We start from the raw sequence: 105,282 nt of genomic DNA on the forward strand, positions 1-105,282 counted from the left end.
GCTTGGTGTTGGCACATAGGCCACAGAGTTTGCCAACTCTCTCTCTCTTTTGCCACTCTCTCAGTCCATGATGCCGATGGGACCAGCCAGAGCAGGGGGGAGGAGAGGGGAAGCCGCCAGCTGGGGGCTACAGGAGGCTGCCGGGACTTGGATACTTCCAACATGTTTTGAATTAAACCTACACAGCACCCTGCTATGCCTTCATCCTCTCAAAAAAGAGCAACTAATAGTAAACATATCATTGTAATTTTCGTATTTTTGGCTTGATAAATAGATAGATTGCATAAATTGTGAATACTAGTTGGTTGCGTGCAAGATTAGTGTTTCCGGCTTTCATGTAAGACACCACAAAAGTGGGTCCAAACCTATAATTTAACAAGAAGCACTCAGAGAGTGTAAACCTACAAAAGCACACAAAACACATCGGAAGTTGAAGAAAACTCAACGGAAACAGAGAAAGCTCACAAAAAAATAAATAAAAAAGCCTAACTCATATAACAGAATTGAAGTGTTTTTGCTGAGACATTAACATGATGGATGACGCTGTGAAATGACAAGCTAACAGTAAACAGCTAACAATAAACAGCGAACATGTATCTACAGTATTATGTGAATCACAAGATAAAAACACACATTTGCATCTTTTTCTCCCTCACAATTGTCACAATGAATACGTTTCTTTTAAGTGTGTCTCTGTGTGATCATTCACATTTTGAATTTGGTTTCTGTCACTTACGCAGCTGTTCCGACATCTTATTGTCTCCGCAAAAACAACTTTTGCAGCATTTTATCATTTCCTAGCATTTTCTTAAGCTGCAGTGTGTGTAACCTCTCAGCTATTTTGTAGTATTTAATTGGTACTTTAACTTGTTAACTACTGTTCTCACTGTCTTGGAGCAACTGTGACCACATTGTCACTGGGATCAATAAAGTATTTGGATTCTGATTAAAATGAATAAAAGTAAAATTAAAATGATAAAAATTGCTGTTTAGTAATGAATATGAAGTGAAAAAAGTCTTTGATCATAAGTTTATTTTGTTTGTAAAAAAACAAAAAAACAAAAAACGTTTTCAGGAACATTGAATGCGTATTTCACTAGCTGGGACCACATCCTCAGTTACAATGAGCGATGATGGATGAGGGACCGTTTACTGGTGCTACAGTTTGGGGAAGGCCTCGAATGGGACCGGCACTGGCTCCTGGGGGCATAAAATTGGTGGTATTGGTGAAGGGGACATATATAGCCTGAGGCCAGAAGGGGCGTGAATGAGGTGTGGTCCCGCTCCTGAAATTCAGATAATATCTCCACTTAAATTGCATATTTAAACCGTTATAACCTCTTAATCAAATCCACATAAAAAAGTCATAACCAGCGTATTTCTTAAAAATTCCCAATAAAAACAAAGGCATTAGAATTTTAAGCAGGGTTTTAAGATAAGAGACATTTTATGAAAGTTTGACTTAAAGAAAATTTGACCTTATTTAGTCATGAAAAAGAGGTCAGAGGTCTGAAGTAACATATATTAAAGCTCCCATATAGCTTTCCCTGTATGCCTGTATGTTGTCTATGCAAAAGAAGGCAGAAAGATAGGTTTGACCTTCAGATCTATTTATGACCTTGAAGTAGAGGTCAAAGGTGTAATGTAACATGATATTTTAAATCTTTATATGGCGCTTTCGATGTGTTGAAAATTATTGGGATGCGGTGACTTTTACAGAAAGGCAACCAGAGATTATTTTTATAGATTTGAGAAGGCAAGCACTGCTGCCTTGCTTGTCCTGACAGAAAGCCATTGTTAAAAACCCCGCTTGAAAGAGATAGAGTCAAGCTATAAGGCTTTTTGTCAAATTCAAGCCAATAGATCATTAAGTTACCATGAAAATCTAAGCCATATTTTTGTGGATTGTTAACATGACCCCACTCTACACGCCTACAAAGTTTTATCAGAATGAATTCAAAACTTTTTGCGCATGTTTGCAGACAGAATGACATGCACACCAAACACTATCTCCATGGCAAAGGTAATTGTTCCTTCCCATAACTACAATACTACAATTGTAACAATAATATTTAAGTTGCCCCACTTTAACCATAACTAAGTTTAAAGCTTCACATCATAACATAATTCTGAACCCGCCCCCTCAGCTCAACAAAGCTTTAAAGTGTATTTTAGCTTGTTGCTTCTGATTTCTCGCCTACAACTTCACTATCATGGCTCATTTTGTTGAGTCCCATCTGTGTTGTTTTTAGCCACATTAAGCAGTTCTTTTCAGTAAAAAGTTAAGCAGCAGACAAAGTTATCAACTAACTGGGAAACACAGTAAAGCATTATACAACCGTAGAGTCACGTATGCTACCTGAGGTTAAAGAACAGATGCCAATTCTTCTTTGCATCTTTTGAAATATCACAAATATACTGCAATAGCATGACCATTCAGCCTAGCTTCCCAAGTTGTAATAAAACTGATGTCAAGACATCAACTACAAGTCAAGTGAGATTAAACTGTTTGCATTATGAATTTGAATCAAGGTTCATCATCTGGAAAAACAAATTTTGTTGTTGTGAGAAATGCACATAAATATCAGAGTGATATCTATTTTTGCATTCTACATAATGATAACTTTGTTTGTCTGCTGTTTTTCCTTTTTAACTTATTCATATTCTTACTTAGTTTGTTTGAATTTAAAATCCAAAAAGCTGAAGACAGAATGTGTAGGTGATCTAACTCTGTGTGTGTGTAACTGAAAAGGCAAACTTCCCTTGAAGGTCTTTGAGGACTTTCTTTGCCACCCACGGCCACAGTAACCACAGAGCATTCACAGGGTCTCCATGCTGCACATGCTCTTAGCATATGCAATGGTGAGGAAATAAACACTCACACTGTTTTTCTTGTACATATGCCCTAAGCGCCTACCTAACAGAGTGTAAACATAGAAGCATTACCAAAATAACCCAAAACTGAAAAAACATTTAAAATACATCCAGCAGAGTTTTTTTTGTTGTTGTTGTTGTTGTTGTTTTGGGGTTTGTTTGTTTTTTTTTGGGGGGGGGGGGTAGTTGTTGTTTTTATTTAATATACCTGCAACAGAGAAGAAATAGTCAGTCATGTATATTCTCCTGTGCATAAACTCTCTAGTCCCTAAAAGCTCCACACTGGCTCGGTCTCATACAGATTAGCAGAGCGAGCTCGTACCATCAACATCATACATTACTTTTATGCATTTCTTACTAAATTAGCTATTTTCAGCTATGCAAAGCAGGTACTTTAAAACATATCAACACCACATTTGTTTTTTAGTGCCTTAACATTTATAACCAAAAACAATAAAAGTGCAGAGATCAAAGTAAACGCGTACCAGGAAGCATCCTAAATATAGCTTACAAAATAAGCCTTGTAGTGCTTCCAGCAACATCCTCTAGCATTTCCCTTTTTAGGTTAATGTATACAACTTTAACCACCATGCTGAAGCTATCAGGAGCAGTTAGACAGCTTATGAAGCATAGCAGCAAGGTTATTATAGTAAATCTAAATAAAACTGGATGTTGAAGAACTTAAATAAAATTGAATGTGCTCAAAAACTAACTAAAATAAAATAGATATAGCGGTAATGTCATCATAATGTCTACTGGACTATGAATTAATGTGACCTTGTCAAATCTTGTCTAATCTAATTAGAAAATACAAAACTCAACACAGCAATACTAATTTACATCAGTCAAAGACAAAATCTACACTTCAGTGACAAACACAGTTCGTGTTCATTGACTTATACACATCAGCACATCAAGATCAGAGCAACAGCATCCCAGTACCGAAAAATACAATTACAGCTTCAGTTTGAGTGACCGGGACAATACTGATGAGCTGATGCTGAGACGTCGTGCGCCTCAATGAATGTAGATGTGCTGAATTCACTTGTATTCTACTTTGTAGCGTCTCTACAACGTAAAGTATGTAAGAAATGTAGTTGATAAAACTTACCTGCTGACATTTTCTTCAAAATTCTGTCTGTTTTTGAAGACCGAAAACCGAGAGTTCACTTTTGCAGTTGAGTGAAGCATTGGGAAATGTGAAAATGTGACATGACTCAGACTTTGGCTCAGTCTGAATATGATCCAAATAGTCATGTGTCTATGGAGGTGAGGCAGGCTGTTACACCACACTTCAACTACATGGAACTCCAACTTTGTTTAAATTGTCGTATTTTAAAGTGAAGACTTGTTTTTATTGTTGGATACAGGTTACGGTTAGGGGTAAGGTTAGACAAGGCTAAAACCTAATGTAGCTAGGTACTTGCTAATGTGAGGAGATGTGTTGTTTTGTGATTTCCATTTGGCAGCAGAGCAGCTGTATTTTCAATGAATGACCTCCATCATGAGATTATATGCAGTTCTTCATGAAATACAGATGAGGACAGAGAGTAAGTATTTCCAAAGTGCTTTTAAAAAATGAAATGAACTATTAGCATAGCTTAGACATCCTAGTTTATTTTGGAATGCTTGCAATATTTTACTTTGCACACAGAAATAAAATTATTTCACAATAACTCAAAGGGACAAAATTATCATTCTGTGTCCTTTTTGCTTGATAACAACCTCCAGTCATTTGTTGTAGTTTTAAACAAATGTCACACTTGTCTCCTGCGCAATCCCAGCCCATTCTTCTTTGGCCAAACTCTCAGATTCCTCCAGATATGTTGGTCTTATGGCATGGACCTTGGTCTTCATTTCACCCCACAGATTTTTAATAGGATTTAAATCAGGGCTTTGTGGAGGCAGCATTCACGTTGGTCTTCTGGAGGTGGTTCTTCATCAGGACCAATGCATGTTTTGGGGCGGCGTTGTGTTGCAGGACAAAGTGATGACTGAGACTCAGTTTTTCTGCTGACTGATTAAGGTTTTCAATCAAAATCCTCACATATCCATCTTTGTTCAGAATTCCTTCCGTCAGTTCCAGAGACATGAACACACTCTCACCATTGTGCTTCACTGTGGGGATAATGGTCCCTTCTTTCTTCAAACATAAGCAGCTTCTCTGTGACCAAAGCTCTATTTATATCAACCTCAGAGTCCATTTCTGTGCCAGGTTCTAGTGATTGTCTTCTTTGAGAAGTCATTCCCTCGTGTCTTGACAGTTGTTCTGAGCTCTTTAGACTCATCTCTCTGTAGTTTTCTTTCCAGAGTCTTTGAAATCTTTTGCTTCCTACCTCTGCCAAGCTTGTATGACTCTCTTTGAATTTCTTGATGATGCTTCTCACTCCAACTTTTGACACTTGGAAATGCTGTGATAGCTTTGTATATCCATCTCCTGCTTTGTGAGCATCAGCAATTATTTTTCTTAAGTCTAAATTGATTTCTTTTGTTTTTGGCATGATGCTTTCTCAAGTGACAGCTCAGACCCTTGTTGCAATTTTTAAATGTGCGCAAATTGGATGATAACCCTAGCAAAAAAAAAAAGTTTTAACTTGATTTTGATAAGTTTTTAGAAGTTTTACAAAGTTGAAGCCCAACATTTTACAGCAGTGGATTGTGCTATGTCAAAAGGTCAGTTTTTCAGGGGGTTAATAATATTGATCCCAGCAATTTGTGTTTTCCTTCACAAATTGCTATTGTGTGCAAATGGAAATAATTTGTGTTCGCAAAGTTTTCGTAATCAGTCCGTGTTTTTCATGGCCCGACCAATAAACAATGGCTGCATGTTATTTTTTATAGCACCCAGCTGCAAGCTTAAAATACCTCACGTTGTCATGACAGCACTGCAAGAAATCAAAAATTCAGAGTTCACATGATTTTTTTATGTAAAAAATTAGAATTACGGCAGCATACGACCTCACTGAAGCATTACTGAGTAGTTGAAAAAAAATTGAAAGACAGGTTTTGTTTTTCGGTACGAGCATCAGAATGTGCTTTAATTTTGAAACGCTCCCGTTTTGTGGCGTTCATTTATATTCTAGAAACATTTGCAACTGACCCAACAATTATGTTAGAAGGCTGCTGAAAGTCTTTGATTTCCGTGCTATTAAAATCTAAAAGGATGCATAAAGGAAACATTAGGATACAAAGAGAGGAGTACTGCACCTTGACGCAGAGTTAGAGAGAGGCTGATTAAACAGAGTCTTGTAAAAAATTCCCTACCTCTCCACTACCATGTGCTCCCTCCATCTTTTTTTTTGCTTCTTCTTCTTCCTCCCTGGTCTCCTGGCCCCATCACTCCTTCTCTCTGCTCATTTACTTTCTCCTCCTCCCTTCCCTTTCCCGTCTGTGCGCTCTGTGCTTCTTGGAGTCTCACCAATCCCTCGTGTTGTTTCACACCAGACTGTGTAGAAAACACTAAAAATATATGTGTTTGGTCCTGGCACTCCCAAAAGGCAACTTTATAGAGAACAAAGGAGATAGTAGGGCAGCTCAAATAACTCATGAAGAGGGAGAGGATGCTGCTCTTGGGGCTCTGTTGCCCCACTGAAGAACATTATTACTGGATTATTGATTTACAGCACAAAATGGATGGAACATAAGTAGGGTTAAGCTCATTAATCCCTCTCCCGTCTCTTTTATGAAAATGGACTTGTTATCAGTATTTATTCTAATGGATTGTTATGATTGAACACTTACTGTACTGTTTGTCAGCTGCCTTAGCAAAGAGCACGGGGACGTTGTAAATGAGTTTTGGGGATGTGAATACCGGATGAAAGCAGCGAGGAAAAGAGGTGTCTGTTAGAGTGAATGCACCAAAATAAAAGCTCAAAGCACAGACGGTGGAACTGCTGACATTCTGGTGACATTTGGTGCATTCAGTGGCATTTCGCAAGACATATGAGCGCGCAGTTCAGTTCACACTCCTTCCATGAGACGGGACTGCACGGCAGTAATATAAGCTGCTGCGGAGTTTATATTTGAAATTATTTTTTAGTCTCGGGGCTTAACGTTTAATTGCAAAATGTTTGTTCTGATCTATTGTTTTGATGCAAATCTTTCTTTTATGAAGCCCAGTGAGTGGTTTAATTTACAGTAATGGAAACTGTACGACGCCTCAACCTCTATCTTTGTCTCCCCGCTTCTCTCTCTCCTCTCCTCTCCTGGATTCATGTACATCCATCAGGGAGTGCTCCAGTGGAGCGCAGCGGCTTTGACGATTGTCCTCATAAATTGTGTGTGTGTCAGGGTGCAGAGGGGCTAAGTGAGCAGTAAATAACAAAGGGTCCCGCCGCCATCCGTTCACCATCGCCATGTTTCCGGCCATGCAAGATTACCCAGCATGCCCCTGGAGGGGTGTCTTCTTCCTCTGTGTGATGAATGGACAAGAGGAAGGAGGAACAGGCCTTCACCATCCAGTGTCTGACAGATAAAAGGTGAGGTCCGGGAACCCTGCTGATTTAAATTGATGAGTGTCTTTATTTTGCTGTTGGAAAAAAAACAAAAGAAAGAAGCTGTTTGTCTCCCGCTTTCTGTAATAACAGATCACTCGGCAGATATCTTTAACTGCCTGCATTCTTCACTGTCAGTCCCTTTTCTCTCAATCCCACTCACTTTCTCTTGCTCTCTTGTGCCCTTCTTTTTTCTTGATTTTTCCTCTGGTGCTTTTTCTGTCTCTCTATTGACTGTGCATTTATAACCACCATCTGGTCATTTATTTCTTCTCTGTGTCCTTATACAATATTCCATCCCTCGTCCCTCCGGTGATGTTCGTCTCAACTCGCTATAATGGCCCAAGCAGCTATCAACAACGCCATTAAGCCTGAAAGTGCCACTTATGAATTTTTTTTATTCACAGCTTATGGTTCTATATAGGAAACTCTTCTTTTCTTCGCCTTAGATTGATGTAATTGTTTCTAACGTTCAGTTTTTCCATCTTTATCACTGTAACACCAGATCATTCTGGCACATTAATAGGCACAATTGCACTTTTTCTGGCTCTCGATTCTTCGCTATTCACCTCGCTTTGTAGTTTTTCAGTTGTACTGGTCACCTTGGTACTCACCATCACTACATCCATCGATCTTGATCAACATGTCCTCTTCTGCTCTCCCTTTATCTCCTATTTGCCAGATTTACACCTGGCAAGCTAAAATCTCAATCCTCAGCGACACATGCTTTTGTTTTCCCATTTCCCATCTGCTAATACAGACTGTGACAGGTTTATTGTACATTCTGTGATTTCAGTGCAGCTGCTCCATTTAGTTGAAAGACATTTGGCTGGCATGTGAAAAAGAACTTAATGTTAGGGTTTGTGATAGTTTGGTTTGATGAGAGAGATGCAAGAGAGTTTTCTCTCCGAACGCTGACAACCATAAGAAAGAAGATGAATGTTTCCCAACCTGAGGTTTAGTCTTTTTTTCTTTCTGAGATATTCTTAACATCGCTTATGTAAGAGCTGAGTTAGAGGCAGTCCTGTTAAATGTTGTCTCCCTTCTTTTCTGTGTCTGTATGGGAGAAAACTTAATGTCAAACATATTGTGGGAAACAAAGTGTCAGATTTTGGCGTTGAAGTTTTCGAGATGTTCAAAAAAAAAGAAGCAGCATTAGTTATCATTAGTTTCCCCGTGCTTTGCTACGTGACGGCAAGAAGTTAAAATACTAAGAATGTTTCTTACTTCACCGCTATAGGACGAGAATAACATAGAGTATCTATAGATTTCCATAAACGCACTGCATATTGCTCAGGGATCGATAAAGTATTTAATAGTTTGACGTGTAACCTTTTTAAGAATATTGATTCGTGCAGTGTTCTGCATGAGGGCTCAATTTGGATTGTATTGACTGTGGCGTTGTTGTGATATGGTGAGAGAGGGCCTCGGGCTCCGAGCAGACGCTCTCAACGCCACGGTTATTGAACCTCCTGACCGTCTCCCTACAAAGACAATATAGACATATCTATGTGGTCCACGTATATTGTATCAACACTGCAGAGATATAAACTGAACTAGCTGTTCTACTCTTATTAGAACCAAAAGTGCTTAAAATGCTTCTGTCCAGTAGCAGTCCCATTAGTGCTGTTATATTCCTGAATGCTCTGGGTTTTTCCTTATTATTCGACCAAGTACATCTATATCTACAATTGAATACTACATTTTATTTGGATGATGGTTCTGCAGCACAAATCCATAATCCAAAAGCAAAATAAATTGTTACTCAGTGAAATTCAAATATTCAAACCGGTGTCACTTTTAAAATAGTCCTTCAATTTCTACTGACATATTTCAAAGGACAATGACTTCAATTAAAGGCAAAGCTGCTGTAAATCTGAACCTGTAGAGCAGCCAAGAACAGTTTTTTTTTTTTTTTGCTTTCCAAGCCAAACTTTTAAAATATGTGTATACTTTCACGTCAAATTCAACTTTCCTAACACCTCTAAAGCAAACTGTATTAACATATTTTTTTGTCTACAGGTTAAGCAAATGTCTGAGTGAGTTCAAAACATGCTTGGAGGGAAATAATCATTAAAAAAATAAACAGTTGGCCACAGCTAGGTTAGTGCTTACGCACAGAGAAATAATAATATATGTGGAGAAATAGCTGTTTTTATTTAGATAGCACTTTCATAAATTCAAGTTATAAAGTGCTTCAGGAAAAGCAAAATAAAACAAGTGTGAAGAAAAAGTGTGAAGTTCAAGAAACTAAATAAAAAGATAACTCAGTGGAAATGATTTCTTTGGTCCAGTCTCTGGGTCTGGACTGTCTCCTTGAGGTTTCCGCTGAAACAGTAAGATGATATCTGCCTAAAAATTTACTGGCACTAAGGTCGGAGACCTCAGTAACTACTGGAGTTGAAAGGCCATGAAAGGATTTGAAAGTCCTCAATCAATTAATCAATTTTAATCTATTCTAAATACATACCAGAAGCCAGTGTAAAGAAGGTCACGAGTGCTGCGATCCTATGTTTTCTGTTCTGCTTAAATATTGATGTCCTGATGGCAGCTTCACAATTAATGGACAGATAGACATAATCTGGTTGTGAAAAAGATAAAAACAGCAAACTGTTCCTTTAAAGTGGCTTCATTCTAACTAATGCTGTTGTGGAAGATAAACGTTTGAGTAAAAGCATATATACTGTGGGGGAAATAATTATTTCATTCCCTGCTGAATTTGTATGTTTGCTCACTTACGAAGAAGTGCAGTGGTAGTTTTATGGTCATTTTTATGGTAGTTTTATTTCAGTAGAGAAAGACAGAACAATGATGAAGAATGATCCCAAAACAAAACTTGACATGGCGAGCACAGCAGTAACATTTTTTCTTGTAGCTGGCCATCAGGTCTGCACACGTCTCATGAGGGATTTGGGCCCTCTCCTCTTTAAAGAAACAGGTTTCTTGGCCGCTGCTTGGCAACTTGAAGATTCAGCTCCCTCCACAGATTTATATACGACTGAGGTCTGGAGACTGTCAAGGCCACTTCATGACCTTTATGTGTGTCTTCTTTAGACACTCTTTTGTTGCCTTGAAGGTGTGTTTTGGGTCATTTTTGTGCTGGAAGCCCCATACACAACTCATCTTCAGGGAAGGAGGTTTTTCAGTCAAGATTTTCTAGTAGATGGGCCCGTCCATGGAAATCAATTTATAACTTTTATGTCATGTTTTTTTTAAGACTTTTGATTGATATTCTCTCTCCCTCCATTAAAATGAAATGACTATAAAAATTAGAGACTTTTCATTTCAGTTAAAGTGTGCAAAATTACAAATAAAGCAGGAGATCAAACTGCACCTCGTAATTATACTGAAAAAAAAAGATTGGTTTAAATTATTATCCTCTTTTACTCTTTTGTAAGGCGCCCTTGGGTTTCTTGAAAGGTGCTATACAAATCTAAGTTGTTATTAATATTATTATTAGGCTTAGCTGGCATGCTCCTCAAAATTTCGGAACTGTGTCCAGCTTCGGTTTGCAGTTTAATTTTAAACTTTTCTTTGGAAACCTCCTTATCAATTTATTGATAACAGAGACAAATTTCACCTCGGGAAAAGAAAGTTCAGAAACTGCTGCTCTTTCTGAAGGAACACAAAGAAGAACTAAATGACAGTGCCAAGTTCTTTTACAGAGGGGCAACAGAAGATATCCTAAGTGTGCCCATCACAAATTGGTGTGGTGTATGAGTGGCCTAAGACCGGGAGGCTCTGCAGAGGGTGACTAAACCCCACAGCACATGACCTCCACTAGTCCAGCAGATGTGAGGTGGGATGAGGTGTACATGTAGAGCCCAAAGGATACTAAAACACGATACCCACACCGACTGCTGTCTGTTCACCCTTCTGCCATCTGGCAAGTGACACAGAAGTACCTGCTGCTGTTCTGCCACACTTCAGAGCAGTTTCTTTCTTCAGGCTGCAAGACAAATGAATTCATACCCCCCTCACTTCAGTACAAAGTATAGCTTTATATCATGATTGCATATATAATTTTTCTTAGTAGTACAAAGGGACTATAGTCCCTTATGTTCTACAACCCTGTGCTGCTGGTGGCAATTATAATTAATCTTTAATTCATAATGTCTCATATGTTTTGGTCAAGTGTCTCCCTGAAGCTATTGTGCACACTGAGTGAAATATTCAGACCAAAGGTAACTTTTTTTGAGTATGCTATTATATGAAGTGGAAAATCTTTAAAGTCTTGTATGCAGTCTGAAATTTCTGATGACTTTAGGGACCTTGGCTTCTTCCCTGCACATCAAAATTAAGCTCTGCTCCATCCTCCATCCAGAATAGAGTTGTAATAATGCTCCCACTAAGCGCTCGAGCAGTTGAAGGGGCAAATGTGTGCATTCCTTTCACCAGTATACACTCTTTAAGCTGTTACAGCTGCGAAACCTCATTTACTTTTAAGAGATGACCAGCTGTACTAGGTGGGATGTGTAAGCAATATCATATCTCTTCAACTCTCTTATCCCCTTTCCTCCAATTTCTCTCTCTGTCAGCCTTCCTGTCCTCCCTCTACCCTCCCACTGCTGACTTGGGCATCCGTGCAGAGGTAAGCAGCCTCCCTTGACTAGAGGTGACCCTCCGGACCTTATTAACATCACACACTCTGAGTGGCCAAAACACACTCCCTAAATGAACTCTCCTCTCCCCCTTGGCCACCATCATTGCCAGAGCCCACCGCTGGGTGAATTAGATTGCAGGCTTTTTAATATGGCTCTTAATGGTTTATAAATTGCGCGTAATGATTCCTCCTTTCCTCTCTCTCTTGCAGAGCTTTTTTTATGGCCCCTTGACTTTCCAAGGGAGTGGGTGGGATTTAATATATGGCGGAGGAGGAGAAACTAGACCTGCACAGGCTTTCTGCCTGGCCTTAACGCTTCCCCTGGCTATAGAGCGGGAGTCTTGGAAATAATGCTGGACGTTGATACTATCTGGCTGTGGCACGTAACTGCTCCGTCATGACGAAACCGTGTGATGAAATGCTCACCAGAGATGTACAAATAATCCGGCACTGTACCGTGTTTGCTGGAGGGGAGAAGGCACAAGGAAAGGCCACATCTTGGGGAAAACTAAAAGTATACACCTCTCAATCAGGGGCTGGACAAAAAAAATATATGTATCCCAAAATAACAGCTATGATTAAAAGAGCCAAATGCAGGACATAGAAGGTGGGTTAAAAGAACAAAGAGTGGACTATAGATAGGCAGCAGCTGACAAATAAACAAAATGGGTACACACCCGAATGTATTGCTTAATAAACACAGGGATGAAGCTTAGGTAAAGAACAAAGGTAAGGAACCCAGGAGACGAATACTCATGAATGCAGGGAATAAACAGACAGACTGATGGTTACCAAGGGAGGAAACTTGCATAGCTGGTCAGAGAAGTTCTGCCAGAAAAGTTTCTTTTTTATTTAGATTGTTTTAAGTTTTGTTTTTGTTTTAAGTGTTTTAACTTAACTTTCAACAGTGGTAAGCACCTCTAAGAGAGCCTGTCTGGCAGAGCCTTCAAGGTAGGTTTCTCTCATTTTAGCTAGACCATAAATATACAGAGAACTAATGAAATGACAATAACTAAACCCCAATCAATGCCAGCATCACCCCCAATGTAAATGTTATCATATTTTTAAACCTTATCAGTGCGGTTGGCATGGTATATTGAGCCTGAATAAAATCTAGTCAAGTACAAAGTGATCTTTCACTGTGTACTTTCTCCTAAGTGGTGTACTTGTAACCAGGAAACCTGAACTCCCTTTTGTTCTTACACATGAGGGAGGATGTGGTCCAGCTTTCCTCTTCTTTTCTTTCATTTTTTTAAACAGCCTTTAAAGGTCACTGTGCACTGTTAGCATTGCAGAGCAATGTTGGCATATGCACCTCATCTGCTTACAAGAGATAAGAAATTAAAAAAATTACTGACAACAGTCACAGTACACTGCATGATTGTGTTTTGATACACTTAAATACATGAAATAATTATCCTGTTTATTAAGGCTTTCTATCCCTGTTAAATTCACCCCGGCACGTCTTTCTTCCACTGGCCAAGAAGTGCTTCCAAGCTGTCTGGAGGCTGGTACGCAGAGGTTTTCAATTCCTATTGCAACATAATATGAAGAGCAGCCAGCACAAACCCAGTGCGTTACTTGATGGTTCGTTGGCACTAAGTGAAATTCCAATTAACTGGCCCAAATGTCTACAGGGAGTGTTTGTCTGAGAGTGTGCTGAGAATGCAATTATTTTCCATCTTGTGCTTGGATGTCATCCGTGTGGTGAGCAGCAGGAACAGAGATCCAGCAAAGGCAAGTTTTGTAAAGCTTTACCTTTCACTCCTCCACTCTGGCGTTGTGGTATAAAATGTGATTCATTATTTGTGTCCAGTGGCCCACTAGACAGCAGTACTGGGGGAGCACAAGAGAGAAATCATTTACATTGTGTGCAGTGAACCCCACGAGGCACCAAAGCTCAGCTAGACTCCCTTTTATGCGGCCATTGTCATAGTAAGGTGCAATGTTTGTAACAATGACTTCTACCTAACTAAAAGTCTCTTAGGAAGCAAGGCACCATGGGTACTGGTGAAAAAGATACCTGCTACATCCAACTGAGAACAGGTGGAGAAGCAAAGCTCTGTAACTGCCCCATGCTGTGCTTTAAAGAACAGTTCAAACAATTTAGTTTGTCAAAGAGGGACTCCTGCCCTACTTTCCCTAGCTTTAAATCTTCAGCTATTCCCCGTCCTGCCTCCAGACCTTTGCTGAAAAGAGAACAGCTCCAGGGAAAGAAATTTGTCTACATAAATAAATGGTTTGGTGCTTAAATACTCTGTTGGATGAATGATTATGTTAAAGAAAAAACACATAAATCGGACGTTAGCCTAATGCTTGAACTACTGATGCCATGACATGGCAGAAAGAAAAAGGGGAGAGGAATTGAAGAAGGATAAAGGAATGGCAGAAGGGGATGTGGTTTCCAAGGGGCAGACAGTGTAGGGGGGAAATTGAGGATATAGGAAATAATCAAACACTCAGGTGCACACACATAAACACACACACACGCACAGAAGCACGAACAGATGAGAAGCGGTGAAAGAAAGTGCTGATCCATGTTCCCTGTCTGGGAAGGCAAAAACAGAACATTGATTCTGCAAGATCCACAAATGAAAAATCCATGGGAGTAAGGAGCTCTTGGCCCTGCGGCAGAGACAGGGCACCAGCGGTCACGTTCTAGTATCGCAAATGACACCGAGCCTAGGCCTCTCACTGGGTGGTAGTGGGCAGTGCTGGATCTGCTGGACAAGGGCCAAAGCTAATCTAACCAACAGGAAGGCTGCCTGAGAAAACAGAAAAGAGGAGATTTAGTTTCCCGGTTAGAAAAGAAATAGGAAACTTTCTTTTGTTTTAGAGCAGTATCACGGTGACTGAATGGAAAACTATAAAATACCATAATATTTTAAAAGAAACAAACAGGCTATAATGAAAGCCTGAGTCTGGTAATTTCTGTTTCTGTTTTGGTTGCCTGGTTGCTTAATCCTTTCATCTCACTGTTGTGCCAAAATTTAAGAAAACATGGTCACTCCCTCTACCTGTAACAGGGAGATAAAGAGGTCCTGCAACTCTATCTGTAGCTCAATTTGAAATCCCTCTGTTAAACCGTGGGTAGGGGTTTGGATTGTGGGAGGGAGGTCTTTTTTTCCTCATTACCACCCTCTGTCACTACATGTACACACCAGTGAAGCACTAATCTGTGTGATATGCTAATCTCTCAAACCGCCATCCACCACCCCTGACTACTTTAAGATTGCAGCCACACCTAAACGCACTGTGAGGGCAACAGCAAAGGAAGTAATTAAAGCATGCCCTGCAGGAGCCTGCCTGGGCCTGGCCTGGATGAGCTGGGACAGCACCAGCACTTTAGGTGGATATCCACAGCGGGAAGAGAAAAAGGATCCCTAGGGAGAGGCAGATCTGTTTAGTCACTGGCTCTGCTCTGGTTCCCCCTGGGGTAGTCCCTACCCCCAGCAGACAGGAGAGCAATCAGACATGCAGGGTGTGGAGGGGGGAAAAAATATTGTAGTGTGCAGTGGTGGTGGGAGTATTTCTGTTTGTTTGCATGCTGTTTTAGAAGATTAAAGGTGACAGTCATAGCTTTGCTATGACCTGATCACCTGCCACCATCTGTCATTAAGCAAAGCTGCTCAGGGAAGCGTACTGCACCTGTCATCTGCGAGTGTGCGCCATGGCGTGCAAACCTCGTGTGCGCACCTCTCACTCTTTGTGTCATTTCACCCGACACGTTAGGAGATACGCCTTCTTTAAAAGGGATCGTGGTGCTGACAGTGTTCCAGTGAAGCACGGCCCTCCATCATATGCATCGACTGCGTGCATTCCCCATCATTTAAAATGATCATTTTAATAGACAGAGAGTTTTGTGAGACTTCAAAACCCCAAAGATTAACATGCTTTTTGAGAAACACATTCTGATGGGTATTATGCGTTTCTGTGCGTTTGCCTGTTTGCATTTATGCACACTCAGACATCACCTATGTGAGAGAAGAACTGATGTTATTGTGTGCAATCTTCCTTCTTCCAAACTTCAAATGCGGCAGATTAACATATTTCAAAATATATAAATATACCTGTGCTTCAGAGCGGGAGAAGAAAAGCGAGAGAAAGACACAGACTGCATTTCTCTGCCTGAAACACCTTAACTGATCACATACAGTATGTCTCCTATCAAAAGCTATGGGCTGTTTAACAGTTTGAATATAACCTCTTCATTTGTCACAGGCAATAATCACATTGTAACTCAGTTTTAATGGCTATGTGAAAAGCCATAATGTGAAATCATACTGATTACTGTGCGAGCATGTGTGCGTGCATGCTAGAGTGGGTGGGTTTCTATGAGACAAGGATCTCTGCACATGCCTTATTAAAGCCGAATATTATGACAACTCAGTTTTTGACACATATTAAAGACTGTATTTCATCTTTACAGGCCCTTCGTGTTTTTGGCATAGTTTTTTTCTTCTTTTTTGAACAAAGTTACAGTTTCTGACAGTATTAATCTAAGAGATGTTCAAAATTGCAGTCAGGGAGACAAAAGGAAAAAAAATATGCAGATAAAAGCTAGGCAATACAGTCTAATGAGCTAACAGGAGATGAGCATTGCATTTATATGCCCACTGCATTCACATCAGTACCTCTTAACTACATTTGTTGTAAATAAATATGAGCAATCAGCTAAGAACCGCAATAAAGGACCTATAAAGTGCAGCAAATAGTGAGAAGAGAGGAAATTGCATACCAACACAGACAGACAGATGGACAGGCAGAGAGACATAAAGAGCGTACAGCAGATAAAAATACAAAAGAGGAGAAGCCACAGTCATTTTCTTTGACTGCCATATCTGAAGACTGCATGGAAGGTGAGGAAAAAACTATATAAAATAAAAAAAGGTCATGGCATTTTGACCATTTCAGCACAAGCCCGGTAAAAAAGAGCTAACAACAGGAAGCGTGGTCTTGGAAACAGAGAAAAGAAGAGTCAGAGAGAGGTTAAAAAGAAGTGTTGTATCCTCTGCTACCTCAGCCCTGCGGCATGGGGTCACCTCGGAGACTGGAGACTGAATTACCCAGCAGCCCCGGCTGCTCGCAGGATCAGGCGGACAAGGGGAGAGGACGAGAGGAGTTAATGAAGGGAAGAGACAGTTCAGGTCCCCCGAGGGCCTCTAGGCACCTGCCTGGCAACTTCCCACTGCCCAGTCTGCGCTGGCTGGCTAATTATCAACATAGACTTAGCCCAAAGTCAAATCACTGATTGATTGGAGTGTTTTCAATCTGTCTTTGGTCTCTTGCTGTCCTTTCGCGCTCTTTTCTCTGCGGAAACTCTCGGTCATTGGAGTCCCACTGTGGCCTCATGCAGTACAATGGCAGCACAGGAGCAGCAGGTGACCGGTGCTTCTGTACAACACTGACACACGGCCCCAACTCTTGCGATTTAATTCCTCGGCGGAGGTATAATTAATTTGTTAAGAAATGATTTTACTGTATGCATAATTGCTAATTACAGCCCAATAAGTGACAGAACATTTTTCAAATGCGAGCGAGGGAGGAAAGGCCGTGGACTCACTCATATTGGGTCAACGTAATTCCAGTAATAGATGTTATTTGCCATTACCATGGAGGATGTGGAGGTGTGATTAAATAAGTGTTGCTATGTTTGCTTAAATTCATTCATCAGCCAGTAAGTAGGTCCTGGTCCAGTAGGAGTCTTTGTTAAATGTCTGGTTCATTAGACTTTACATTAAAAGCCAAAGGGAATAAATGCTGTGCAGCTTATCACTGCTGCCATTAGTCAAGACAATTAATATGACTTTTTGTTTCCCTGTAAAAAATCCTTGTTCTCGTTTTCTTTCCCACTGATCTAAGGGAACAGTGCTCATTCTAACGTGTCTTTTCCCCTTCATTTTAAAGTTATTACTTCCTAAGGCATTCTAGTTCATATCAAAGCAGTCTAAAAAAAACATAAAATAAAATTTTAAATTTGGTTTTGCTGGGTACTGGAGTAGTATCAAAATACATAACTATGTGAGTGCGCCTCAGAAGTGCTTCCCTTTTGTTTCCCTCTCTGCCAAACAGAATGCATGAGCCTGTTACGCCACTGACAGAACGAGAGATGAAGAAGTAGCTAAAACCGTCAGAGCACATGTTGCTTGTAAAAGAATGCAAGTATGCACGTCTCCCTATTTTTCAATGCATCAGATCAGTCAGAAGCCATTCTCTCTGCAGCTGGAGGAAACACAAGGCGTGCAGGAGCTCTCACTGTGGGATGGAAGCACTTTGCTTGTGCACAACTCCAGCTGAGAGCTTTACAGGAGGAGCTGGAATTCTGAATACCAACCTACATTAACAAAAAGAAAGAGAGCAGATTTAGCACCATGGCTACAGTCCGCACGACTGTTTGGGATGCCTCCCTCTATTTGCTGCAGTGCATCCTGGGACAGGACATCTATAGCAGTCCTGGGAAGCCCCATGGGAGGCTGGAGGATTAGCACTGGCCTATCTCTTTAGAGCTGGGAATTAATTAAGTAATTATGAAAGCCAAGCATGAAGGATGAATTATGCATGAGCCCTGATTGGGACATTTGTGATTGTGTAATCTAATTTCAACCAGCCGCCGTTCCTGTCAGCCAGGTACATCTCACATCATAAGGTCAAACACACACATGTGTGCGCATGCAACAATAATGCTTTCAGGGTACAAAAAACATAACCAAAGATCACATTCACCATGGGCAGAATAGATACTCTGAGCATCTCATTATGTTAATTAAAATTAGGTAATCAGCGTGGATTAATCACCGTAGTAATGAGGATTGAGCCTCAGATTATGTCTTCTTACCTAATCCATATAATTGTATTTGTAGAAGCATGAGATTAATATTGCTAGCACCCAATTAATAATAAAAAGACTGATTGAGCAGGAGTTTTGCTTTGGAAATTTATTTATTTATTTATTTTGGCATGTGAAAAAGTAGATTTTTTTTTTCCGTCTCTTTTTGTTTCTATCATTGTCTGTTCCTGTTATAGGTGCCTGTGGATTCCACTGGGGTTTCTGGTGCACTGATGTCTCTCTGCTGGTCTCGCTTTCTTTTTTTAATTTTTTATTTTTTATTGATGCACTTCAATGCCTGTTTACAGCGAGGAGCTCTCCCCTGTTCTCCTGAAAAAATACTTCCTGTAGAAGACTCAGTCGATTGCAAACGAGAGACCAGTAGCCACAAGAGCCGCCACAAAAAAGACAGTCACATTCTCGATATACATTTGCAGCACAAAAGTGCAATATAGGTCTTAAGTGTAACCACTAAAGTGTAAAATACACATGCACATAAGGCACAACAAGGCTCCCATATCCTCTGTCACCTGACTCTATCGATCCAGATGCGCCCCCCCTCCTACACCACCACCCTTTCCTTTCATTTTTCATTTCTATGTATTGATTCATACATTGGTTTATTTGGAAAGTTGAATCCCAAAGTGTTTCAAATATAGACTTCTAGATTTGACCATTTTTGCCTCAATAATGACTCACAGTCTCATCTTAAGCTTCCAGGGCAACAGTGGTGCCTTTAATATCATCTTTAATGCGCCTTGATTAAAAAGGAGGATTTTTCATATAAATTCACAACACCTTGAAAAAGGAAGAGAGTATATGTTTTACTATACGCTCCACTTCAGTGAGGCACTGCAGTTAGAACCTCCAGTATCTAAACTGGTCCCCAGTGTTTGAACTCTGCTCAGAAAGCAGAACATAAAGCATTGAGATGAGAGGAAAGCTACACAGAAAGGAGCAGACATGAAAGGCTGCGGCGTGCCCTCCAAAGGGAATGTGAGAGCCCGGGAGCACGCTCACTCGCCGTGTTAGTTAGTTGTGTGATTGTTCCTTTGTCTCTTTTAGCTGCAGAAGGGGCCACTTTAAAGCCTGAACATAGGAAATGTGACAGGAAAAGGACTGTAATTCTCAAGTAATTATCATGCTTCACGTTCACATCCATGCTGCTCCTCAAGTCATTGGATCACTTTCCATATTTCTCTCAGCATTATTAAAATGTCTAAGATTGCATCATGAGGGAGGTCAGAATTCACCGAGGTGGATTTTCTTCACCTTGTGATTTTCTTTTCAAATAAAAATCATGTAAATGATGAAAGGAGCAGGTGTGTCTCCAGCACTGAAGCGTCCACCTTTCCCACCCTCTTCTGTTCCCTGTTAGCTGGTGTGATACTTGCTCTTTAATTCCATCTCAGGTTCTGCCTTGCCTCAGTGTGGCAGTGCCCTGTTTCTCTGCCTGTTAACTAAATCATTGCTTCTTTTTTTTTTCACAAACGATGGAGAGAAAAAAAAGGCGCAAATATATTTTAAGGTTCAATTTCCCATCATTTCAGAGAGATAGTATATAATATCACACCTTTTCTTGCACTTTGTCTTCTATTTGTGATTCCGAGGTGGCATAGGAAGTGGCTCATATTTCATGCTTTTATGTAAAAGAATAAAATTCTACTATCTGTACTTTGCTGTCTATACTTTTGATCCAAAAGCCCACTTTGAAGCTCCTTTGTTTTTTACACCGGCTACTGTAAAATCAAAGATGAATGACCTTCATGCCTGACAGGAACTTGCATATATGCTTTTTCCTTAGTTTGTCTGCAACACACAACCTACCGTCGCAATGTGACCTCCTTGTTTGATGCAGTGTAATCACCACATCCTGATTTGTGGATTTAACCTCAGCTGAGTGCTTTGCATGGATTTGACTGGTAACTACCAACATAATTTGCATCTCATGAAATAAAAAAGGACCTTAACTGCTGGAACTCAAAGGTTAATGATAATACTTAGAAACAAGATAAACTCCTGGTTGTCCTTGCAGGTTCTGGCTCCTAACAACCTGCCAATATATTGATTATTCACATTAACAGATGTGGAACAACATTTGTCACCTTGCTCAGGGTGCACTCTTCCAATACTTCTATTAAAAGCTTGAAAATCTGTATTAAATTTCATTTAACAGCAAACCAGAAATATGTTATTAGTTGGTCATTGAAGACTGGATTTTCTGAGTATTTCCCATCCATTTCACTCCCTCTCTCTGTCTTTCACTGCCTTCTCCTCTCTGCCCCTGTTAGCTCACCACCTCCAGAAATGATGGGATACTGGTATAATGGGAGGCCATGTGCAGACAAACAAAGCCTACCCACACCTGAGCTTTTTATAGGCTAATAAGATGGCCACTGGATGGCTTTCTGTGGGGTCAACTCCTGTGTTATCTACCCTCCGTCTGCAGAAATCCAACCTATTATTATCAACATGATTGGCTGCCTAGTCAGACATCTAATAATAGAGTCCGTTTAGCTTGAAGGAGGAATGTGAAAATTGTCACTTCTGTCACTGTCTGCTTTTATGACCAGAAAGGTAGATTTTAATATTAGACTCCTTTTGACTGGCTGTTCGTGCTCTGCAAGCCACGATGCCACCCTGCTGGTGTTGTCCAGGCTAGCCACATATGTTAAATCGATTTCAATATGTACAATCCCTGATAGGAAAACCTTAACGGATCATTTCTGTGGTACGGCTCTGGTGTTTTTTTGTTTTTTGTTTTTTTCTTGGAACATCTTGTTGTTGTGTTTTCAAAAGTGTGATGCACAGCTTTGGTTTTGTTTTGGATAACAGCTGAAGACCACTCAAATGTGTCAGGCAAAACTGTTTCATACAAAATCACAAAGATACCTTCATGAATTTAAATGTTATGAAACCAGAATCTACTGTAAAGCTGACCTTACTTCATCATTGTATTTGCTTTACGCAATACTGTGCAAAACTGCTACCCTTCATCCATCTATGCATCCACCATGCTACCCTTCATTTCTTCATATTTTTCTTTATATTTTTCACTTATTTTCAGTCCAGTGCTTGTCTAATTTTAGAGGAATGGTTTTTGGTTTGATGAGAAACTTAACACTGACCTATGAAACATTCAAGTATAAAAAAGACACCAAACCCAAGAAATGAACCACTGATGTGTAGACATAACTTAGCAAAGAACCAATTTTGTGTCTTTACAAAAAGACACTTTAGGAAACTGTTACAAAAACGAATTTCTTTACTTGAATCTATTAAAAAATACACATTATAATAATGTAATAATAAACATTAATTTTGCATCAACAAGGTGATTCCCAAAGAGTCAAACTTGACATATCTCAGCATGGTGTGCAGTGTTTCCTTCAGATTTAAGGAAGCTGGACAAGTTATTGACAAAAAAGAGAAGTGGCATCAGATGACCAGTGTCCAAAAGTCATGTCCATAAGAAACAGGGGGAATCCAGCACAGACCTGACACAGGACCTGATATATGCTTCTGGCCCTTCAGTTGATCCATCTACTGCTCACTGAAGCGTCATCAGGAATTGTCTCAGCGGAAGGGTGGCTGTCAAGAAGCTGTTCTTAAAAAATACCATAATAATTATTGACTATTTTAGATTTGTGTTTGTCGAAATACACTAAAGATACAGGTACGTGGAGGTGACGAGAGACTATGCAATCATAACTGCACAACAGCATATAGATGTAGCTATTTTTAATAGTAACAATAATTACACTTATAAAAACTAACAGTATTTTCATACATACTGACATGATTTCTGTGTCTGGCCAGTCTCACACTTATTAATATAAACCAGCTGTTGCATTTCACAGTTACAATATTCTGCCCTGTCTCAACAATCAGCTTGTCCAACTACATCAACCACAAAAAACACACATATAAAGCAAACAACGTCGTGTTTTGCCTTAGCCACCCCCCACCCCACCCCCAATATCGGTGGCAGGGGGAAGCGCACTAGCTGCAGTTCTTGAGTATTATTTCCATCCAGAGCTGTCAGTGTTTCCCACCAGATCAAGGCTGTGATTAATAAAATGGGCCTCCAGTTCCCCTCCAGCTTATTCTCACCTTCTCCCTTCATGCTGCTTTTGCAGCACATGCTTGTCTCTTGGTGTCTCCACCTCTGTCAGCTCCTCTCCTTATTCTCATTCTCTCGTTCTGGATAGCACTGTTGCTCCTTTCAGCCTTCCTACCTGCGTGAGCAGAGAATTTCTTTCTTTCCCTTTTCTCCTCTGCTCTGTATCGCAGCCTCTCCAGAGCCCCTGGTAAATGATGCATGGTAGACTCATGGCCGCTGAGCAATCATTAGTGAGGTGGCGCGGGTGAACGGAACCGATGGATGATGAAGAGAGAGGGACGGAGGGAGAAGCAGAGGACAGCAAAAGTCACGCTTCCACCCTCAGGCGCATATCGTCACAAACCTAGAAGTTGTTTGTGTAAAACACTAGTCAGTGGCATTTCTTATGCCAGTGGTCATTAATCTACACACAAAAACACACACGCACACCCCAACAAGTACACAAGTACATACAGAAGTGGAGCCATAATGTTGCTCTCGCAGATGAAACCCTGACTTACAGTGTCCTAAAGCCCTGTGCTGCCATAAAAAAAAAAACAAGTCTGGACTCGACTGGCGTAGACAATGTGCTGAGCAGCCAATATTATGAAGTGTACATAATGCTTCCCTCATGAAATATCCTCACTCAACAATGCCCTCATGCCCCTCATCATAAACAAAATTTGGGTTTATAGTTCATATCAGGGCTAATAAACTGAGACATTACCTGACAATGGTCCACAGTGGGTAAGAAACTCCTACATGGAGGCAGGATTCAGCGTAGAGGAAGAGCATTTTCCCCTCTGATCAATCAAAAAAAATGTATTGTGTTTCGAACAACATAACAATAATACTGCGGTTTCTAATCGCAGATGATTTGATTGTGAGCTTGATAGCTGCCAGTGTCTCCGCTTCCAACAGATGTTATGTTTAATTAGTGTTCACACCTACTCTTCACCAGAGCGCCGAACCGCCTCACAGTAACACAGCATACGCACACATCTATTTTATTCCTCTGATTCTAATAGTGTAGCTGACACTGTATAAACTCATGCTTTCAATTGTTTCCCCCCCCTTTTTTTTCTGAAATCACTCTTTACACAGCACCTATTTTACACTTTCACAGCAGAGAAAGCACAAGTGTGAAGGACTGCCTCTAGGTGAGCTAATTTTGCAGTCTGGCATTCAAACTGGGATGCTTGATGGAACCAAGGCATTACAAGCAGAACCTATTTTGGTCGCTCGTTTCCTGTGACATGTTCATTGTGTGTGTGTGAGTAAGGCCGATGGATGATGTGAAATATGAACCCACCTGAAAAGGATCTGTAGCAGGTGAGATTGATGTTTTGACAATCCATACCTCTCAGTGTGCATCACTCACTTTCTAACACATGATCCCTCAGCTGCGCACATTATAGCTACATCCTTTATCTTAACATAGTGGCGATATGAATCAGTTGTAATCTCCTCAGAGACTTGTTTCTCTTTCTTCGCTCCTGCCCAAGCATTCGGCACAAACGATCGTGTTGCTCCTCGGTCTGCTGTTTACTAATGATTCCCGTGCACGGCTGAGAGGAGAGCTCAATCTGATGGTGGCCATTAGAGAATAAGATGAGCATTACGCTTTCTAGCTTTCCTGAATATCAACATAGAGTTTTGACAGCAAGGTTCAAGTCGTGAATTTAACAGTGCAATTATACCGAACGCGGGATATTTGTGGCTGATGAATTTTCTACTTACAAATATTTATTTTATGCAGTTCTGTGAGGAGATACATTTAAATCAGCTTTTCCAAGTTTGGATGAATTTACAAAAAAAAAAGTTTTGAATTCATTAGGCAGTTACAGAACTGACCTTTCAGGGTATAAAAACCTTTTTTCATTTGTTTGTCAAGTTACTATTTCTGTATAGCACGGCAGAGTTGGATATATATTAAGAGCAGCTTCCGGACAGATTCTCTCATTTTCCATATTGTTCTGTCACCTTTAATTTCATTAACTTTTTTTCCTCGCCCAGAAGCAAAGTGAGAGCTGAGTTTCTAGGGCAACAATCAGTGTAATTGTCCAAAGTCTGACACATGCAATCTGCTAAAAGCCCTCAAGCCCAAAAGGCCCAGGTGTACCCAGGGATTACAAAGGTGGAGGACAGGTGAAGTCGATGCACACTGACAGTGACACGTGCACATGCGCGCATTCATTCTGTCTTACTCTGAAGCACACATACTCGCGGACAGGAGCGGGCATACAGCATGCCAGCACACGCCAACACATCGGCAAAACTCCAGCATCACATGCCATTGTGTACAGCACATACTGGTTGGTTTTATTAGACTTCTTAAAAATCTTGAACAAAGACATGTGTGGGAAATGCCCTACATTTAGAGTCATATGTATGTAGATGTAAAGAAATATTATTTTTAGTGAGTACTTGAAATTAAAAATTTAATATAAAATTACTGCACAGAGGCTCCAGCTCCCCTGTAACCCTGAACTGCATAAGAAATTAAGGAATTGGATGGATGGATTACTGTACAGTGTACTGTATAATGTATTATTCATGATTTAAAAAGCATTCAATGTTCAGCTTGTGGAAATGCATAATCTATTCATATGTCCCATATATTGCATATTTTTATTTGCCCCATTTGTGCAAAATGTTTTGAATGAGATTATTAATATGCAAACTACATCCAACACCAGCTGTCAAATAAATGTAGGGGGGGGGGGGGGGTAAAAAAAAGTGTGCAATTTAACAATCAAGCGAATATGTGTCCAATACGCAATATAAATATTAATCAAAACTCAAATAATTAAACTGTTGATATAGTGGTGAAGAAATGCACAAATAAACTATCCACCACGGATCTAGAAGAACTAGGACATTGCTTCCTGAAACGACAGAGGACACCATCCTGGAAATACCGCAAGAAAAATGTGTGATCATTACCCAAGCCAAGCTCTAATGATGGGTATTATTCATTTTTCCACAGACACTGTGTATCCGGTCAGCAGAAAGTCTACAGAATGACTGCTTTATTTTACCTTATTCACTGCTACCCAAATCTATTAAACACGTTCTCCTCTGGCCTGCAAGAAATAATTAGTCTACTGGATAGGTCAACTTAATCATTCCTGAAAATAATATTCAATTATCTCCACAGCAACTTCTAGAGCATGCCTCCTATTTTTAGACCCCCCCTCTGTTTTACAGAGATAGGCAGTTTGATCCTTTTTATGTCAGTCCTACAACGCAAAGCAACAGAGAGTGAGTGGTGCTAAAAAGTCCTCGGAGGATAACCTATTATGCCTTAATAATAGCCTAGCTTCATATTGTCTCCTCTTCTCTGCCGTTTACAGCATATCAGTTCCATCCTACCTGATTATGGCTCTCCATTTCCCAAGCTTTCTTCTCCAGTTTTCTACTGGATGCCCTTGACTTATATCTTCAATTAGTCTTAGCAAAGGGCAAAACAAAATAATACGTTATGGCAAGTTCAACTTTATCATCACTGCAGTAATAATTGGAGGAAAAGGAAGAGAGGGCAAATTGTCTAATTAGAGTTTGCAAAGCGCTAACATCCGGCATAACCTCATCAAGGTGGATGTGCCATGAAAACTGTTAAATGAGCTCCTCACCGCAAAGTGCGAGTGTGAGTTGCCGCTAAAGCGATCTGAAAATTAAAGGTCACTGTGTCATTCAAATATACTGTATATATCCATAATGCAGCACATATAGCTGTTATGTGATAGGACCAGGCAAGTGAAGAAACACTAGAGAAACACAATCAGAAGCTAGAGCATGCACGGACATGTAAACAGAAGATGCATTTGCAGCTCCACGATCAAGATCTGCCTCAAACACGACCTGCAAAATCCATTTCACGCCCAACCTCTCCTGCTCTATCAGCAGCTCTCTCTCTCTCTCCATCTCTGTCTGTGTCACTCTCATCCTACCTCTCTCATTCTCACTCTCTCACCAGTCACAGTAAAGACACGGAGAATAAATAAATAATCCAGAGTGTACTCTGTGCTTATGAAACAGCATAATTGTCATCAGAGGAAGGAGGCATTGGGAGTCATCACTTGTCCAGATGGATTATGACCTTTGAAGTTGGATTTGAGCAAAGTACAGCAATGCTGTTCTGCTGCCAGCTACTGTCACATCTCAGAGAATGGCCTCGCGCTGGGCTCAGCGGCATATTGGCTCTCTGTCTGTCTCACCCCGTGCTTAAAACTCCGGGCTTTACTCTGAAACTCTTATGTATCTTATTTATTCTTCAGCATTTTACATTTAAGTATGTCTAATCTCAAGGTACGAGTCATGCCGGGATAAACCTTCCCCTCAGTGAACATCAACGTGAGTCAGTACAGAGGGAATGAACATTAGCCACGAGCCAGGCAGCGATACTGCTCACAGAGAGTGACGTTGAAGAAAGGCGCAAAGTAATAATCTGTGACATTTTTAGAAAAAAACATAATAATACATTTCTGCTTTTATTCACCAAACCATACAACAGGCAGGTGACACAAGAAGGAAACACATTCGGTTTGCAGAACAGCATCAACCACTCTCAAAAACAGCAGAATATCTGGTGCTCTTCCAAAAGATTGTCTCTTAAGATGCTTCTGTTGAGCCCTATTTCCCATTAGTGCTCAACTGTACTGAAATCTAGTGATTGTGAAGGCCACAGAACATAATCAAACTACTGAACGAGCCTTCATGCACTTATTTATTCTGGATTTCCATTTAATTTGTCCTCTGCATCATGTGACCTGTTAGTGAAAATAAACGTTCTAAAATCCAATGCTGTGGAGCTTTGTCACCAATAAAATCTCATGGGCAGGGGAAACAAACATGCAATCAAGACTGAAAACACAGAAGGAGGAGAAGGTAAAACTCCAGCCAGGTAAGGCCTTAAATTGGCAGGTGACCCCTAGAAAGGTAACTATACTAAAAATGAAATAATGCCTCAGATGATGGAAAGCTGAAGTTTTTAGTTGTACCTATTTGCTCAGTCACTGCTTTACAAGAATAATCAACAATAAAACACCCGGTTTTAATGTCCAAGAAATGCACTTATCGACGCCACTCGGTCGTACAGAAAGCGACTTTTACACAGTCGTGTACCGCAGAAGACCCGGTCAGCTCTCGTCCTGGCCGCAGATGGTCTCATTTATGAAAGGGTGCTCTCTTGTGGACGCTGAGAGTAAAATATGACCCATGGATGCGGAAAGAGAGGATTTACGAGAAATAATCTACACATGAGCCAAAGACTGCTGCTGCAGGAACATTTTCATGGACAGCAACAGGAAAGGAGACTGTGAGCTGTTCAATTTTCAGTGTAAACATAGATAGATAGATAGATAGATAGATAGATAGATAGATAGATAGATAGATAGATAGATAGATAGATAGATAGATGTGAGTAAACTAACAAGCTCAACCTCATTTTGTAGCAGAAGGACTCCTGCTGAATCCAGAGCTGATCCGTGTTTTCTATCTCTCCCCTCGCATCTATTTCCTCCTCGCTTGCCACTACTTTACCTTCACTTGTTCAGCCTTCATTCTGAGAGGAGGAGGAGGATAATATGTGATTGGCCGGGCTGGGACTGGTAGTCCGGAGGCTGGCATTGTGAAGCTGGCGCTGATCCCCGTGCTCATGTTTACACCTTGCGGACGGGGTCGAGACAAGACACCCAGGGGCCCAGCACAAACTCGGGAGTTCGGACTTTGGTGTTGGCGGTTACCTGACAGAATTACCTACCCCCGTGCTACTTTGTGTTTTGGGGGTTTTTTTTCTCCTCCAAGACTCTCGTTTAATTTGACATCTTCGTTTAGCGATGCGTCAAACTTTTCGGTGACTCTCGCAGCACCTCTGCGCTCACGGCTCCCAAAATAGTGGAGCTGGCAATGAAGTCTACCAGGAATAGTCACGATGAATCGTTTCTTTATTTGAGCAGAGCTTGACACCCGCGGACCTCTTCGAAACTTTAATTACGCATGGAAATTACGCCCTTTCAACCTCTCCCAGACGTTCTCGAGCTGCTCGGTGATGGATGTGATTTGAGCCGTTTGCCGTTTGCGTCAACAGTCAGGAGTCAAGTATTTACAAAAACAGCGGTTTCTAACTCAATTACTGGAGTCGCTGGTGTGTGACTCTTCCCCGCGCAACCATTCTGGGGGTAAAGACTTTTCCGGACAAAAAGCCACTCGGTGTATTAAAAGCTCCGCAGGTTACGCTGCGTGGACGATCCGGGACATTTCACGACGGCTGGACGGGAAAGATGCGCTCTGTGCTGATGCAGCGTGGCCAAGGTCTCGGTCCTCTGGTTCTTCTCCTCCTGCTTGGGGGATTTGCCGTGTCCGCTACTGGTAAGTGAAATTAAAGATCAGTATGTACTGTAATAACTGTGACAGTGCGCTCAGCTGTGTTCACACACACACACACACACACACACAACGTGTTTTTAAATTATTTTAAAACAACTTAAATGAAAAAACTGAAGATTGTTTAAACTTTATGCGTTTTACTAAAAGTGTCTAACTTCAAAGTTTGCTTCAGACCCCAGCTACTGGTCTATGGGATTTTTTTTAATTTCATTTTTGTTTAATGTGTGAGCTGTGCAGGGGTCTGGGAGCACCTGCTGACGAGGACTTTTTTATTCACAGCATAGCGTTCAGTCTTACAGTAGACCTGAGCTCAGAGCTCTCCATTCTTCTTGGAGCGGAAAAATCAAACTCCCCTGGTGCGCAGGGAGTAATTAAGGTTTTGCTCCATGCCTTCTTGGCCTCTCCAAAAAGAAAAAGCAAAGCCCCGTGAAAAGTAAGACAGAACACTTGTAGTGCTTCAGGGGGAAGAGATTCCTTCTATATTTCTTTATTCTCTTTGCAAGATATAGCGGCTAAATTTAGTGGCCCTTGTTTCAAGCCTGGGTGTGCCAGTTGTTTTTGAAATGCTAAACTTGTCCTCATAAACGATTTATACCTTTTTAATTATTATTTTATTAGACAACCTTTTGCAGAGTGAAGAGCACAGGCTTTGATTGTGGCAGAGCAGACTTTTATCAGTGGATTGCTCAGTGTTAATGCCATCAAAGACTGCAGCCAGCTTTCATGGAAATGAAATTTCTTGGCAGGCGGGACAGGTCAGTGCTGGTGAGCTGATGGGACAGGACCTGAACACCGAGGGGACACTTCACATCTCTAGTGTTAGATTAATGATTCCTTTCAGTGAAGCCGAGTGGTAGGAGATTCTGAAGGATTCCTCAGCACCCACTGTCAGATCAGATTGAAATACAAGGCAGAAATCTGAGGGTTTAGTGGATTGTGGATTAAGCTCATTTTACAGTAGGCTAAAAATAAAAAAAGAACAATGCGGACAACAATGCGTGCAGATTCTGTATGTTTTTTTTTTCTAAAAACCTCTTCAGTGAGTAAATAAGACCCTCCCGGGAAGAACTCAGATTTTTAACTTGATGGCAACAGTAATCTTTTGGAAGATACACTGACTGTCTGCCAAGAATGTGACCATTTATTTGAATGCCAATAAGACCCCCACCCACCCACTCATACCATACCTCCCAAGGTCCTCATGTGTGTGTGTGTTATTCCCTGAACAGGCAGAGCAGAAAAGCAGCTTACGTTTATTAAAATTGCGGACTGTTCTGAAATCCTTGCATGAGAAATGAGAAATGTCGATATAAACAGTTGAGGACTGCAATGAGGTCCTGTTAGGGGAGCAGAACCAAGAGGAGGGGGACACCAGGGGACAATAGCATAGTGTGCCCCAGTAAAGTTTCTGTCTGGGAGAAAGGAAAGCAGGGATATATTTAGGGAAAGCATGATGGAACAGACAGATTGCATTTATCTTCTCTCCCATTGTGTTTAAACCTTACCTCTGCCGCTTTTCCCCCCCAGATCCCTCACGTCTCTGTTTTATGCCTGTATTGTGGATGTGCTGAGCTCACATTTCTGCTGTGGTGCTCTTCTTTCTGTGTTGACATATACATTAATTACCAAGCCTGCCAGGAAAACATGTCTGGAGTAACTAGCCTGCTGTCCAGCGCCTCTCCTGATGTGTCTTATTATTAATGATTTTAGTACAATTACAAAAACCCCCCAACTGACATACGTGAGGTGTGTTTCGAGCACAGTTTGTGACCCAGAGATGACCAGATGTCCAGTAAGTCCACATGAAGCCACTGTGCAGACTGGGAGGTCAAGAAAGGAGAAGAGTGCGTAAGGCTAGGGAAGTAGCAAAGGGGCAGTCAAGTGTTCGAAGTTAGCAAGCGTGGCATGTCAGACACTCCCATAGAGGATGCGATGAATAGTGACACTCTCACAAAAAGTGCTGTCTCATTTGTGTTAAGTGTGGGAGTCTTCCTGTCTGGAATGACAGTGCAGTAGCTCCAAGAAGAGTCACATTCTTTTAAATTATATGTGAGTTTGTAAAGTACATTTTTTTGGTGGGGAGGGTTTGCCCTGTTTTACAAAGTGGCCAGAAAAATCCTGTAATTCTCTGACATTTCCATTATGAGATTTAGACACATGGAAAGAAAGGAATGTGACAACAAAGCTAACGTCAAACAAACACCAAAGTAGATTTGGCTTCAAAGACGCTCAACAGATTGAGATGTCAGATTAGATTAAAGAGTCTCTGAAACATGTAGTCATAACAAGAGTGCTGCCAGGCTGTTGCATCTGCAGAGATCTGGACAGGTGGTTGGGCACCGTGATAAATAAACAGACAGACAGCTCTGTTCGAGCCAGGCCACGGGCCAGTCGAGCTCCACGGGCGTGTGCTGCTCCCAGACCAGATCAGGCCCCATTCTGGCCCCAGGCAGTGCATTAGTTTTACGGCCGTGGGGCGGCAGGGGATCGGTTCGCCGGCCAGCCACTGGCCTCCCTGCTGTATTATTCATACGTGCAAAGTGGTCTTTGTTAATATTTAAAATGTGCTTATGATGCTCAAATTTTTTGACATCAGAGACGGCAGGGGAGAGGGAGAGAGAAGTGGGAGGAGAACGGCTGCTCGTCTCCTATTGGCGTAAGTGACCCGGATGGCTCCGGGAGGTAGTGAAGGATTTTAGGGCACCGGCAGTGCATTTATAGACTGGACGAGAGCGGTGCAGTTCGAGCAAGTGTGCCAATTGCAGCTGGGAGCTGTTGACGATGATGCGTGTGAACCAAACCAGAGAGAGGTTACGCGGGGTAATGTTGTCCATTTGAAAGCGAAGAGGGGAAAAACAGAAAGGAGAAATGGAAGAGAAGTGGATCTGAGAGAGGCACATTGAGACAGATTGATCTCAGGGCATGCCTTTTAAATATCCTTTATGAGAAAAGAGTGAAGACAAAAAATTCCATAGCAGTGGCATTCAAGCATCATTACACCTCTGGCACAGGCCAGACAATGAGGTGGTGGAGTGGGGGCTGACATCGGTGGAGAAGGCTGGCAGGGAAAGCAAGCAAGGAAACGCTTTGAGTTAGCAAAGCAACACAAGAAACAGCGGTTAAGAAAGAAGGATATTGTCAGGGAGGGTGGTGGAGGACTGAAAGTGGAAAGAGACACACAAATCCACTAGGGGGATGTTTTTATTAAGGCTCTTATCGATGGAGAGAGCACACAGTATTAAGAGTAGACATGTTTAATGCTTTGCCAATACTGCGCATGTTAGACCAGACCATAAATCTGCAGCAAGCAGCAAGAGTCCTGTAGGAGGGCAAAACAGCAAGGTAAATGGAGAAGGGAGCTGACTATGAAGAATGCAAAGAGAAATTAGTAGCAGGAGAAAGTTTGGAGCACAGACTGGCTGTCTTGAGACGAATATGGTTTCAAGCACAGGTCATTATTTCTGCAAATACAATGTGCTCTCAGTGTGGTAATAATGCTTTAATCAATATTGCTGAGCCTTCACCAACTTCTTCAATCTGTGCGCTATTTAGAAAAGCTCACCAATATAGTGTAATTATCACAAGCTGAAGGTATTTAAATGTATCATGTATTGTCTTTGTGGATCCTGGTTTTGAAACGTCCTGTTTATCTCACAGCAGATGGTGCCTCCTACCTGTTTGCCTCCATATAAAAGCGCGGTGAAATACGGGAATGTTTCATTTAATTCAAACATTTGAGGTTTCAAATCTGAAAAAAAAAAAGTTTTTGAACAAGCTGCTCATTGCAAAGGCTCAGAAAATGATGAGTAAAGTTGAATTTTATTTTGTCAAAAAGTATATAAAATACTTTGTCTCAGTATAGATGTTGGAGTGAAACAGGAGGATGGATGGATGGATGGAGAAACTGGGGGTGGATAGTTTTGGTGGCAGATGGGAGCTGAGTTGCTGTTCTGCCTGCAGGACAGGGTGCCCCCTGCTCTTCTATCCTGGCCTGTGGGGGGAGATGGGTGGAGCGGACAGGGAAACAGGAAGAAAACCTCTGTGGGGTTCCATTGTGCTTTAGATGAATAGGAGTCTCCAGAAAGCCTTTTCTGCCCCTTTGTGTGGGGTAAAAGGGGACCGCAAAAGAACACACACACACACTTTTATTCCCAACTTCAACAGAAGCTATAGATGCATGTAAGTGGCTTTAGAGGTGCGTTACACTTAATCGTGCGTTGTGCATGGAAAGTGTGACACACCTACTTGTTTTATTTTATTTTTTTATTATTATTTTCCCTTCAGTTGATGCACTGAGACGTGCTCACTGACTTCAAAAAAGAGAGCAACCCACCCACCCACGCACTCACACCCACACACACGCACCCGTTTAATGCAACACAGACGCACATCCTCTAAATGATAAAGAGGCGCCGTTTTTTGTTTTGGTATTTTTGGCGTGTCATACTGAAAGACATGCAAGGTCACTTGGGAGGAGTGAGTGAGTTAGTGGAGGAATTTTCATTTAAGATCTCAGCAGCACTCTGAGAGTCGTGACCAATAGGATCAGGATTCACGACGGGAGGTCAGTCCTGATCCAGAGAAACCCCCCTCACACACACACACACACGGTAAGAGCGGTTGCTCTGAGGTCCATAGATCAGAGGCAGAGTGAGCATTTGATTGGCTGTGCTTTTTTTTCCAAGACTCTGCATGTGCTCTTAAATAGAGTTTTTTTTTCCAGCCCATGTAGATTCTTCCTCATCTTAGCAGAGGCTGTTTTGTTTTCTAAATGCAGTTGAGCCAAGTCCACTCAGGGCTTAGACCACAGCCAATCTGTTAATGCTTGTGTTTGTGTCTGTTTGTATCAGTGTGTGTCATGTGGGCTTGGCTAACTGGAGGGAGAAAAAAAAAATCTGCTTAAAGTGTGTTACTAATACACTTTCCATCCTTAGAGGAAATGTGCTGCATTACAGAGGCGATGGAGTTTGTGTTAGTTTCTTAAATGAATTTGTCGTACGGATCTACATTCCTTCACACCGTCATTAATAACTGCTATCACTTGTCCCCATTTCCCCTTTCTCTTCCCTCAGTTTCTTGATAGTCTCATCAGGCGTATTTATAGGTTTATAGTCTCACATATACCAACCTCTGTCATCCATATCTCTCTCACTCCATCATTTTTTTTTCTTTCTTGTAGCCAGCTTTCTGCCAGAGTTTGGGAATTGCTCTTTAGAAGGCAGTGTGAAAAATCCCATTTCTTTGAGTGTAACGCTTATTAGGGTCCCATCTGCCCTCGAGGTACTTATGAATGTGGGGGGTGTTTGAGTTGTCGAGGGTGGGTGAAAGAGGGGAGCGAGGGGAGCTTTGTCATGCCTATGTGTAAGTGGATGTGGGTGCCACTGGGGGCTTGTGCGAAGTAGGAAGGGGCTCTTAACACTGCAGAGCACACACACCGAGCAGCTGGTGTGTCTAAAGTAAGGGGATGACACATAGACCTCCCCGGGGAGATGGGCGTATTTGAGCGTACGTGTGCATATCTCTGGCTGAGAAAGGGAACGGAAATGATCCTGCGTCCTTCTGTCTGCATGGCGCTCAGCTAGGCAACAGCAGGACTCAAACTTACTTTTTTTTTTCTTCCTCCCTGATTTAAATCAAGGCGAATGATGCTTAATGAGTGTGTTTGTGACTGTGTAGTGGGGGGGGGAGGAGGGAGGCTTGATGGATTTTGTGTGATTGGCTGCATGTCAGCAGTGTGCTGCTGTTATTTAACATAGCGGCTGTTGCGGAGTTAAAGCATCATGTTTGTCTCTTAAGCCCATTGCCTCTGTCAGTAATGAGGCTGTGATTGGCTTCCTAACCGCAGGTCAACACGGGTGCACCCAGACATTCATTGTGCTTTCCCTTTACCTCCTTTTTGTCTTTTCTTTGCCTGTCTCTTCATTTCTCTTCTTCACTTATCTCTTCTATCTCAGATTTTTCTTCTCCGTCCATTTCTTTGCTATCCTCTCATTCCTTGCGTTGGATCTTTCGAGTCCATGTTAAAGGAAAAGGTCTGCCATGCAAAATCTATCTTCAGCCTTCAAAGATATGCAGGCACACACAAACAGCCACAGTAGCTGCAGTAATCCCCGTTTCTGCTTTGACACTCTTGGATTGCAACCATAGCAAAGAGAAGAGTGAAAGAATGAGATCTGGCCTCATCCACCCTTTAATTCCTCCACATGTCTCCAGCTCCAGGACTTAATTCTTACTTCTCCTCTAGAGGCTTTGACTGAGAGCCTCCAATACACAGTAAAGATTCTGTTCTCGCCTTGGATGCAGGTCTTAATCAAGCACTGACAGGCACATCTTGGCTCGGTTTGTGTGTCTGGCGTGGGTGTGCGTATGTGCGAAAGGGTGCACAGACGATGGGAAAGTGACTGTATTACTTAGGTATTACTCCCTTTTCTGCATGGATCACAGTGGGGTCACACTCCTCGGTTTCAATCAGCGCACAGCTCGTGCACAGACTCATCTCTCTTGTTCTGGCAGCCGTTCTGATTGCACAGGAGGAAACCGGGTTTATTCTCCCGGTGCGTTCACTGCGCCAGGTGTTATGCGACGCATGCTACAAAACGCTACCAGGCATAAGCCGGCGAAGAGTTAGGAATCGTTTTAAACGGGTGCCATGTGCGAAGTGGAGGGACGAGCGCTGATCTAATGTGGCAGATGTACATGCATGTAATTAAGGTTAGATTTAAGTGTATGGGCTCACACTTGCATCAAGTGTGTCAGCGGGTGTGTGTTTCAAGCCTCTTACCTGCTGTTGACCAGATGGGCTCAACAGTCAACCTCGTGCTCACCTCTCCCCGCAACTCCACTTAGATTAGGTGGTGAGCTCGGCTATGCCGCATGGGCTTTATAATCTACATACGAGCCCCTTCCCTTTCCCCGCAACACACAATCCTACACACACACATATAGAGCACCAACCTCATAATTCACGTGGGATATTTAGGATGATGATGTGCTGTTTGCGTGTGGGTCTGTGTTGCTGGCTGGTTGTGCAGTGCCCATGGCTCTCTGTTTATGGGGATAATGAAAGCAGATGGACAGCCATGCTGACTGGTGAGGGTTCATTAACTCTGGGTGTCTCTGTTCTGACTCCGCTGCTCGGCTTCACTTGCCTCAAATCCTCTCAGCAACAAGACCTGGTGTGTGCGTGTGTGTGTGTGTGTTTCTGTTTCTGCGTGCCTATAAGTACAGCAGGTAGGGAAAGCTCCTCACACAAGCAAAGGAAAGCTATATAGATGTTTATCGATCGGGGATAGATGTGAGCTTTAAGTTTCTGCTTGATTGGTTCATGTGGAAGTGGTGCAGTGGCGGACACTTTTTTTCTGTTTTTTGTTGTTGTCTGACACTATTCTTTTAAACTGCTTTTGCTTCTTTAGGTAATTCTTTATTGAATCTTACCTTGTGCTGCCTCATGTTAAAGGAACATTTTTAAGCAGCTGGAGGGACATGATTCATATCGTGCAGAGTGAAGAGTTGTGATTTAGCATGATGCAGTATTGTCAGCAGAGGACCATTTCTATGGCGTTTCTCTGCTCTGCTGGGAGAGATGAATAGGTATAGTTATAGTGGATCATTAAACACTGAGCAGTGTCTCTCTGTGTCTATAGCTTCAACCTTCACGCTGCAGCCGGCTCCTGGTCTTCACTTGTGCAGCTTAATGAAAGAAGCGTGGATCATGTAGGGAAAGACAGACATACCTGTGGCGAATCAGACAGACAGACAGACGGACGGGCAGATCCATGGACAGATGGGTTGTTTGGTGCACCTCACAGTCCTCGGTGCCATTAGACAGACAGAATGATGGAGAGAAATAGAGATTGCGACCATGAGGGGAAAAAAAATAAACATAATTTTGAAAATCGTCACTCCAAAGTTTCAGACCCAAGGGGCTGTCTTTAAATCACTTGTGTTGTCATATTCAGGAAACAATGGCTTTAAAAAAGCAATAAATTCCCAGGAAGCTAGCTGTGTTATTCCTTGGATTTTTGTTTGATAAATGAATTACAGGAGAAAAAAAAAACAGTTGCCAGGATTTTAGGAAATGCACAAGCTGTGCATGCTGTGCTCCTGAAAACCAGATAGCATGATTCATGTCTGTGCAAAAGTGTAACGATAAAGACAGCAGCTGGTTAGCATAGCTTAGCACAAGAAACTAGCACAATTTCCTGTCATAACATCACAACATGACATTATGATGTTCAGATTGTTGGATTAGACATGTTAAATATGAGCTTTTGAGTTGCAGTTTACCATTTTTACTGTTGCGATATCATTTTTACTTATTTATTTTTGAATAAAAGTAACCATATACAGTATGGAAAAAGCCACATATGGCTACTTCTGCACGGACTAGGTTGTGCTCCACAGGCAGAGATACTTGCTAGCTAGAATTTCATTGACCAAAAGCACCAACCACAACCGCAAACACGACCATGAGATCTGTTTCAGTGATGGACAGGATTAGAAATGAGTACATCAGAGGGACAGCTCATGTTGAGCGGTTTGAAGAGACACAGTTAGAGAGGTGAGGCTGAGATGGTTTGGACATGTTCAGAGGAGGAGGATAGTGGATACACTGGACAAAGGATGTTGACTATAGAGCTGTGGGGCAAGTGAAAAAGAGGAAGAACACAGAGAAGATTCATGGATGTAGTGAAGGAAGACATGCAGAGGGTTGGTGTGACAGAGGAGGATGCTAGTGATCGTCCATCAGCAGCTGAGCAGCTAAAAGTAAAACAAGAAGATCTGGTTTAGTGACTTAAATTGGTTGAAGTGATGGCTTTCAGGCAGCTACACTCTACAGCTTGTCTCTCAAAATAACCATTGCCCTGAATCATGAGAAACTTTAAGCCTTAATAGAATTTAAAAGGGGAACATTAGCTTTAGAAAGCAAAATCCATTTTTTGTACCAATCTCTAAGCTTGCTGTGCCCAGAAATGTAAGTCTGATCTGCGAACCAGCTAAGAAGGTAGTTCATGGGGAAAGTGCTTTTAGATGAATAGTGCAAGGTGGAAAATAATCCCTTTATGTTAAGAAAGTAACTATATTCCAATTTCAGCCAAAGTTAAGCTAGTCACATTTTGTATAGAGATGGTAATTGTGACATTTATTCCCTCTCTAAGGCAGACAAAGAAGTTGAAGATGAAGTTTAATTACATGGCCATTTTGAAGGCTTTCAGCTCATCAGTCACAACTTGAATAAACACAAATTCCTGCAGCAGGATCAATAGGAGGACGGCAAAACTGATAACAGACAACACTGCCTTGAACGATGATGAATGTCTTCTTATTTGCTGATCGACTGATGGCGGCAAACAGCACAAATATCGACTCATTCCGATGGCCGGCTGATAAATCAGTAAATTCCCACTTTCGGTTTCCGTTTAAATGTTTATAACTTTAATATATTGCATGTATTCTGTTACTCTCCAACTCTGCCAGTGTGTTCCTTTTTGTAGAGAAAATAGTGACTCCAGTGGAAGAATATCAGAGTTTTACAGTGAAACAGTGACAGATTGAAACTTAAGTGCTGCTCTTAAGTCCTTTTGTGATGAGATGAGGGAGTCTTTTTCTTAGATTTGGGTTAGGAGACTTTGAACGGCAAAAGGAAGTAGAACATTTATGTGTGCATGTCAATGTCCACCCACGTCTGTGTGTGTGTGTGTCTGTGTGCACTAGGTCTTGTGAGTGTATGTGTGTGCGCTGACATGCTGTCGCTCATGGCGTCTGTCTTTATGCTCTTGTGAGTGTGAGTTTGTGAGTGACAGTTATACAGTGGTGTGGAGTGTGTAAATCTCCTTCCCTCCAAAGCTCTCAGCAGTGGGCCTTACATTAGCACAACAATTTACACATCTGTCCCGAGGCAAAGAACAGGCAACTCTAAAAATAATGAAAGCCTCAGTCAAAGGGAGACTGTATGGGTGTGTGTGCGAGAGAGAGCGAGAGAGAAGGGGGAACTCAGGAGAGGTAGGAGAGACTCTGTAAACAAGAGACAGAGGAGGTTTATTAAAACCCCACCACCACTCACCATCCTTTTGTCCTTCTATTCTCTGTATCCCTCACCTCCTCTCCCCCTCTTTCAGTTAGAGGAGCGATTACATGCCTCTGTCTCTCTTGTCTTTCATCTCTCTCTGTGAAGAGGAGAGGAATGAAGGTCTTCTGTGGCGTGTAATTACACAGAGACATCCTGGATGAGGGCGTCTGTCTCCACAAGCAAAAAAAAAAAGCACCCCCCCTTCTCCCTTTAAATACCTCTTGATAAGGGGAGATCTAAAAAGAAACATTTAACTGCCTTTGATCCACCGCAGGGCTCTTGTCTTTACCTGCCACTTATGGAGGCTTAATAAGTACTACCACAAGTCTATTTATTTCATTAGAAGCCCTGACACCAAACATGCATGGCTCCGCTCCAGTACCGTGGGAATGAAATACACAGCTCCTCCATTCATTTTAAGCACAGAGTCATAATCATGACACTTTTACAGTCCAGTGTTCCAGTCTTACCCATGAGTCATATTGTTGAATGATTATGAAAGGGTGGATTTTTATGGGCTTACATTGGTATTGGCTCAACCTCTAATTGGCCCAATGCACATTTGCATTCTGGGAAGGTAATAATGGGGCTCTTTGGAGGCACTTAAAATGAGAAAGTCACTGCACTTTGACTTAATTCTGCTCGCAGAAGTACTGATGCCTCCAGATGGCTTTTTTACTGAGTGTGATATGGCCATTTTGCCTGCATGATCATACACTTTGTCAGTATTTTGGGAAACCGTTAAGTTGCTTGTAATGTAACTAGTCTCTTGTTATCAATTTTTGCATTATGGAGTTTTTTTTAGTTTTTTATCGCTTTTTGTAATATACCTGCAACAGGAGTGAATACAAATAAAACCAGCTAATTTGACAGGAAATGATGGAAATAGAAAATAGCCCAAGTATTAAATCTAGTAGGTGTTTGTCATATTAAATTTGAGCTTTTTCCCCATTTGCTTTAGAGCCTAACCTGTGTTCTGTTCAGTATGTTGATTGTTGTGTTGAATAGCCACACAGAGGTGATACTGTGTGGTTCTAACGAGGTCACTGTTTGAGAGCTGAGGTTGGCCTGAATGTGTTTAACGTGTCTTTTTTTCAACTTGTGTGAATCCGCCTCTATTCACAGGGAGTTAATTCTTTCTGTGAACTCACTGGGAGATAAAGTGAGCGTCCTTCTGCAGCTCAAACAGATCTGATGTCAGACAATAGGCCGGGGACCTTCGACTGCACCTAGCTAGAGTTGCTCAATAGGCCTGAAGTGATGTGGCCATGCAGCTGCCGGACAATAGCCTGCTCAGCAGAAAGGCAGTCAGTGCCCTCGAGGCGTGGCCCAGCCCTGTCTGCTCTGATCTCTGAACTCTCTCCACACAGAGTCAGTGCAGGAAGAGCCACGACAGCAACCTGCTGCGAACTGAGCAACTCAGAAGCTATAAACGCAGTTATGCACAAGCATCAAAGGAAGTTTAGCAAAACCTGACCACAGTTAAGATACTCCTACTGAAACCTTTAAATTTTACCAGTTAGCAACAGTTATACTAAGTTTGTTCACTACAAATGAAATATTTTACAGGTGCTTAGATACAGGAACTGCAATTTCTTAGCCGGAAGCGGTAATTCATCATTGTTGTTAGGCACCCACCACATTTCTAGAAATGTCAAACTGTTCCTTAATTTTTAGTTGAGCTAAGCTTCCTGGAAGACCTGCATCCTCTTATAGCTGCATAATATCTGCTGTTTGAGCTTAAACATGGCCCCACTAATTTGGTTGCCCCGTGTTATTATTCCCTGTCAATCCCTGCTCCTTTTTCCCGTCTTTTCTTTTCTTTTTTTATTTTAATGACTGGCAATGGTCATATATTTTAATAAAGTCTTGAAATGCACTTCCTCACTTTTTGTCATCTCTCCCGAAAAAGGGTCAGCAATCCAAAACGCTGAAGGAATCAGCCTGTGTCTGAGCAGTCAATGGGAAGCAGTTCATCGTACTTTAATAAAAAGCAACTCCCTGAGCCTTAAACACACTCTGGTTTCCCAAAATAAACACCATCATCACTCTCACACCCAAAATCAAACACAACCAAACACAAATCCCACCATCAGGAATAAAACCATCCACACACAGCTCCCCCATTTGATCACAAGCAGCCTCCCCTCCTCCCCTCTTGTGTTTATTCTGGGGATTATTTTGACCTAATCTCTTTAGAGCATAATTCAGATTAGATTTTGTGTTATTATTATTGCTATGTCCATTCCCCACAGTCCTGCTGGGATTTCCTGACTGCCGTAGTGCTCCTGTGCTGGTAAAATTGATTAAAACTGCTGACCACTGCCCTAGATAGCGAAGGCTCTGGATAAAAATATAAGCAAACACAGACGATACAGAAGAGCATTTTCTTAAAACATGCACTCTTTAATATAACTGTTGGAGTCAGCGCAATGCACAGTGGTGGCCAGTGCTGAGGTCCTACATTCTGCATTCATCCTGGGCTAGAAAAGCAAGCTCTCGAGGTTATTCACACTGAAACACAGCCATAAAGAGAGCAAACAAAAAGACCCTGAATTCTCTGCTAATTACCTAAAGCAAGGCTGCGATCGTTCAGTCAAAGCTGCGGCTCCATCTGTATTTGTGCTGCCATACTGGCCTGAAAGTTGCTCAACAATTTGATATTCCGATGCCATGTTTAGTCTCCATTTTTAAGACAGTGTTTAAACACCATCTGCCTTTTACCTCATTCTTTGAGCTCAGTACTCTTAACCAGAGAACCCTTGAATAAATGACAGCGCATGCATAAAATCACAGTGAGTACAGATGATCAAAATACAGGCTTCATTATGTTTGCAGCACGGAGGAGCTCATTTTCATTGCTCTTAAAATATTGCATTCAGTTGCAACAATTATGTCAATTTATTTAGTCGTTGTGGCAAATGAACCAATTGACAGTGAATCATGACATAAAGCCTGCTTCTTTTGTGTATAACAATTCTGCATCCAGTGTGATTGTTTTGCATCCAAGCCCATTAGAGGGAAGGAAAAAAGGTTTAAATAAGCGTTGCAAAAGAAATAATAGACAAATAGTGTGGTCTAGCAATAGGAATCCCCTTGCCTTATCGTTCACACTGTGTCATCCAATTCCACAAATACACACCCTGCACACTTTACATCCGCCCACCACCCCACCAGTCCTTTTCCTGCTTGAATTTCTCAATTAAGATGAATTATAAAATTTCACATGGGAATCAGGACTTACAGCACTTATTGCGATGCTACCCAGAGGCGCTCTGTCAATGGCTTAGAGAAGCTTAGTGCTGTGGGTATTTGAGTCTGTGTCTCGCAGCCCCCAGACTCTTAATGGACCACACAACATGCAACTTTGGCTCTGCATAAGAAAGCGAAGTGAAGGGGTGGATTGGGAGGAGGGGCGGAGAGGAGAGCAAGGTGGAATTTATTGCTCATATGTGAAGGTGGAGAAGATGAAGGAAGTGAGGCAGTGGTGGCATGGGGGCTATGTTTGTGCTAGCTGTGGGGGACTTTGAAGATAGACTGGGCTGCAGTGTACATTTCATTACTCGTTCTCCTCTAGAGGCCCAGGTGTGTGTCACAGCTCCTTTTGTGGGCAGCAGAGCACCAGATGATTAGATGAGCTGCACCTCAGTAAATGGATGCTATTGATCTCCACACCTTGTTATATGGAGCACCTCAGAGCATGATAAGTCTAAGACAAGACGGCATGATGAATCTCACGCTGTCCAAAATTGCCTCTTCTGCTCAGCTTACTTTCTCTGTTTCATCTTCACACTCCTTAAGTACACATCCCATCCACTTTGCTGCTTCCCTGTGTCTTTCTGTCCCTCTTTCCTCCCTTTTTTATTTGCTCCACTGATTGCTTTCAGTGTCTCCACAGCCATTAAAATGATTGGAGACTGTGTAATGTATATTAATGTGCTTGTACTTTTAGAGTAGTTTAGCTGTGCGCGCTATAATATTTCATGGGGAGAAAACAGAGTAGCGAGGCTTTGTGCTGGGGTAATTAAATGGAGATTGTGATCTGCTGCTTTTCTATATGCGTATGCAGATAAAACGTGAGTGCCGAAACCTGAGATTTGCCTGTCACGTATGCATCGAAAAGGTGAGAGGTCAAGGGGCCATGAGGAGGTGTGTCGAGAGACTTTATATAGGTGTGCAGGTTTTTCTCGGTGTAGCGTGACATCGTAGTGAAGCACAACTGTAATAACAGTTGAATATTGATCAGTGCAGCCTGGCATAAAGAGTTAGCGGGAAGCTGTGACCTTTGACCTACAGATTAGCACCAATAATTTGCAGGGTTGGCGCATTACGAGGACAGGGCCAGAGCGAACAGGCATAACAGAAAAGACAAAACACCAGCATTATTATTGAATTTCATTAACTAGCCACCAAATGCTGCGGAGTTAATAAAGCTATGGTGTCGGGCTTAACTTCTGCTTCACGCACATTTGCAGAGCAGCTGCGCACACTGCGTCTCATTTCATTCCCATCACTCATTCGCTGTTTGTGTGTTTCTGGTTTGATGCTAGCTTGTTAACTATCAGCCCGGGTCTTATTGTGCCGCATATAATGCAATTCATAATACCAGACAGAATAAACTATAGCTCACAGTGCGTTTCTGTAGTCTGCTCAGGCGGGCTCATGCTCTCACCTGCACTTCAGCCCATGCTCTATATGAATAGCGCACACACACACACACACACACACACACACACACACACACACACACACACACACACTATAAGCTGTTTCTTTGTTGTTGTGAAAAATAGAACCTCTGAAGTCATTCATGCTGAAAAGATTGTAAATTGTGGAAAAATATAAACACCTTTATGTTTCCAGACTGCCATTGTGCTTCACAAATGACCCATCTGACCGCAACCATATGAGGGTTAAGCTGTTCTATTCTTGCGGTCATTCAAGAGCTACACGTTTTCCCCTTTTTTGCTCTGTGGGCAAGAAGTCTTACAAAGGCTCACAGAAATGAGAAAGTTTAGGGCTGATGATGTTTTAACCCCTGTATACTTCGAGAATATAATAACTCAAACGGTCCTTCCAGCCGCCAAAAATCAGTGCTTATTTAAAGAGAAAGGATCGCACAGCTGCTTATAAGACACATGGAATTACTCATAGTGATAAACTTAAAAATAATGATCTTATTCTTCTCAGTTCTGCAGAGCATTTAGCTCGAGTGCTTACTTACCTGTTCTGGTTGACACCTGTTTCCTGGTGCAACAGATTGCTGTTTTCCCACAAGAAAAAAGTGCTATAAAATCAGCTGTGAGAGTGAAAGCAGAGTGAGTACTGGACCCGCCTTCATCAAGTGATTACAATCAGCGCTAATGCTGCAACTTTTCGCTGGCCATTTGAAAAGTGTTGAGTTTATGGCTTTCAGCTTGTTACAAACGACAAAAAAGGGGAGGAAAAAAAATCAGCTGAAGCATTTCTATTGTTTGAATCTATTTCTGTGTAAATAGAATAGAATTGTCCTTCTACGCTTTTTTTATTTTCCTGCAGAAACAGCTTTATTTGCTAATATATAAATGTAGTGGAGCATAACTGAAAGTGTCTGATGTCGTTATGTGTTGAGCTGAAGGATGCACAGATATTTCTACTATCTGTGATACATTTATTTAAGTTTTTAATGGCATATCTTTGCGTAGCCTCAATGTTTTTTAAGCTCTGATATCTCAGAATAATCCAGACTCGCTATTGTGTACATGAATGACCCCCCCACACCCCACACCCCCGAAAAAAAAGAGCTAAATTTCACACAGCCCCCTGTGTGCTGGATATGCAATCCTGTTTAACCTGTTTTTATGTAACACCAGTTTCAGCTAATTGCCCCAGCTGTCATACTTTTTCTCTGTCGGTATTGCAAGTCATAGTCATGCATAAAGTGGCTTACTCGGTTTTCTTCCACCTCATTAAGATACAAGCGTTAGATACCTTTCTCTGGTACTTTCACCTAGTTTTGTCTTTGTACCTTCTCTCCCCGTGAGCTCATTTATCTAGTCTATAAGCAGGGTCTTTGTTTGGGTTTTCATCCTTAAGTAATCAATACTGGCCCTATGAATCCAGGTCATCTTGCTCCTGTGGCTTGTCTGTCCTTCCTGCTCACATCCTCCTCTGTCTTTATCAATCTCTGTCTCTTACTCCCTCTTTTCCTCTCAACAGTTTTTCTCCATTTTTCTGTTCCTCTCTTATTTTTTCTTGGTATTCATCCATTCATATGTCTTTTTACTCTCGCTCTTCACCTCCTGAAAAATTACTTTGCCCATCTGGACGGAGCTCTGCTCGGCCGTTACACTATTAGTCCTTGTGCGGCAGTGATTAAAAATAGATCGGCGCACCAAGTCAGAATTCGTCGAGACTTTTCTACCTCTCTGATCTCCTCGTGTTCTCCCCTCCACTCACATGAAACTGTATTAGCTAGAAATGGATATACGATTGAAAGTGAAAAGTTAGCAACAAAATGTTCCAGTCTTATCTGTTTTGTTTTCTGCCCAGAGTCTTTGTGCATAAGTGCGTATTTGTATTTGTCAGGAGCAGTGAGTGTTTGTCAGTGAGTCTGTGTACCGCCTGCAGACCTCTTCGCTGGGTGCTGTCTCATGTCGAGCTGTGTGTTTGAGAGGCTTGTCGAGGTAAAGCTCCTGTCAACGCCTGGCCGGAGGGAGTGTACTGATGAAAGGCCTCTTCATCATCCTAATGGGATACACAAACCTCTTAACCAGCACTGCTGCCTTGACTTCGTCTGGGTGAAGCCAAGAGAGACACAGAGAGAGAGCGCGAGAGGGGGAAGAGAGAGCACTAAGTGACTAGCTGGACCGCACGCACCGAGGACCACACTGAAAACATACACAAGTGCACAGGTCAGAAAAATGCACAGTGCAAACAAAACAATGCTGCTGGGAGTCAGTTGCAGAGGAAGAGTTGTGACTCTGCGCAGCCTTGGGATTGTGAGAGTTTCAGTAGGCCAGGGCCATTAGGATCTGGGACAGAGAGTTAATGCCCTGCTGTTCACTAGAACTATGACAACATGTCCCCTGTCCACTGGCACGGACCCAGGGTAAGGGGACTAGGAACAGGCATGTGTAATATTATACTTTAATCGTGCCATTGCCTTTAACTTTGAGCCGAATTTGAGTTTGAAATTTAAAAAAACAAAGACAAAATTGGAACACCTGGACAAACAGCCAGACATCTCCAGAACATCATCTTAGAGCGGTCCATTTTCAGTATCCTCCTCAAATCTATACATGTTCACACCTGAAAGCTGCTCAATAAAACACAATCTGATTTGTTGACTGCTGAGCAGCTCCATTTAAGCAATGGGAGGTTAAGGGCCTTGAGAGAGTGAGGTAAGGCCTGCTCTTTTATATTAGCCTCCCACACTTCTCCTGTATGTTCAGGTACTAAAGCATATTCTTAAAACCTTAGACCATCACTGTCCCAGTCATTTTACTCCCCTTCTTTGGTCCACACCTAAATATTGGATTGTTTTTTGAAAATTGCATGTTGCACAGAGGTTGGATAATCTATGAATGTTTCCTCTGTGCAACAACAAAGGATTCATTAAATCAATTATCATGAAATACTGCACTTACATATGACTCCCGGTGGCACACCTAGAGCCCTTTTTCACTTTGAGAGAGATGTTTCAACAACTATCGGAACGATCTGTTCTAATGCTGAAAAACTGAAGGTATGAAATAGATATTATTGCCTACATTAAAAAATCAATGTGTTAAATTTATCACTGTAGGTACTTATTGGCATTTAGCTCTAAAGAGCAACTTGTGAAGCCTGTGAGTACATGTAATACTAAAGTATTACACAGTCAAGATGGCAAATTAAGATACAAATACATATTGATTTTTTTAGCGAGTTGCTCACCAAACTATGAGAAATTTAACACTAATGACTGAAAAAGGATCTGCCACTGTTAGCTAGCTAGCTAGCGAGTATGGTGACCACTGAGGGGGGGAAGCGAACACATGGAGGGTCTGTCACAATAAGCGCTGCTTCAAACCAATTAGCTTGAAGTGGAAGTGGGTTATAAAGGTCTCCCAACATCAAGTTTGCACCTGTGCAGGATTACTGCCACTAACAGTGAATCTGCAGCACCTTTTTCTTGTTTTTTTTATAAACAAAACTAGTAAAAAGAAAAGAGTGAGAGACTGTTATAAGTACACCATCAAGGTGTACTTCATATAGCCACACTTATTCACTCATGCACTAAAAATAATGCATAAGTGTTAAAGTATCTCATTTGAGACATAGTATACAAGTATTGTAAAATGTTGTAAATTGAGAACGCGCTGTAAACAGCTCATTATCACAGTCAGTTTAGTTTTTCTTTTCTGAACTTCAAGAAAAAGTCAGAAAAAAAGCTTAAGGCTGACTTTTGACTTCCACGTGAGTCTGGGTTTGTGGGATTATGCGACTTTGCTTGCCCGCTTGGTTTGACCCAGGCTAGGAGTAGGACACACAGTCAGGCCAAAGCACTTGGCCGCTGCAGGGGGGCAACAGAAGGAGGAGGGACGGACAGAAGAAGGAGAAGCTGCGGAAATCGGGCCTGAGTCTCTCGTCATTATTGTTACAGTGTCACACACTCTGGCCACTCAGTGTCACCATCAGTCTGCGCTGGCCCTGGGCGTCTGGCGGGTGACACTCTTCCTCTTCTTCAATCCGTCCGTCTTTCCCTATTTCAGCTTTTCATCACATGCACAAGCAAGTTTTCTCTCTCATTCACAGCCGCCTACTTTATTTGTCTATGCCAAGGGGATTTTTGTCATCCTCTCCCCATCGCTGCTCTCTATCACCGCCATCCCTGCCAGTCCAGTCATACAGTACAGGTCCTGGCTCGAGGCTGCGCGATGCCCTCTTTTTCGCTCCATCCCAGTCCCCACCCAGTCTTTGGGTCAAGGACGCGTGTGCAGCTGCAAAGAAGAGCAGAGACAAAAAAACTTTGATATCAGGCAGCAGCCACAGCCTCATGAATGATTGATGTGCGAATGCTGACTCATCACACTTGGGAAAGAACCAATATTTTGACCTGAAACATAACAAGATTTAGATTCGTGGAGGAGAGCAGAGACGCGTGCGCACAGGCTGCCCAGGATGCACCAATGTTCCGTTTTCCCTTCGCTGCGATGCAGAGTTATCAGTTCTCACTGTTTCACAATCTGTTAGCAGCAGAGATTGCCAGATATAGAAAAGTTGGCCTGGCCAAAAGTGATAGTCTGTGAGATGCTTCTGCTTTAGTTCTTACTTTTATGTGTGCTGGTGCTGCACTGCGCTGAGATTGCCCGGCAGTCAAATGGTATGGTGTGTTTTTCCCTTCCTATCTTGACCTGCACATTTCCTTGTGAAGTCTGGCTTCCTCTGGGCTTACAATTTTTCTTGCTTGCTTGTTGGGTTTAAAGAAAAAAATAAAAATAAAAGTAGCACAATAACTACAGTAGAAACACAAAATGGACATGTGTGTCTGTGTGTGTTTCTTTTTTTTTAAGTTAACAAATATGCAGAGGAAATATACCTTTAGTTGAGCAAAGAAACTAGTTCCTCTAGTTTTTTTGTCTTCTGGCCTGATTTGAGCGACTGGGTCAGAGCTAAGGCGGGCAGGGAAATGTATCTTGAGAGAATGATGAAGCGGGGCATAAAGGGAATGAAGGGAAAAGATCAAAAGGATAAAACAACCATTAGCTTCACGCGCAAGACTACTTTCGCTCGCGAGACCCTGACATTCTGCAGAGTGAGGAGATTGAATCTCATCTCTTAACTCCTGCCTCTCTATCTGTCCTCTTCTGCTATCACCGCATCACCTCTCATCATCTGTATTCTCCAGCACTGATTTTCTGCCTATTAGTGCCCCACTCTTTACTACGCCTCACCTACTCCCTGGTCTCCCCGTGTAATCTGTGTTTTTCACTTTAACATCTAGTCTAAGCCAAGCTTGTTTTTCAATCATGTTATCCAAGCTCTTCATTTAAACAGCAATTTGATCCCTAAGTTCGTTTTCTGTGTGCGTTTTGGGAGTGGAGGCCTGTTTTCATCACCTCGAATATACATTGAACGCTACTTTTGAGAATTTCATTGGCAACTTTACAAAGCTGCCTCTCACGAGCTTACACACAGGCGATCCTACAGCATGCTGCTTGTTGTGCACTGCGCATCTAGGGATTTCTCTGATGCAAGGGGACGCAATGAAGGAACAGAGTGACGCCAACCCTGCCGGTGTTTGTGTGGAGTATAATCACGCTTCTACTTTTTAGGTGCTGCTGTTGGGTTTTTAGGGGTTTTTTTTCATTTCACTTTGTTTGTCCATGTGTCGCCACCTCTGTCACACTCCCTTTGCATGTAATTATTTGCGCGCGAAGATGTCTGTCGGGCGCTGTACACGCTGAGGATATCGGCATCCTCTTGTGTCTTCATATAGACCATCTAAAAACCTCTTTTTTCAGGCCGTGAAGGGTCATCGGCGTGACCCGTTGATTTGCTGTCAATCCGGCTCATCTCCTCATCTGTTCATTAGCATGACAGAGGAGCTCTCCTGCCAAAGCAGTTAGTCACAAGAATCAGCCCCTGTCACAACACATTACAACAGCAGGCTTCTCTAATAGCGCTGGCAGTCGTGGCAACCATAGCCAATGCTCAGTGCATGTACACACCCTTGCACACACACTCACACCAATCAAGAGTTGCTCTCGATCTGCACCCAGGGAGTGTTTCTGTATCTCTCTCCATCATTTTCTACCTCGCTCTTTCCATCCACATGTTCTCCCTCCTTCCTTCCTTCCTTCCTTCCTTCTTTCCTTTCTTCCTTTCCCTGATGCTTGGCTACCCATTTACAGCCTGCCATTAATCTCCCTCTTTCTCCCCTCCTCCTCCTCACCCTTTCCCTCCATCATTGCCTTACATTAGCGAGGTTACCTGTACTTACCATCCATCTCTCCCATTTTCTCGTCCTTTTCCTAAATTCTCTCCCTCACTGGCTCTATTTCTGTCACCCTTCTTTCTGCTCCGTGTCTTCATAATGCTCCAAGAGATAGGGACTTTTCAGTTTTCATCCATCCATCTTTCCCCGTGATGTTTTAGTTTACTCTCGCTCTCTCCCCACAACTCGATAAGCCCCCTAACACTCTCCTCTCCCTTCATTATCACCTGCTCGGAGTGTCTGGTGTGATTTGTACAGGAAGTTTGATCCGTCCGTCTTTCTCCCTCTCCAGGGAGTTGAGTTGTCATATCAAATAATAAAAGAACCGCATATGTTTTGACGTAATTTGCCGACTCGTCTCACGATCGCAGGTCTCACTTCTTGACGTGGCGCATGGTAACGTGGCAGGACCCTAAGACAAAATCAGAAACATGAGCTGAATTTGAATTTTTCAAACAGAGCACAAATTTTAAAGTGCACAAAGTGTAGAAGATGGCCATTCTGATCATTTACTTGAGGCCAAATGAAAGAGCAGCGAGGACCCAGACTGCAGCTCTGTGCACCAATTAAGGGTGTTCTGGTGAAGGACGTGTAATTTGACTGTGTGTGTGTGTCTCCAGTCTAATCTCTGAGTGGGGTGGACTTACTGGTTTTGGTGAGGTTCGTGTATGCGTGAGGTCAGGTGGTTATCTCCACCTGTGTGTGTGTGTTTGTGAGAGAAACAAAAGTGGGGTGAGAGAGCAGAGTTTTGCCTTTAAGGCAGAAACTGTCTGTTCTAAAGGAGTGGCCACTGGTATTGACTGGAATTTAAAAGCAACCCTTCTCCCTACACACATTTACACACAAATAGAAGTGCGCCTGCTCTACATGTAGTAGTTACTTTCATCAAAAAGTAGCCTTTATGCATTCTGATGCAAAGTTTCATGCTTACATGCATAGTCAAGGGCTTTAAAAATTCATAGAAAATCTTCATAACACGTGGGATTTAATGTCAAAGAGATCTTTAGGAAAAAAATTGAAGGCTGTATGCACTACATTCATGATGCCACCTCCGCTGTTTGTCCTGTGAGTGGTCTCTAAGCTCCAAGTGTGTGTGTGTGTGTGTAAGGAGTAATCAGTTCAAGGAGTTATGAGAGAGGACAGAAGAATGACCCGGTGAGCAAAGGGGGAGGTAGACTGTTGCAGAAGTTGGGAGAGAGGTGGATTAGAGGACAGGAGAGGAGGGTGAGGTGGGGGCACAGACCAGCCAAAGCAGAGAGAAACCAATGCAAGTACAGCGGGATGGAGGGTGAAGCGCCGGTTGGGGAGGGTAGGCAGGATAGGGTGGGTAATTACAGGGGCCCAGAGAGGAGAGGCCTGTAATCAGTCTGCCCTCAGGAAGGAATGCAGCTCATCTTCTCATGTAATTACGGCCATTTAAATGGCTCCAGCTTCCAAACACTCATCCCACTCAACTGCTTACCTATTCACTATACATGCTTGCACACACACGCATACACAGAGACACCGTGAGACAATCAGCGACAGAAACGGACAGATTTTTAGGAAAAACTTCCAAATGGAGGAAACGAGGAGACAGACTGTGGGCAATGTGTGAGCGTGTGTAGCTGCAGAGTTAATAGCCGTGTAGACTGCAGGCCTCTAGAGGAGAGGACTCCATGTGAATACCCACCATGGCAACCAGCCACTCCGGGTAGATTTGCGCAATTCTCATCAAGCAGCTGTGCAGTGGGAGAGTAGGCCAGCAATGGCGCCTTGCACTCAGCTCGTGCACTTGGATCTACACGTGCAGTAGGAAGGGCAAGAGTCGCGTTCTCGTTCGCGTGAGCTTGACCTCCAAGTAACAGTTGTGATGCTGGTCTGTAATTTTGAGAGGACGACAATATTTGTCTCAGCCCTCTCTAACCCCCTGTCTACATCTGCAAAAGTGATTGATAGCACTGTTTGTGTACGCCTGTGTTCCCATGCAGTAGGTGGTCGTCAGGGCATACACAAACAGCACAGAGCCACTTTTTGATGGGCCATGATTAATGAGCTCAGTGGGGGGTGGCGCCCCCTAGCTGTGACAGAGCACACTTTCAGCCATGATGTATCCCCCCCCAGTCCCCGCGTCTATTCAAATGCACCAGTAGCAGCAGTGGGCTCACAGCTACAACACAAGCCCAAATCCTCTTAGCGCTCCCACTCTCACAGTCACACTCACCCACACATCCAAAAACACAGTTGCAGAAGCTCGCTTATAGATAGGGGGGGGGGGGGGGGGGGGGGGGGGGGGGCACTGTCGGTTACATGCACGGTGAGTAAATATATTCTATAGATTGCTGCAAACACACCCACCATGTCGCTCTTTTACACACACGCTTTGAATATAGTGTGGGTCCATGTGAAACAACCACGTAATTCTCCAGTATTCACCCAGTTATCAGCAAAAACCACCACTGTCTGTCCCTCTTTCATTTTCTCCCTTATTTACCGTCTGTAACCGTGTAGTTAGATAACATGTTTACCTGTGTTTCTGTGCATTTCCCCCCACCAGCATCGCCTCCAAGAGGACTGGTTAAGTATTATTATGACAGGATACGTTTGTGGGAAGAAATGACACAGGAGGCGAGTCCTTTGAGAAAAAAAAGGGGGCAGGTCACGCTTCATTTACAATTAGATGGTTGTAGGGCAACACACCTTGCAGATAAGAGTGTAGGATAACATTCTGTATACAATCAGATCGGTAAATGAGGTCTTTGTTGTGCTGCATGTGTGTGTGTCTGTGTGTGTCTGCATGCATATGTGTTACTATGTCCTCAGGCTTCCTCTCTCTCTCCTGCTGCCACCGGGACATACTGGATGGACAAGCGAAGGATTTCTGTCACTGTGCATCTCCATCACCTGCTCGGCCTTCCTCCTCTGCCAATCTGCTTTTCTTGCCTCCTGTCACCTCACTGTCTCTCTCTCTCGCTCACTCCCAAACACACCTTTTCTTTTCTGCTTACTGCCTCGCACAGATTCTATCTTTCCTGCCCGCTCGTGCACAAGCCTTGCACAGTTAATTAAACTCATGCACTCGTATCTTGATGAAACGATCGGCTTCACACCCCACAGAAATAGCCGCTCTGCAGGTGTCCTCATTAGCATGTTGGAAGCAATCAGAGGTGTGACATTTCCACTGCTATGATGAACTTCCAACAAGTTGCATCTCACACGTTCCTATGACAAATATACAGAAAGGGTGGCAAAGCATTAACAATGTGTATGTTGTCATATTGTCTTCAGCGCCATTCTCAGAAAATGCCGGCATCATCATACGCTACTTTTACATTAATGTTCCTCGTGGTTCATTGTCAGATTCGTAAAACTACTGTCACAACTTTTATACAAAACTAAACACGTCTTTATATTTGAAAGCAGTCTAAAAGAGGTTTTAATGTTGGGCAAGTACTTTCACACCAAAGTCCTGTGAAGTAACTTACAAATATAGCAGCTAGCATAGCTAATATGTGAAAAATTACAGCTGAAATCTGTCTTATCATTCATGTTGGAACAATGGAGCAGCAAACTATGGCATATATGGACCTATTCAGAGGTGTATAGCACAATTCAAAAACTTCTTTTACAAAATGAGCCCATGCTTTTCAAGTTTACAACTTCTGCACAACACATCAGCTGCTGTGGTCACTGTTTGACAATGTCCGTGACACTAATATCACTATTACTGTGTTTGTCTAATGCAACATTTATTGTGTATTGTAAATAGCTGATAAAAAGTTAAAATGTAACCAACACTGTGAAAAAGCCCTGTTTCTGTGACAACAACTTACCCAGCTGCCTGATCACCTCAAGAAGAAGCTGTCAACATCTAATGGAAGGTTTCGCAATCATCATCCTTGTATTCAACTTTTTATTCGCTGGCAACAGATGTGCTAAAGTTAGCTGCAGGTCCTTCTGTGAATTTGGCTTCTAGGTTATCAAATGTGGTCGTCTCTTCAGCTTTTAGATATATTTTGTGGCTGAGGTTCTTTACTCAGGGGGCAGCACAGTGGTTAGCCCTGCTTTTTCCCAAAGACCTTGCAAGAAGGTCAGAGGAAATTCCATCATCGGGTCGGGGCATTTCTGTGTGAGTTTGTATGTTCTCCCTGTGTTTACGTGGGTGCACTCTGGGTACTCTTCCTCGCAAGTCTAAAGATATGCAGTTAGCACAGTCGTAAGAATGAATGTGCGTGCGAATGGTTGTCTGTCTCTCTGTTAGATAGCCCCATGTCAGCTGGGATAGGCTCCCCGAAGTAAAGTTTAGTGAGCAGGAAAATATATAAGCAGATTTATGTGTTTTGTGTTCTTTAAAAAGCTTTTAATTGGTCAATATTTGACAAAAAAAATAGTATTTTCAGTCTCTACTAGCTAATTGTTTAACAAAAGAAAGGTGGCAGTTCCACTTTTAACAGAGCAGACTGTAGAGATTCTTTAAAAAAGATTGAAGCTAATTACACAAATTACAATATGTAACTGGTTTCTTTTTCTTTTCTTTCTTTTTTTCTTTTTTTTTACCAACTTTAGAGTATTTCAGTATGCAAATTGCAAGAAAGTACTCTCTCTTGCATGGCTGAGGCACTATTGTGTTCACAAATCACATAACCTACAAACACCTCCCGTAGTGCTTTAAAACACACATAGATTTTCTGCTATAGTATTGCTATGACCGTATTCTGCCGGGATGACAAACACTCACGAATGCTCGCAAGGTGAAAGCAATACCAGCCGCGCTGTCGCCGCTAGTAATCATGAAGCACATGAAGGGGAGTTTGTGTGCCCGCTGGTGCGAGAGAGGAAGTCTGTTAGTTAGAGAGTCACCATGGTGAGTACAAAGAAGCGGGCTGCAGAGACATGTGAAGCCGCTGCAGGTTCACATCTTGGTGGCAGTATCAAAATACCCAAACAAGAGCTTTCAAGGCCAACATTTGGAAAGCTTGATGAGAGAGCACACAGAGTTGGTGCTGTGGTGCTCTTAGCAGGAAATCAAATTCTGCTTCCTGCCTCCTGACGACTCACAGCAATCGTGATGAAATGAAAATAATGGCACTGTTAGTCACTGGTGAATTAATGACATTTCCTATTAAAAGATGACCAATTTTGCCCCCTGTCTGCGCTCAAAAGGGCTGCTTATGTTGTAAGCGTTTCTGCGAGTGTGTGCGTGTTCGGTCAGATGGGTGAACCGCATGACTCCTCACACTCCGTCTGCCTTTGTTGATGTGAGAAGCGATGCTGTGTCGCTCCAACCTGTACTCATGTCGCCTTGTGCCCCGCTTGACGCCAAAATACACACACACTGTGACTGCCCCACTCACACGTGCAGTGATTCTCCATCAGATCCTTCTAAGTCTCCACACATGCTTCTTTCCAGTCTTCACATCTCTTCACTTTATCTTTTTTACCTCCTCCCTGGTTTCTTCTCTCTCCTCTTGTACCATTTTTTTCAAGCTGATGAGGATGAGGTCAGGCTGAATATCAATCACTCAATGTAATTGTCCTTTAAGGAAGGCAAGGAGAGACTGTCTTCCTCCATCAATCTCCGTCTCTTTCGACCTGCCTCTGTGTAGTGTGTGCAACTCGTACCCCGGGGCTTCCTCTCAAGAATGATGATAATGAGGTGGATAGGGTGAGGATGATGTATAACGTCAATGTTGCATAATGGCTGTTGATCACTGTATTAATTGGCCTTGTTTTCTTAGTCATAAGCAGTGTTGTCACATTTGACCGTCTGTCCTCACAGCTGTTTGACCTCAGTGGGCTGAGTAGAACCGGACAGTGAAAATATGCAATATGTTTTAACATTCTGCCACTTTCATATTTTTACATATGCCATTTTGCAGTGGCTGATTCCTCTTACAGTAGTATATAGATAATAAAAAACTATGTTGTCATGAAAAGGAAATAAAACAAGACAACACCACCAAAACAATAAACAGGAATAGTACTTATGGAGTACTTCTCTGCTCTTACTGAGCACTTAAAGCCACAATCAGCCATTCACACGCACACACACGTTCGCACTGCACTTTGTCCTGTGCCTTCGAGTGCTTTTACCGATCACACACGTTGAGTCGGATGCATTGGCGGCAATTTATATCCTGCCTCAGGACACTTCAGCGTGTGCTGTGGATCAAACCGCTGACCTTTCAACGAGCAGGTGATCAGCTCTGCCTCCTGGGCCACAGCGACCCCTACTCTTAGGCTCTGTTAACAAAACCTGTAATATTTTGTACGGGGCTATGAAGTCGGTCCTTAACAGGCTGCCTGTTGTGCTTTTCGGTTAGATGTAATGCGACTTCTTGTTCCCACTGTTTGTAATCAAAGTCAACATCTGGCTCGTTAGTGTTAATGTTTCCACAGCAGAGCTGTGAAGTGCTGCCTTGAGACATATTCTTCCAAACTCTGTGCCACAAATGAAGCCGTGGCTGGGAGAAAAAACACCTGTTAGCCTTGAGTATCTTTGCCTCACCTGTTTCCCTGAGATTGTGTGCGTAGGGTCTGATCTCCGCCTCCAATCAAAGCCAAGCAGAGTGACCAGAAGTGACAGCAAAACGAGTCAGATTATTTAAAACTGATAAACTTTTAAACACCATACGCAGCTCCTGTCCAAGTTGCTTTTGGTCCTATCTGGCCGGCACCATAATGTTTGCCTCGCTGAAGAGATTTAGCTTCAGAACAAATAAACCGTGTCTTATATTAATGTTTTGCATCAAATGTTTTGGAGAATGAGTAACAAGGGGCCCATTTCTTACAGGTTCCTTCTCCATATGCTGCCTGGTGGCCAATAATAAAACACATTCAAACACGCTGAAAAGCCACAGCGGGTATTTTTGTCAGTTTACCGGTTTAGCAGCATTTGAAAAATTCATATCATGCATGAAATTACTGGCTGGTGTGCTGCTGCATCCAGTACAGCACCCAGCACTGGGGTTGGTTGTGCTTCGTAGTTGGGCCCATGTTTTCTTTGCATGTGTATTTTTCATTAAAGTAAGATGTCATTTGAAGTTGAATGGACACAGCAAAGTGCTTTGAATCCAGGAGGCAAGAGGGAAGGAAGACTGGAGTCAGGGGAGGGCAAGAAGGAAAGCACTGCCACGTCATATACTCCAATGGAAAGCAGAGGCAAGGCGGTGGGATGCTGCACCTTCATGATCTTGCAAACTTCATGATCTTGCCAAACACAACTTAACCCCGTCTCGTTTGTAGTATTTCTCTGTCGCTCGACCTCTTCAAACTGCTCTTCCTCCTGTGCTTTATTCTCTCATGCTTGCTTTTCCCCTACTTCTGAGTGCAGTGTTGGGATAGTGAGGGCACTGAAGGGGACAGTAATGACTAACTCTGTAAAGGTAATGATAAAGTACAGACGCTTTAGACTCCACTCTGGCTAGAGGCGCTGGGGCTAAGAAAATTACAGTCATTCATGTGTGTGTGTGTGTGTGTGTGTGTGAGAGAGAGACAGAGAGACAGAGAGACAGAGAGAGAATGAGGAGCAAAAGAAAAGAGAGGGCAGAGAGAACAACAGAGAGTTTCACAGGCTTAGACAAAGACAGACATTGCTGTGATTCATTTCCCTTGCCAGTTATAATAGCTGTACAGTGTGTGTGAATTTGTGTGTGTGTGCGCGTGCCTTATTGTCTCTCTGCTCACCACTTGGCTTTGAGTGTCTCTTGACCTGTCTTTGGCCAGCTCTCTTGTCTTCCCATCCTGTCACCCCTGTCCAGACGCCCTCTGTCTTTCTCCCACGCAGTCCTGCCTTGAAGTGACCACTGTCACTTCAACTCTCCGTTACGGCGAACTGAAGCTCTGCACTTCACCACACAGTCAAACGTGAAGGAGGGGACTCCTTCATTTGCAGATGAGTTCAGCATGCATGAATAAGAGTGGTTGAGAATGCTCCGTATAACTATAGGTTGTCATCTAGTGTCTGGGTCTACTTGTGCCTATGTGTTCACACAATTGTGTGCTCTAGAAAGGAATACCCAGAAGCCTGTGTTTGCTGTCTAGCTGTCTGCTGTCTGTCATTAGAGTAATAAAAGACTTGCTGTGCTGCACGGTGAGGAGTTCTTGTCTTTAAGGCTCCTCCATTCCGCACAAATTGCCAGCTGCTGAGCTCTGATGGATGTTTGTATGGTGGCCCAAAAACACAGGTTCTACTTTAAACCCCTAGCTCCATTATCCCAGACAGAGATGCAGGGGAGATCTCTGTCATCTAAAAGTGTTTTAATTAAACTGTGCCTCTCTGCAGGCCTGAGAGCACACACGCGCGCACACACACAGACACGGCACAGAGAGGGAGGTTTATCCAAATACGCAGTGCTCTCCTTCCATTCTGTCTCCGGCTGAACCGCCGCCTCTCTTTTGTTTGTCTTTCTTTTTCTGCCTTTCCTCCTTCTCTCTCCGTGCCCCCTCTCATCGCGCCTGAAGAGTGACAGGCTGTGTTTTCAGCCGATGTTTGAACACAGAGCGATCAATGCCGGACAAAGGGAAAAGAGCGGGGGAGTGGGGCGGGGAGGGGCGACACAATTGGTTATTGACAGAGAATACAAAGTTTGAGGGACTGGAGGCGACAGCTTAGCAGTGAGAGAGGAACCGAGAGAGGGAGAGAGGCATGCCAATGAATGCGATTCATGTTCATGGTTAAGCATCACGTTCTGATGTGTTAACTTCCATTATTCATAATTGTTTGTGTTTACCTGCTGGTATCCTCAGCATTGTGCATGCTTAATTGAGCGTATATAAGTGACGTAAAAGTGCGAACACCTGCTCTAAGGAGCAAGTGGGTGTTTGTTCCTGTGTTTCTATTTGTTTCGCTGTATTCCTCGGAAACTCCTTGAGGATCGCCCTTGGCATTTAAAAAAAAAAAGTCTAGTATGATGAAGCCACTCTCGTTGAACTAAAGTAAAATTTAGTTTTAAGGTGTCCATCACTGACACAAATATTGCACTGGTGGCTAGCTGGATCGTTTACGATGCATTAATGCTCAGTGAAACAGAAAAAAAGTATTTGAAAACCTTTATTGATCACGTTGAGCTCATCATCACCGTCAGCATTTCTGCTTTTACTGTACACTGCCGAGGTCTGGGTGGGTTAAAAGGTGAGGGTTCAGTTTAAGGTCACAGGTGATTGCAGTGACTGGAACAAGGAAGTGTTTGCGTGGGAGAGAGAAAAGAGTCAAAAACAAGACACTCCAAAACAGCGATCTATCCTGGATCCTTGAGCAGCTGATGCATTTCTTGTCTCTGGCTAGCCCGCAGTTGTTGGTAATTCTGCTTTTACCTCAGCTAGACCCTTTATAGTCATATAGATTTGACTTTACTTGAAGATGGTACAGCCTCCTGAATACCATAAATCCTCCTTGGCCTTGGTTTCAATCCTGCTACAATTTTTCTCTACTGCTTCCTCTGCGAGCTCTGCGCTCTGCTTTGCTTTCCCTAATGTCTCAGACAGAATCTGTCAAGGGGAACAGTGGGATGAGAGTGGGCAAGTGTTCACTTTCCTAAAATAGGAGATGGTATCTTTCTAAGTACTTTCTCTTGTTCCCTGGTTGTAGAATACCTGATCAGGTTGAGGCTTGATACATTTTGAAAACTGAACACTGCAAATCTGCCTTGTTTAAATCTCGTAGTTTAAAAGCAGCTGAATTTGCTCACGCATCTCTCTCTCTCTCTCTTTTGTTTTAGCCATTCTGAATATAGAGGATGAGATTTGAGAACTGCAAGGCTGTAAGGCTGTAGTGTAGGAAAAGCACAGTTTCCAGTGAGCGGCTCCCACATATGTGATTTCATCTGTAGGCATGCATGTGAAGTGAAGACAGCGCACCGAGTTCGATATGCCTTTAGCTTTTGGATTATCCTGACTGGAGAAAATGTAAATCTTCTTCACGTTAATGCTCATTGAATCCACATCATTTTTACAACCAGGTAAATACAAGTTTTCTGCTGTAAAGTCGGGCACATTAAAAATTTATAAGAACCTGTATTCCTCAAAAATGCAAGGGATGGGACCACTATGATAGAGTGGGGCAAAATTAAAGGAAAACCTGGACTCCTCATCTCTACAATGAGGGGATCCAGTGGCTGTTATGCCATGAGGGCCATTTTCCTGCTTCAATTCAGGTCAAATTATCCCCTTATAGAGAAGGGTCGCTGCAAATCAGTATAAATTGTCATCTTTAGGCTATGACTAGTAATTTTTAGACTGATGGTAGTGGTCTGTTCCAAAATGACAGTGCTACAGAGGCCCTGAGAGGTCAAACACACTGCAACTTAAGAAAACACAAGCAAATAGTAAAACACTTTAAATGAATGCAAAACAGACAATGGAAGTAAAAAACGTAATCAAAAAAACTCTGAAGAAGCACTATATAAGACCCAGTCCATTTACCATTGTGATTATTATCATGCGATGAGAACACACATTCCCTGCAGCTTTTTCATCCTTACAAAAGTCTCAGTTTCTGTCACTTTTGCAGCTTTTATTGTCACATTATTGTCTTCCCCAAATCACTGCCATTCTGTTTTTTTGAGCGTTTGCAGAGTTTTTCTACTTGCTGGTGGTTCTTAAATTGCAGTGTGTCTGACCTCCCAGGGGCTCTCATCTAAAGGGGTCTTTGAATGTTTTGGTGAGAGTTAAGCTGACGTGAATCATCAACAAAATACTAAATGAGCGACTATATTTTGGGAAAATGTTTGAGGCACTTGTAGCTCAAATGCCAAAATGCACCGAAACTGTTCGGTGTCCCAACAGTGTTTTTTTGTTTTGCCTTTCATTTGTCAGCTGTGTGCAGCTGTTCAACAAAACAGAGAGAACATTTGGAGCACATGCTGACCCATTGCAGCTTTCAAAGTATGCCTACACTTTTTATGTATGTGCTACTTTTGTGCTAACTTTTCATGTTCAAAGCAGACCCTTATATCCTTGCCGTGCTGTCACACGGTCTTTTCCAGTCCACCTGTGCACCTACACACTCGTGCACACAAGGATACAGTTCATGCAATAAATATATGAGTTGCAGCGCGGTTTATTTTTATACATTATTGTAATATTCTTGAAGCTGTCCAGGCCATTTTATTTATTTTGACTACTGTCACAACTTTTCCTATTTATCTGTATAGCACGCATTTTGTCATGCATTATCAGTCCATATACAGTACACAAATCTGTCTTCTGCAATAAACATCATTGATATACTGCTTGGGATCTACTCATCATCATTAGAGTACCGCGTCTGACAAAAGAGGTCAAAAAGACTGTGTCCTTCCTGCCAGGAAAAGCTTTTGACAGCTTTTCCAAGACGGACGTGTCACATCGAAAATGTCATGGGATAATGTGCGATCAACAGGACTGACCCGCAGAAGGTCAGCGGCTCTCTGCTCCAGCTGAGAAGCACAGACTCCTCCAGAGAAACTAGAGCAGGGGGTCTGCCTTGTCCAGATTGCTGGTTATACAGGGAGGCAAAAATGTCACTGTACTCCTTCCATGACGGTACAAACTGTCAGCACCTTAACTGTCTTCTTGAAATGCACTTACAGAGTGGCTTTCCCCCGAAGCTTTAGAGGGGCACACAAAATAAGCTGTCATACAGACATTTTCTCCCTTTCGATGTGTGATAGGTTAGTGATATGGACAAATTTGGCATTTTGCTTTTTCCATACCTCCTCGTCAGTGAGGTCAGCGACCAGGAGAAGCCGCAGATTTGCCATAGATCAGATTCACTACACTGGTCTTTTGTCAGGTTGGTAAATCATTTCTACCCCACTTTTTCTCCAGAGAGCAGCGACTACAGCGAGGCTGAGGTTCTTCCTGACTCCTTCCCGTCAGCGCCGGCAGAACCTCTCCCGGAATTCCTGCTAGAACCCGAGGATGCTTTCATAGTGAAGAACCGTCCAGTCCAGCTGCGCTGCCGGGCGTCACCCGCCACCCAAATCTACTTCAAATGTAACGGAGAGTGGGTGAACCAAAACGATCACGTCACTAGAGAGAGTCTGGACCAGATCACAGGTGAAGACCTGCACGCTCACACACTGTAAACACACACACACATACACACACGGTAATGTCACCTTGTATTTTACAGACATAAACATCATCCTCAATTACTAACATCATTTTCAACTACATAATCCATTAGCTCCTATAGGATTTTATGTGCACGTTAACTGCTTTTGGCCTGCAGCCAATGCATTATTTATATGCATTGTGAAAAATGTGCCTCACTAATCTCTCACTCTCCTGCCCTTCCTGTGTCTCTCTTCTCTCTCTCTCTCTCTCTCTCTCTCCCTTTCTCTCTCTGCACAGGCCTGGTGGTGCGGGAGGTGGACATCTCGGTGTCGAGGACCCAGGTGGAGGAGCTGTTCGGACTGGAGGACTACTGGTGCCAGTGTGTGGCCTGGAGCTCAGCTGGCACCACCAAGAGCAGCCGCGCCTACGTTCGCATTGCATGTCAGTATCAAGGCGGCGCGTTTACACATGCTGCGCGTATGCATGTGAGAGACAGAGTGAGAGAGCAAGAGGAAGAGAAACAGCGAAAGGGCAAATGTTTTCAACTTTCTCCTTGTCACACGCGTCAGTTTAAGTATATATGCAAATAAATTGCCGTAACACTCCATCTTGATCCCTGGTGGTAATGTGGGGTGCGGTGTGATTGACACGTTGCGTGTTTATGAGAGTCTGGAGTGTGGAAAAATGACACAGTTACTGAGGCTTTTGGGGGCTTTGCCTGGTGTGTGTGTGTGTGTGTGTGTGACAGGCAGTGTCGCTGAGATAAACTGAGTGTCACTCTCTGCTGTCACAGGGCAGCCTTCACTAACTGCTGACTGCATGTGTGTCGCCCTCTGTAGACTTGAGAAAAAACTTTGAACAGGAGCCTTTGGGGCGGGAGGTGCGTCTTGAGCAGGAGGTGCTGCTGCAGTGTCGCCCCCCAGAGGGCATGCCTGCTGCCGAGGTAAATGCTTTTCTCCCCACCGTCACTCTCATCACCTACAGATGAGGACTGAATTTTTAACCCCCCTATGAAATTTAAAGTCTTTGTCAAAACTTTACCAAGTACTTTTTTAAAAGAGCACAGGGTTTTCAACATTACAGCATTTCTACACATACCAGCTCTCTTTAGAGAGCATAAATTATCTCTATTTGCACACAATAACAGAATTATTTCAGAAAAAAGTGATAAAAGCCAAGATTATTAGCCTGCTGAAAAACTGACCTTTTTATTGAGGCGTATTACAAAACTAAGGGTTATCGTCCAATTTACACACAGCATAAAAACTTCAGCAAGGGTTTGAGCTGTAACTTGAGAAAGCATCACAGCAAAAACAAAAGAAATCTGTTTAGACTTAAGAAAAAGAATTGTTGATGCTCGCAAAGCAGGAGATGGATTTACAAAGTTATCGCAGCATTTCCAAGTGTCAAGAACTGGAGGGAGAAGTATGATCATGAAATTCAAAGCGAGCCATACAGTACAGAACAAGCCTGACAGAGGCAGGAAGCAAAAGATTTCAAAGCCTCTGGAAAGAAAAGTAGTGAGAGATGAGTCTAAAGACCCCAGAACAACTGCCAAGATACTAGTGAATGATTTAGCGACGTCAGGAACATGAGATGAAACTGGAGCGCTTTAACCGCAGAAGCGCTGCTTATGTTTGGAGAAAGAAAGGAGAGACATGCAACCCAAAGAGCAGTGACCCCATTGTGAAACATGGTGGTGGGAGTATTATGCTTGAGTATGACTGAAAGTAAGAATCTTGACACGATAGAAGGAATCAGGAAGAAAAATGGATATGTGAAGATTTTGAAAGAAAACCTTCAGAGAGAACTACCTCCAAATGCTCAAAGTGAACGTTACTGACTGACCTGCACAAAACCCTGACTTGAATCTTAATGAAAAATCTGTGGGGTGAACTGAAGGTCCATGCCAGAAGACCATGAAATCTGAACTGCAGGCTGCAGGCTGTTATGCAGCAAAAAGGACGCACAATTGACCATTAGCATCGGGAGAGCTAATCATTTTGACCCTGGTAGTTTTTGTGTTTTCTGAATAGAAATCGTATTCATGTGCAAAGTAAAATATTATAAGCATCCAAACAAAGACACGCATGTTTGGAAAAGCTGTGTTAAAAAATTCCTTGCTCTGTTTAATGGCACTTTGGAAATACTTTTAAAGAATGAATTTTTCATAGGGGGGCTGATTTGTTCCTCTTCTGTAGCCTTTTCAACACTTTCACACTCGTATTTTTCTTCTTGATTCTGATGAGCAATAAACAGCTCAAATCCTTTTGTGTTGTGTTGTTTTGATTTCAGAATTTATGCTGTGCAATCTGCAACAGCATAAAACAAAAGGAAAGAAAGTAAAGGGCGAGATGCTGACATTTTGACATGCAAAGAAATATGCTTGTGTCATGTTTTAACACCAAGCTAGTCTAACTGTAAAACCTTGTATCTGAATTGCTTATTTTACCCACATTTGTATTGTAAAAGCTGTCTTTTTCTTTTTAGATACCTATTAACCAGGAGGATTTTGACATAAAAAGCACGTTACGTAAATTTCAAAATAAAAGCAAATTGGTTTAATTATAAAATTATACCAATTTTGTTAATGTTATCAGTTAGTTATGGATTTTTGCCCATTAAAAAGGCAAAAAATTAGTCAAAATAAAAGTGAATGAAAGACATTTTTCGAGAGAAGAAACAAATTTGTGTTTTCGCTTGGCAAAAACAATCACATTTTGACTGCGTGTTTGATCAATACTTTGTGTTGAGATGGCTTGATACACTGCAGGTTTACCGTGTTTACTGAATGGCTCTGTGCGTGGTGAGATGACTCATATTTATGCATGCACACCTGCTGATTTTATGTGAAAAAAAAATACCTGCCAACATTTGAGTCAAAACTAAAATAACATCGAGCATCTGAGACTGTGAGAGCTAATTTCTTGTTTTCTATATTTACTCATTGTGAGTGTGAAGCACCTGATTTGTAATTTTATTTATTTTTTATGTTGGATAATTATAACTTTCATAACCTTTTTGAGGTTTCCTCATCTTTATTTCAGCGGTATGTGTCGGCCTATTCTTGCTTGTCTCCAGGTTGACTGGCTGAAAAATGAGGACGTCATTGATCCATCGCAGGACTCCAATTTTCTGATCACGATTGATCACGATCTGATCATCAAGCAGGCCAGACTTTCGGACACGGCTAACTACACCTGTGTGGCTCGAAATGTGGTTGCCAAAAGACGCAGCAGCACAGCTACGCTTATCGTTTATGGTAACACATCCGTTTCGCACCCCTCCACACCTCACACCTCCTCACATTAATGACACATGTTTGCTTTGGATTAAAGAAAAAAACTATGAAATGCTGGTTATGAATGAGACTTGTGACAACATGTAGCCATTATCAGAATCATCTGTTTGGTTCTTTGGTTTAGTGATTCAATATGCTGAGCAATAACTGACTGAAAAAAAACAATGAATTGTAATTTTAGCCCCTCTTGTGTAAATCTTTAATACTCAGTAAACTTTATTAATGGTAGAATTTTTTCAGTAGATGTATGTTAGCACTTAAACGCAGTTAAAAGTTTAAAGTTCTGCTAGTAAACTTTTGATCTTTGGATGCGTTTAGATTATTTTTACTTTTATGATCATTAGAATATTATTACCAACATTACTGTAGACCAAGCAACTCCACTTTCTGCAACTGCAGCAGCCTCTCCCCAGCAGGAGAGTGAACGATGCACACAAGAAATACTTAAATCGAGCACCCACAGCATGCACCAAGAGCACAGCTTTACCCTACAAGCAACATGATCCCAAGCATCCACTGCCAATGTACAGCTTTGAAAAATCAAATCTCCTATCAGGGCCCTACACAATATCAAGCATGTTGTTTTAATGTTGCACCTGATTGGTGTAAGTGTGGTAGACAGATTTCAGTAAATATACCTCAGGAGGTGATCCTGACCATCACTCACTGATATGTATGTTAAATATAATAGCAAGAGTTGATAAAGTGATTGTCATTAATGTTAAAAATCATCCACATATTAACTTTCAGACTTGCTCACTTTGTCTCATTTTGTGCGTCTCAGTGAGCGGAGGTTGGTCTTCTTGGACGGAGTGGTCGGAGTGCAACGCTCGCTGTGGGCGTGGCTGGCAGCGTCGGACACGCAGTTGCACCAATCCGGCCCCTTTGAACGGAGGAGCCTTCTGTGAGGGCCCGCCGGTGCAGAGAGTAACTTGCACCACGCTATGCCCAGGTGAAGACCAGATACTCATTTGTTGATTTCTAAAATGTTCAGACTTTAAGTAAACAAACAGCTGCCAGTTTTGTTCCTCAGCTGGAGATAATTTATCTGAAAGTGCTCTATTGGGGTGATACGGTACTATGAGGTATTTAAGATAAGATGGGGCCTGATTCATCGAGACCTTGTATCTGAGGAGAAGGAGTTTAATGTCCATTCAGGATTTAACAGTTAAGAGAAGCCAGTATTGGAGAAAAAAAGCTCTTCTTTTTGGATCAACCAAATGCTTTTCAGGGAGCATTTAAAGTGGCCTGACAATAATGAATTAGATGAATTATTGAATTGAAGTAGTTTTTCAGCATCACTCTGAGACAGGATGTTTCTAATTTTAGAGATATTGTGCAAATGCAAGAAAGCAGACCTTAACATTTGTTTAAGATGCTCATTGAAAGACAAATCATGATTTAAAGAAATCCTCCCAGTGTTACTGGATGCCTGATTAATGCAATCGAGTCTAAGTACCTGATTAGACACCAGGCCTAGATCTTTGCTTTCTCCATTCACCATTCAATTTGAATAAACATTGTCTGATCATATTTGAGGTTGTGGTCCCTGTTAGAGAAACCCAGACGACTGTTTACTCCATCATACCTTTTCCCAAAGAGGACAGAGGAGTGTTTGCTCTTGCAAAAGCCGTGGCTTCACTGTTAAGAGGTGCCTGCACTGGGAACACAGTGCAATGTTGTACAGTCACATAACATCCTGTCTAGACCACCGTAACTCCAAAGCACAGAATGTTGTTTTTTTTTTTGTGCAAAATTGTTAAATTATGCACTTCAGGCCATTACATATGCATCAGACTGCATTATAACAGCATGCCCAACTCCCGAAACGATTAAACTGTTTTGCTGTTGGCTTACTGTAAAGTGACTCACATCTCTGTTTTCATTCCAGTGGATGGAGGATGGACTGAGTGGGCAAAGTGGTCCGCCTGTGGGACAGAGTGCACCCACTGGCGCAGCCGAGAGTGTCAAGCCCCCCCACCCATAAATGGAGGAAAGCACTGCAGTGGCAGCATGATGGAGAGCAAGAACTGCACTGAGGGGTTATGTGCAAGAAGTAAGTGTCCAATACGTTGGAACTAGATGTTAAAAATCAAAGCTGGGTAAATATTTGGCTTATGTATATATATGTGTATTTCTTCATGTATGTAATGTAACCTAATACTCTCCCCCTGCCTTTTAATAGGGACCGCCATCTGTTGAATTCACTCACTGATGCTTATAGTTGATAGAAGATGGTGTTATTGATGTATCCATAGGGGTCATTTCCCTAACAGCATAATTTCTCCTTCAGGCGGTTGTTGAATTGATCTCGCAGGCGGCGATTTCTTTGCTCACACTTTTATAAGACGTATTGTATTTCAAAGCTATTTTGTAAGGAACTGTATTCCCGAGGCGTTGAGCCACTGCAACATGGTGAGAGATATAAAGGGGGGGAGAGGGAAATCGCAGACAGATGTTTCAGGAGGAAAAATTCAGGTTCACGAGGAGAGCAGGCAACTGATCCACATCTAAAGAACCACAGATGGAGAGAGAGGGGGGGGGGAAAGTGAAAGATAGAGCAAATCTAAGCAAAGGGAGTGCGTGGAGTGGGAAGCGAGCATGACACAGCCAAGTCGAAAAATTAGCACAGGGAAGAGCATATGAGAGTGAGTCAGACTCGCGCTGACACCCAATGTGCAGCCCGTGATGAGCTGGGAGGAATCCAGCTGACAGCGCATTAGAATCTTAGAGATGCACATCCACAAAAGGCAGGGCGAGAGAGATACATTCAAGCACACGCTTAAAAAACACACACAGAGATGCAAACATGCCCAAGCATGCAGAGACAAACCTTCTAAATGCACGTGCAGCGGGGTTGCAGAAGGTGTGTGTGTCGCAGGGGGGATCAAATGCACACTCAAAGCAATGCTAAGCGTCAACCGTGTCAGCCACACACACACGAGTCCTGCCATAAACAAGCTTCCACAGAGCACCCACTTTAGATGGAATACGCTGCTGTCCGATCCAGCTGCACGTAGCCCGGCGTTCTAAGGAGGCCATCGGGGAAAAAAAAACGAGCACTCGAGTGACTCTGACAGGGAGCGAGGATGAGAAGCACTGTGCTGTCGAAAATCTGTAAATGTGTCACTCGGCAAACTACAAGTTACTGACTGACTTATTCATGTTCCCAGCACATTATTTATGATTATCCTGTGGTCACAAACACACCTGATGATATTAGAGCTCTTTGCATTCCTCGCACGCTTTAATCAGAAATCAGACGCTCACTCTTTAGCTCACGCATTGTTAATCCCTCCGAGGATCGGCTAAATACCCCGAGTCGTAAATGTGCAAATGCTCTGACACCGCAAACCTTCATCTTCATCGCATCCTGGTACATTCTAATTGCAATTGGACAAATGGCAGCATCTGGGGAAGCCATTTGTGCATTCTGATGATGCCACGGAGAGACGCTTATTTGATTTGAGATCTAGTCAGCGACACAATCCTGAAAGATGGTTTCCATATTTCCTCAAACCACTTAGTGATGATTCACGCCGGTGTTATCGTAGGAAGGATTGTTCCCGTCAGCGGAGATGGTTTTTTTGTCCTCATAGGATGAAGAGGATAACATTCAGGTTTCAGTCTACTTGGTGTCAGTCATGTACCACACAACCGCCGAGTCCTGGTTCATTTTCTGAAGCAGCCTCATCCATATGATACTGATTTCATTCAGCATGTTATTTTTCCTCGTGCCACAAATAAACAGTTATGCTGAAATTTATCTCACATTTTTGCACATTTCTAGAAGAGGTTTGTTTGTTTTTTTAATATGAATTTATAATTTCTTGCCTGTAGTATGCATTTTATGTTCACAGACTGAGCTATTGTTTACGTTCCTGTTTTGGCTTTGTATTATGTTATTGCATCTTTCATTTGCATAACAAAACAGTCCACCCATTTTTTACATTATGTTTTTTTTTTCTTTTCTTCTTTTTTTTTTCTTTCTCCTGTTCAAACAGATAAAAAGATTTCTATTGAACATGCAAGCCATCGTAAGTCCACCTTCCCATGACTTTGCTCTGTCACCGCTTCACGCCGCTTGCCTTTTGCGTTGTGTGTGTCGTGTGTCTCTCTGCTCACGCAGGTTAGGACTCCTAACATCTTGCGTTAGCACGTGGGGCTGAATGCGTGCAGCTTTTTGTGTTGCCTGTCTGTCTGTGCTTTTATGTCAGCTTGCATCACGTTCAGCGTAGACACGCCTCACCTTCTTGTCCAGCCTGCTTGTGAGTGTTGTTATCCACGCTTGTCTAGTGTGTTGACTAAGTGTAACATTGGTTTCAGAGCTGACTCAGTCCTAGCACGTCTCATCTTTTGTACAGAAGCTTATTCTGATCGTAAGGGGGGGGGGGGGGGGGGGGGGAGAGAGAAAAAGCAGTATCTGATTACAAAATGCTGGTGTAATTACACATACTGCCCAGAATGGTTTAGCGAGAGCTACTCCGTCATGACAACTCTATTATGAAGTGAGCAAAATGACATGCCTCTAAGCTGAGACTCCTTGATCCATAGGCTGTGTGGTAGAAGCACAGCGCTCGCTGGAGAAAAGCCCTTGATTTCTGTCTGACTCTCAGTTAATCTGTGATATAGTTTACATTTGAAGTGATGGTAATTCCTCCAGCTCAATGTGATGTGGACTCAGGGGAGAGCAGCCTTAGTAATGCACCTAATTCGCTATTGTTCCGTTTCTGGTAATAAGTGTGGACGGCTGTCCGATTCGGTTCAATCGCGCCACGTGAGCATGGGAGCTCTCCTCTTCCACAGCCCGCCTGCCTCCGGCTTTCTTATCCTCCACCCTCTCTTCAGCTCTAACCGCTGCTCTGTAGTGTCTTTGGTTGTCTTCTTTCCTAAAGCACTGCTACCCTTATCTCCTCTCCCCTCCTCAACACACTTATAATACCTCTGTCCTCTCTACAAATCACAACCTTATCTAACTTCTTCCTGTCTTTTTTGCCAAATTGCCTCTCATCTAGCTCTCTCTCCTCCTGTGTGTCTATCTAGGCCGTCTACTCCTTCTCCCTCTCCTTTTTTTTTTTTTTTTGCTCCTCTTTGTCTCTCCTTGTCTTCTCTTCTTTGCTACTGTGGCGCGACTCCCTCACGTGTCTGGTTTGGGTCTGGCTGTGGCGAGCCTGCTGACCAGTCACAACCAATCACCCAGCCGGAGCTCGGTGGGGAACAGGTGAAGTTAGGGCCAAACACCCCCTGGAGGAGCTGTTTATTAATGGGCCTTTCAGGGATGATTTCTATATTTAAACTGACTACATGGTGCATAGTGACAGGCAGACCAGAGTGAAGCAATCTTAAAGTATGTCTTTAAAAACAACAAAATGTCCACAAGTACTCCAAAGCCACAACAATTATTGGACCCATTCCTCATAATCATCATCATTTTAATGCACTTCCAGTGGAACAGATGGGCAAGAAAATCCACAGGCTTTGCTCCGTGTAAAAATTCATTTCTAAGTTTCAGCGAAAGCTACGAGGCTTAAGCTGCCTGATTTTCTAGGTATGAATAAATCCATCTTTTTCTCCCCTGATACCAATGATACTCCGAGTATCTGCATATGCTCAGATACCGGGGCTCTCTTTTCCTCTGCTTACTGCATGCAGCTCACTGTTATCTTTTTTATGGAAAGTAACACTATAACAGGGGATTAAAGTCTCAGACTGCAGAAACAGTCAATTTTATCATATCATTGAAAAGACAATGCAATTACTGGTCACATAATGGCCTGTATGGTGATTTAATATATCAGATCAGTGGAGTATTTTCTCTTTGAAGCTTTTCAATATTTATTGATCTCTTTCAGTTTCCTGGACAACATGTTTATGTTGAGCTGTAATAGTACAGTGATCACTAAAATGACCGTAACTCTAGTCGATACACCCTTTAATCAGCTTTCTGTGAAGCTTTATAGCATGTTTAAAAGCTGTTTTTAAGGTGGTTTTTAGGGGTTGGGGCAATTGATTTGACGGTGCAAATTGAGATAGACGGGGAGGGGGAGCGGGTAAATGCAATAGCATGCAGTAGGGGTCCTGTCGGGTAGTAGCGCTCAAGCCTCTGCTGCTTAGGACTTTAGCTCATGTGGTATGCGGGCTGAGTATTTTGTGCCCCATCTGTTACATCATAATCATGCTGGGGAGGTCATTCAAGTGCAGCAACTAGAGCGTTGAGTCGGTCTGCAATTTGTGCCAGTGCTGTTTTAAAGAGAAATGAAACGAACTAACTAGACTCATTAACAGCCACTTTAGTAGGTACACCTTACTAATAACAGTTTAGACACCTTTCTGCCTTCAGAACTGCTTTAATTCTTCGTTGCATAGATTAAACAAGATTGGCTGCACATCCATGATGTGAATCTCCCGTTCCTCCACATCCCAAAGGAGCTATACTGGATCTGTCACCAGATCTGAGATCTGTTCAATATTGAAATATATATTGTGGTCACAAAGAGATAGACATGGTCAGCAACAATACTCAAGTTGGCTGTGGTGTTTAAAAAGTGCTCAGTTGTTACTAAGGGCCCCAAAGTGTCCCAAGAAAATCTCCCCCTCATCATTACACCACCATCAGCAGCCTAAACCACTGATGCAGGCAGCATGGATCCATGCTGAGACTCATCAGACTAGGCAATGTTTTTTCAGTCTTCTATTGCCCAAGTTTGGTGAGCCTGTGTGAATTGTAACCTCAGTTATTTGTTGGAGTGGTATCAGTGTGGTTTTCTGTTGCTGTAGCTCATCTGCTTCAAGGTTCATCGTGTTGTTCAGAGATGCTCTTCTGCAAATTTTGGTTGAAATAAGTGGATACTTGAGTAGCGTTGCCTTCCTATCAGCTCAAAGCAGTCTGACCCTTCTCTTCTGACCTCTGGCATCAACAACAATACCACATTCAAAGTCACTTAAATCACCTTTTTTCCCCATTCTGAGGCTCAGTTTGAACTTCACCAGGTCATCTTCACCATGTCCACAGGCCTAAATGCAATGAGTGGCTGCCATGTGATTGGCTGATTAAATATTTACATTAAAGAACAGTTGAACAGCCGTACCTAAAAAAGTGGGCAGCTATGCCAGCCCTGATCTAAAAAGGCTGAAAACACAAATTAATTTATTTTAACACAGGTAAATCTGATTTTTTTTTTTTTTTTTTAATAACAGATGTTACTAATTACTAATTAGAGGTCATTTCTTGAGTTCTAGGAAGGTTATTTTTTACCCCACTCAATACATTGACCCCCCAAACAAATTGGATTTACAGCTATATAAGCCCCTGTCGAGCTATATAATATTTTTTTTATATATATATTTTTTATGTTCAGGACTCTGTTTTTAGTCTGATGATGGGCTAATGAATTAATCAGCAAATGCTTTCAGCACTAACTTAGACTTCCATGACTAATTTATTCTGCTTACTCTACAGCATGTAGTAAATCAGATGATATGCCATACATTATGCTTCCTTCCCTCGTGGTTTTCCCTTGCAGATGTAAATGTGTGTTTTCATCTGAGTCTCTTGATGATGTCTTGGCTTTCTGTCCCTCTTTCAGCCCTGGCTCCAGGTATGGGTGTAGCAGTCTACACGGTTCTCGTGGCCCTGCCGCTGAGCGTAATAATGGCACTGTGCGTGGGAGTGCTCGCATACCGCCGCAGATGCCGACATCTCCACGGAGACATCACCGATTCTTCATCAGCTCTCACCACCGCGTTCCACCCTGGCAACTACAAACCTCCCAGACAGGGTGAGTTTGCACACGCATGCACACTCGCATGAGTCGGCAGGTATTTGCACTCAATTATTTTTTGCATTATTCCTTTTTTCCCCACAGCTATTCTCGTGTTTTTCTTATTTTCATAGAAACACTGTCCCTGCTCATTTTTATCATCGCGTTGCTATTTATATCATCCCATAAATTAATTCTCTTATGCCATTATCTCCTCTCAGTCAGCTCTCCATTCTTTACTGCGTTACATTTTTTACATTTTAAACATTTTAAACATTCGTCATGGTGTCCTTTCTCTTGCTCTTGCCATCAAATATTAATTAGTAACATTAATCCATTTCACTGGCGTCACTTTCGGCTCTCTCAGCCCTGCTCGTGTCATTTCTAGTGATAAGCTCCTCTCTTCTCCCGTACCCACAGATAACCCTCACCCTCTACATCCCTCAGCTCCTCCAGATCTGACAGCCACAGCGGGGGCTTTCCGCGGGCCGCTCTTCTCCCTCCAACAAGGGGTCAACGACAGCCCCCACAAAATCCCCATGACCACCTCTCCGTTGCTGGACCCCCTGCCCAGCCTGAAAATCAAGGTGTATAACTCCTCCACGCTTTCTTCCCTGGAGCTTCCCAATGACATAAGCTCAGGTGACGGAGAGATCCTCAGCTTAAAGTCAGTGGGTACCGTGGGCAGAGAGCGAGAGTATCACACCCACACGCTATCCAGAGAGGCTGGATTGAGTACAAGCGCCACGCTTGGAAATCTAGGAGGACGCCTCACTATTCCCAATACAGGTACAAAGCTGATTTGTAGCTAGTGTTAACTGAAGACACCTTTAGACGCATTGAAGACATGATAAGTCATGACCCCCTTCTCTTTTTTAGGTGTAAGCTTGCTGGTCCCCCCTGGCACAATCCCCCAGGGGAAGTTCTATGAAATGTACCTCATCATCAACAAGTGGGACAAAACAACGTGAGTGCCCCTCAGTTTTTTAGTTCTTTATTTCTCTTATCTGTTTCACACATAGAAGGCAGAATAGACCTTAGTCTCACCTCAATTAGAAAACTTTCCGTTGCAAGACTCGCTTCCACTTCTGAGGATAAAAATATCCACAACTTGTCCCAGCCTTTAACTTAAATTTGAAGAAGCTACTTTCAGCTGCTCCCTTATTTGTAAGGGTTCACCACGGCGGGTAGTTCCTGGTGTTTGATTTAAGTTAGCATGTTCCAAACATATCTGCCATTTTCTTTTAAAAATGAAGCGTGCGCATGTGTATGATATTTACAGGTTACCCTCTGAGGGCAGTCAGACTGTACTCAGTCCTGTGGTGAGCTGTGGTCCATCTGGTATGCTGCTGAATCGCCCCGTTGTCCTTACTTTGCCACACTGTGCCCAGCTAGACACGCCAACACCTGACTGGACTCTCACACTGAAAACGCAAACGCATCAAGGAGCATGGGAGGTGAGAGAGCCTCACGCTGGTATCAAATGATGAATGCCTTCCTTTTTTTTTGCTCTTTTTCGTGTCACTGATTGCTCCTTTTATCCCTGTTCAGGAGGTGCTGACTGTAGGGGAGGAGACTTTGTCGTCCCCATGCTACCTGCAGCTGGAGGAGGAGTGCTGTCACGTTCTCATGGAGCAGCTAGGAACATATGGCCTTGTGGGCCAGTCGTGCCCTCCACAGCCTGCCTGCAAGCGCCTGCAGCTGGCTCTCTTCGCCCCCCGCGCACCATGCCTATCCCTGGATTACAGCCTCCGGATCTACTGTATCCATGACACCCCACATGCACTCAAGGTGCTGCTCTCATGTTTATGCATCTGTGTGGGTTTATATCACTGTCTCCTCGTGTGCACTTTAATCCGTTCGCCCCGTTGCTTGCCTGCGATTTCCTGTTTCTGTTGCTGCTTTCTATTCATTTGTCTTTCTGCTCTCCCGAAGCATTTTCCTATACTCAAAAACATTCCAAAATTAATTAGGTCTTATTTATTCCACGTTTTTTATTTCCTTAGCAAAACATGGTACCCATACACATATACAGTGGCACTTCCAAAGGTGTGTAAACTTAAAAATAAATAAATACTCATCAGATAAGCTGAAAAATAGCCTTGTTTGAGTTTATTATGTCACTAAAGAGAGATATAACACGACTCTGAAGACATGCGAAGCAAAAAAATTATGTAACACAAAAGATCCTGCGTAAGACTTGGACATGCAAAACCAAAAAGCATAGCAAGAAATAAAATTAAATGAACTATAAATAGAAAATAACATAGACAAGGTGTTTTATATTGAAGCATGTCACGGAATAAAAACATTAAAAGTTAATATAACTTATTTCCATAGTGGTTCTGGGCGATAGAGGAGTACCATCCCCTTTCAACTCTGCAGATCCATCTCATTTCTCCAAATTAAATTTGGTGCAATGCATTGAGTTTTCATGTCCCGCAGGAAGCAACGGCTCAAAATAGTAGAGCAAAATGCAAAAACTATACCAAACACAAAGCGACCGTTCGATTCAGTGGAAAAATATTTTTCCTCTCTCAGACCAGCCAGGATAGTAAACACGAGTGTGCTGTGTGCAGTATATTGGCATCCTGCTGCATGATTTCTGGCTGGAAAAGTTCAAACAGCTTTTAAACTGTTAGCTTAGAGCATTTCCATTTGGACACATTTTAATTAGGCATCTTTTGAAAGCATGATCTTGCAATGCGAGGGGATGAGCCCGCGCTAAAACCAAATAAATAAAGCCCTAAGCCCGTCTTCTATGGCTTTCTGTGCAGGAGGTGCTGGATTTGGAGAGGAGTCTGGGTGGAGTTTTGCTGGAAGATCCCAAGCCGCTGCTCTTCAAAGATAGCTACCACAATCTGCGACTGTCCATCCACGACATTCCCCACACTTACTGGAGAAGCAAACTTCTGGCCAAGTACCAGGTGACATAATGCAGCAGACTCGTTATAGATATATGCATATATATATATACATAATATGCATCATATATTATATGTATGCCTGGAATCCAACTGATATTCACCAGATTTCTAAATAACCTTATCACATCAACATCATTAGGCATTGCAGATTTGCAGCATTTAGGTTTTTGATGTCGCAGATCTAAACTGTTTTTGACATTTCATGATTGTGGTTTTAAGTGTGAAACACCACCACACTCATGTTCTTTGTGAAATGACTTGTTTCTTCCATCAGTCCAGTCTGGCGGCACGTGAATAGAAGAGAACAGAACACAGAAGCTTTAAAAAATCTGATACAGACCAGTGACAAATTAAGGTGTCTTTTTAAATTGCAGGGCAGCTGAGCACTGGCTCTAAAAGTCTCTGGCAGTCTACTGAAGTGATTAAACAGCCTTCTTTAAAAAGATATTCCCTCATTTAGGGTTTTGATCATGGTGGCGGCGAGAGCTGTCTAAAACCTCAGTCCAAAATCTCCCATAGGTGTTCAGTTGGCTTGAGCTCTGATGATAGCGATGATAGTGATGACCATGGCATATAATTGAAATCATTCTAATGCCATAAGGATGGGGACATTGTCATCCACAGACCGACCACTCCCACCAGGATAGAAAGGTTTCATTTAAGGATGAAGCTGATCGCTCATGCCAACTTTATACTGTGCAGTAGCCTGCAAAATTATACCAGTAAAATGCCTCCCACAGCTAAACAAAACAACCAGATCAACTCATTGGGGTGCTCAGGCTCAGGCTTTTCCTTTTAATTTGTCATAATGAGCAGTACTATGCAAGCTAAAACAGTTATCTTGCTTCATTTCAATAAGAGGGCTATTTTACAAATGTTATAGCATACTTGACTGCTGTAAACACTCAAAGTCTCTCCTGCATTCTTTTCGCAGGAAGATTGCAGTCTGAACCGTTTCTGAATAAACAAACAGAAAATCTGATAGTGCTTCTAATTTATGGACAGTGCGATTTAGAAATAAATTATCCTCCAACGCACAGAGACCCAGTTGGTGGAAACACCCACTATCAAAATAAAGCATACTGCACAGACCTTTAATGGAAACTGCATTCTAGATGATCCCAGATTGTGCTGCTCGGGAAGAGGCCGCTTTAATCACAGTGGTAGAGAGCCTTTTTTTTCCTGGCTTTTCCTGTTTACCGCTTTTGTCTGTGTGACAGGAGATACCGTTTTATCACATTTGGAGTGGCAGTCAGAGACCCCTGCATTGCACCTTCAGCCTGGAGAGAGGCAGCCTGGCTGTGTCGCAGCTCACCTGTAAGATCTGCGTCCGGCAGGTGGAAGGGGAGGGACAGATATTCCAGCTGCACACTGACATCCAGGAGGTAATGGTGACGTCTGTAAAATGCTTGCGCACGCACGCACACACACAGATAACGCTGCAATGCAGCTGCACAGTTACTCCAATCAATACAAAGGTTGGTCTCAGTGCTTCTCGACGCCTCTGCTCTTCCAGACTTTACCTCCGCACTCGCCCCTCCCCTCAGGAGGAACGTGCCTACCTTCCTCTCAAGTGGGACCTTATGCCTTTCGCTTGCCTGACTCCATCCGCCAGAAAATCTGCGCCAGTTTGGATGCACCCAGCGCTCGAGGATGTGACTGGAGGCTACTGGCTCACAGTCTGGGCTTTGACAGGTCAGATAAAGCATGTTTGTTACTTGAGTTGCATTCTGAAACGACTGTAGGAGCTGCAGTGTTCATCACTGTCTGATATGAGTTGATTTAAAGAGGCCTCAGAGGTCAGTTTAGAATTGGGTTTAAATGAATTAAATTTAGACAGACGACTGCGAAAAGTCATGTTATATCTGCCCGTACTGATTAGAATCTCAAAAGCTGGGCTTGAATATTAAGTTAAAAAATATGATTCAGTCATGCGTGTTATATAATGTTACAAAAATCCATCTTGCTAATTATCTAACCCTGCCTTTGAAATATGATGCTTAGCTGGGTATCAGTATTGGAGTGTCAGAGGTTTTTCTTCCAGTATGTGCAACATCCAGTAATGACCAAAAAAAAAAAAAAAAAGATAATCAGTGATGAAGGACTATTTTTGCTCTCTCCTTTTTCTTCTCACGACTTGTGCCTTCTTTCCTCCATCCAGGTATTTGAACTACTTTGCTACAAAGCCCAGCCCCACAGGTGTTCTGCTGGACTTATGGGAAGCATGTCACCAAGGTGACGCAGACTTGGTCTCTCTGGCGACCGCACTGGAGGAGATGGGCAAAAGTGAGGTGCTAGTTGTCATGACAACTGATGGGGATTGTTGATTGGTCAAGAAACAAGAGAGCAAGACTTTTTTTTTCTCTCTCACCACCACCGCATTGAAAATACCTGCCTATGAATGAATATGCACACACGCCAGCGCAAATCATAAACCCACAGAGCATTTTGGTTGCTTCACATAAACTTTATTACCTCTGCCTCATTTCCCTTTTCACTGGCCCTGAAAAGATCAGCCACTGTAGCTCCATGGCCACCATAACATATTCCCATGCGTGCCATCCACCTGCTAACCCGATTCGGCTTGAGCTCTCCAAAGCAACGTTGCATCTGCGAGGTATAAAAAAAAACAATCCGAGGGTACCAAGGCATAAAGTGGCTCTAAAGTTGTCTGTCAGACATGGTGTTGACTGCCTTTGAATGTTGAAAATGGCTCCATGCTTGTATATATAAATATGAGTGCTTTGGGAAAAAATGGAAACGTTCATGTATTCAGCACGCTGAAGCACGCACAACGACACAAACGCTAACGCGGGATGGCCTGTGTTTCAGTAGCAGCATGAAAGTGCATGATTTAAGATCACCCTCACCTCATGGCAGAGGACTTTTGTTTCTTCATTGTCATCCCCATGTGTGCGCTGAAGGACAGGCAGCACCGAACTGCCTCCAGCCTCCCCAGGCTGCACACACTCCAACACACACACACAGGCAGAGCAGTCATTAATCGGCTCTGAAGCAGACAGGCTAGGATTTCTCATCTAACTGCTTCGACTGATGACAAATCGTGTAACGATCGAACCCTCAAGGTTCGAACTTTTTGGGCATAAAAAAAAGCTGCCTCTCCTATGTTATAGAAGTGCGAATTTTTGAAGTTTGCTTCAGAATTGGCGAATAACTAGACTGACTCTTTATACTGTACCAACAAACGCCTCAAAGCCTTGGCATATCATTCCGACTCACAGGGGTGTTTCTCTTTCATCTCTCCTTGCATTCCTCTTTCGCTCTGCCACACTTCAATCTTTTGAGAATAAACTGCAGGAGAGCTTTCTGGTCATCCCTTAAAAAAAACATCAACAAAAACAAAGTTTCCTTTGGGGAACGCTTTAATTTATTGTCCAGATTTGTGGATTCTTTGTTTTCTGTTTCTTTTCCTTTTACTGTCACTGGTGTTATGATCATGTAGAGCCTGTTTTAACATCTGTGCTTGTTTAGGCTACTGATCTGCTGTGTATTATTTTTTTGATCCTAGTAGAGCACGCCAAAATTGGAGAGTTAGGACACAGTGGATGTCTCTCTTGTGAATAACAAAACTATGTTTATTTTTGGGGTTTTCTTTTTTAATCTTGTGCATCAATTCAAAAAATGTAAAATATAATCTGTAAGACATGATTGGACGGGGGGTCAAGTGTCCTGATGAATTTGCTGCACGCTGTAATTTGGAGGCTTTGCTGTAATTGAAGGCCATTTCCCGAGATCACACATGATTGTAGGATAGCATAGCCTTGCTTTGAATCAAATGGGCAGCAAGGGGACCGTGAAACTTACCTCAATCTGTTCTCTGTCCCCCACTTATCTATATGTCCATATGTCCATGCATCGCCCTGTAGCTCATTCTGCCTCCCTTCTCTCAACTCTTTTAATCTGCCTGCTTTGTGGTCAGGGTCCTCAATCTGTTTGCATTGTCACTATTGTTCCATCAGCTTAAATGCTTTCGTCTGTAACATTATCTTTGCTTAAGTTCTGTGTTATTGAGTCTTTTTTATCCCTCTAAGCAAAAAAAAAAGAAAAAGTGTTCATATCTTAAACAACCACAAGAACCAAAACACAGGCAGTATCCCTCCTCCTCAGCAGTGAGTCATGTCACTGTTTTGTGTGAATGAACCGTGTGTGCGCATATGTGTGTGTGTGTGTGTGTGAGAGAGTGGATGTGTGTGGGCAGGTGGGTGTGCGCGTACAGTATGTGCACATTCTTAAGATCTGTCATTTCTCTTTGTAAGTGCTATGCAAGTACATAAGAAAAAGTGAAGCGTTTTGACTTATTTTGTTTCCTGGAAGAGTAAGATTCTATTTTTTCAGATCAGGACATTGACAGGGTTTTGATTTTGTATCCTAAATTGGTTTAGGAGTAGTTTGAACATTTTTTCGGTGATGCTGGTCTGTGTGGAGATTCTCCATCCGGAGAACAATTGGATCACTGACCAAGAAAGCTGCTACCTTAAAAAAAAAAGCACACGTGGGAAAACAAAGTGGCACAGTGACTGACATGATGACCTCGTGCCCTGCAGGTCTTTGCCCTGAGGAAAAATACCTGGACACAATCTGTTCAGTACTTTGGATCCCTGAACACTGCAGGACTTTTGTTTTTTCTTCCCACAAGTCTTGTTACAGAGACTGACTAGCTGTAGACTACAGTGTTTATTTGTCCAGATTTTTTGAGTGTCTGCTGGATCTTTGGCCATATCTCTGGATAATTTATGCTGGAGCTGTACTGGATTCAAAACGTGCTCCCGTCAAAGAGAGAAAAAACTACCCTTTGTTCAAGAAGACAGACATTTTTACAAAAAACACCCAAAAACAAAACTAAAAAAAACTAAAACTAAATGGATTCAGTGACATGATTTCATCTCTGTAAAGTACTAATTGTAAATAAATGTCTAGCCTTCTTACCTGTAACTAAATATAATTTTTATGCAATAAATTATATTTCTTAGTTTAACAGCTGTGTGTTTGTGTTTTGCTCTTTATTGCATTAAAGCCTGCTATTGCACTGCCATATCTCAAATAATCCGTAGAGCTAATTGCGAGCTTCTTCGGCGCTTAGTACTTAGCACTGAAGGACAGAATTACAGTTAAATGGCATCTGTGGTTTTGTCAATTACACCCCATTTTCACAGAAAATGCAGAGCTGCTCAACCTGTCCCTCTTTACCTCACACTTCACTGGAAAATTCCCTTTAGGTCCATTTAGCTTTAAAAGCTTTTAACTGGCAGGCCGTCTGGTCTTCACATTAACATGGTCTTGGAGGTACTGATAGTGGCCTTTAAAGACTGCCTTGGGTGTTTAGATTGAGGATTCTAACCTCAGTTTTTCTTTATGACTGGGCGATGAGTGGGAAATGATCAGATGAGGCTCTCATATCGAGAAAATATTATCTCATCTCTATATGGAGCGTGCGTTGCTGTAAGACAGACAACACTTTGCACCTGTTTCATTGGTGGCTGACAGTGCGTGAGATAACTGAACCTTGTATAATGTATAAAATGCTGGTATAAAAGCTGACTGTAGCTTCAGCCCTGCACAGGATGTTTTTGTATTTTAAAGAAAAGAAAATGAGAACATGCAGCATTAACTAAACATAATTTTCTCTTTTTTCGCATGATAACAGTCATCACTGAGCCTACAGCATTTTAAATAAGTGTGTGACCATATGAAGAGCACTGTAGGCGCTGGTGTGAAACATGCACCCAGAACTAGCCTGTCAATGGTTCCAGTCCAGCCCACTGTGAAGCCATTAATAATTCATGTTTCCCAATAAAATACACTGCTATTCCTGGTGTGGTGATGCCAGTGCTACTACTCTGTCCCTGAACTCTATGGAAAGTTATTATTTTTAAATTCTGGTGAGTGTTTATGGGTTAGTTCCCAAAACACTGTAGATGTGAAGGCTTTGTGTGTGTGCTCTGTAATGCTCGTGTAATGACAACAAGCTGAATGAATAAAGAATAATGGGGGTTTGGGGGAGGGTGGGTCATCATAATTAGGTTACAGTTGCTTTACTGGTCCACCCTAGTAAAAGATCAAACTGAGTTCTATAGTAATGTGCGAAAGTCTTGAGCCAGCCATCCATCATTTATTTTTATTTTGCTTCCAAGGAGCCAGACTTTCTTGTCATTATTAAAGTAAAGTTAAAGTGATCTTGAGCAACAGGCTGTGTGACATCAGCTGCTTTTTCACTCATTTGCAACCCATACGGTAATGTTTTGGTTTAATTTGTTAAGCCTCGCCATATCTCAGCATGGTGTGCGCTGTGTCCTTAAAAGAATTTAAGGGAACTGAACAAGTGGAAGACAAAAAGAAAATCTAAACAAAACAAATAAACATTCTCTACAGCAGATGAATAGTATCTGAAAGTAATGAACTGAATACATATCAAAAAAGATCCGGCAAAGACCTGATGCAGGATACAGAGATGTATCTGGCCACTCAGTTGATCCATCTACTGGTCACTAAAGCTTCATCAGAAATGGTCTCAGTGGATGGGTGGCTGTCAAGAAAAAGACTGAGGTATGCCAAATTACACAAGAACTGTGCTAAAAGTCTGTGGTAACGGCTCAAATTATTCTCAATATGTATGGAAAAGGTCAGGAAACAAGTACAACAGAGTAAAACAGAATCTGTAAAACAGAGTGGAGGCTCTGCCGTGGTTTGGGGCTACATTTCCACCAGTGGTGTTGTGGGTCTTGTTAAAAGTCATGGAATTATGAACGCAGAAAAGATTTTGATCCATCACGTGTCTGTAAAGTATCTGATTGACTGTGGATTCATTTTTATAGTATGACAGTGATCCCAAATAGAATGCCGGTACAGTGAAAGAATACCTGGACGGAAAAACGCACAGTGGAACACGATCAGTCATGGATTGGAGCCTGAAAATAAAAATTATTGAAGCAGTGTATGATCATCTTCACAGGGAACAAAACAAAAGGCAGCGAACATACTAAGAAGAGCTTTGAATATTCTTCAAGAAGCCGGAAGAACTATTCCTGACGACTATTTAAAGAAATTACAAAAAAGCTTTACTAAAAGATTTCAGGCTGTGTTGAAGAATAAAGGTGATCACACCAAATATTAACTTTCAAACTTGTTAGAAGCCTACCTTACTGTGTGTTTTTCCTTATATCATTTATGTTTGTGCACGTTTCAATAAATCGCTGCTTCTCCTCCCTGTTTTGCTGGTGTTTTTCTTCTTACAGGTGTTGGAATTCTTCTATACAAGAGAGGTACACGACGTGACCTGTGGATATGTTGTTCTACAGTGCCCTCTCCTGGCAAATATGGGCTAATGATTTAAGCATTATTTTTTATGCATTTATTTTATTGGAGTAATAAATGTGATATATGCACAAAGCCACAATATTTAACATGACTCCTTTTTTTGCAAGAGAGAAAACAATATCAAGAAAAGTTTGAAAATGTACTCCCGTCACATATAGACATAACTGACACTTTTACGTCAGCAAGGAAAGATGACTTTACAACTGAGCTCTACATATTGTATTACATTATAATTTGTTAGTTTGATTAAAGAAGCGGCACAAATCAATCACTACACTGCATTACTCTTTCACCATGGCTGTATTCTATAGATATATATCTCAGAAACTAAACAAAATTGTTAGATCAAATCCAATTTAAATAATTCTCATCATTATAGGTTTCATAGCAGTATGCATATTTAAAATATTTGTAAAGGATTTATCTGCAAAGAAAACTGTTTTTGGGTCACTTGTTAAAATATTTTTTGCTCTACATTAGTAACACACAGCAATGCACGCTCCATATAGAGATGGCTCTACATAGTAAACTCTCTTCTCTTTTTGCACAATTCAAACATTTTTCACATAGAAATTGCTGCACTTTCTCAAAAACAAAATGAAACCTATTAACAGCAAGGATCACGTAACAGCAGTGTTCACTGTGTCTGAAAATTTGTGAACATGAGACATTTGTTTTCAGTATGTCATTACTTAAACCCGCGCTTTTCATTTAAAAAGGCTGTAGCGGAAAGTGTTTGACTTCCGGTTTTTCCTTCCCTACAACCCATTTTAAGATAAGATAAGATAAGATAACCTTTATTAGTCCCATGCTTGGGAAATTTGTTTTGTTACAGCAGTGGACAGTGCAAAGTTGCATAGAAAAATTAGAGAAAATCACTAGAATAAGATATCAATAAGATGCTGTACACAGTAGGATAGAATAAAATAAAATAAAATACTATATACAATAGAATAGAATAGAATAGAATAGAATACAAATGCTATATACAATATGAGTATAATGCAACGATGCCAGAAAGAGTATTGCACTTAGTGTTATTGCACATGTGTGGATGTGTGTGTTTGATCAGTTGAAGGCTTGGTTGTGGAGTCTGACAGCAGTAGGGAGGAAAGACCTGCGAAAGCTCCATTGCCAGGCTGGTAGGCAAACTGAAGTGGATTCAGTGATGAGCTCACCAGGCGCCGAGTCAGGAACAGCCGCTCCAGGGTCTTCATCAGGTGGGATGTCAGAGCCACCGGCCGGCTGTTGAGGTCCTTGGGGCGTGAAGTCTTTGTCTTTTTGTTTTGTACATAACTGTTTTGGGGGCAAATAAAATGCTAATAGGGATTAAAACCGCAGAATTAATGATTACCGGTGCTGGAAATACTAGCGCTTGATGCAGTGTTTTGATTTTGTTGTCACGGTTACCCACAAAGCAATGCGCGAAAGTCACGTGGTCTGTCAATCTCTATAGCTGTTGAGGTCCTTGGGGCGTGAAGTCTTTGGCACTGGTACAACAGGAGGTTTTCCAGAGATGTGGGACTCTCCCCAGCCTCGGGCTCAGGTTGAAGAGGTGCTCCATCACCCCACACAGTTGGTCTGCGCAAAAAATCCTTTGCAAACATATTTTGAAATGCCTCCGAGTTTTATACATATAAGCGTAACTCGGCGATATTTCATTTTGCCACTTTGTAAAATTATATGGTTTGAAACAGCTAGTGATTGTTTTAAATATTTACGGATTTAACTTTGAAGATTTTTTTTTTTACCGGAAATGATGTTGCTGTTGTTGTCAGCCCTGGTCAGCTGACCAGAGTTTTTGAGGCGGTACATTAAGCTCCAAGGAAAGGCAGAAGCAACAGCGAAGGAGTCCACAGAGAAAGGTACATTTAAAATATTTTTACTTGAGCTACAGTTTGTATGGGTCGAGAAGGTTGCTCACGTTTCTTTTTGCACTTAGCTAGCATCTATTGTTAGGTCATGTGTAAGTGTTAACGAATAAAAGACAGCTTTTTACCATTGACGACCCTTAAAATGAAGAAGGCCAACAAAAGAGCTGAATAATTTTACAATGAACACCGGGAGTCGTAAAAACTGCTGCTAGCAGCATACTTTGTTAAAAGAAGCTGTTTTTACTTACTGTTACTATTGCTTTTTCGTGCGTAAGCATCACGTGAATATTTGTTCCTCATCAGCACATCACGATTTTAAGATGCAAAGTCAGCTATGTCCTTTCACGTCAGTGGCCTTTAATGACCTGCTTTTTGACGTGATAAAGCCGTGCTAGTTTGAACCTGCTCTGTTTCGTTTGTCTGTTCCTGCCTGCGGTGTTCAAACACTCCAGGCAGCCTTCTGTTCTGGTCTCATGAGCGGTCCTGTTCGCATCACTTGCCACTTATTTTTAGCGTCTTTCATGTGATACTTTACTTTTAAGAAAGAGTGGAGACGCTTTATAAAATTGCCGAAAGCCAGTATTATGGTTCAACAAGAACATGCCCTAATATGATAATTGACATAAATGCTGACTTTTCCTTCTGATGGAGCATTTAGTTGTGGGTTCAAATCCGTAGTTGCAGTGGCCCATTAAGAAATGACATTGGTCTCCTTTGACAGTGCACAGCAGGTCACAAACACAGGATACTTATATTATTATTTTTTTTATTTCTTACATGTTATAAAGAAACAGATGTGGAAGATGCAAGACTACCTCCAACACTGAATGAAATTGATCATGTCAGGTGGCTGATTCACCGGAATTTCTGTCAGCGTCAGTGACCTCTCCAGACTATGGGCTCCGAGCAAACGTGGTTGTCTTTTCCCATCTGTGGACAAGTTCTAATAAAAGTAAGCGTTATAATAACAATATAATGTCAGTTCCTCAGTGAACTTGTTTTGTTCTCATATTTTTCTTCTTCTCCTCCTCCACAGCTTTCTGTTTAAAACTTCCTGCCTTAGTGCTCTTCACTTTTGCAACCTTCGCTTTGTGAGTGTCCGGCACGCAGTCTGTGGAAATGGACGGTACAGGACCTGTGCACCCCAGTCTTAACTCATCATATCTTCCTAATGCACTTGGTAACCATGATGAATCTGATGAGGAAGACGAAGAGAGCGAAGACCATAGCCTCTCTGCATCTCTTCTGCCCCCAAATTCCCCACCACCTTTGGCTGTGCGCTACAGTCCAGAGGACTCGTACTATTTGGTGTACATCATTTTCTTTCTGATGGGCATTGGATCCCTGCTGCCTTGGAACTTCTTCATAACAGCTAAACACTACTGGCTCTATAAACTTAGCAACAACACTCATCACAGCGGCAACGAGGAGCAGCATTCAGACCTCAGTGTGAGTGCTTAACGCAGCGTGATATGCATGTTTTTCACAGGAAGAAACACATCTGGGCAATTCTGCATGCTTGTGACATGAAGCTGTTGCAACCCCGTCTGGGATCATATGACTTGCTGTCTTTTTGCATCTCATTGAAATCGATTGCAGCCTGCTCCCAGGCATTGTGGAATTTGTTCATTTGTTCTCGCTCATGGTGACACTTGTATACATTAATGTGTAAGAAAAACATAAAGCAAACTGCCATTAAGTCTTGATAAATTTTTGATTTTGCAAGATAAACACTTGCTTAGACTTGGAGGAAATGGCTATTACAGATTTATTTATTCGTTTCACCCTCCCCTTTCACTTCCTTTTTCTTTCGTGTGTCAGATGCCATATGCATACATAACTCTGCTTTTATTCAAGTGAATACTGAGCAAAAATATTTTCTTTTATCTCTCTGTTCACAGGATTACTTTGAAAGTTATCTGTCCATGGCCTCCACTGTGCCCTCTGTGTTGTGTCTGATCCTCAACTACGTTTTCGTTAACAGGTTAGCTCCCCATACACACACACAGGTCAGTCCTCTCTGAGAGTTTTCTGTCTTTCACAGTTCATCCTTGCTGTTCGGTTACTGGATGATTGGACGGTACAATGTCACATTTGTCCTGTCTAGGTTCTTAAAGGACAGGGCAGCGGTGATCTAATTTATGTTGGAACATTTGATCTAGTGTGTCTCTTCACCCTCTCTCTGGATTTTTGTTGAGCTGTGTTTATTATTGGGGTGGATAATTAAAGGCTAGCTGTGTCACATTAGGCCAGACTGCGTGTGTGCGTAATAGTTTATAACATGTTTAAACAACACAACAAAAGAAAAAAACATGTAAACCCATTGTGAACGGTCAAATGAGGATACATGTGACTTTTGCATCACTTTGGATGACTCTGTGCTCTTGCCAGCCAGTACAATTCAGCCTCTATGCACATTTCTCAGGGAGATGGGTCACTTGACCTGAGGGTTTTACCATGGTAGCCTTGTGGATGGGCCTTTTTGAGAGAACCTCAAATTTGGGGTGAAATCTGGTCAAGTGAAGTTGCCTTTCTCCCTTGTTCTCTTTGTTGTTTACTTCCAACTCCGATGGTTTATCCTGCTCATGAACTTGAAAACAGTTACAGTACTGTGGAAAAGCATTTTTCCCTTCCTGATTTCTTGGGGGGTTTTGGTTGGGTTTTTTTTGGACATATTCATCACATTTACATGTTTCAGATCATCAATATTAGTTTTTACATTCTCGTTTCATTTCAACCCCTACACAGTTTCTCAGGGCGATGCATCACTTGACCAAGGAGGAAACCACTGCTGGCCAAAAACAACACGAAGGCCCGTCTCACATTTTGCCAAAAAACATCTTGAAATCTTTCTGTGAACTAACTAGACAAAAGTTGAACTTTTTGGAAGGTTTCAGTCCCGCTACATCTGACATTAAACTAACACAGCATTTTATGAAAATAACAACATATCAACAGTCAAACAGTGTAGTGTGATGGTCTCTGGTTGCTTTAGGACCTGGACAGTTTGTTGTAATTGTTGAGACCATGAATTTGTCTCTCTACCTGTAACTGGAAAATGTCCGGTAATTAGTTCAGTCCTGAAGCACAGGCTCACTTGAGTTATGTAGCAGGACATTGATCCGAAGCACACTAGCAATTAAGTTTGGTTTTTTTTGTTTATGTTATTTTTCTTTAATTATTTATAATAATCATTTACAAACTGTATTATGGATCTTCTTTGATTATCTTTATATTTTGTTGATCTGAAACATATAAGTGTCATATATGCTCCAAAGAGCTAAAAGATTGGGCTGTTAGAGCGCTGTATGAAGGAAAATGTAAAAGCTGATTTGACGTCCATGTTTACTTTTGTAAACCCAATTATGTTAACAGAGCTCAAAGATCTTTCTGCCTAATCCCAGTATGTGTTTGTGTTCATAGGGTGTCTTCAAGAATTCGAATCCTATCATCGCTGTTTGTGATCCTGTTTGTGTTCGCGGTGACCACAGCGCTGGTGAAGGTGGACACGTCAAACCACAGGATGGGATTCTTAGTCGTCACACTGGTCAGTGTGGCCGTAGTCAGCGGAGCCTCCAACATCTTCTATGGTAGCATTTTCGGGATCAGTGGCCACTTTCCCATGAGGATCTCTCAGGCCCTCATATCAGGTAGAGATCTTGTTCAAGTCAAGTTAGAGATGTCTTTTGTTGACACTGGTGTCTTTTATTAAAGTGCATGCTCACAAATATTTTCTCATGTTTTCAAATCTTGATTATGTGCTGCTTCATGAAGATGATTTCACTGTATGTAGTAACTTCTTACATCACATTGTACGAGTATAGTTTCAATTTTCAGTTTTATTTGTCATATGCAAGTTAGCACAGGGTCAACATTGCAATGAAATGTGTTTGACGAGCAGCAGTCACTCAGCAGCATGGTACAGTAGAAGAAAATATAATAAAATTAAATAATAAAAAAATATAAATAGAAAAATAGTAAAGAGCAAAATATTAGAGAGACGTGGTAAAAGAGAAAAGATGACTAAATATATATGTATCTATAAATATAAATATATATACACTAGTGATTAAATAAGAATCTTGAAAAGAAATATGACGAGAGGGCAGATGGGATATTGCACAGGAATGAGCAGCAGAAAATTACAGTATTGCACTTTTTAAATATAAATATCAATAACAATAAAGTGGAGTGACCAGTGCAGATTAAACAGAGTACTTGTGAAGCTGCAAGGTAGCTTCTGAGTGCGTCCTGTGGACTGTGTTGTGTGTGTTTAAGTGTTGAGGTGTCGTATGGCTTGGTGGTAAAAACTGTTTTTAAGTCTTGTAGTCCGAGCAGACAGACTCCTGTAACGTCTGCCAGATGGTAACAAGGAGAACAGCTGATGTGCTGGGTGGCTGTGGTCCTTGATGATGCTGTGTGCTTTACGGAGGCATCGCTGGAGATAAAGTCCTGAATGGCAGGAAGCCTCGTGCCAGTGATGTGCTCTGCTGCCTTCACCACCCTCTGTAGTGATTTACGGCTGCTGGCAGAGCAGCTTCCGTACCAAACTGTGATGCAGCTCGTCAGCAAGCTCTTGATTGCACACCTGTAGAAATTTGAGGTGATGTTGGCGTTCATGCCAAACTTCCTCAGCCTCCTTAGAAAGTAAAGCCGCTGGCGAGCTTTCCTGATAGCAGTGTCTGTCCAGGAGAAGTCCTCGGTGATGTTGACTCCAAGGAATTTGAAGCTGCTGACCCTTTCGACCTTGACACCGTTGATGTGGATGGGCTGGTGTTCCCTGACTGGCCGTTTCCGGTAGTCCACTATCATTTCTCTAGTTTTGCTGATGTTGAGAGTCAGGTTAATTTCCAGACACCACTCGTACAGTGCCATCACCTCCTCTCTATAGGCCGTCTTGTTGTTGTCTGTGATGAGGCCTATGATGGTTGTGTCATCCGCAAACTTGATGATGATGTTGGACTCGTGTTTAGCAATAGGGCTGGGCGATATGGCCTGAAATTCATATCGCGATATAATTTGAAGCATGTGAGGTAACGATATATATCACGATATATTCTTTTCCTCTATATAACGTATTTTCCACACTATAAGGCACACTTAAAATCCTTTAATTTTCTCAAAAATCGAGATTGTGCCTTATGTATGAATTCTGGTTGTGCTTGCTGACCTCGAACCGATTTTGGCTGCAGAAATCTGTTAAAAAATGTTTTAGTACAACTGCTTGATGGATTGTCAGAGCATTACGGCTGCCGTAGTGAGGAGCTTCGCGGAGTAATCTGGGTCCAAAACTCCGTCCACTTCAGGTCCCAAAGTCAAACGGACACTGAGAGTTGAAAACGGTCTAAATTCTTTCATCTTTAATTAAATCATCAGCGTTGCTGCTTTATCGGGTGTAACAATTCATTTTTACATCCATGAAAACAGAATTTATTAAATTTAACGGAGTTAGAAGTTAACAGGAAGTTAGCTCGCTGGTTTCCACCTAAACATTTCATACCATGTTCTGACTGAGAGATTTTTGAAACTAATTAAGACGTACAGCTCTGCTATCACTTCCACCATAAATGAAGACAGAAAACTAAACAGCAGTGGCGTTTGCAGGGTTACTGAAGTTGGACTACCTGGTATATAATGTTGTGCTACGTGATTGCTAGCGACACTAAAAACAGAAATTCTAAGAACATTTTACAAGATCAGACCGACCAGACGTGTGGAGGCATGAAATAAAGGAAGCATTTCAATGTGTCTCCCAAGTGTGACAGTATAAGAGTTAACACTTTCTCTTTGAAGCATAGCATGGGAGTATCCCAAAGTGCTGAAGCCTCAAAGCAGCTCAAATTTAGAACCTATTTGTGTCTTCACTGCAGTTTTTACCTATTTTTAGCATAACATTAGCACAGTGAAGCTGGAGGATGAACGCCAACTTTTTTTGCACTCGATAAAAGTTAACGTAAGGGATTCTGGTGGTCAGGGACAAATGCAATCGTATAGCAGGATGCTATACACGGGCCAAACTTCCTTCAGTCAGGAGAACAACTGAGATTATTCATCCACAATACGAGGTTAGTTATTAATATACTGCAACAACATGGGAATAGAGCAGCTGTAAGAGAATTCAACATTAATGAATCAATGGTACAGAAGTGGAGGAAGCACAGCTTTTGTCTTTCCCCATATTTCAAAAGTGCTTCATCTCTTTGCTATGACTGTCGCCCGCAATAATTTGCAGATGATAATGGTTTTAGCCGCTGCCGCTGCGATGCTTTCAACCAAAACAGGCGAAGCTTGATGACATCATCAACATGCGATAGAGCGATATAGTCAAAATCTCCATCGTTGGCCAAATTTATATAGTTTCTATCGTATATCAGTGGCTCTGTTTGTCTGATAGGCAAACTGAAGAGGGTCCAGTGTATCAGGGAGGGAGGAGCAGATTTGACCAGCCGCTCCAGGCACTTCATGATGATGGATGTCAGTGCAACAGGACGGTAGTCATTCAGACAGGAGACCACTGATTTTTTTGGGAACGGGAATGATGGTGGATGCTTTGAGGGACGTGGGGACACCGACTGCCTCAGGGAGAGGTTGAAGATGTTGGTGAACACCTCTGCCAGCTCGTTTGCACACACTCTGAGTAGCCGGCCTGGGATGCCGTCTGGTCCTGAAGCTTTGTGAGGATTGACCTTTTTAAAGGTCCATCTCACTGCTTCTGTTTTCAAAGTTAAAGTTGCAGCCTCACTGTCCTCCTGAGGGTAGAGGATCTGCTGTCTGTTGTCTGCGTCAAAACGAGCATAGAAGTTGTTAAGCTCATCTGCGAGAAATGCAGTGGGCTGAACACTGACTGTGTTGTCCTTCTTGTAGTCAGTGATGCAGCAAAGTCAATTCCACAGTCGCCTGGTGTCAAAGCTGTGGACTGGACTCCATTTTGTTCCTGTAGTCCTTTCTGGCCTTTTTTATGGACTTTCGGAGGTCGTACCTGGCTGCTTTATATGCATCAGCATCCCCGGAGTTAAAAGCAAAGGTCCGCACTTTTAGCTTGGCGCGAACGTCTTTATTTACCCAGGGTTTCTGATTTGGATATATGCGGACAGTGGTTTTTGTGATGGTATCATCCATGCACTTTCCAATATATCCAATGACAGAGTCTGTGAGTTCATTGATGTTGCCGTCAGCTGCATCCACAAATATCTGCCAGTCAGTTGTCTCAAAGCAGTCCTGCAGGACCTCCTCAGCCTCACTGTCCCATTTGTAAATAACCCTGGAAGCTGGTTTTTCCTGTTTCAGTCTTTGTCTGTATGCAGGCAGCAGCAGTATGGAACAATGGTCTGCCTTACCAAAAGCTGGGCAGGGGAGGGGTTTGTAGCAGTCTTTGAATGGAGTGTAACAATGGTCCAATGTTTGATCACCTCTTGTGGGGAAGGAGATGTGCTGATAGTATTTGGGGAGAACCTTCTTCATGTTGGCTCTGTTGAAGTCTCCCAGCATAGCATCTTATAGTAAAGATTAAGAATTTGGGATGCTGGATCACTGCCTCTCTTTCTCATTTCCTTTCAGCCTGCTTTCTAATAAAGCATATAACATTTAAAAAGAAAACAAACAAACAATCAATTTAAAGAGGCAACAATGCAAGACTTTTATCTACTGCACAATACTTAAACCAAGCTCCTTTTCTGCTTCAGGTCAGGCTATGGGAGGTACACTGAGTGCTTTAGCCTCAATAGCGGACCTAGCCATAGCTAAAGATGTGACAAACAGCGCTCTGGTCTATTTCCTCACGGCGGATGTCTTCATTTTGCTTTGCATCATCACATATTTGCTGTTGCCCAGGCTGGCATATTCAAGGTCAGTAGTTCTGGTTTCCATGTGGTTAAATACACCACCAACCACATCTGTATTTTGAACGTACAAATGTGCTCTTGTGTAGTTTATATCATTATTTGTGATTTCACCTGAACCAGTGTTCGTGTCATACACAGGGTGGGTTTAAAAACCCCTCAAAACAATTATAATAAATTAAGATCTCGAATGGGTTCTAAATGAACCTGTGCCAGTCATTTTGTGCATATTGTATTTTTAGTTAATGCATTAAATGCATGTGAAATAAATGTATTTAATGATGAAGCAACTATAAATCAATAATAATAACGAACCTGTTCCAATTCACCATTTTTATTCTTTAGACACTACATGGCATGCAGTAGTCCAGGTGGGATGAGCGAGGATGAAGGTGCTGGAAACAAAACCCCACCTCTGCGACCCATCCTTAGGAAGATTTGGCTGCTCGGACTGAGTGTCTTCTATGTCTTTGCTGTCTCCATCATGGTATTCCCTGCTGTATCCTCAGGAATACAGTCTGTTAACAAGGATAGTGGCAGCCCCTGGACAACTGCTTACTTTGTGCCTCTTAGCTGTTTCCTCCTGTACAACGTAGCAGATTTATTTGGCAGGATGGCCACAGCCTGGCTGCAGGTCCCTGGTCCCACAAGTAAAGTCCTGCCTGTGCTGGTGCTGTGTCGCTCCGTTATGGTACCACTCCTCATGCTCTGTAACTACCAGCCAAGGGATCACCTCCTTACGGTAGTGTTCAATCATGATGCGTATCCGGTGCTCTTTAACTGCCTGCTGGGTCTCTCTAATGGCTACTTAGGCACACTGCCAATGATCTACGGCCCAAAGGTGGTACATCGAGAGCTGGCAGAGGCCACGGGAGTGATCATGTCTTTCTTTCTTGCTCTGGGACTGGCTGTTGGATCTGCATTGTCTGTGCTCATCGTGCACTATATCTGATCAGGCTGGTACACAGTAACCTGGTAATGTTCAGGTGGATCAGAACTGCAGCATGCACCAGTAAAGTCAGGTATCTGCTCAGGGGGAGTTGCCAATAAGCTTTTCACTTGACCAACATGCCTTAATTTCTTTATACCTCGCATTAATATGTTTACATTTATGAAGTGATTTGCAATCACAACTGATTTTAAAATTGTAAAAAATCAGATGACAATTTTGGAGTACTCAGTAAATTGTAAAAATAACATTTACTTTTTTTAAAATAAGGCTTTGGGTGAAAATACTTGGTTAAAGGATTTCGAACATGTGGCTTGATCCTGTCTACCTGCTATAAACCTCGACACGTTTTGATGAACAGTTTAAAAAAAAATCTACATGCTGTGGTTTGCCTTCTCACAGTATTGCTGTACTACATTACTACTGGCTGTATTGATGGACAACAAATAAAACTCTGGGAGAGGTTTTATTTGTGAGGATCATTAGTTTTTAATAAGTACACCATTGTCTTGTCAGAGACAGTTCCATACTTTCCTCGCAGCTTTAATCTGAGTTTCTAGCATTTTTTTCATGTTGCAGCAGACAGCACACAAAGCTTTAGAGCAGAGCTGATCGAGTGCAGCAGCAAAGAATAGGCCCAGCTAAGACTCAAACACCCACTGGATGGTGTGTATATTGGACTTTATTTGTATTGCTATCAAGTTTTACATCTTTTCCTACTAATAAATACTTTCCCTCCACTGAGACAGAGGTTTTCCTGTTTTGTTTTTTCCACAAGATATTTTGCTTTTAACAATGTGTCCCTAGTGGGGGTTTGAATTAAACTTTCTACTGTACAGGATAGTCTGGGCATTGAGTTACCAGAACTGTTCCCCACTAATTTTAACCATTTATTACTGCAGCAATTTTTTATCATGTAGAAAAACAGACTGAAATTGGATTCTTAAAGATATCTCAGCAATTAAATGTGTAAGTATCTTTTTACAGGTTCCGTCCACACAACACCATCTAATAATCAGAAGGTTGGCGTTTCCATCCCTAGCTGCTCCAGTCTGCATGCTAAATTTCCTTGGGCAAGATACTAAATGTCACTTTGATGGATCCACTGGAGTGTGAACATTAGAAAGCATTAAAAGTAAAGGACTTGTATAAATGAGGAATGCTGTGTGAAGATTTGGGTGCTAAGGCTGAGTAGAAAAGCACTATATAAGAACCAGTCCTTTCACCATAGTAAGTTTGAGGGAAATTCCAGTCACAATACAAGGGAGAAAAAAAAAACAAACAAAAAAAAAAAAAAAACACACACACACAAACAATAGATTGGGAATCGCTTTATTTGTTAAAAAGTTTGCACTGTAACAATTACCTCAGCGTTTCAAGCAGACATTTAATTCTGAGAAGTTTTTAGTGCATTAGAAGCACACAGATTTACAAACAGTTAAAGAGTGAACTCAAATTACACTCTGATTAACCTCCAGTGTCAGCTCATAAAAACAACAAATCTCTCTACAAAATATAAATGTTTCAGAGAAATTTATTACTGCCAATTTACAGATAAACTAATGAACTGAATCATTTGTATTTGCAAAAAGTACTACCATAGAGAAAGCAAATGTGAAAATTCTTCTTGTTCTTATTTTCACCTCTCCCAGTAAGAAAAACCAAGTGCAACTCAAACGATGCCAATTTGAAAAAGCAGACAGTGAAGCAATTGTGTGCCACTATACATGTAATTACTCCCCCCTGCCCAATAATCCAATACTTCGTTGGAGGGGGAAAAGAAGAAAACACTAGTCCCTTTCCACCATAACATCATTTAAAATATCAAAGTTAATTTAAACACAAAAATGAACAGTGGGATGCAGCACTAGAGTATTTCTGTTGAATTCCCTACAGGTCAGTTTGTATGGGTCGTCCTCTATACCCACACATGGCGTTGGCAATGAGCCACGGCCTGAAAGACAAAAACAAGTGGTTGGAGAGACGTATTAGAGTAAGGTTGAGCTTAAACAGTTTACAATCACAGTTCCAGTGGCATTATGACACCAAATGTTTAATAAGAAACTCAAAAATATGTTTAATCAAATTTCAAACTACTCACATTGCACTGTTGTGCGGTCTCCATGTTCTTGCACCAGAACGAAGGTCCCCAGCTGCACTGCTCTGTCCCCAGCAGTCTGTGTGCAGCACCAGGGCAGGCTCCCAATTTCTAGAACACACGCAAATAAACCTCAGATGTTAAAAACTAAGCTGCAGGTATGCAGTTTAAGCCATAACAATCTCATTTACTGCTAATGACCAAAAATGTTTACATTTCAGCATTCAATGTAAGCTGTATGGTTTTTGGAGTTAAAAACATTCCCATTTCAGCGTTTAATCCTTTAGAAGTCCAGTGAAACATACTACCAGTTGACTTTATTATCATTTTGAAATAAGTAATCCTTTTACCATGCACACAAAGTCTGGGTCAAGCATCTCGAGCAGCAGCTGGACAAGAATTGGCTCATACTGTTGAACCAACTGGTCACACTGTTGACAAACCACAGTTAAAATGTAAGGGTGTCACATGAGGACAGGTAAAAGAGTTCCACAAGATTAATTAGCACATCTACTCACCTCAGTCTTGTAAGAGTCAGGCAGAAAGTTGCATACTTTTCTCACAGCTTCCTCAATCTCAGCCTCTGTTGCATTCTTCTCCAGGATGCCGTCGATGTAACTGACTGCAGCTTTACACACCTCACAGTAGCCTCCGACCTTAAAGCGGGGCTTGTCAAGTGCAACTGTGAAACAGTTTTAGGAGTGATTATCCATCCATGTATTTAAATGCTTAAATGTTTAGCCCTGCAACAGCCTGGCAATCTGTCCAGCGCTGCCTCTTGCCTTAGGGTAGCTAGGATAGGCTCCAGCTAGCTAAAGCACAATGTACATCTGCATAGAGCTTGCTCTGAAGACTAAGAACTTACCAACATATGCACGTCCTTGACCATTGCAAAGTCCCAGCACTGTGCAGACAGTTTTGGGATCAGCCTCCTGCACAAGCAGATCAATGATAGCCTGACCATATGTCTCAATCAGATCCTTGCACTGGGAACTCAAAGAGGAGGGCAGGATTGAGCACACTTGCTCCACAGCGTGAATAATCTCCTCCTGCACAGGACAGACAGGTTAGTCGGTCAGCAGAGCAAACCACACCAGTATTATGTTGGCAGCAGTTTGTAGCTTATTTTTATGATCATACCGGACATATTAAGTGTTACACAGCCCACCTCTGTAGAATGTTGCTGCAACATGCTCTCCAACTGTTTCATCACATACTCGCAGATGGTACAGGTTGGGGAATCACGGACACGGACCATGGGCTGGACACAGGGTATGGCTCATTAGCATGTGCAATATACTGCTATACAACCATTCTTTAATTATCTTTTTTTTTTAAAAACTAAAATAAATATCAAATACAAAAATCAAGATTAACCACTGTACACTATCCAACATACTATACCTTGCCAGACGTTTCTGCAACAGAGTCTACCTTAGTGGCAGGGAAAACCTTGGCGGCGGGCACAGTCTTAGCGGCCTGAAGTGTCATCATGGGAATGGATTTCTTCATTCCAGTACAAAAGCCAGCAAAGGCACAGATTTCTCTGGGTTGCTGAGGAAGGAAGCAACACAATTACTCAGGATTAAAAGCCAAAGTTTTTGTTTTTGTTTTGTAAGTAATTTAAAAGTAAAATTTCATGCTGATAGCATAAAAATTCCACATTGCCACCCATGCAATATGCAGGAGTTTTTATGCACATACACCTACTACATCTTTGTTTTACCAGCACACACACTGCAACACACACACACTCATGGTGACACAAACTGTCATTTCACGTGCAGCATGAAGAACCAGGAAAGACCGGTGCAGCTCATAGCTGACTTAATTCTGTAAACTAACATAACCTAGGCACATATCACAAGAACCAAGTAAACTGCATGCTCTGACTGTGGCCCTACTCCATAGTGTTCAAACAGGCACCAAAGTGTCAGGTCATTAACCAAACAAGCCCAGTGTTCAAAAGAAGTATAATTAGACCATCATTCGCACGTGTCTCAAGAGCTAAGGGTTAAAAGGCTACAGGCTGAACACAGAATGACCTACCTGTTCCTGGGGAGCAGCATACAAAACCCAGAGTAGGAGAAAACAGAGCAAAAAGACATGAATGGAGAGGAGAAAAGTAACAAAGGAACACAGGCGAAAAACAAACAAAGTAAGAAGATAAAATTTGAAAAGAGCACAAGCGAACATGACCAAGTTTAAGTCAGCAGGCCAGGTGGTGCTGTTCTACAAAAATGTCTTGCTGCATTTGCTTCTAAGCTTAAGTACTACAATGAAATAACTATTAAAGCCACATTGTAGCTTCAAAAAGTCAAACAGAAGGTTAAAGCACATCATCAAAAGGAACCAGAAGACTCACCATAGACATGAGCTGCTGAACAACCAGGGTTCCATACTGGCTAACATATTGCTTACACTGCAAAGACAGAAGTATAGGTATTAGAAAAGCTTTGTTTTTCTCCCTCCTGGGTGTGGTGAAGAAACCCACAGGTGGGATATTTACCTGGTCAGCCAAGCCTGGCCCCAGCATATCACACTGCTTCTCAATATTCTCAATGAGAGAGTCGATAAATGAAGAATTGGCTTTGGCCTCTGCCTGAGCATCAGTCAGCAGTTTGATGCAGTCCTGGCACACTGTATCACTTTCCTACAAGGAAGACAGGCAAGTTTCAGTGCCAAATAAAGAGTACACTTAACAGCAGGTGTTGAGGACATTTCAAGCTTACCTGCTTTGGAGACTCTTGTTTGGGAGCCTCCTCTTTGGGGTTCTCCAGAGGATAAAGGAGCCCGGGCACATTGAAGAGGAAGGGAGACACTTGCTGGGAAAGGTCAACTTGAGGTATTTCATTGGACAAGAGCTGCTGCTGGGCCTGAACCTTAGCCAGGGCTGCCTGCTGTGTCTGACAGAGTCCCATGGCTCCACACACCACGCCAGGATCATCCTAATAAACACAACTTCATATTACTTTCAATACCTTCCCCATTTTAAACTCCCTTTGACCAAAACACTTTGCTTCCCACACACATTAGCCTAAAGAGAAGTGAAATCATTTAAGTCAACCGCGCTTAAAAAAAAAAAAAAAAGTCTGCATTTCCTGTGTAGTATTTACTAAACCATTTACTGGTTTAGTAAATACTAAATGGAGTCTCCTTTTTCCCCCAAGAATGCTGTAGCAGGTGTGCGTTAAGACAACTATACTAAATGCTCCTAGTCATGGGTTTAGTATTGCACAATGACTACTCTGTTCCCATTTAGACTTAAAACTCATTTCCCCATCAATAGGCCTTTTTAAGCTGGGTGCACTCTGGTCACACAACCACTTCTGTTTCCCTTTAGAAAGAAAGAAGTAACAGATGGGGTATTTACTTACAGTCTTAATAAGAGCAGAATGATAAATGCACAGACAAAGCAAACGACGTTTAAAAGAATCTATGGGTTATATTTGAAAGCATTCAATATGGTTCAAAATGTAAACCTTATGACAGTATAACTCTAAGGTAAACTCAATAATGAATGTTTTTTTTGTCCAAATGCTAAAAGCCCGGATGGCCACCTATATTTAAAGTGAAAGCTTGCACAAACAGATTCAAGAAGCTCACCAGTTCTCCCTTGATGATTCCCATGAGAATGGGGAAGTAGTCATCCACCCTCTCTTTGCACTCTTTACTCAAATCTTGATCAGGGATGAGCTGGCAGGCCTTCTCCAGGTACCCTAGGATCTCAGCCTGCAGTCACAGAAATATGCAAATACCAATGTTTCAATCTTAGTGTGGTTGCAGGAAACTCTTATTAAATTAAAAAAAAAAAAAAAAAAACAAGTTGTGGATCTTTTGGCCTTACCTCAGTGGCATTCTCCTTCAGTACTTGCCCAACCACAGTCAGAACCTCTTTACACAGCTCACATGGCACAGATTTCTGAAACCAGAGAATTGAGTGTGTAAATAAAAAGCTGCTAAAAATTTTTTTAAATAAACCAAAGCTCCCAATACAAAAAAAAACAAAAAACAAAAAAACACAATTCATATTTGCCTAACTACACATTTCAATGTAGGAGAAAGCATAACAGAACAGTTTGCCATTTGGGGAATTAAAAAAATATATACAGGTCACTCACCATCTGGGGCTTGTTCCACACATTCTGCTGGCAGTGAGTCACAGCTCCACACAGAGATGCAGTTTTCACATTGTTACACCAGTAGGGGGGGCCACGAGCACACTGCTCAGTGCCCAGCAGAGGAGTTGCCACCGCTGTGAAGACGACAAAGAGTCATGCTTTGACAGACAATTTATACTTTTGTGTTAAATCATCACCTCAAACCAAGGAATACTGATGATAGTAGCAACATGAGTGCTCACGAATGTAAGCAAATTCCTGGACAGAGATAACTTTAGCTATCAGAATGGACGTGAGGGAATGTACAAAGAAGTGGAAGAACTTGAGGGACAAATATATTTGCCTCTGTGGTGGGAGGATAAAAATATGACTAAAATAAAGAGTGGGGACTCTGGGGCAAAAAAAGAAAAAAGAAAAAAAAAGATATTATAATATCTTCACCAAACATAAAACTAGGACAACCTCTGACAGGCAACAGTGTCAGACACCACTTACATAGGTTACATCTTAAACCTTTACAGAGATTCACTGCAGAAATCTAAAGCAGCAGTTACAGAGAGATAAAAAAAAAAAAAACAACACAATCTCATAACAAAACCATATTCCTTGGCAAGTTCACAACTGCTTTATATGACAGCAATGAAAACCGATACATTTGTTTTTCAGAGTTCTCATTTTCTTTTTTAGGTTATACTTCAACTATGTTTAAAGTTTTAAAACAGGCTAAACTAGCTCGATTAGACCAAACATAGAAAGTTTGACTTTATCAAGCAGGACTCTTCATACCACAGAAAGGAAATTCAAGGCCAACTTCCTCAACTGAAAGTATGATTTCAATAAGACACTGCCCTGCAGGTTTAATTTTAAACAACTCTGTAAAGATGACAGGCAAAAGGTCAGCTGTTAACCATGTCGGCTGAGTTCTAAGAGGTTTTTCAGAAAGTAGTGAGGGGTTTTTTGTTGTCGTTTTTTGTCTTGTGTTTCTATGGTGTATTGATAGTCATGTGCTTTTTGTGCTGAGGCGTTTTTTCTGTTATCAAACTGTTCCCCCCCTAGGAGCGAAGTCTGAGTGGAGTTTTTTTCTCCTCCTCTCACCTCATGTTATGTATTTTCGTTGTTTGTTTCCTATCAGCCTACCTTTCTGACATGTCTCCCCAATGTGATGTTTGTGTAAAGTTGGTCAGAAGGCTCCTTTGTAAGTGTGCATGCGCCATTAGCGTGCTGCCTGCTGTAACCCTAATTTCCTTCGGGATTAATAAAGTATTCTGATTCTGAATCTTTACCTCAAGGTCCAATGAATTAGAAGCATAGAATTTTAACTCTAAACAGAAGTTTAGTGATATTTTTATAGTAATTAAGATTTAGTTTCGTAACAGCACCCTTGTCTCTCCATACTAATAAAGCTCACTTAAAACCAAGATAATTTACAAATCACTGAGGATTGTGGGTACCCAGCTATACCCAGTATAGCTATACCCAGCTATACTTTGCTAAGGTTTAACATTACTAACATTTTAGCCCCCCCCCCCAAAAAAAAAAAAACCCTATTAGCATGTCTATCTCTGGCATGACCACATCAGGGAAATTCAATTGCTCACTCGTGCATCACAATTGCAGAAGTAGGAATCGGGGGAGGTGGATGAGGGGTTGTGTGTATAGCTCAATGCAAAAAAGAGGCCTTTACTGTTCTTCATGTTTGCTGAAGTGAAAAAGTGATGCAGGAAGGCATGTTTTGCATGCAGTGTTTCCTGTTTTGCCCATTAATGGTTGTGAGATGAAGATCCAAACTATCTGCATGTCACAAAACCTACATTTGAAAAATGTGACAAACTAAAAGTAAGCTTACACTCACTGATTATTGGATTTCAAGGCCAGTGAGCAGACTTGAGTGATAACGGCCAAGAATGTGCAACGAAGGACAGGCTGAACCAACAAACCTTCAATCACCAGCTACAGTGTATGCAGGGTCACATGCTTTTTATACAAAATGACAAGCTGTTCTGACGCAGACAACAGTAGAAACTGCCTGTTCTGCATTTTATGGCAAGAAAAAGTTTTACAGTAAGTCAACAAATTCTGTGTGACCTAAAAGCCTACATTTGGGTTTCTATAAAGCCAAGAAAAGAAAAAAAAAGGAAGAAAGAAAGAAAGAAAGAAAAACAACAGAAAAACACTTGAGGTGAGTAATCACAATCACATGACACAGTAAAGCACAACAGGCTTTAAGCAGGATTCAGAGTGGATTTTGCAATATCAACATGTAACCTGCGGTATAAACCTGTTTAATGAGACAGGCTACACGGTTTTTGTGATCCAAACAACCAACTATCAGCAGAAAGTACACGACACATGTTAAACAATATGACTAAGCCCAAAACATGTGACATGCGGAAGTAGGAATGCTAATGCAGGAATGTGGATGTAAAAAACTGAAGTTAGGTTTCACCCAGAAATCCAGGTGAAACTAAGCAGTAACTACACAAAGCAAAGAAGTCTGTGTGTGAATAAAACAGCCCTGCCAATGGTCTGTAAGGAAACCAGGCTTCTGTCATGATAGTCCATAGTCCAAATGGCACATTTGGTTTCATTGCAGAAATAAACGGTTGGTATTGGTGACACAGTTTTATCACAATATAAGGATAAACCCATGAACACGACTCAAAGTGAAGCACAAGTATAGGTCCCGTTCCAAAAGCCCCTAAAAGAAACAAAGACTGAAAAGAAAGTTTCAAATTCAACATTTCGGTGTGGGTGAAACGAAAGTGTTGCTTTAGCAGATCAAACGTAAACTTCCCCTTCAACATTACCAGTAGTCAACAAAGCACCAGCTACTGTACATAGCCTGGGCTAAACAGGGGTCTACAACAGTTAACTGACTGATCGCTTTTCTATTGTAGTGTTCTACCATATTTATACACGTAAACGCTATTTTTAGGTAACTGATGTAGCAACGTTAGTTAGCTGAAATAGCTAGTTAGCATTAGCTGAAAAGCTTGAGTTAGCACAGCTAAGGCCAACGGTAAAACAATAAACTTCAAAGTCACGCGGTTAAAGATTCACTTGACATCGCTTTAAATATGTCGATAAAACTTGTAGAATATTATTATTTATATATTATATACTGAAAACAAAATCCCAGGTTACTTTATTAATAAATAAAAAATAATTCCCGGTATACGCTTCCGCCTATTGATGTTAAAACGCACATAGTTACACAACCAAAAAGCTTGTTTTTATAGACCGACATCTGTCGAAATCAGGTGACCTATAGTGTTAAAAAACGCGCACACACACACATTATTTGTCTACTTCTGTTAATACTACCTGAGGACACCAAAAGAAGAGTTAGGAGCAGCATGACTGCGCTGTTTTCCGATCCTTGTGTTTGTGTTGGTTGTCGGAGAGGATTGACTGGAGAAGGGCGAGCACTGCAATGCAGAGCGCGAGGGTGTTGATGCCTTTATTGTTCACGGTCAGCTGATCGAAACATGTGACTCTCAGCCTACCATCATAGTACCTCAAAACGCCGATTGGGGTGGGGGGGTTGTTTTGTTTTGTTGCTGTTTTTAATTCAAACACACTTGTGAGCAACCAGAACTTTTGACTAAACAGATTTTTAAGTAGTTGTAAAAATCTGTACAGATATCTAGGGGAAATGCATGGTTTCTAAAGTGAGGGTTCCGTGGTGGGCCAAGAAAGTAGTCAACAATTTTTAGTTAATAAAGAATTTGAAGTTGAAAGTTAATCAAATAAATACATTTAGTTTTCATTGTTGAAATGTGGACAGAATATCGAGTAATCAAAATGTATGCATTTAAATTCTACATAAAAATTCCCCTCTTACCCCTGTGGGCGGGCCTATCGTTCAAGCTTGGGTCCTCTAGCAAAGGTCTGGGAGCTTGAGGGTCTTGCGCTCTTCTGGACGGAGATCTTGGATGTTGTTCCTGGAATCTGCTGGAGCAACTCGCCTAGCTTGCGTGTCACTGCACCGAGCACTTCGATTACCACTGGGGTCACTGTTATCTTCACCCTCCACATCCTCTCGAGCTCTTGTCTGACCCCTCGTACTTCTCCAGCTTCTCATATTCCTTCTTCCTGATGTTGCTGTCATTAGGTAAAACTACATCTATCACTGTAGCCGTCTTCTTCTGCTTGTCCAACACTACAATGTCTGGTTGGTTAGCCATCACCAGTTTGTCTGTATCTGGAAGTCCCACAGCATCTTGGCTTGGTCATTCTCAAGGTCCCATTTTGACCTCAGCACTTCCACGCCATACTCGGCACAGATGTTCCTGTATACAATGTCAGCCACTTGGTTGTGGTGTTCCATGTATGCCCAGCCTGCTAGCATCTTACAGTTTATAATTATGTGCTATTACTTTTTTGTTTATTATATTTATATTATACAGTTGGATGCTAAAGTTTGGGCAACCGTGTTAATAGTCATTATTTTGCTGTATAAATCGTTGGTTGTTACAATAAAAATGTCAGTTAAATATATCATATAGGAGACACACAGTGATTTCTTGTTAGTGAAATGACGTTTATTGGATTTACAGAAAGTGTGCAATAATTGTTTAAATTTGGTCACTGTTGTCATTTTATTGACTCCAAAACCTTTAGAACTAATCATTGGAGCTCAAATTGGCTTGGTAAGCTCAGTGACCCCTGACCTACATACACAGGTGAATCCAATAATGAGAAAGAGTATTTAAGGGGGTCAGTTAAGTTTCCCTCCTCTTTT

The 105,282-nt window shown here is 42.0% G+C and overlaps 3 protein-coding genes across 5 annotated transcripts; 2 read left to right on the plus strand and 1 right to left on the minus strand.

Moving 5' to 3' along the window:
- Positions 1–28,139: 28,139 nt before the first annotated feature.
- Positions 28,140–81,319, plus strand: unc5b (unc-5 netrin receptor B). 3 transcript variants are annotated; one of them, XM_085181962.1, is made up of 17 exons: positions 28,140–29,270; positions 62,105–62,335; positions 62,633–62,776; positions 63,175–63,278; positions 65,417–65,597; positions 66,421–66,588; positions 67,528–67,692; positions 69,641–69,673; positions 73,223–73,414; positions 73,844–74,185; positions 74,276–74,363; positions 74,679–74,853; positions 74,948–75,187; positions 76,174–76,323; positions 77,544–77,708; positions 77,840–78,018; positions 78,485–81,319. In XM_085181962.1, the coding sequence occupies exons 1-17, from the start codon at positions 29,183–29,185 to the stop codon at positions 78,648–78,650; spliced, it is 2,811 nt and encodes a 936-aa protein (XP_085038088.1). In that variant the 5' UTR covers positions 28,140–29,182; the 3' UTR covers positions 78,651–81,319. The 3 variants fall into 3 exon arrangements, with proteins under 3 accessions (XP_085038088.1, XP_085038087.1, XP_085038089.1); XM_085181961.1 differs by having other exon boundaries at positions 28,141–29,270; positions 73,817–74,185; XM_085181963.1 differs by lacking the exon at positions 69,641–69,673 and having other exon boundaries at positions 28,142–29,270; positions 73,817–74,185.
- A 3,832-nt stretch (positions 81,320–85,151) lies between these two features.
- Positions 85,152–94,788, plus strand: slc29a3 (solute carrier family 29 member 3). The gene is made up of 7 exons (XM_085181976.1): positions 85,152–85,523; positions 86,321–86,484; positions 86,569–86,981; positions 87,434–87,516; positions 88,956–89,182; positions 93,215–93,377; positions 93,716–94,788. The coding sequence occupies exons 3-7, from the start codon at positions 86,652–86,654 to the stop codon at positions 94,320–94,322; spliced, it is 1,410 nt and encodes a 469-aa protein (XP_085038102.1). The 5' UTR covers positions 85,152–85,523; positions 86,321–86,484; positions 86,569–86,651; the 3' UTR covers positions 94,323–94,788.
- Positions 94,789–95,635: 847 nt separating this feature from the next.
- On the minus strand, positions 95,636–104,018 carry psap (prosaposin). Its single transcript, XM_085181973.1, has 14 exons — positions 103,863–104,018; positions 100,539–100,672; positions 100,265–100,339; positions 100,024–100,149; positions 99,150–99,365; positions 98,927–99,070; positions 98,783–98,839; positions 97,822–97,971; positions 97,586–97,678; positions 97,283–97,466; positions 96,936–97,099; positions 96,768–96,848; positions 96,421–96,528; positions 95,636–96,273 (listed from the first exon to the last, which is right to left on the minus strand). The coding sequence occupies exons 1-14, from the start codon at positions 103,894–103,896 to the stop codon at positions 96,238–96,240; spliced, it is 1,602 nt and encodes a 533-aa protein (XP_085038099.1). The 5' UTR covers positions 103,897–104,018; the 3' UTR covers positions 95,636–96,237.
- Between the last annotated feature and the right edge of the window lie 1,264 nt (positions 104,019–105,282).

This window comes from Neolamprologus multifasciatus, chromosome 13 (genome assembly GCF_963576455.1).
Source record: "Neolamprologus multifasciatus chromosome 13, fNeoMul1.2, whole genome shotgun sequence".
Taxonomy (NCBI): Eukaryota; Metazoa; Chordata; class Actinopteri; order Cichliformes; family Cichlidae; genus Neolamprologus; species Neolamprologus multifasciatus.

Coding starts and splice junctions, on each gene's coding strand:
- unc5b (XM_085181961.1), top strand. CDS start 29,183: ATGCGCTCTGTGCTGATGCAGCGTGGCCAAGGTCTCGGTCCTCTGGTT. Junction 62,777..63,174: donor CGCCTACGTTCGCATTGCAT/GTCAGTATCAAG, acceptor CGCCCTCTGTAG/ACTTGAGAAAAAACTTTGAA. Junction 69,674..73,222: donor TATTGAACATGCAAGCCATC/GTAAGTCCACCT, acceptor TCCCTCTTTCAG/CCCTGGCTCCAGGTATGGGT.
- psap (XM_085181973.1), bottom strand. CDS start 103,896: ATGCTGCTCCTAACTCTTCTTTTGGTGTCCTCAG. Junction 100,673..103,862: donor TCTTCTTTTGGTGTCCTCAG/GTAGTATTAACA, acceptor TCGTCTTCACAG/CGGTGGCAACTCCTCTGCTG. Junction 98,840..98,926: donor GGCCAGGCTTGGCTGACCAG/GTAAATATCCCA, acceptor CTGTCTTTGCAG/TGTAAGCAATATGTTAGCCA.
- slc29a3 (XM_085181976.1), top strand. CDS start 86,652: ATGGACGGTACAGGACCTGTGCACCCCAGTCTTAACTCATCATATCTT. Junction 86,982..87,433: donor AGCAGCATTCAGACCTCAGT/GTGAGTGCTTAA, acceptor CTCTGTTCACAG/GATTACTTTGAAAGTTATCT. Junction 93,378..93,715: donor CCCAGGCTGGCATATTCAAG/GTCAGTAGTTCT, acceptor TTTATTCTTTAG/ACACTACATGGCATGCAGTA.